The 141,964-nt window shown below is 50.0% G+C and overlaps 3 protein-coding genes across 9 annotated transcripts in view; 1 reads left to right on the top strand and 2 right to left on the bottom strand.

Moving 5' to 3' along the window:
* Window positions 1-46,632: 46,632 nt before the first annotated feature.
* Window positions 46,633-82,531, top strand: NOS2 (nitric oxide synthase 2; the record flags this gene model as incomplete). 2 transcript variants are annotated; one of them, XM_082860915.1, is made up of 26 exons in its annotated part: window positions 46,633-46,742; window positions 54,237-54,321; window positions 55,103-55,222; window positions 56,255-56,403; window positions 59,801-59,963; window positions 60,705-60,796; window positions 61,735-61,876; window positions 61,968-62,107; window positions 63,430-63,604; window positions 63,698-63,799; window positions 66,891-67,085; window positions 68,157-68,239; window positions 68,758-68,902; window positions 69,770-69,874; window positions 70,824-70,873; window positions 71,199-71,373; window positions 72,118-72,250; window positions 73,132-73,210; window positions 73,998-74,179; window positions 76,309-76,472; window positions 77,442-77,649; window positions 79,271-79,358; window positions 80,035-80,156; window positions 80,473-80,621; window positions 81,593-81,787; window positions 82,387-82,531. In XM_082860915.1, 26 exons carry the CDS (start codon window positions 46,633-46,635, stop codon window positions 82,504-82,506), a joined length of 3,471 nt encoding a protein of 1,156 aa, XP_082717041.1. In that variant the 3' UTR covers window positions 82,507-82,531. The 2 variants fall into 2 exon arrangements, with proteins under 2 accessions (XP_082717041.1, XP_082717040.1); XM_082860914.1 differs by having other exon boundaries at window positions 55,100-55,222.
* Window positions 82,532-84,343: 1,812 nt separating this feature from the next.
* LGALS9 (galectin 9) lies at window positions 84,344-102,286 on the bottom strand. Of its 4 annotated transcripts, none has more exons than XM_082860049.1 (11): window positions 102,185-102,286; window positions 95,734-95,825; window positions 92,882-93,083; window positions 91,965-92,075; window positions 90,383-90,478; window positions 88,739-88,774; window positions 88,138-88,188; window positions 87,450-87,494; window positions 86,894-86,982; window positions 86,634-86,796; window positions 84,344-84,771 (listed from the first exon to the last, which is right to left on the bottom strand). In XM_082860049.1, the coding sequence occupies exons 1-11, from the start codon at window positions 102,221-102,223 to the stop codon at window positions 84,625-84,627; spliced, it is 1,071 nt and encodes a 356-aa protein (XP_082716175.1). In that variant the 5' UTR covers window positions 102,224-102,286; the 3' UTR covers window positions 84,344-84,624. The 4 variants fall into 4 exon arrangements, with proteins under 4 accessions (XP_082716175.1, XP_082716176.1, XP_082716177.1 ...); XM_082860050.1 differs by having other exon boundaries at window positions 87,450-87,491; XM_082860051.1 differs by lacking the exon at window positions 90,383-90,478.
* Window positions 102,287-120,351: 18,065 nt separating this feature from the next.
* KSR1 (kinase suppressor of ras 1) overlaps window positions 120,352-141,964 on the bottom strand; it is a gene marked incomplete at its 5' end in the record, with an annotated part of 148,063 nt that continues 126,450 nt past the window's right edge. For 2 of the 3 annotated variants that reach the window (XM_082861348.1, XM_082861349.1), the window contains 11 exons: window positions 120,352-120,754; window positions 122,680-122,760; window positions 125,540-125,673; window positions 127,059-127,194; window positions 128,463-128,594; window positions 129,329-129,462; window positions 132,599-132,695; window positions 134,961-135,340; window positions 136,145-136,193; window positions 137,021-137,072; window positions 139,558-139,599. In XM_082861348.1, the coding sequence (XP_082717474.1) occupies window positions 120,676-120,754; window positions 122,680-122,760; window positions 125,540-125,673; window positions 127,059-127,194; window positions 128,463-128,594; window positions 129,329-129,462; window positions 132,599-132,695; window positions 134,961-135,340; window positions 136,145-136,193; window positions 137,021-137,072; window positions 139,558-139,599 (1,316 nt within the window). In that variant the 3' untranslated portion in view covers window positions 120,352-120,675. The remainder of the gene's footprint in view (window positions 120,755-122,679; window positions 122,761-125,539; window positions 125,674-127,058; window positions 127,195-128,462; window positions 128,595-129,328; window positions 129,463-132,598; window positions 132,696-134,960; window positions 135,341-136,144; window positions 136,194-137,020; window positions 137,073-139,557; window positions 139,600-141,964) is intronic. The other variant, XM_082861350.1, reaches the window with a different exon arrangement.

The raw sequence follows: 141,964 nt of genomic DNA, 5'->3' as shown, positions 1-141,964 counted from the left end.
TGACAGTGAAAATGATATTTTATCCTGAGACCACAGGCAAAAAATAAAACCATGATCTTCTTCCTAAAAACTTCCTATCCTTTGTGTAATTGAGGTCAACCACCTCACTTCAAAATACTATAATTCACTCCATTCTTCTTTTCAGCAATAAATAGAAATATCAGAACAAATAAAATTTCCTGAAAATCTAACCGTTTAAAATTATGCCAAAGATTGTTTTTTAATACTTACATAACTCTTCTATATAATATAAATATACATTTATGTATTATATATAATTTTTTTTGAAGAGATTATCAGTGAAGTTTATCTCTACCTTATAATCTATTTTATATTATCAACATTCTGTTCAATTCAAAATAATAATTCAGTACAATTTTGGTGATTCTGTTTTCACAAGTGCCAGTCAAAATAGGTGCAAAGTCAAAAGAATTGTTTCTACTGAAAGAATTCAACATGTAAATTTGGTCTCCTGAGAATCAGGCAGGGTTCGTAAAATCTACTTCAGTGGGATTACCTCCTTAGGAGATTTATCTTCAAGCATTCTGAAGGTACTTACAAGCACTATAAATAAAGCACCATGCCGCCTGCCATGTCAAAATGGGCCCACCAACAGGAGATGTCACACTGGTGTGCTGGGGCCAGCTGCTCCGCCCACTTAGTGCCGATGGTTGAATATTCAGGAACTTCACGAGCAGGCTGTTCAACCATTGGTAGCTTGAAATCATCCATAGTGAGAGTACTTCACCATGAAAATCAGGGCAGCCCCAAGAGCCAGTTTACCAGCACCTGCTGTCTAGGACAGTGTTTGTGATTTTTACCCAGGACTATCATATTTTGAAAAGCTGTCCCCCCAACCCCCAGTGCTTTGCCTGGGTGCACACCCAGCTCTGACTTTATGGCCATGACACTGAGCCTGCTGCAGGACCACGTGGCAGAGGCGCAAGCATCCCTCTCCTCCCACAGCTGTGCTGTGCCAACTCCCCCTAGTCCTAGAATGACACCCTGTGGGTCCATTAGGAGCGCTTCCTCGACAACATGTACGCCTGTTTACTTTGAGCCCGGTTATGTAACGTATTTATACATGTTAACTTATTTTTCCTCACCGTGAGTGAACAGAAGATATATAAAGTACTTATCGTCAGGCGTAGTATCAGGTAGGGAAAAGAAACATGAACAGAGAAACTGCCTTATGAGAAAGTCTTTAAATGCCATCGATAAGGCTCACAGATGCAGAAAGAATCCCATATTTCCAGTTGTATAATGACAAAAGTCTGTGTTCCATTGGTAATTATTGTTCCCAGTAAGAGCATTATTCTGCCTGAGATCCTTATTTGAATGGTGTCTCCAGTGAATAACTTTGTGATCTTGCCAAGTTACCTGGCTACTCAAGTTTCCTCCACTGCTGTGCTGCAGACTGGGTTGATAATGAAATAGAGCTGTGGTTCTCAAACCTGAGAGCACATACAATCACCTGGGGCAACACAGATTGCTGGGCCCTACCCACAGAGGCTCTGAGGCAGTAGGTATAGGCGAGGCCTGAGAATTGGCATTCCTAACAAGTTCCCAGGGGATGCTGCTGGCCAGGATAACACTCTGAGAACCATTGAAACAAAGCAGAGAAATAATAACAGTTGCATAATTCTCTGTCTCTCCTGTTCCCTTGACTGATAAGTTAAGGAAAGGGGAAATAGCATTTATTGCGTATCTACAATTATGCAAGTCATCTCATTTTATTTAATACTTACAACACCCTCAAAGTAATTATTATTATTAGTTTATGGATAAGGAAACTGAAGCTCAAAAAAGTTAAATGACTTGCGCAGAGCTTTAAAATGAGGACCTGGTGAACCTGGGATTCAAATACGTTTGTCCAACTCCAAAATCTCTATTCTATTTGTTGCACCTTGCTGCCTACCCACAGTGTTTGGCCATGGCAATTGCATTAGCTTAGGGGTTTAATTTTATTCTACTTCCTCCTACATGATAGTTTGTCTTCTACTTTGTCTTATTGTCTTTTTTCTAGGTATTCTGATGTACAGCCAGAGTCCAGTCCACTAGTCTAGAACAAATTATTTGGCTTTTTCAGCCTCTTTTTTTCTCATCTATAAAATGGGGAATCATATTACCCACCTTAGAGCATCGCGGTGGAATTAAAAGTCTGCATAAACCACTTGGCAGACGTTAGGTGCACAACACTTGACGGCTGTTGTAATCACTCAATGACCTCTCGCTTCCCTTGCTTGCCATCGTCACTAATTTCAGAACGAATCAGATGATGTGTTCTTCTCCTTCTCCTCTTGCGTTAGCCACGTTAACTGAGACTTATTCTGACCATTTGTTTGAATTGTCTTCTTGGTACGTCTCCTGTTGGCACCTATTGAATATATATTGCAGAGTGTTGTGAATGTTAAATGAGATAACATGTAAGAGGCATAGCAATCAGCCAGTCAACAAGCAAACGTTTATTGAGCATCTACTCTGTGCCAGTCATGGGGTACAACAGTGAAGCAGAGTCCCTGCCCTAAAGGAACTTGCATGATCATTTTCATTGCTTCTTTTTGGAGGTGGCAAGTATTAAATCTCTGATACTTTTGTAGTACTACTGCTGCTGCCTTTTCAATACTGCTTTGCTTTGCTTCCGAGTTAGTTGATTGGTTGGTTGGTTTTCAGTATGTTCTAGGAGCCAATGAATTGGCTGGGAACTTGGAATCCTGCTTTTGAACTCCCAGCAGCTCCCTGTCTGTTTTCACACAAATGGACTTGCCGATATCAATAAGATGATGCCTTCTGGTCTCAATATCTACGGTGTTGCAGGTATGGGTGTGACTTGCTGCTGTGACTCCCTAGACAGCAGCAGAAGCTGGAGTTAAGAGCTCACTTTTCCTCCAGCATCTTCCACATCCCAGAACCTGAAGTTCCGTGCTTGGTGCAGTGCCTGAGAACTTCAGTAATTAGTGGTGCACTTGTCAAGGTCACCAATGGCTGTCACATTGCTAAATCCAATGCTCAGCTCTCAGTCCCCATCTTAGCTGACCCACCAGTGGCATTTGCAGAGTTATCCCTCTCTGCCTTCTCCCTCAAACACTTTCTTCACTTGGTTTCAAGGACACCACACTCTCCTGGTTTGTAGTTTCCTCCTCACCTCTAGGGAGGAATCCACCATCTGACCTCCTCCCACTCTTGACCTGCCTGCCATCTACTCCTTCTCAGCTAAAAGCACCTTCACCCTTCCAGCTGCTCAGGCCAGAGCCCTTGCAGTCACACTTTACTCCCCTCTTTCCTTCACACCCCGCATCAAGTCCATTAGCAAATCTTGTTAGCTCGACCTTAAAATATACCCAGAATCTGACCACTTCTCATCACCTCTGCTGCCACCACCCTGGTCCAAGCCACCATCATCTCTTGCCTGGATTATTATTTTTGTTTTTGTTTTTTTTGCGGTACGTGGGCCTCTCACTCCTGTGGCCTCTCCCGCTGCAGACCACAAGCTCCGGACGCGCAGGCTCAGCGGCCATGGCTCACGGGCCCAGCCGTTCCGCGGCATGTGGGATCCTCCCGGACCGGGGCACGAACCCGCATCCCCTACATCGGCAGGCGGACTCTCAACCACTGTGCCACCAGGGAAGCCCGCCTGGATTAGTTTAATAGCCTCCTAACTGGTCTCCCCACCTCGATCCCTGTCCCCCGCCCCCCCGCCCCTAGTAAATTGTTCTTGACCACAATGGCCAGGTTCATTCTTCTCAAGTGTAAGTCAGATCATGCCGCTCCTCCACTCACAGCCCTCCAGTGGCTGACTGTGTGTCTCAGAGAAAAGCTGATGTTCTTAAAATGGCCCCAAAGCCCTGTGACCTCTCACAGCATCTCTTAGTACCGGTACTAGACAGTCCTCTCCCTGCCCGTCTTCTGGCCTCCTTGCTCTTTCCTGCCATTGCCAGGCCCACCCCGCACAGGGCCTTTGCACTTGCTCTTCCTTCTGCTCTTCCATGGTCCTCTACCCTCCCCGCCTACCTCCTTCCCCTTGCCCCAGATGGCGGCACGATTTCCCCACTCACCTCCTTCAATTTCTTGTTCGCCTGTCTCCTGCTCAGTGGAAGCTCCCCTGACCACCGTATTTAAAACTGCAGCCTTCCACACTCCCCAGCCTCTTCCTGCTTTGTGTTCTTCCACGGACCTACCATCTCCTAATAGAGTATGTGGTTCCTTCTTTGTTTCATTTTCACCTGCATCCTCCGCTCTGATATAAGCAGTAGGAGGGCAGGGGGTTTATGTGTTTTGCCCACCATTCATCCCAAGCACCCAGCACAGTTCCTGGCACACAGTTAACCCTTAACAAATATTTGTCAAATGCATGACTGCCTGACATTTAACAAGTTCTTACTATGTACCAGACCCTGTGCTAACTGCCTTCCTGGAGTCTATAATTTCATCCTCTAGCAACACTGAGAGGTAGACACTATTATTATTTTATAGATTAGGAAATGAAAATTCAGGCTAAGTTGCCTGAGGTGACATGGTTAGAAAGTGATAGAGGTAGGGTTTGAACCCACCTAGCTAGCCTCCAGAGCCTGGGTGCCTGACCTCTTTGCTGCAGTGTATTTAAGCCTCAATGTGGAGCCTCTGCCTCCAGGGGGCCTTCCTGACCCCCAGCGCAGGCTGGGCCTGATGACTGGCCCACACCCTTGGTACTCACACAGCACCAGTCAGAGCTCTTCTAGGCGTCGGTCTGTATGTCTGCCTCTCCCTGCAGCTTGTGAGTTCTGCTAGGACAGTGCCTTATTCATGTTTATCTTCCCAGCCTGGCATGGCACATGGTAGGTACCCAGTGAACATGAGTGTAGGAGGTTGGAGCTGCTGTGTCTTCCAGGCTCCATGGATTGATGGCTGCTGGTGCTGAGCAAAGAGCCCCATGACCATCATACGCGTCTGACTTGCACAGGGTGGGGAGATGGGTCACATGCATGCAGTCTGCCTTCCTCCAAGCACAGAATAGACACTCAGTAACTTTTTGTTGGCTTGAGGACAGAATTACTTCCTTAAGGAATTGACTTGAGCCCTTCAGGCCACACGGGGTGGGTGGTGGGGTTGGGATTTTTTAATGTCTCAAGAAGAAGCATTTGGAAGAGATTTGGGCAAAGCTTGTTTTGCCAAGGTGCTCATGGAAGAGACTGCTATGATATCTTGCTCTTCCTGGTTTAACTGAACAGAAACGCACTCTATCTTGATTGACACACTTTTGTGTCCTTTTTAAAAATTATATTGAAAGAGTGCTTTTGCCTCCAGTGGCTAAGGATGCTATAGCGCGTATGGGCTTAGAATAGCAAGGTTGCTTGCAGTTTGCCTACAGACAGCTGTGTAAGAACTTGGACTAAGTCGAGGACGTTCCTTGGCTATTAGTACTTTTGTTACCTCTCAGACATACATGTAACTTCTTGTAATTTGGCCTTTTATGTTAAAGGTGGAGCACCTACACTTAGGAACGGGATGGATAGATAAGATTCCAGTTAACTGAGGGCACTAATTAATGAATTGTAGTTGATTGATTTTGTAAATAATGGAACCCTAAGGCAACTTTGCGTCCCGTGTTTACTCATCCTATAAACCAGAAACAGTCACACCTCACTGTAACCAACCCTGAGCTCAGTCCAAATATTGTAACTGTTCTGCTACTTTACTAGTTGACAATTGTTCTAATAAGTGGACCTCTTTTAGTTCCCAGGGCTTAGGAAACTTCTGTTCTATGGAGAATGTTGCAGGGCTGCTATTGTAGCAAGGTTTGGCTCAAAGATAAGAACATGGATGAGTGTAGCTGTGCGAAGTGCTTGCGGAGAGGAGAAAAAGTTGTTTTGAGTCACTGCACCTGCCTGTCTCCCTGGGCTGTGATGCAAAACACAATCCTTTCAAACAAAAGAATGTAGGAAGTGACAGTCATTCAGCCTCACCAATGAATTCAAATAGGCTCCAAGAAAACAGATTCAAATCAGTAACTCAAACCCCACCCAGAGCCAATTCTTTGCGAACAATAGCTGTAACCAACGCCTCACTGAGCATTAGGTGATCAACTATTTTAAGTCGCATGGGTGCTTAATCCCAAAGTCAGGTTTAGTTAGTTAATTAATTTTATTCTGCCTTTTTATAAAGAAGGACATGAGGGGTTTTATAATTTTAAATACAGTGAAAATGGAGAATTTTAAAAGGGACTGGAAGCTGGTTATGGCAAAGTAGGAAATATTCTCAGTAATGTGGATAAAATAGTTTGAGCATGAAAGTTAACCCTGAGCTTCCCAGCCCCCAAGGCAAAAACAGAAATGGTGGGCCATGTGAGTTTCATCATCATTTTCTGAAGGAGATGGAGCAGCTGCATTTAGTTTTGTTTGAAGAAGCAAGCATTCACCTGGCATTACATTGTTGGAAAATTAAATTTTGTAGATTCTTATGTAAGGCACTCGAGATACGTGCTCAGAGATGTCTTCGGCTGTAGTTTCACAGGAGCAGAAATGGACCCTGTTTTACCATGAAACCATGAAAGCATAAATCAATGATGGTTCTTCCGAGGAGAGCAGTCATCTCATGCTTAAGCTCCACATCTATGCCTAATTCTATGTCACATTTATTTTTAACTTCGGTGCAGGGATGCGAGGTGGTTGCGCATAAAGAATTGACTTCCAGAAGGATGGATTCTAGAGACACAGCCAACACAGATAATACAAACAAGTCAGCTTGAACAAACCACCAGAAAACCCTCACGTCTTCTTCTTCCACTGGTTGCTCTATACTGTATTTACCCCTGTGTGATGCTGTCGAGAGAGAGAATGAAATAACCAGGAGAGTCTTCGGGCGAAGGAGACACAACGAAGAGCACTGCCATCGTGCGCTGAGAGGAGCTTCCGCTGTTGGAAATTCCCAGTGTGCACATTTTGGCATTTCCACCTAGAGTGTGGACTTCCCGGGACAGTGGAAGAAAGCCCACCTTGCACTCTGTAGTAAGAGTGTCCCTGCCCAAGGGCAAGGATCCTGGTCATCAGCTTTCCCAAACTGGCCCAGTTCCAGTGTTTGACTTTATATACAAAGGCAGCTTTTCTGATACACATTTGCAGGAGATTCAATTGCTTGTTTTCTTGCCTTCTCTCATCTGGTTCTTTGGAACCATCTGCAAATATCTGCATTGCAAGTGTAAGTGATTAGCACCAGAGTGACCCCTATCGCTCCTGTAAGCCAGTTCAGGGCGGTGGTGGTGCTGGGGCTTCCAGCTTCTCTGGATCAATAAGCAACGTGCCTCACAAGGGAGTAGGTACAGAGGGGATGCAGCCATTCCATCTCCTGGTTCCAGCCCTCTAAATGAGAACGTTTCCACTTGGGGACGGCCCAGGGATGGATCCTTTCTGGCTGTGCACCCTCTGGAAGACACAGGTTTCTTCCAGGGTGCCAAGTGAATGGCAGGAGTGATGAGTAACAGTCTTCTCTCTAGCACGGTGAGCTGTTTTATGGGCAACAGAGGGCATGAGTAAGCAGTGGGAAGCAAGGGGCTGGGGCTGTCTCCTTATGGGACGGACATTAAGCCAATGTCAAGTCAAAGGACAGGAAGAGAGCTTCCCAACTTCCCCAGTTTATTGAACTAGTGCATTATGAGGCACCCAGTTTAGTTCTGAGCATGGCAGCCGTGGGGTTTTCCCTGTCTGGGTGCGACAAGTGATTCAGCTCTTCGGCTAATTCCCTTTCTCGGCTCTTGGCTCTAATTCTTGAATTTGCAGTAGAAAAAACACTTCTCAGAAATAGGCATCACTTAGCTGAGCCACTGGCAAGGCAGCCAGACATCCATGAAGAAATCCTCTAGGCTCCCCAAGAGGTCTAGAAAGTAACAGTAGTAAAAATAATAATAACAGCCATTGCTTATATAGCACTTACTATATACCAGCTTCTGTTGTAAGCACGTCCCTTACATTTACTCATTTGATGCTCTTAAGAGCCCTGTGAGTTTGTTGGTGGTGTTATCCTCATTTACAGGTGAGGAACTTTGGAACAGAGAGGTATAGTAACTCATCCAAGGTCACACAGTGGTGAGACGATGTCTGCTGAACACAGGATACTAAGAAAGTGTCATGAGAAAGAGTGGTTTGAGGTAATGGTCTGGGTGGTCTGTAGCCAGCCTGGTGAGGCCTGAGGCTCTTGAATCTTCTTTGGATCCAGGAGCCCTCTGAGAATAAGTTGAAAGCATACACCGTCTTCCTAGAAATATGTACATATGCCTTATCATAGAAAAAATTCCAGTGTAGCTGCTTTACTTGAGAAATTGCAGCTCAGTGACTGTTTAACAAGGAATAGTATCACTTTTCCTGATATTTGCTGCCAGTGGTGCCGCCCTCTTTTCTGCAGGTAAGCTTCTGTTGATGGGCAACGAGCAGGACTTCTCGGTCTGTCCCCATAACATTAGTCATTTGCACTTATAAACAGTCTTTTGTACACTTTACATATGTACAGTTTTATTTGCCAATTATACCTCAATAAACTGGGGCGGGGTGGGGGGGAGGAAACGGTCTCATTTAAGTTGTTAAGCCTTAATATTAACAATGTTATTGAAGTTTTCTCCATTTAAAAACTTTGATCTTGTATTCACTTCCAAACTTCCCTCCTTCTCCCAGGCCCATGAGGCTCCTTTCCACCTAAGGGGTGTGTGTATGTGTGTGTGTGTGTGTGTGTGTGTGTGTGTGTGTGTGTGCTGGGTGAGGTGTGTCTGCTCTCACTCAACCCCTCCATCCTTCTTGGTTACTCCCTCACTGATCTTTGATTGGGTTCAGGTCAGAGGAGGCACCTGCTAAGGGCCTAGCCGCAAGAGCCTCAATGTCAACATCACTGTCAAGTGGCATATTGAGGGATGTGTGTGTTGGGGGCACTGTCCATACAGAATTTAAATGCAATCATAAAACTGACAAAAGCCAGTCTACGTTTATCCTCACTATGCCCAGAAAATACTAAACAACATAAGTGACCAAATACTTCTTCCCGCCTAAGCGGACCAACTCCCTTGGTATGCCATGATGTCAGGAGACTTTGCCAGGCCTTGGCAGTCCCTTGAGACCGGTATCCTCAGGCTGACTCCCAGCCAGAAGCACCTACTGCTCACGCCTCTGTGCCCAGTGCAGCTTGCCTCCTCATCTCCAGCAAACCTGCAGCCTCCCAGCTTATCTTACTCTCCACAGCCCCAACTCTGGCACCTGCAGGTCCTGGTTGCTGGCGGGAACTTGGGGTTGGAGGGAGTATTCTTGCCCTCTCTTGACTATACCACTCCAGTAGCATCAGGGCAGTGCGGTGGCTCTGTGGGCATCAAATAGGCAATGAAGTGTCAATCTCCCCATTGTGCAGATACCAACAGATTTTTATCCACTCTCATCCCTGTTCAAACTAGTCAAAGTCCCACTCTTTCCCCTCCATCCCCAGGGAGAGGAAGGATAGAATAACTTCTTTTCACAAACACCCTCCTCCCCCAAGAAGCATCTCCCCACTCACCCTAAACCATCAGCTTTATATTGACCAGGGTGGTGGAGAGAAGGGGGTGTGTCCTTGGTTCTCCCAAGTGTTACCTCTTGTCAGGCCTGGTGGGAAGGTGGCTTGCTTCCAAGCTGGTAGCTCATGGACTTTGCTATGTGGTATTGGGTTGGCCAAAAAGTTCGCTCGGGTTTTTCTGAAACATCTTATGGAAAAACCCAAATGAACTTTTTGGTCAACACAATACATCCAGTTCCTTTGGTTCTCAGTTCCAGTCACAGTTTTGGGAAATCAGAAACAATTTCTCTCAGCATCTCAGGCCACCACACTGTAGTTGTATAAAATTTCAGGGGATTCTCAGACCAATGCCAAGACGACACAGATGTTAGAATTACCTGGCAAGGATTTTAAAGTAGTCATCGTGAAAATGCTTCAACAAGCAATGAGACAAATAAAAAACTAGAAGACCTCAGCAGAGAAACAGAAGTTATAAAGAAGAATCAAGCAGAATTTTTAGAACTGAAAAACACAGTAAGCAAAATTTTAAAACTCAGTTCATGGGCTTAAGAGAAGAGTAGAGAGGACAGATGAAAGAATTAGTGAACTTGAAGGTAAAAAAATAGAAATTCCCAAATCTGAACAATAAAGAGAAATAGACTGAAAAAAATAGAGCCACAGAGACCTATGAGACTATAACAAAGGAACATTTGTGTCATTGGAGTCCCAGGAAAGGAGAAAGAGACTGAAGCTTAAAATGTGTTTGAAGTAACAATGGATGAAAACTTCCCAAACGTGGCAAAAGACACTGATTCAAGAAGCTGAGAAAATCCCAGACAGGATAATCCTAAAGAAATCCATGCCAAGACACATAATCAAGCTTCTAAAAAATTAAAAATTAAAGAAAAGAAAATCTTACAAGTATCAAAATAGAAATGATACCTTACCTATAGGAGGAAAACAATTCAAATGATAGTATATTTCTCAACAGAAACCATGGACGCCTGAAGGAAGTGATATAACATTTTTCAAATGCTGAAAGAAAAGAACTGTCAACCCAGAATTCTGTAACCAGTGTTATAGAAAATATCCTTCAGGACTGATAAACATAAATGAAGACATTTGTAGATGAAGGAAAAACTAAGAGGATTTGTCTCCAGAATTTGTCTACCGTCAGAAATGGCTAATGGAAGTTCTAGAAACAGAAAGGAAATGATTAAAGAAGGAATCTCTGAACATCAGAAAGGAAGAAAGAACAAAGGAAGGAGTAAAACTATGGGTAAATACAATAGCACTTCCTTCTTCTTTTAAGTTTTCTAAATTGTATTTGATTGTTGAATCAAAAATCGTTAACACTGTCTGATGTGGTTCTCAATAATATATAGAAGAATTATTTAAGACAATTACTTAAATAATTGTAATGGGAGAGGGTATAAATGGGAGAGGATAAAAGACACAGAAGAGCACAGTATCATGTCCGTGTTATTCTTTTTTTTTCTTTTCTGGCTCTTAAACATAACGCTGCTATGGATATTTTTATATATGTCTTTTGGTAGATATCAGCACTCATCTATCTTGCTTGAAGAATTTCTGCTTCCTAGAGCATAAATATGTTTAATTTAGAAGACAGTGCAAAAATGTCCAAAATGCCTGTGCCAATTTACATTCCTAAGCAATATAACAATTTCTGCTTGTTTAATATTCTCGCTAATGTTGAGTATTGTCAGACCTTTTTTTTTTTTTAACATCTTTATTGGGGTATAATTGCTTTACAATGGTGTTAGTTTCTGCTTTATAACAAAGTGAATCAGCTATACATATACATATGTTCCATGTCTGTGTTATTCTTGCCTCAAATGCATGACCTTAATCTAATCATGAGAAAATATCAGAGAAATCAAAATTGTAGAACATTCTACAAAATAACTGACCAGTACCCTTCAAAAGTGTCAAGGTCACAAAAAACAGAGGAACTGAATCACATTGGAAAAATATAAAGAGATATCACAACCAAATGCAATGTGAGATCCTAAATTGGATTTCTAAAATATTTCTTTCTTTAAAAAAATTCTGTTAAAATGATAACAGCAGAGTACATAAAGTACTCTAATCTTAAATATATTATGTAATGATTCTTTATATATGGACAAAACTATGTAACCACCACTCAGATCAAGACATATAATATTTCCAAAAGGAAAGATAAAACATAAGATTCATTTGTGTCCTTTCCCTGTCTATCCCCTCCCACAGAGGCAACCACTATTCTGACTTCTATCATCAACAATTAGTTTTTCCTGTTCTCGAACTTCATATAAATGGAATCTGTTTATGGGCGTTTGGCTTGTTTCTAGTGTTTGACTACTATGAATAAAGCTCCTATAAACATTTTTGTATTGTGTATTTTTCTTCACACTTGAACTTATTTCTTTGGGTTAATATATAGGAATAGAAGTTCTGGGCCATATTTTTAGCTTTATAGATACTGCCAGGCAGTTTCCCAAAGTTGTACCAATTTACATTCCCTCCAGCAATGTATGAGACTTTGTCGTTCCATGTCCTTGCTAACACTTGGTATTCTTAGTCTTTTGTTTTAGCTATTCTTGTGGGTATGACCCTCCTTTTACGTATTTTCACACCATCACCGCAATCCATCTACTGAACTTTTCATTTTCCCAGACTGAAATTCTGTGCCCATTAAACAGTAACTCCTCATTCCTCCCTCCCCCGAGCCTCAGCAACCACCATTCTACTATCTGTTTCTATGAATTTGACTACTTCTAGGTGCGTCACATAAGTGAACTCATACAGTTTTTGTCCTTTCGCGGCTGGCTTATTTCACTTAGCATAATGTCTTCAAGGTTCATCCATGTTGTAGCATGTGTCAGAATTCATTTCAAAGGCTGACTAATATTCCCTTGTAAGTACATATTACATTTGTTTACCCATCTGTCAATGGATAATTGTGAATAACGCTGCTACGAACATGGGTGTACAATATCTGTTTGAGACCCTGCTTTCAATTCTTTTGGGTATATACCCAGAAGTAGAATTGCTAGATCGCATGGTAATTCTATGTTTAACTTTTATCCATGCTTTTATCCACAGTGGCTGCGCCTTTTTACATTCCCACCAGCAATGTACAAGGATTGTGATTTTTCCACATCTTCACCAACCCTTGTTATTATCTGTTTGTTTCATTCTGTTTTATTTTTTAATAATAGCCATCATCCTAATGGGTGTGAAGTGGTATTTCACTGTGGTTTTGATTTGCATTTCTCTAATAATTAGTGATATTGCTCATCTTTTCATGTTCTTATTGGCCACTGTAAATCTTCTTTGGAGAAATGTATATTCAAGTCGTTTGCCCATTTTTAAATTGTGTTGTGCTGTTAAGCTATGGAAGATATATTAGTCCCTTATCATTAGTCAGAAAAGATTAGAAATGCAGGTAACCACATAACACACACACAGTCAGATGGTCTCCAACTTATGATGGTTTGACTTAATTTTTCGACTTGCGATGGTGTGAAAGCGATACACATTCAGTAGAAACTATACCTCGAATTTTGAATTTTGATCTTTTCCAGGATAGCAATGTGTAGGACAACACTTTCTCATGACGCTGGCAGCAGCAGCAACAAGCCACAGGTCCCGGTCAGCCACGCGATCACGGAGGCAAACAACCGATAACACTTACAACCACTCTGTACCCAGACAACCACACTGTTTGCTTTCAGTACAGCATTCAATCAATAACATGAGATAGTCAACATTTTATTATAAAATAAGCTTTGTGTTAGATGATTTTGCCTGATGGTAGGTTAATGTAAGTGTTCTGGACACATTTAAGGTGGGCTAAGCTATGATGTTCAGTAGGTTAGGTGTGTTAAATGCATTTTCAACTTGTGATATTTTCAAATTACAGTTGGTTTATCAGGATGTAACCCCTTGTAAGTCGAGGAAGATCTATCTATCTATCTATCTATTTATATATTCCATAAGGATCAGAAATAGGATTTGCTGCAATTATTTTCTCCCATTCCATGGATTTCCTTTCACTCTGTTGATAGTGTCCTTTGACACACAAAAGTTTTAACCTTTGATGAATTCCAATTTATCAACTTTTTCTTTTGTTGCTTGTGCTTTTGCTGTCATATCCAAGAATTCATTGCCAAATGCAATGTCATGAAGCTTTCCCTCTATGTTTTCACCTAACAATCTTGTAAATTTAGCTCTTACATTTAGGTATTTGATCCATTTAGAGTTATTTTTTAAATGAGGTATAAGATAAGGACCCAACGTCATTCTTTTGCATGGGGATATCCAGTTTTACCAACACCATTTGATGAAGAGACTGTCCTTTAACCATTGAATGGTCTTGGCATCCTTGTTGAAAATCATTTGACCATATATGCCTCCGTGGGCTGTCTTGCAACTTCATACCCCCTGGTCCATTTTCCACACAATAGATCTTAAAATATTGTAGACGGCTATTGTCTACAAGGACCAGAAGGGTCCTTAGATGCATCAACCATCTTTTGATAAAATTCTTCCATTTCACCCACAGTGCCTAAGTGGTGTTTTTTAGGTTGAATTGATGAATTCATTAATGAATAAATATGACATGGTATCAACTTTCCTAATGATCTTGGTCATCCTTCTTTGGACGTGCCCCAGTGTCCCAATGTCCTTAAAAATGTGGTTTCCTGAACGGAACACAAGGTTTAATATGAGGATGAGCCATCTGTAGGCCAAAGGTTGTCACCTCCTATTTTCAGGACATTCTGCTTCTCTTCATGAAGCTAAGAGTTGTGTTGGTATTTTTGGCAGAGGTGTCTGTCCACTGTTGACTCATGCGGGGCTTATGATCTGCAAAAACACCCAACGATATATTAAAAGAATGGTTATTGCTATTTTCCCCACTTGATTATAAAAGAGCAGGACTTTGGGGAAATGTAGAAAGGTAAAAAGAAAAAAAAGAAATCAATCATTAACATGTTTATCGTTCATTCTACCTTCTTATCTATTTGTGTGTGTTTAACTTTTTTTTTAAAAATTCAGATCATATATTTTATGTCATTACATATTCTTCAAAACCTCACTTTATAAGAAAGCTATAAAAGATCATAATGACTATATAAAATTCCTTCATTTAGTGTGTATTTACCTTAATATTCTATTATATGATTTATGAACCATTTCTCTATTGTTGGACATTTCAGTTGTTTTCACTATCTGTTATAAATAATGCCATGGTGAACATCTTGGTACATAACTCTTTTTTAATCTCTCTGAATATAAATTGGACTTCACGATTTATCCACCAGATTTTACTGTCTCCCAGCCTTCAACTCATTTTTGGCTGGTTTTACTTGATTTTTTTCGTGTTTGTCAAAATCTCTATGAACCTCAATTTTCTCTCTTAATATATTAGACATTCTTCTCAGGTTTGAGTCAATATAAGCAGGTGTTAGATCTTCACTTGAGTCTTTACTAAAAATATCGAAGAGGGCAAGGCCATACACAGAGTTGTGTAGCTTTCCATTAGAGAGAACTTTCCCTCTGTTGACATTAACCACTTAAGGGGAAGGGGAGCTACATTTTATTATTATTACATTTTGTCATTTTTAGAAACTGACATTAGGAGAGGTTATATCTCTTAGCAGCATTATTTACAATAGCCAAAATATGGAGGCAACTTAAATGTCCATCAACATGTGAACAGATAAAGAGGATGTGGTATATGTATATGCAATGGAATACTATTCAGCTATAAAAAAAATAATGAAATTTTGCTATTTGCAACAACATGGATGGACTTGGAGGGTATTATGCTCAGTGAAATAAGTCAGACAGAGAGAGACAAATACTATATGTTATCACTTATATGTGGAATCTAAAAAATAAAACAAACTAATGAACAGAAAAAAGAAACAGACTCAGATGTAGAGAGCAAACTAGTGGTTATCAGTGGGGAGAGGGAAAGGGAGAGCGCAAGATAGGGGTAGGAGATTAAGAGATACAAACTACTATGTATAAAATAAATAAACTACAAGGATAAGTTTTGCAGCACAGGGAATATAGCCAATATTTAACAATAATTATAAACTTTAAAGTATAATCTTTAAAAATTGTGAATTGCTATGTTGTACACCTGAAACTAATATAATATTATAAATCAACTATACCTCAATAAAAAACACATCAAAAAACAAACAACAAAATTAAGTCAATAAGAATTTGGAATAAAAATGGGAATTATATGCAAAAGAGAGAGAGAGAGAGAGAGGTTATAGCACACAAACTCAAGTCTGACTGGAGTCAAAGCCCACTTTAGTCATATGCCACATTTAGCTTTATAATTAGTCTTAATAAGGTGATATCTGGTAATATTAGTCTTTAATTTTTCTTTTCTTCCTCATGATTATCTTGGCCAGAGGTCAGCAAACTATGGCCCACAGGGCAAATTTAGCCCACTGCCTGTTTTGTAAATAAAAGTTTATTGGGGGCTTCCCTGGTGGCGCAGTGGTTGAGAGTCGCCTGCCGATGCAGGGGACACGGGTTCGTGCCCCGGTCCGGGAAGATCCCACATGCCGCGGAGCGGCTGGGCCCGTGAGCCATGGCCACTGAGCCTGCGCGTCCAGAGCCTGTGCTCCGCAGCGGGAGAGGCCACAGCGGTGAGAGGCCCGCGTACCGCAAAACAAAACAAAACAAAACAAAACAAAAACAAAAACAAAAAACAAAAAAAACGTTTATTGGAACCCAGCCATGCCCATTTGTCTATATATTGTCTTTGGTTACTTTACGTAGAAATGAGAAGTTGTGACAAAGACCGAATGACCTGTAAGTCTAAAATATGTACTATCTGGCCCTTTACAGAAAAAGTTTTCCAACCCCTACCCCTGGCTATTCTAGGTCCTTTGCATATCTATATTTTAAAAATCCTGCTGGGGTTTTGATTGAGATTGCACCGACTCTTCAGGTCAGTATCATCTTGCAATACTGGGTTTGCCAATACATGAATATTGTGGCTCTCTCCAGTTATTTATGTCTTCTTTAATTCCTCTCAGCAATGTTTTAGGTTTTAGTGTAGCTCTTGTGCATCTTTTAATAGATTTATCCCTAGTTATCTGATGTTTTTTGATACCATTATAAATGGCATTTTTAAACTTTTTATTTTAAAATAATTTCAGACCTAAAGAAATGTTGAAAGATTACTACAAATAATTCTATATACCCTTCACCCAGATTCCCTAAATGCTAACATTTTGCTACATTTGCTTTACTATTCCCTCTCCTCTTTCTCTCTCACACACACTGACACACAAAGAGACACATTATTGGTAAATGGTAATTTTAAAATCTTATTTTTCAATGTTGCTAATATGTAGAAATAAAACTGATTTTTTTTTTTTTTCGGTACGCGGGCCTCTCACTGTTGTGGCCTTTCCCGTTGCGGGCGGAGCACAGGTTCCGGACGCGCAGGCTCAGCGACCATGGCTCACGGGCCCAGCCGCTCCGCGGCATGTGGGATCTTCCCGGACCGGGGCACGAACCCGTGTCCCTTGCATCGGCAGGCGGAGTCTCAAGCACTGCGCCACCAGGGAAGCCCCCAAACTGATGTTTTATACTGATCTTAGCTAGTTACTTTGCTAAATTCACTTGTTAATTTTAGTAATGAATTTTTTGACTTCTCTACGTATAAAGATATGCCATCTGTGAAAAATGACAGTTTTATGGCTTCCTTTCTAATCTTATTTCTTTTTCTTGAATTATTGCATTGGCTAGGACCTCTGGTAAAGAGTTGAATATAAGTGGTGATAGTCAACATCTCTGTCTTGTTCTCAAACTCAGGAGAAAAGTGTTCAATATTCTACCACTACATTGGATGTTAGCAATAAGTATTTTTTGCTATTATGGTAAAGGATATCAGCAAAATACCTACAAAACCCAAATGCCCATCAAATAAATTTACATAGTGATGAAAAAGAACGAATTACTGCTACATTTAACAATACAGTGAATCTTATAGATAAAACAATGAGCCAAGAACACCAGAAACAAGAGTATATTCTGTATCATTCCACTTCCATAAAGTTCAAGAACAGGTGAAACTAATCAGAATAGTGGTTCCTGAAGCAGGGGATTGACAAGGAAGGGACATGAAGGATCCTTCTGGGGAGCTGGAAATGTGTTATATCTTGATTTGAGTGGTAGGTACCTAGGTATATATATGTAAAAATTAATTGAGCAGTATACATATAACGAATGCATTTTTAAAAAACATCTATAACTAATGCATTTTTAATAAAAAATTTAAATTTCTGCTTAAATAGAAAATTCAAGATTCTATGTGTTTTGCACAAAACTACATCGTGTTTCCATCAATAGAAGCTATTGTTATCAGCTGTCCCACACTCCCCCAGCTTATTTATCTATGAAGCCCTTGATAGGGGTTTTATCAAACATCCTTTGGGAGATCCCATCACTCTATGTCTGTGATAGTGCTTCTCAAACATTTTTTTTTCTTTGCCCATGCCCTGTGCAATGATTATTTATTCCAGTTTTTAAAATAGCTCTACCAGACAAGGGGATTTGGTGGAAATTCCCTCTGGAAACTGTGAGGGGTGCCTGCCCACACAGCTTGAGAATCATTGGTCCCCTGACAGGATAATTTTTTTGAAAAAAATAAAAGGACTTTCTTCCAATGACTTGTTCTTAGTGAATTTGCATTGGTCCCTAGAGATCAAGGCACTAATAGATCATCTATTCAATATCCAGTTTAGAATTTTTCCAGGGTTGGGCATTAAGCTTCCTGGTGGTGGGAATTACCACCTGCTCTAATTACATCATAAACTCTAATAAAACCTTATCTGGATTTTTACTTTCTTTGGCAAATTCCCCTTTTTTGCTTAAGCCAGTTTAAGTTTGTCTATCTGCTGTTTGCAACTCAAAACATTCTAACTGATTAAGAAACTAACCCTGAGATATTACCCACTGAAATTTAAATCTTAAAACAGCCAAATGAAGTAGATGCTACTCTGCCAACTTATAGATGAGGAAGCTGAGGTTCTGAGAGAGCAGATGACCTGTTGAACCAGCGGAGTCAAGATTTGAATTCGGATCCCAGTCTCACCTCAGTGCTCATGTTCTTTCCACAACTCATTATCTCCCTCTTCACCACCATGCCCAAATATGTTCTACACTTTGTGATTTGAAGACATTCTCTTTGATGGAGACTGGCATGAAAACAGATGTTGAATAGTTCTACTTTCTTCTAATCATGCCTGTTCTTTAATGTAGCATAGCATGTCCAGAGCTATTTTCCATGGAACCCTAATATTTCTCTAGGTGTTAATATGTATGCCATGAAAACCAAAATTGTTTAATGGTCAAATGACTTGGGAAATGCTACTCCATCTTAAGAGTCACGGGTTAATTAGCACTTTAAAGGCTCTGATGAAGCCTGCAGCAAATAACCTGCTTAATTTCACTTAATCAGCATTTCTCAAACTTGCTGGTCACAAAACCCTGTGTTGGAGGAACATTTATTAAAATTTTGGTGAGACGTTAAGTGTTCATTGGAACAGAGTTTGGGAAATGCTGATGTAATGGACCAAACCCTAAGCTTGGTATCAGAGAATCCATTGTCTAACCCTTACGAAGTCTATTTATCTAAACATCAGTGTATCAAATTAAAATAGGCCAATAGTCACATCCTGTCTTGCACAGTATTATTAGAATTCAAATAAGATACAGGAGCCATAATAGCTAACATCTGCTATGTGTTTGTTCTGTGCTTAAACAATAATACCTTAATTCATTTAATTCTCACTATATCCTATATGGTAGGTTCTGTCATTGTACATGGGGGAATTGATGCTCTAGAGGGTCTCACAGTCTCTAAGTGGAAAAACCAGGATTTGATCCCAGATAGCCTGGGCCCAGACCGGTAACCACGGCCCCGTCCTGCCTCTCATCTCTTATGCTCTGACAGTGACCAGGAGGCCCTTTGACAGCTCTTAGTGTATTTTGTAACCTTTTGCCCCTTCTGCACGTCTTGCTTCTGCCTTGGAGTTCGTTCTCTGAACTCCTACACTGTACTGGAAGAGCTGCTGGAAATCCCATGTTGGTACACCACGGCGTTTCCACCCAGGGTGTGGGCATGACCTCAAGACAACACATTCTCACCACAGCCTGTGGAAGAAGTGACGGAGGAGGGAGCGTCAGGCACGGTGAACAGCCTTGGCTTGCTGCCTGTGGGCACCACCGTCTGGCCAGCAGGAACCCTCTAGAGCCCGTGCTTGCTTCTTGCTCTGGAACAGCTCTGAACTCTGAACTGGCTTTTCAAGAACCAATGCCCGTCTATTACCCTGTTCCCTCCGTCCTTCCCTCCCTCTCTTCCTTTCTTAATTTAATTTTTTAAAATTTTTAATTTTAGACAAAATTTATGCAGGATAAAAAAAACCCAACAGTATCAAAGAATATAGAATAATAATTAAGTCTTACTCCCAACCCTGATTCTCCCTCACACCCAGTTTCCCTTCCCAGAGGCAACCGCTGTGCCAGCTTCTTCCCAAAATATGTAATGCATGAAAGTATGGATGTTTTGCTCCCCTGTTGTTTTTTCACAAGTCATATGATACTATTACATCTTGCTTTTTTTGCTCTTTGTAACAGCTGCTGAGGACTCAATCAGTTTACTTAATGTAATCTATTTACTGTAGACTTGTCTGGCCACATTGTCTGGCTTATTTGGCCTTGTGCATGGTAGTCAGGTAGGGGTCTACACAGGTGTCTGCATGCTCACCTTCCCAGATACCTGCCTGAATGTGGAGGGAGGCAGCTTCAAACCTGGACCTTTTGAAGGACACCAGAGGGTCTGCGGGGAATGACTGACCCCAAGTGCTGGAAGGAGGATGATACCTATTTTCCTGGGTGGTTATCAAATCTGGATGGGACCAAATCTCTGTAGACAGCCTCTTTTCTCATCCTGGAAAGCTGGACTCAGCACTTTAACACACCTCGGAGGTGGGCACATCACAGCCTAGTGATAAAAACTGGATTCTTTACAACGCTTAGGTGGAGAGATGGAGAACAGGTGTTCCACTACACGCCACGCAGCCAGCTTCATAATGGTCCCCAACCCCATTTCCAACACTCATCCCCATGTTCCTACACAATCTCACTCACTTCCTCTTCCACAGCCTCTTCCTCTCAGTCTCTCTTTCTTCCCTTCTTAGAGCAATTTGTCTCTTTCCCTTTATACCTTCACACCCCCTACCTCAGCCTGCACAGCAGAGTTTCTCAAAGTGTGGTCTCCAGATCTTCTCTATCAGATTCACCTGCAGGGTTTGCTGACAATGCCACCCAGAACCTGAAAGAACTAGGAACTGGGGGAGGAAGGGCCAGGAATTGGCATCACTAGCAAGCTCCCAGTTCATTTATAGTTGTCCTAAAGTTTGAGGACTAGATGTGGAAGGTTGCCTTTGGCACCATCAGTTGGATCCAGGTAGTTGGAGCCAGGCTGATGAGATCCAGTGGTACTAAGCATGGTGGCCTGTGGATATAAATGCCACTATCCTGGCATGCTCCCGTCAGCAAGGGGCCATGGTGTAGTCACACTAATACTGAATTCAGTCTCTGGGATGAAGGAGGAAATCCCCCTCAATGTGCTTTGCACATAGTAGACCCTGCTTAGAGGCCAGCATTTTTTCCCTTTTGAAAATTGAAGAGAAGTTATATGTAGTAAAGTGCACAAAATCGAATGGTGCAGATTGATGGGTTTTTGCATAATGACACACCTGTGAACCTCCACCCCCATCAAGAGATAGAGCACAGGCTCCCTCATGCTTCCTTCCTCATACCCTTCTGCCCAGAGGTAGCCACCATATTGACCTCCATCACCAGAGATTACTTTTGCCTGTTTTTGAGCTTTAAACAGAATCATACAGGGTTCACTCTTGTGTTTGGCTTCTTTTACTCAACATTTTGTCTGTGAGATTCATTCATGTTTTTGCGTGTAGTAGTCTTTTTCATTGCTATGTACTAGGCGTCAGCAAACTGTTTCTATAAAGGGTCAGATAGTAAGCATTTTCAGCTATGCAGACCATACAGTCTCTTTTACAACTACTCAGCTCCACCATTGTGACTCAAATGCAGTCATAGACAACACACACACACACACACACACACACACACACACACACACACACACACACACACACACACACACACACCAGGCTCCAGGTTGGCCTGTGGGTCACAGTCTGCCCAGCCTTGCTGTGTGAACTTTCATTATATGAATATATCACAATTTATTTCGTTATTCATTCTCCTGTTATGGGCATTTAGGTTACTTTGGGATACAATGATTAGCACTGCCGTTTGGTGAACATATGCGCTCATTTGGTGGAGTGGAATTGTTAGGTCATAAGACTGGCATCCGTGTAGCTTTGGTGGATATCGCCAAACAGTATTCCAACATTGTTGTACCAATTTGCACTTGGTCAGTAGAGTTTCTTTACATCCTCAGGAACACTTGATATTGTCAGGCTTTTTTAGTTACAGCCATTTCGGTGGGTATGTCGTGGTATCTCCTTGCGGATTTTAATTTACATTTCTGTGGTGACTAATGGTGCTGAGCACCTTTTAAAATGGTATTTTTGGCCATGTGAATATTCTTTTTTGTGAAGTAAAAATTTTCTGCTGTTTCTAATAATTGAATTATTTGTCTTTTTCTTGTTGATTTATAGACGTTTGTTATATATTTTGGATACAACTCCTCTGTTATAAGTATGGCAGCTATTTTCTTTTAGTTTATGGCTAGCTTTTTTACTTTAATAATGTCTTTTGATGAACAGAAGTTCTTAATTTTCATGAGGTCCAATTTATCAACTTCTTCCTTTTACAGTTAGTGCTTTTTGTGTTCTGCCTCAGAAATCTTTGCCTGCCCCAAGGTCATGAAGACATCATCCTGTGTTTTCTTCTAGAAGCTTTATTGTTTTACCTTTTCACGTATAGGCCTGCAATTCATTTTGAATTAATTTTTGTGTTTGATGTGAGGTAGGAGTCCATGTTCATTATATTCCATGTGGAAACCCAACTGTTCCAGTACCAGTTAGTGAAAAGACCATACTTTCCACCCAGAGTAGGAGACTTGCACTTAATCTGGAGATCTGGTCTTTAAAAGGGATCTGGGCACCTGTAGAGTGTTCAGATCAGAGGAGGGTCTCTGACCTATGCCTCAGAAGAAAGAGATGAAGGGGCGGGGAGTCTAGATGCTCTGTGCTGGAATAGTATGGAGACATCAACTCTAAAATGGACAGGACATACAGGGAAAAAAGGTTAGTCATTTCCACTTGTGAAATTCTGTCTCCATAATGCTTAGAAGGATGTTGCACCAGGCCAAGATTTTTTTAGGTGTTGCTGGCAAACAGGATTTCCAAGAAATTACCCTCGGAAAAAAGAAGCCGGCTCTGCATTTTAAAATATTTTCATTACTCTTCATATTGCCCAGGCCAAATTTTTGCTTCCAGCGGAGAACAGGCTCTAAACTGTGAAAGACTAAGTAAACCAGTACTGGCAGCAGCAGTAATCAGGGAAAGTCCTGAACATTTTGAGACCCAAAACTGTTTATTTCTGTAAGTGAAAGAGTGTCCCGGGCTAAGTTTCTGCAGACATCAGACTGAGGACTAATATTTTCCAGATGGATGACTACTGTCCAGAGCTTTCCTGGGCCACTCCCCAGGACCTTCTCCCTGGCTACGTGAGCCCCAGCAGCCACTCTGCCATTTGCAAGGGACAAGAAAGCTTCTGTTGTGTACTTCACTCTGACACCCTGAGCCAGGGGCACAAGGGTGCTTGTTATTTCTCACCATTTTCAGAGTGTATGGGATTCGGATCTGGCTGGTGAGCACGGAGCCAGGGAGTGGACATGGGGGTGAGGGCTTTGATCCCTGAGTTGATGCTGGAAGAGTACTTCATTCCCTGACTCATGGTTTATACGTGAGAACCTGGAGTCTGCAGGTGCAGCTGCACCTGGGGATAAGGCACCTTTGGATCAGTAGGCTCCACCAACCCAGGATTGTTCTTGAGCTCCACTCTCCTTGGAAGGTGATAGCGGTGGCAATTAACAAATAACTTATTCTCTGCCATGTTAATCGATGCATTCACCCAACAAATATTTCTCGAGGCAGGCATGATGCTAGGCACTGGGTATATACATCAATGAACAAAACAGGCAAATTCTTGCTCTCATGTGGCCTTCATTCTAGTGGGGAAAAGCAGACAATGAACAAACAAATAAGTAAATTATATAGGATGTGAAGTTAAGTTCTGGGGGAGATGGATAAAGCCGGAAAAGGGGGATCACGAAGGTCAAGGTTGGGGAAGGACTGTAATTTTAAATAGGGGTGGCAGGGTTGGCCTCAATGAAAAGCGACATATGAACAAAGAATTGAAGGAGGGGAGGAAGGGGGTTATGGGGTTATCTGGAGGAAAAGTTGTCCGTGCAAGGCTTTGACTCACCCCCAGATTAGGTAAATTCTAAATCCAAGGCTTCCTCCCTCCCTCCCTTCCTCCCTTCCTCCCTTCCACACACATTAATTGAGTGCCTGCTGTCTTCCAGATACTCTCTCAGCCCCTATAGCTCTCCTCTCACTGAGAAACAAAGGATAGATGTGCTCAGTTGCTGAGAGCTCCCCAGGCCTCTTTAAACAGAACTTGGACATCTTCAGAAATGGCCCCAATATGGCAGGACAGATGGGAATTTAATGACGGATTGTCTCTCTAATATTGGAACCTCATAGAAGCGCCCAGAATGAAATTAAATTTGTAATATGTTCACTCCAACAATTTTTATTTCATTCCAACTAACCCCTATCTTCTGAGGCCTTTGATGGGCATTTTAATTAAATCATGAAGAGCCCTTTGTCTCCTGAGAAGGACGATTAAATCCCCCACCCACCTCCCTCCCACCCTGACTGCTGAGGAATGTGCCTTGTTCCCAGCAGGGTGTTGGGATGGCAGGACCCAGTTGTGGATGCAGTCTCCACCTGGACCCCACTCTCAGGTTCAGAGTAGAGATAGTGGCAGTAACTCATGGTTGGAGCAGTTGCCGGATCCTGGGTACTTGATTAAACGCTGTTGAAAACAACCTGCCCTCAAACCCTGTGTGTCTATGTGTCTCCCTGCTCTGGCCTATTATAAGTAGTTGTGACCCTCTTCAACTTGACCCTTCAGCTTTATGGCTTCCCTGATATGACTGGCCAGAGCTTTCTGCTGCTCTGCTGTGAATGTTCTTGCCTGGGGTGGGTCCTTCATCCATTCATTCATGCATTTTTTTTCCATTTCGCAGTCATTCATTCATTTCTACCTTCCCGTTCCATAGGCATTTCAACCTTGAGTTCCTGACCTTATCCCACCCCTAGACCAGCTCCTCCTCCTGTTTTCCTGGCTCAGTAAGTGCCATCTGTGCCCCTCAGTCACAGCAGCTAGAAACCTGGGAGTCACGCCTGACACCTGTGCTCCCTCATCCTCCATGTCCCTCAGTCAGCGAGGTCTGTTGTTTCCATCGCCAAAAGTTTCAGTCCTACCTCTGCCACTCACTACCTGTGTGGCCTTGAGTAAGCGGGTTAACCTCTCTGTGCCTTTCCCCATTGTAACATGGAGATAATATCACTACCTCAGGGGATTGTTTGGAGAGAACAGGAGTTAATACATATAAAGAACAGCATCTGGGACGTAGTAAGAACTAGATACATTTAGCCAACAGAGGTGATGCTGTTGGTTATGTTCTTATCCTTTAGCCAGATGGTAGTTCATAATATTATCATGCTTTTAATGCTACATGTTTTAATTTGAATGCATGAAATATTGCATTAAAATATAACAAAGGAAAAAAGTTAATCTTAACTGAAGAAATGATACAGTAAAAGAATAATGATATGGAAAAGTGTTCACAGATATTATTGTTAAGCAAAAACAAATAGCATGTTATAAAACAGTATGTATGACATGATCTCATTTTTGTAAAAAAGAAAATTATGTGTATATGTGTGTATGGATAGAAGAACCAGCCCAAATGTTAATTAGTGTAACCACCTTCTGGGTGATAGGATTACATAGGGTTTTAGCTGTCTTTTTGTTGCTCTATGTTTTTCTACAAGAAATTTTTTTAAATTAATTAATTAATTTATTTATTGGGTCTTCGTTGCTGCACGCAGGCTTCCTCTAGTTGCGGCGAGCGGGGGTTACTCTTCGTTGTGGCGCGTGGACTTCTCATTGAGGTGGCTTCTCTTATTGTGGAGCACGGGCTCTAGGCGTGTGGGCTTCAGTAGTTGTGGCATGCGGGCTCAGTAGTTGTGGCTTGCGGGCTTAGTTGCTCCGCGGGATGTGGGATCTTCCCGGACCAAGGCTCAAACCCGTGTCCCCTGCATTGGCAGGCAGATCCTTCACCACTGCGCTACCAGGGAAGTCCCTCTATAGGAAATTATAAATAACTCATTTTTAAAAGTTAGCCAGAATAAAAGTAAGCAATCGCCATGTCCTTTGGTAGTTCCGGTAGTTCCCTCGCCTATAAGATGAGTAGTCTACACTCCTCGGCGTAGCATCCAAGAGACTCGGGATCTGGTCCTTCTATGAGCCAGTCACTCCCTCCCGCCCACCCCATACCCTACATGCTCCTCTCCAGCATATCGAACTGCTTAGAATTCCCAGCCCTAGCCTACTTTTTCAGGCCTCCATGACTTTGCACACACTATTCCCTTTGCCTAGAATCCTTTCTCCTCTTATCAGTCCATTGGATATGTTCATCAAAACCCTGCTTAATGATCCATAAAAAACAAAATCAATAACACTTTTGCTTTGCAAGGGCCCTTTTAAGAAATTGAAAAGACTGGGAGAACATATTTGCAAACTACATATCTGACAAATAATTTGTACCCAGAGGATATAAAGAACCACGAAACTCAACAGGAAGGAAACAAACAACAAATTTTTAAAAAGAGCAAAAGACTTGAACAGACACTTCCCCAAAGAAGATCTACAAATGACAGATAAGCACATGAAAGATGCTCAGCATCATTAGTCATTAGGGAAATGCAAAACCACAGGGAGATACTCCCTCACACCTGTTAGAATGGCCAAACAAACAAAAGCCTGACAATACCAAATCCTGGCTAGCGTGCGGAGCAACTGGAACTCTCATAATTGTTGGTGAAAATGTGATATGGTACAGCCATTCTGTTTTTTTGTTTGTTTGTTGTTTTAAGAAAGAGGTGACAAGCTGTTTACATTTATCTATTTATTTAGGCCATGTCGAGGCATGTGGGACCTTAGTTCCCCGACCAGGGGTCGAACACATGTCCCCTGCGGTGGAAGCACGGAGTCCTAACTGCTGGACCGCCAGAGAATTCCCGGTATAGCCATTCTGGAGAACAGTTTGGTGGTTTCTCATACACTTACCACATGACCCAGGAGTCCCACTTCTAGGTGTGTAACCTAGAGAAATGAATCTTATGTTCACATACGAAGCTACACACAAAGGCTTATAGCAGCTCTCCTCATAATTGTCCAAAACTGGAAACCACCCAATATCTTTCAGTGGGTGGATAGTTAAACTGTGGTTCATCCATACAGTGGACTCCTCTTCAGCAACAAAACAGAACAAACTTTCAATACCCAACAACATGGATGGTGCTCAAAGGCATTATGCTGGGTGAAAGAAAGAAATCAGTCTCAAAATGTTACACACTTTACGATTCCATTATTTGACAGTTTAGAAAAGACAAGACTGCGGGGACGGAGAACTTAACAGTTCTCAGGGGTTAGGGTTGGGAGTGGGGTGTGACCACAAAGGGGAGCAGGAGAGAGTTTGGGGGAGGGAGGCGATGGAACTGTTCTGTATCCTGAGTATGGTGGTGGTTACAGGAATTTACTCAAGTGTCAAAACTCATATACCTGTGCATCAAAAGAATTAAAAAAGTCAATGTTAATTAAAACACAAAGCTCTGTTCAGGAATTACCTGTCCTGGGAATCCTCCCTTATTCTCCTGACACTTGGATTCATCACACTGAGTTACAATAGGAGAAGCATCTTCAGACAGACTGCAGATCTAGTGTGTGGAAAGTGGAGTGGAAGCTGAGAAGCTCACTGTAGGTTTTATTGACTTGAAATCAACAGGCTGCCGGATATTTCTCCAGCAAAGATGGGTTTATTCGGGATCAGCAGAGAATTGCAATTCGGGGTTCAAGAGCCATGTGCAAGTCTCTGCAAGGCAAGGGAAGGAGACCACTTTTACAGAGGGGAAAGGAAGTTGGGAGGGCTGTGTAAACTAAGCGTCCATGGCTTTTCATTGGCTGAGTTCTTACCAGGAAAGAAGAGGAGTCTTTCTTCTTCCTGTTGGTCTCTGCTAGCTGCACAGGGCATGGGAGCTCCCCCATCTGGTCCCCCGACTCTGTTTAATTGGGGTTTCTGTTCATTAATTTTTTACTGTTTCAACAAGTCAGGTGGTAAATGCCGTGTAACTTCGGGCAAGCATTTGATTTCAACTTCAGGGTGAGAAAGTCCAAGCCTCCATATTCTCCAGGGGGGACAGATGGGTGCACCAGGCAATTATAAAACTGGCCTTCATTAAAGTCACTAGTAGGCTGTGCAAGGGTGATTGCTTTCCAACAGGAACTTCGGCAAAGCTCTCTGCACCCCAGAGCCCCAGATGAAGCAGTATCCGGGTACTTTCCAGCATTGCACCTTATCAATGTTTAGCTCCTCTCCTTTCTCAATCCCTGGTAAACAACTTGTTTTCATTTTTACTGTGAAATAGGAGACTTCCTCAATTAAGCAGCAGTACCCATGTTAGGCTCTGTTAGGGAGCTGCAAAAGTGCAAGCCCCTCACACAGGCTCCTTTGGGGAATAAAGAGGTTATTGGAGAATATTTTGGGCAATAAGGAAGATGGAAAGCTGGGCCACGTGGCCTGGGGAGAATTCGGGACCCGGAAGACAGTTGTGTCCAGCACCTGGAGTTTCTCCCCACTGCCCGGCCAGGGTATCCTGCTCCTCCCCCGGCAATCTGCCTTCCACTCCCCACCTCAGGCACCTGCTTACTCGTGGCTTCCTCTGCCCTCTGGTTCACACCCTCTACTTTCTCTCTGGGGGTCTTTTGGAGGTCTACCCTGCTATCAACTGCTGCTCCTATGTCTCCAGTTCAAACCCTCGGAGACAGAGGGTCCACCTCCGAGGCCACTGGCTGCCCCAGGGTGATGGGCCCCCCCTTGTCCAATCGACTGGGAGGGGCATGTGATACAGAGCAGGGAAACAGGCCCCGGAAGTTCCTCAGAAGTGGCTGGACCAGGGCAGATGTCCTGATGCTTCTAGGAGTCTCTCCAGCTGGGAATTAAGTATTAATGACAAAACAATTAATACAGAATTACAGACAAAACAAGGACCTGGAACAGGTTGCAGTCACAAAGCTGCCCCTGTTTCTGTGCATTTTCTCCACCTCTTCCCACCCATTGCATGCTTCAGTTTTCTCTTCTGGTAAAACTGAGAACGTATATTTCCCCCACATGCACCTTTACGTTCTTGATCAGGGTCCGTCAGATCATCTGGCAGCTTAACCAGCAGCCTTGTGAGGTGCGTGATCCCACGTTACATGGAACCAGGGAACCAGCTTCACTGGGAGTCACTCAGATGAGTCAAGAATCTACCAGATACACGCCTGGCTCTAAAGGCACTCATGGCCTCTCTGTGTGGTAGCGACAGCCTCTGCCCAAGTTTCCCGTAAGCCAGACACACCATTCTGAGGCGTGCTAGAGCCTCTGGAGGGCAGCTAGAGCCATGAGTCAGAAGCGGTAGCTGATACCACCTTTGACACTTCATCAATTTATTTGAATCTCTCCTGTTTCTCTCCTGACTTTTAAAGTGCCCCAACCAACAAATTACTTAGGTGACATGGAAACTGTCCAACACAGAGTTCACCTTATATTGGTCTAGAACAGTAAACATGGGTCATGACTCTGAGTAATCATTACTTATCTCTTAACTTTGGCACAACAGATAAAACCCATTTGCCATCTTTGATCTCGGCATCTGGATTGCCCTTACGTGAGGTTTGCCTGTAGACTTGCAGTTGGGTTTGAATCAGCACTGCTCAGATGCTCCCCGCCTCAAGCGCCCCTCCCACCCCCACCCCGCCCCACCCCGCGCCACTGCCTTTCAAGGACCGAAATAGAAAGCTCAGGGATCTGAAGAGTCAGAGTGCTTGAGGATAAAAATGACTGCGGGGAAATGCTCTTTGGAAGCCTGTGATAATCCTCCCAGGATTGTCTGCGCCACCCACCTACTCCGTGACTGGCGGCTGCCCTCGCTGTAGCTTCCTGCCGTCTGTAAACCGCTTGCCTTTCTCCCTTTCCCACACCCTTTCCACTGTCCCCCTCTTCTCAAGCTCTTTTCCAGTAGTTAATTAGTGAAGTGATATTTATGCACGTATTGGGCAGACCTCTGAGAAAACAGGCTGGAAAAAGGCAACACCCATTATGTGCTGTGCCCTGTGCAGACAATTTATGTGCATCCCCTCATCCTGCAGTCATCCCACAGGCTGGGCTTTATTATTTCCATTTCACAGAAGAGGAAACTGAGGCCCAGAGGGGTTACAGAGCTAGCCCCATCCAGAAACATGGGCCTAGGGAAGTCCAGGCCACTTGCATGCTTTAAGCCACCCGGGACTGAGGCAGATTTGGTGTCTGGAACCACAGTTGGGGGGCAGCCTGCAGATTGCTGGGTCTCCACTCAGTGCAGACCAAAACACACCACGGGATGCAGCCCTGCCCACAAGAAAGACAAGATCCAGCCCCACCCACCAGAACACAGGCACCAGTCCCCTCCACCAGGAAGCCTACACAACCCACTGAACCAACCTCACCCACTGGGAGCAGACACAAAAAACAAGGGGAACTATGAACTTGCAGCCTGCGAAAAAGAGACCCCAAACACAGTAAGTTAAACAAAATGAGAAGACAGAGAAATATGCAGATGAAGGAGCAAAGTAAAAACCCATCAGACCAAACAAATGAAGAGGAAATAGGCAGTCTACCTGAAAAAGAATTCAGAGTAATGATAGTAAAGATGATCCAAAATCTTGGAAATAGAATGGAGAAAATACAAGAAACGTTAAACAAGGACCTAGAAGAACTAACGAGCAAACAAACAATGATGAACAACACAATAAATGAAATTTAAAATGCCTAGAAGAAATCAGTAGCAGAACAATTGAGGCAGAAGAACGGATAAGTGACCTGGAAGATAAAATAGTGGAAGTAACTACCGCAGAGCAGAATAAAGAAAAAAGAATGAAAAAAATTGAGGACAGTCTCAGAGACCTCTGGGACAACATTAAACGCACCAACGTTCGAATTATAGGGGTCCCAGAATAAGAAGAGAAAAAGAAAGGGTCTGAGAAAATATTTGAAGAGATTATAGTTGAAAACTTCCCTAACATGGGAAAGGAACTAGTCAATCAAGTCCAGGAAGCGCAGAGAGTCCCATACAGGATAAATCCAAGGAGAAACACGCCAAGACACATATTAATCAAACTATCAAAAATTAAATACAAAGAAAAAATATTAAAAGCACCAAGGGACAAGCAACAAATAACATACAAGGGAATCCCCATAAGATTAACAGCTGATCTTTTTTTTTCTTAAGGATTTTTTTAAAATTAATTAACTTATTTATTTATTTTTGGCTGCATTGGGTCTTTGTTGCTGCGCGTGGGCTTTCTCTAGCTGCGACAAGCGGGAGCTACTCTTTGTTGTGGTGTGCGGGCTTCTCATTGCAGTGGCTTCTCTTGTTGTGGAGCACAGGCTCCAGGCATGCAGGTTTCAGTAGTTGTGGCACATAGGCTCAGTGGTTGTGGCTCACAGGCTCTAGAGTACAGGCTCAGTAGTTGTGGCACACAGGCTTAGTTGCTCCGCAGCACGTGGGATCTTCCCAGACCAGGGCTCAAACCCATGTCCCCTGCAATGGCAGGCAGATTCCTAACCACTGCGCCACCAAGGAAGTCCTTAACAGCTGATCTTTCAGCAGAAATACTGCAAGCCAGAAGGGAATGGCAGGACATATTTAAAGTGATGCAAGGGAAAAACCTACAACCAAGATTACTGTACCTAGCAAGGAACTTATTCAGGTTCGATGGAGAAATTAAAACCTTTACAGAGAAGCAAAAGCTAAGAAAATTCAGCACCACCAAACCAGCTTTACAACAAATGCTAAAGGAACTTCTCTAGGCAGGAAACTCAAGAGAAGGAAAAGACCTACAATAACAAACCCAAAACAATTAAGAAAATGGTAATAGGAACATACATATCAATAATTACCTTAAATGTAAATGGATTAAATGCTCCAACCAAAAGACATAGACTGGCTGAATGGATACAGAAACAAGACCCATATATATGCTGTCTACAAGAGACCCACTTCAGATCTAGGGACACATACAGACTGAAAGTGAGGGGATGGAAAAAGATATTCTATGCAAATGGAAATCAAAAGAAACCTGGAGTAGCAATTCTCATATCAGACAAAATAGACTTTAAAATAAAGACTATTACAAGAGACAAAGAAGGACACTACATAATGATCAAGGGATCAAACCAAGAAGAAGATATAACAATTGTAAATATTTATGCACCCAACATAGGAGTACCTCGATACATAAAGCAAATGCTAACAGCCATAAAAGGGGAAATCAACAGTAACACAATAATAGTGGAGGACTTTAACACCCCACTTTCACCAATGGACAGATCATCCAAAATGAAAATAAATAAGGAAACACAAACTTTAAATGACACATTAAACAAGATGGACTTAATTGACATTTATAGGACATTCCATCCAAAAACAACAGAATACACTTTATTCTCAAGTGCTCATGGAACATTCTCCAGGATAGACCATAACTTGGGTCACAAATCAAGCCTTGGTAAATTTAGGAAAATTGAAATCATATCAAGTATCTTTTCCGACCACAATGCTATGAGACTAGATATCAATTACAGGAAAAAAACTGTAAAAAATACAAACACATGGAGGCTAAACAATACGCTACTAAATAACCAAGAGATCACTGAAGAAATCAAAGAGGAAATCAAAAAATACCTAGAAACAAATGACAATGAAAACACAATGACCCAAAACCTATGTGATGCAGCAAAAGCAGTTTTAAGAGGGAAGTTTAGAGCAGTACAGTCCTACCTCAAGAAACAAGAAACATCTCAAATAAACAAACTAACCTTACACCTAAAACAATTAGAGAAAGAAGAACAAAAAACCCCCAAAGTTAGCAGAAGGAAAGAAATCATAAATATCAGATCAGAAATAAATGAAAAATAAATGAAGGAAACCATAGCAAAGATCAAAAAAACTAAAAGCTGGTTCTTTGAGAAGATAAACAAAATTGATAAACCATTAGCCAGACTCATCAAGAAAAAATGGGAGAGACTCAAATCAACAGAATTAGAAATGAAAAAGGAGAAGTAACAAATGACACTGCAGAAATACAAAGGATCATGAGAGATTACTACAAGCAACTATATGCCAATAAAATGGACAATTTGGAAAAAATGGACCGATTCTTAGAGAAGCACAACCTTCTGAGACTGAACCAGGAAGAAATAGAAAATATAAACAGACCAATCACAAGCACTGAAATTGAAACTGTGATTAAAAATCTTCCAACAAACAAAAGCCCAGGACCAGATGGCTTTACAGGTGAATTCTATTAAACATTTAGAGAAGAGCTAACACCTATCCTTCTCAAACTCTTCCAAAATATAGCAGAGGGAGGAACACTCCCAAACTCATTCTACGAGGCCACCATCACCCTGATACCAAAACCAGACAAAGATGTTACAAGAAAAGAAAACTACAGGCCTATATCACTGATAAACATAGATGCAAAAATCCTCAACAAAATACTAGCAAACAGAATCCAACAGCACATTAAAAGGATCATACACCGTGATCAAATGGGGTTTATCCCAGGAATGCAAGGATTCTTCAATATATGCAAATTAACAATGTGATACACCATATTAACAAATTGAAGGATAAAAGCCATATGAAAATCTCAATAGATGCAGAAAAATCTTTTGACAAAATTCAACACCGATTTATGATAAAAACTCTCCAGAAAGTAGGCATAGAGGGAACCTACCTCAACATAATAAAGGCCATATATTATAGACCCACAGCCAACATTGTCCTCAATGGTGAAAAACTGAAACCATTTCCTTTAAGATCAGGAAAAAGACAAGGTTGCCCACTCTCACTGCTATTATTCAACATAGTTTTGGAAGTTTTAGCCACAGCAATCAGAGAAGAAAAAGAGATAAAAGGAATCCAAATCAGAAAAGAAGAAGTAAAACTGTCACTGTTTGCAGATGACATGATACTATACCTAGGGAATCCTAAAGATGCTACCAGAAAACTACTAGAGCTAATCAATGAATTTTGTAAAGTAGCAGAAAACAAAATGAATACACAGAAATCTCTTGCATTCCTATACTAATGATGAAAAATCTGAAAGAGAAATTAAGGAAACACTTGCATTTACCATTGCAACAAAAAGAATAAAATACCTAGGAATAAACCTACCTAAAGGACAAAAGACCTTTTCTATGCAGAAAACTGTAAGACACTGATGAAAGAAATTAAAGATGATGCAAACAGATGGAGAGATATACCATGTTCTTGGATTGGAAGAATCAACATTGTGAAAACGACTATACTACCCAAAGAAATCTATAGATTCAATGCAATCCCTATCAAACTACCAGTGGCATTTTTCACAGAACTAGAACAAAAAATTTCACAATTTGTATGGAGACACAAAAGACCCCGAATAGCTAAAGCAATCTTGAGAAAGAAAAACAGAGCTGGAGGAATCAGGCTCCTTGACTTCAGACTATACTACAAAGCTACAGTAATCAAGACAGTATGGTACTGGCACAAAAATAGAAATATAGATCAATGGAACAGGATAGAAAGCCCAGAGATAAACCCACGCACATGGTCACCTTATCTTTGATAAAGGAGGCAAGAATATACAATGGAGAAAAGACAGCCTCTTCAATACATGGTGCTGGGAAAACTGGACAGCTACATGTAAAAGAGTGAAATAAAACACTCCCTAACACCATATACAAAAATACACTCAAAATGGATTAAAGACCTAAATGTAAGGCCAGACACTATAAAACTCTTAGAGGAAAACATAGGCAGAACACTCTATGACATAAATCACAGCAAGATCTTTTCTGACCCACCTCCTAGAGAAATGGAAATAAAAACAAAAATAAAGAAATGGGACCTAATGAAACTTAAAAGCTTTTGCACAGCAAAGGAAACCATAAACAAGACCAAAAGACAACCCTCAGAATGGGAGAAAATATTTGCAAACGGAGTAACTGACAAAGGATTAATCTCCAAAATATACAAGCAGCTCATGCAGCTCAATATGAAAAAAACAAACAACCCAATCTAAAAATGAGCAGAAGACCTAAATAGACATTTCTCCAAAGAACATATGCAGATTGCCAACAAACACATGAAAGGTTGCTCAGCATCACTAACCATTAGAGAAATACAAATCAAAACTACAATGAGGTATCACCTCACACCAGTCAGAATGGCCATCATCAAAAAATCTAGAAACAATAAATGCTGGAGAGGATGTGGAGAAAAGGGAACCCTCTTGCACTGTTGGTGGGAATGTAAATTGATACAGCCACTATGGAAAACAGTATGGAGGTTCCTTAAAAAACTAAAAATAGAACTACCATATGACCCAGCAATCCCACTATTGGGCATATACCCTGAGAAAACCATAATTTAAAAAGAGTCATGTACCACAATGTTCATTGCAGCTCTATTTACAATAGCCAGGACATGGAAGCAACCTAAGTGTCCATCAACAGATGAATGGATAAAGAAGATGTGGCACATACATACAATGGAATATTACTCAGCCATAAAAAGAAACAAAACTGAGTTATTTGTAGTGAGGTGGATGGACCTAGAGTCTGTCATACAGAGTGGAGTAAGTCAGAAAGAGAAAAACAAATACCATATGCTAACACATATATATGGAATCTAAAAAAAAGAAAAAGTGGTCTGAAGAACCTAGGGGCAGGACAGGAATAAAGACACAGACGTAGAGAATGGAGTTGAGGACATGGGGAGGGGGAAGGGTATGCTGGGACGAAGTGAGAGAGTCGCATTGACATATATACACTACCAAGTGTAAAATAGACAGCTAGTGGGAAGCAGCTGCATCGCACAGGGAGATCAGCTCGTTGCTTTGTGACCACCTAGAGGGGTGGGATAGGGAGGGTGGGAGGGAGATGCAAAAGGGAGGGGATATGGGGATATATGTATACATATAGCTGATTCACTTTGTTATACAGCAGAAACTAACACAATATTGTAAAGCAATTATACTCTAATAAAGATATTAAAAACAAAAAAAAGTCCATTGACTACTGCATACCCATTAGGAAGCTACTGTATAATGAAAAAGACAGGCAATAGCAAGGGTTGACAAGGATGTAGAGAAATCAGAACCCTCATGCACTGCTGGGTGGAATGTAAAATGGAACAGTCACTTTAGAAAACATTAGGGCAGTTCCTCAAAAAGTTAAACATAAAGTTATCCTATGACCCAGCGATTCACTCCTCTTTATAATAATTGAAAATATCTTTCCATACAAAACCTGTACTCAGATGTTCATAGCAGCATTATTCATAATATCCAAATGGTGAAGGCAAGTCAAATGCCCATCAACTGATGAATGGATAAGCAAAATGTGCTATGTCCATACAACAGAATATTATTTGGTCATAAAAAGGAATGAAGTACTAATACATGCTACCACATGAGAAAACCTTGAAAACATGCTAAGTGAAGGAAGCCAGACACAAAGGCCACATACTTCATGATTCCATTTATATAAAATATTTATATAAAATATATAGAATAGGCAAGTCCATAGGGACAAAGGGCAGATTAGCAGTTTCCTAGGGCTAGGGGGAGGAGGAAATGGGGCGTGACTGCTAATGGGTGTGGGGTTTCTTTTGGGAGGAATGGAAATGTTCTGGAATTAGATTCTGGTGATGGTTGCACAGCCTTGTGAATATAAAACCCACTGAATTGTACACTTTTCCGTGGTGGATTTTATGGTATGTGAGTTTTATCTCAATTAAAAATTTTATCGAGCATCTACTATTTGCCAGACAGTGCTGGTGCTACAGAGATGTGTGAGATGTGGCCTTGGCCTTGGGGAGCTTGCATCTAGTAAAAGAGACAGAAGAGTGAGCCCACAATGAAAAGAGTAGGATCAGTGTTGAGCTGGAGGGGAACCCAGGGAAGCCTGGGGATAAAGGGTCAGGGGAACATTTTAGAGATGACAGTATCATGAAGTGGAGCAGAGACGGATTAGAGGGCTGGGGACGGGGAGCTGCTGGGAAGGATATTCCAAGCAGAGAGAACAATGTGTGCAAAAGGTGTGGCTTGCTGGGGGGCTCCCAGAGAAGGGGAGAACCTTGAGGTTGGGACCAGGATGAGGCAGGAGAGGCAGAGGTGTCAGATGCCAAAGGCCAAGTTTCCCTCCTACAGTAGCGTGGGAGGAATGTTCCCCAGGCAAGAAGAAATAAAGCATCAACCTCCTCTGAGGGCACTCCTCCAGGCCTGCCGTGCCTGTAATTCCCACAAGGAAAATACAAAGAAGGGTAAACAAGAAAGCAACGATCACCCTTATTTCTACCACTCTTAATATTTTAATATTTTTTCTCACAGTTTTTTATGACTTTACATGATGGGGATTATTCTGTACTATAATCTGATGTTTTTACAGATACATAAACATTATTCCTTGTCTTTAAAAAAATTCTTAAAATACTTCATTTCTTTGACTGTGTAATGGTCCACCATAACCTTGGAGCCTAAAGCTGGACCAGCATGCCTTTCTCGAATGATGATCATTTAGGTTGTTTCTGAGTCTTATACACCATGATGCCCTGAACATCTTTGTGGCCAGAGCCTGGAGTCACATGTGCCTGGTTATTGCTGCATTCTGCTTTTTTGGCGGGCACTTTGGTCGACAAAGCGACTCTCCCAAGAGCACCAGAGACAAGACATGCATGAGCAGGAGAGACTCAGAAAGCCCAGATATCAGAGCTGAAAAGGCTCCAGAGAACCTTAATTGAGAAAACAGAGGCCCAAAGGGCTCACATGGCCCAACCAAAGATGCACAGCTATTTAGGGAAGGATCCAAGAAGGTGAGCTTAGCTGGTGGGAAGGCACTTAGAACTTCTCTTTGGATCAGCATCCAACATCCTCAGAGGCTGAAGTTGGGGAGAAAGTGACCAGACACTTCTCTTCCTCCTCCATTTGGCCTAACCCTAACCCACCTGTAGCAGTGTAACCGGTGCTCTGCCCACATCCTACGTTGCAGTGCACCCTGGGAGCACCAGCTGCCAGCATCTGCATCTCTGGGCCTGAGGGCTTTTCCAGAGCGAAGGAAGGCTACCCTGCCCACAGTAGGCCTTGGGGAGTTAACTCCCTGCCCTGCTCCCAGGAGCAGCCTCAAACAGTGATACTCTAGAACCGCTGGGCAAACAGCCAGCAGCCCCGCCCCTCAGGTGAGGTCTGGGTTCTACACTGTTTCCTAGATTTCTCTGTGGGGTTGAATTCCAGTTGCCTGTTGTGGTAACTGGCTTAATAGCGCACACGCCATGGCTTCCTGACCTTCCTCACTCCCCTACTGATGCCTCCTGCACAGTCCCAAGACACTACTTGCACCAGAATCCTTGGCCTTTGAAGTACCACACCTCAGGACTTGCCAAGTATTAATCCTGAACCCAGGAAGTAGTGTGGAAGGGCAGAAAGGGGAGGATGTTCTGGGAAGCGCTGACAAGAAATTGGGCCCTTAAAGAAAATTCCTGGCTGGCCTGCCCCCGAGAGCTGGTCAGGTCCTCACTCACTGTGCCCGCCTGCCAGTGAAATACCAGACCTGCGCCAGCCAGCGTAAATCATGTTCCAGGGACTCGGCCATCAGAGCCGTCTATATCCTGGTCCACCGTAGGTCTGTCCACCTCAGGTGACAACTGGGGCATTTCCAGCAAAAGTCCCTCTGCTCTGTCACCTCCAAGTCATTCAAGGTGGGACAAACCCAGGTGACCTCAGCTACTGAGCTGCTGGAAGCTGTGTGACTCATGCCCTCCAGTGGTTAGTCAACAAATGACATGGGGCTAAGGGACAGGGGTCCTGTGTGAGACGTAGCGTATAAGAACTGCAGGATCCTTAGAAATCCTCTTCCCAACGCCTTCCTGTGACAGGTGAGGGGCATGAAGCCTAGATAGGGCAAGTGACATCACAGGTCACACACAGGCACAAGTGTAGAGAAAGAGCCAGACTCGCATGTCTTCTGGTGTACACTCGTTGTAGTTATTTGCATCCTACTTTCATGATTTTTGTCACACCTGCATACCACCTACATTATTATTTGCTTATTTTCCCCTTAAATTGACTCTTTTTTAACTTAAATAAATGTAATTCTAAAACCAATTTTTTATCATTTCCCACAAGTGGAACATCAGTAAATGGCCACAGACAGTAACCACATGAATAAGTACTTCAATGATTAAAATTAAAAAATGTTATTCCGGGTACCGCCCCCAAAGCCCCTCTGGATTGACCACACTTTGGGAACCCTGTCATTTGACTGAAAAGAGACCCCAGGTCACGCATATATGGACCTTTAGCATCATCAGCAAGGGCATCTACTGAGCGCCTACAGTGTGCAGAACACTGAGGTTATATGTGGGGGGAGAGCAACCACGTCACTATCTCAAAGGCGGCGGGTGGTACCAGGGAACCTGGAGGAGGAGGAGAAGGGCCTGCTGGGTATAAGGGAGGTCAGGGGCCTGCTGGCCTAGAAGAAGCAGTCCAGCACGAATTGCTGTGAGACCTGGGAATGAGCTACTCTTGGCCTCAGTTTCCCCATCTGCCAGGACAGGAACTCCTAGTATCCACTGAGTGCCTGGCACTTTGAAGACAGGATCTCATTTTATCCTCAGGAAAATCCTACAGAGAAGTTCTTACTGGTCTCTTTTTGCAACTAAAGGAACTGAGGTTGGGGGTGGGGTTAAGGGATCTGGGTTGTGACCTCACAGACCCACGTGTACAGGGGGTCAAGATAAGCCTGATTGTCGCAAGCCTTGCAAATCAAACGTTGCAGTGCTTGCCCGGGACTGCTCCTAAATCCTCCAGGCCACCCCGAGGGCAGGCAGCACATGCCAGGTGCCAAGGGTGCTGAGCTGGAGCTCCCTGGAAGAGAAAGGGAGTTCCCTGGATCCAGAGACATAGGGCATCTCCACTGTGGAGAACGGACGTTTAGCATCAATGGAGGTTTAGGCTTTTCCCCTGGCCTAAGATGCCCTCCTCTGTCCCTTCACCCCACTTAGTCCTTCTGTCCTTCAAGTGACCCCCTCGCCTGAAGAATTTTAGCCTCCTTTAGCCCCTATCCCTGAAGGCCTTGTGCCCTCGGCATCTAAGCAGCACAGCCGAGCACTTTGCAGAGTACTGGAGTCAGTACAAAGCCCCTCAGGGGAGAGCTCCCTGGCCTCGGAGCTGGGAGAGGCAAGTCTGCATTTCTGGCTGTCCAGTTTTGATCCATGGGTCCTTGAGCCAGTGGGCCGCCTCTCTGAGCCTCAGTGCCCCTGCTGCAAAATGGGAACAATGACACTTTCATTGCAGGGCTGTCAAGAGGTTGGGTACAGTGCCGTGCACAAATTCTCCATGCAATCGATGTTTGAGCACCTACTGTGTACCAAGGTAATACAGCAATAAATGTGACAGAGCCCTCCTGTCCTTATGGAATTTAGGGTATGCTGTAGGGTGGCCCTCCTTCCCTTATTCTGGGAGTGAGGGGGACAAGGCCTGTGTCTTGAGGATCACCCCTTTGCCACCAGCATGCTGAATCCTGCCTAACAGGCACCCCATAAACACATGGCATAGGGAGAACCCACTTTTGGGGTCTGACAGTTCTGGGTGCAAATTACAGATTACAGTAACTCCCTCAAAGAGCTGGTGAGAGGATTCTAGGGGGGCTTCTGTGAAGCAGAGGCACATGGCAGGGACTCCTCCTTCCTGGGGGCTCTGTGCCAGCCTTGTACTGCACAGAGCTGGCACCAGAGTCTGGCGGCGGTGGGGGGAAGAACATTCAACCCCAGGTGACCCTCAGCTCTCACCTTGGCCTGTTTCCCACCTCCTTCCTGCTACTTTTTTGCCTTGCTCCTGGGGTGTGCTCGCCTGCAGCAAAACGGGCACGTGCATAGGGGCACACAAGGTGGGGGGGTCATCTGGAACCCAGTGCTGACCCCGGGCCAAGCCTCAGCCCTGCCCCTTACGAGCTGAGTGACAAGGAACTGGTTTCTCAACCTTTCTGTGTCTCGTTTCCTTACCCGTGAAGTCAGCATAAGAATAGAACCACGGCAGAGGGCTGCTGGAGGATGGGGTGAGATGACGACTGGAAAAGCTCGGGCCAGCTATAGTTATGAGCAAGTGCTTCATCCACGGTAGTTGCAATTATTCTTATCATGGAGAATTATTATTACAGGAGGGTGGGGAAGAAAATATTTCAAGAAAGGCAGTGGGATATGGTGCAGGACCCTTGCTCCCCCAGGGCTGTGTCCTGGCTCTGTCCCTCACAGGGGGTGACAGGATGGAGGGGGTAGAAAGGGGGACTCCAGAGTTTTAGTCTGAACACCACCTGACTATGTGATCTAGGACAAGCCATTTAACTTGGCGCTGAACCTCAATTTCCCACCTATAAAATGGGGCTGGTAATAATATTCACCTCACAGCCTGTTGTGTGGATGAAACAGTCGATATATACAAGCGCCTTGCGGCTTCCCTGGTGGCGCAGTGGTTGAGAATCTGCCTACCAATGCAGGGGACACGGGTTCGAGCCCTGGTCTGGGAAGATCCCACATGCCGCGGAGCAACTGGGCCCGTGAGCCACAATTACTGAGCCTGCGCATCTGGAGCCTGTGCTCCGCAACAAGAGAGGCCACAATAGTGAGAGGCCCGCGCACAGCGATGAAGAGTGGCCCCCACTTGCCACAACTAGAGAAAGCCCTCGCACAGAAACGAAGACCCAACACAACCATAAATAAATAAAATTAAAAAAAAAAAAAAGTTTATACAAGCGCCTTGCTTAGTAAGTGTTCTCTCTGATCATTGTTTCTGTAGAAAGAGCTTCAAAGTTGCTAATTCCCACTGGCCAACTGGACTGAACCATGTCTACAACCCGGTGTAGAGACAGATCACCTTTATTTGATGGAAAATCAGTCCCAGGATGATGAGGCTGAGAAATTCCAGTGCTGGTTGCTATCGGCGTGGTGCCCATGATGCGCCGGAAAGGTAGGGGGGAGGATATTTCTCCGCAGCAGCCTTGGAACCTCCATCTGCACCCTCCTGGGGGCCCACGTGTCCTCTGACTGCCCTTCAAGGTGCTCTTTGATTTCTCCTCTGCAGTATTCACCTGCCACATCCGTCATCAACAGAGGCCCAGGAATGTGGCCTGTTGGGTAAGCTGGGCCAAAGGTGAGGCAGACCCAGAAAGCACAGGACAAGCAGAGATGGAAATCCCTGACAACCTCCAGGATGGGGACCAGCCCTAGATCCCGCAGACTAGAGCTCTGGGGTGAGCATCACTGTTTGTGCCAGGTCAGAGACTGCCTGATGTGTGACTGTGGGTAATCTCTTAACCTCTGTGTGTCACCATCCTTACTGCTATTTTTACTCCCCTCTTTGCTATTTGCTAATTAAGAGAGTATTGGGGTAGTGGTGATGGTTACACACAACATTGTGAATATAATAAAAACCACTGAAGTGTACACTTTAAAATAGTTAAAATGGTGAATTTTATGTTATATCTGTTTTATCCTAATAAGAAAATAAATAAATGAGTGTAATGTTACAGAGAGAAAGAGAATTGGGAATTTAAAAGCAAATGTTTGTAGTAGAGTGCTGACCCGTGTGAAGAAGGGAACTTTGGAAGTCAGGTCATGTCACCTGCTTGCTCTTTGTCAAAAAGTAAATTGTTCCTCTCTGACCCATAGCAGGGACCAAAATTCTTGTGTGGCCGCCATTTTGCTCCATAGCTCAAAGCATGTTCTTGTATCGCATTTACTCACTTTATCTTGGCCACTGTTTCTTTTTTTTTTTTGAATTTTATTTTATTTTATTTTTATACAGCAGGTTCTTATTAGTTATCTATTTTATACATATTAGTGTATATATGTCAATCCGAATCTCCCAATTCATCCCACCATCACCGCCCCCGACCCCGCTCTCCCCACTTGGTGTCCATTATGTGAAAAGTCACGCCCAGAGATGAGAGGTGACTTTTCTGAGGTCACACAGCAGCTCAGTATCAGAGCTGTCACTAGAACCCAGGACCTCTCAGGCTAAATTGCAGCCACATCGTCAAAGCCTTTTACTCAGGTTGGACAGTCACTGCTGACCCAAACCCTGCCATGAGCCAAGAACATCATGCTTGGTAGATGCTGGATTAGAGGTGAGATAGCAGCCTTGAAGCTCAGGCTCATAACCTGAGCAGAATGCAAAGGAACCAGAAAAGGAAACAAATGGTTACGGAGCCCTAACCCTGGGCCAGCTACTCTGGGGGCCCTTGACTGGCGCCACTCATGATTCATCCAGCTTATGCTTCTCCAGTGCCCACTCTGTGCTGGTCAGTAGGTGTTGGGGATATTGGGTGATGGGGACAGCACGGTCCCTTACTCCCAAGGGCTTGTGATTTAGTAGGGAGACAGTCAGGAGATCTGGGTTCCTGCCTGGCTCTGCTACAGATTCACCTGAGACTCCAGATACCTTGGTTTCCATACCTGTCCAGAGAGGGAGGAATCAAAGAAGACAGTGGACACACAGGCAGCCGGCTGGTTATAAGCATGACATACTTCAGGGGGTCATGTAAAGGGAGGCCCCTTGCAGAGGTAAGCTGACAACAAGATAATGAGTACATAGGGACACTCTCCGGGGACTGCATTTGCGAGCAGTCCTCTTCATCAGGGTGGGAACATCTAAGAGAGTAAGACAGGGCACCATCCTCAAATGAAGGGCAAGACACATCCTGGGATTCCACTGCCCATGCATCTAAAGCCCAACTGTCATATGTCTGATTGATTAAATAACTGAATAACTGCATTTTCTGAAGCAAAACCAACCAGGTGTTCTGAGGCCAAGCAGCTGGGATTCTAGAGGAGTCCATGAATGCCAAGTAGTAGTACCCATCTCACAGGATTGGTGGAGGAGTTAAAGGAGTTAATACATGTATTTGCTGCAGGTATAGTCAGAATATGTGGAAGCAGTTACAGGGAATAGGGTTAGAGTGAAGCAAACTCCTAGTCATCCCTCAAAACCCTGCCCTGGTGTCCTTTCCCCTGTGAACCTTCCCTGAGCAATGCAGTTTCAGCTTCTTCAGGATGCCACCCCTCCAACACTGCATGTGCCACTTGATACAATAATTATCCATTCTTTTCTCTAAGCTTTGTACTTCCTGAACCAGGGACTCTGCATCTCTCCTCAAGCAGTATTAGTTTCCCTGAACTGAACTGGCTAAAGACTAAATGAAGAATGGCTTTGATATATTGCAACTCATCGCAGTCTACTTCTATTTTTCATTCATTCATTCACTCAACAGAGATCTTTGAGCTCTTCTTCATGTCTGTATTTGGTTTTTTTCTATCTTAGGCAAATTCAATTGATTATAATTCTGCATTTAATTTGGAAAATGAGGGAAGGAAATGAATGGATTGTGACAGCAATGTGTTAGGATGATGAGATCAAGGGTGGGTTTTTTTCCCTCCATTTTTGACTCTTACCTAACATAGTTGTTATTTTACTTTTATAATGGAACAATTCATCCCATATAGGAATACTGTATTCGAGGCACTATAATAAATGGAATTATAAGAAAGGATAAAGAAGTTAAAATGCAATTTCTGTTATAAGAAAGGATTTTTTTCCCCTGTAGAAAATAACTCTACCTGCCATGCTCCCCTAGTTTACTCAGAGCTGAAGTGTGAGACATTAGTGACACCAACATCTGAGAGGTCTCTCTGTGCCAAGGGCTTTCCTTCCCTTCCACAAACCTCAAGCTGAATGATTCAGGGACCTGTTGGGAACACTACATGACCCAGCATCACTGGCCTTCTGTAACCTGGGCATTTTCCAGTGTGTTCCATATTGTCAATATTTCTCAGCTTCATGGACTTCTGCCATGAACTGGAAAATTGAGAGTCTGGACAGAAATTAACCAGAGCACTCCCTACTGAGGAAAAAAAAAAAAAAAATCCCCCAGACTCTGAAAGTGAGACAACATGGTTTAGCTAAATAAAACCTGGCTCCACGATGACTCCTTTATTGGACCCACCACCCTGCTGGTGAGCCGCTGCCTTGGACCCTGGACCAGGAAGAGGTGCATTTACTGAGGATGCACCACACGGAGTGATGTAACAGCAGCATGAAGTCACTCATAGGCCAGGATTCCCAGTCATAAATTAGCTAACTGTACACCCAGCTGGGGACACTCCCTTTGGAAACAAAAAAAAAGAGACTTCTATGCAAAAACGGCTCCCTGGATGCCATGGGTTGGGTATAAATACTTCTTAGCTGCAGTATAATCATAACTTTGCAGCGAGTTGAAGACTGAGGCTCTCTGGCCCCAGGGAATTCAGCATTGCTGGTTTAAAACCTCTCAGCCACCCTTGGTGAGGGAACTGGGCAGTTACAGACGGTTCCGAAGTTCTCAAGGTGAAGGTCCCCCCAAGTTTGCTTGTCAGTACCCTGCAGAGGCAGCACAGCCAGCTGCAAGGTGAGTTGTCTTCATTTCTGGGGAAGCTGCTGTTTTGAGAGGGTTTTGCTTCTTCCTGTTTGGGAAGGCTCAGAAAACTGGGGGACTTTTCTGCCTACAGGGATAAATTGGTAGAAAATCTAAGAAACGCCAACATGAGGTTTGGCCATTTGAACAGGGCATCTTGTCCAGATTTTTTTTTTCTGCAAAATTTGCTGTAGTTGCTATGTTTCAAGGCAAAACTTTTTGGAGAGTGGGGAGTAATCTACTGAGAATTCTTTTTTATATCGATGATACTGTCCAGTCCTTATAACATGCACCTTTTCCCTCCCAAATAAATTTTGTTAAGATAACTGTTATTAAGCCCCTTTTATGGAAGAAGAAATGCATCTTTTAAATAACTTGACCCAGGTCATGTAACTAGTAAAGCTAGGATTTGAACCCAGATTTGGGAGGCCCTAAGATTCTTACATGGGCCACATCATCACCACACTGCCCCCCAACACAAAGCCTTTTTCCATGGAGGAGGCATGCTGGGGACAAGCCCAGACCCGTCCTGGGCCTGCACTTATGTCTTCTTTTTTGGTCTTTTTTTTTTTTTTTTTTAAAGGAGATGATCTCAAATATTGAGAATTAAGTGCATTTTTCCCCATAAATAATTATGCCTCCCCCATAATAAAAAAGGAGCAGATGACAGCATTGACAACAACTGCAAAATCTGAAAAGATTTAAGGCAGCTATGACTTGAATGCTTTCCCCAGTGACAGGTGCTAGTTAGATCCTGCAGGGACAGGCAGAGGTGCCCATATTTCAATGACCAGCAGGCTCCTTCCCACCTTGCCTCGGGTCAGCAATGAAGTTTGCCCAGTCAGGTCCCATTCAGAAGGCTCACAGGGTTTGTACTTTGTCCTCATGAAGCTACGTGTTTTTCCTTTAGGGAGTTATGTGGCTCTGTCGAATTAAAGTCCATAGGATCCCCACATGCCACACCAAAATAGGAGCAGAGGTTTCAAAGCCCTGAGGAAGTGGCTGTTCAAGACTTACATTAGCCTCTGTACTGATTCTTCAGCAAACTAACCACACTGAGAAGGCCCAGTTCTGTAAACTCTTCCTCAACCTCCCACCTCGGTCTCCTTCTCCTTCCTCAGCCCACGGAGAAGAGCCTCTGAGTTTAAATCCAGAGAAGTGACGTGCTTTGCAAAACCGCAGAGATGGCCTGTCCCTGGCAGTTTCTGTTCAAGGCCAAATCCTATAAGTTTGATTTGACTCAGGAAATGGATATCAACAACAATGTAGACAAAGCCCGTCAGCCTCCCTCCAGGTAAGCTTTTCCCTGCCGCCACTTCCTGCTGGTCTCCTCTGGGTTTCCATTCCCCGCTCTGCCAACTCAGAATTCCTCTCTGCTCCTGGCTTCTCACCAGAGGTCTGTTCTCGCCGGATGCTTCTTGGACATCCCTATTGGAATTGGATGCGGCCACCGTTTATTGGGCACCTCACTGCACCTGACACTATGTGAAGAAGGAAGGGCCATGGCACAGTCCTGTGGGGAGAATATAGGAAGGGGATATGGAATACCTGACTTGAGAATGGAAGGCAGTAGAGTCCAGTGGTTAGGACCAAGGTGGCATCCTGGCCAACGTCCCTTTTTTTTTTTTTTTTTTTTTTAAATATATATGTTTTTGATGTGGACCAGTTTTTTAAAAAAGTCTTTATTGAATTTGCTTATTGCTTCTGTTTTACGTTTTGGTTTTTTGGCCGTGAGGCATGTGGGATCTTAACTCCCCGACCAGGGATCAAACCTGCACATTGGATCATTAGGGAAGTCCCTCAACGTCCCTTCTGATTCACCAGTGCACATGCCTCACTGGTGGTTAGATATTCTGAACATCAACCTGGTGAAGGGTGCCAGGAATTTAGATAAACTGGACCCAAACCCTGTGCTGGGCCTCGCTCATTGGCTCTGAGCTATCTCTCGCTGGCTCTGTGACCTAGGGCAGGGGAACCTCTCTGAGCCTCAGATGTTCTCATCTGCAGTCTGGGAAACCAATGTAACCCATCTTGTAGCATTTTGAGGATGAAATGAGAGTGGGCGTGTAGAGCAATTAGCAGTGTGCCCACGCAGAGCAGGTGCTCAATAAACGCCAGGTTTATTGTAACCAAACACTCACTTTGGGCCAGGGCCATCTAGGGCACTTCACAGGTTTTGCCGCTCAACTGACCTTCACTGGGGCTCTGTGAAGTACAAGTTATTGTCTCATTTTACAGTTAAGGAAACAGAAGCTTTAAGTGAGAGTGGTGTGACTTCCCCCAAAGTTACCTGACTGGTAATTACAGAGTTAGAATTTCTTCCATCCCCTTGCACTTTGTAGGAGAAGCAAGCCTGCAGTAGAACCGAGAGAATTACTTGGCCAGCCTGCCAATCAGTGGACAGGCTTCCAGAGCTAGGAGAGTTCATGGCCTTGGTCTTGAGGTTGAGGCTTACTCCAGTGGAAAGACAAGTCCACCTGTGATAACACCACAAGAAGAATCAAACCAAAGCCCCAGGCCACACAGGGCCACCACACAGCCTCCCAGCCCCACGGCCCCAGAGAAGCCTTTCCCCTGGACTACAGTGGGCAGGGCGCCCCTTGCAGGCGGGCAGCTGGGCAACCCAGCAAAGCAGCGCACGTAAGCGCATGGGCTTGGGGATAAGCAGGAGGCTTTACTACTTAATAGCCCTGGAAGTCGGCGCCCCATAAACGGTACTTGTTGCAGTCATCAGTGTTGTTATTGCTATTGGCAGTAGGACGAGGTTGAGCAACGCCAACATCAAACAGAGCCGCCTCTAGGAGCTTCACAGGAGTGAGCGGCTCCGTGTGGACTTGGAAGGGTGGGTAGAATGTGGGGAGGTGAAGAGAAGTAGCGAAGACGTTCCAGGAAGGGGGCAGGGTGGGCAAAGTCTCAGAGACAGAAGCAAGCATGACTGTGCTGGGGCCTGGGGTGGGGCTTGGGGGCTGGGATAGGAGAGGCCAGGCTGGAGCCCGGGGGATTGAACGCAGAGCAGGGGATTTGGATTTTCTCTGCTTGGCCACGGGGAGCCATTGTAGATTCTTTAGCAAGATTGTCAAGGTATAGCGTGTGGGTTGAACTAGAGGAGAGAACGTTTGAAACCAGGCGGTCTGGGCTGTGGTGGCCAAGGTGGCCAAGAGACCAACAGATGAGAACGCAGGGTTGGATGGCCTCTAGATGCCCTCCCGGCACTGCAGACTCAAATGCTGCAGACTGACAGCAGTTTCATCGCTCCTCCTGGGGTCTCTGGAGGGCCTGAACCCCAGGAATCTGCTTTGACTCTTCTTGGTCATCCCTTCCTTCTCTTCACCTCATGACTGCAGCCCCGGCCGACTGGCCTCCCCCAACTGCAGCCCCCACACTGGTTCTGACCTCTCTCACCCCAACTTGACTTCTAGCATGTCATGCTCCTGCTCTAGAGTCTGCAGTGGCTCTCCATTGCCCATCACTACACTGAGGCTTGACTGCAGGGTTCTGTACGATCACCCTTCCCAGACAGAAGGTCCATCCCACCTGCCCAGCCCAGCCTTCCTCTGTTTCCCAGTGCCTGTACATGGCGATTCCTCCTTTGATTCATCCAGACCCAATCCATCCCCTATCTTTCAAGACCATCCTGAATCCCCCTCCTCCCCTAACCCTTACAGGGTGGCCTACAGCCTTCAGCTTTGAATTCCAGACCCTTTACTAGCACTGTCTTGTTCTTTGGGACCATTCAGGACACCTGAGCTGTAGGTTGACCTGAGGCAAACCAGCTGACTTACCCCAAATTTTTAAGCTGGGCTGGGCTGGCAGAAGTGCTCAAATCAGATATGAGAGGTGACTGAGAGAAAATATCACACGTCAATTTATTTAACAGTCCTCCCAGCAATCAGTGAGGAGGGAACTTTTGTTATCCTCCTACCGTAGCAATGAGGACCCTGAAGGCTAGAAAGTTTAAGTAATTTTTGAGATCTCAGCAAATGACAGAGCCAGGAGTCAAACCCGGGCAGCCTGACTGATGACCACTACACTGGCTGCCCTGCTTTTAGTCCTAGGCATGTTCCAGCCCATTAACAATGATTTGCTGAGTGCCACTCCTCTGGCACTGTGCTGGGGGTCATGGGGCTGTCGGTGAAGCCCTTCTATTATCAATTAAGTAAATAATAAATCGATCCACTTATTCATTGCATAAGCAGCAGCTATAAAGAACAGATAATGTTTATAAAGTTCTTATTACTGTGTCAGTAATGAGGCAGGGACTGTTATTAGCCTTATTTTACAAGGTTGAGTGACTTACTCGAGGTCAACATCTGGAAAGTGGTAGAGCTGAGGTTTGAACCAAGTCTAAACTCATAACCTCTACACTCTATGGACTCTCTCTGAGGGCCTGCTGTGCGCTGGGCTGAGAAAGGTACAGAGAAAAGAGATCCAGGTCCCCCTGTCAGGGAGGGAATGGGGAAACGATACCTTCCTCACTGATTTGGGGAGGAATACACAAAAATTGGGAGTGAGGTTGGGGTGGTACAGAGAGGTAGACAGGAGTTTACAGGAGAATTTGGGGGCACTGGGATCTATTCTGGGGATGCTGCAGGGGGCCTGGCCTGGCTGTAGTGTGTGTAGGGGGGGAGCAGGGGTGGGGAGAGGGCTTTAGAGAGGAGGTAGGCCCAGCTGGACTGCACCCACAGTGGGATGGGGTGGTGGGGGGAGGATGTTACTGGAAGAGGAAGCAGCAGCACAAAGGGGATTTTATCCTGAAAGCAGTGGGAGCCAATTAATATGTTTTGATCTTGAAAAGTAATTTTAAAATCCATTCAGGTATAATAAGACCAAGAACTTTATATGGGAGTAATGGTTCCATATTTTGTGTAAACAAATGATTAGGAAGTGAACATGGGGCATGTGTCTGTGTTTTACAGACAAAGGGAAATGTTGGGAACAGCTAGGTGAAGGTAAATGGAATTTGGGACAAAGTCAAGCTGGGTTGCAGTTGGCTCAGAATAAATATGTACCCTCTTTCATTCCACGTTAATTTGGGTTTAGGATTAAATATGCTGGAGTATGTGCAGGAGGGCTCCTTGTACTCTGGGGTCAGGGCTGCTGCCCTGTCCCCGTCTGGACCCTAGGAGTTACCCTGCTCCCAGTGTAAGAAGCAACGTACAGATGGAGAAAGGTCAGTGGCCCTTTGCCTTCCAAGTAATACGGACCAGGAGCCTGAAGGGACCTGAGGGGGCTCCTGGTCCAACTGCCCAGCCACCCGGCCTCCCACTGAAAGTCACCCCCCAGCTGCGACCTTTCTTGGGGCTTCTTTCCTGGAATTGCACTGAACATGCAGGAAAGAAATAGCACTTCCTAGGGCATCCCTGTCAGGTGAGAGAGCTTGGGCTGTGGCCCTGGGGCTGCTGTGTGGTCTCAAGCAAGATCCTTGACTTCTCTGGACCTCTGTCTGGGTCCTTCTCAGTCAAGTGGGGATAACAATATCGAAGTGCCTTCTCGACTGGAGTTAGTAAGGGGTAGATGAAATGACAGGAGAGCTTGCTTCATAAACCATAAAGCACTGTACAGTAGGAGTTATTATTATGAACATTACTGTTTTTTCATGGGGAATAACAAACCCAAGGCCGGCCATACCTGCCCCGGGGTCTCAGCCCAGAGAAAGTCCAGTGGCATCCAGAAGACAGACTTCGCTGCGGACGCCAGCTGGAGCGGAGGAGGGACGCGGCGGCCGCCTGCGGAGCGGACACTCTGGCCGGGGTCCAGCCTCGGGGTGAAGCCGAGTTGGGCCGCTTCTCCGGCTCGCTCCGCCCCGGGGAGGGGGCTGCTTGGTCGGGCGGCGATAAAGGGGCCGCGCGGCAGGGCGCAGGGCGCCCTCCGAGCTGCGCCCACGCCGGGGCCATGCGCGAGGGGCTGGGCGCGGCGTGCGAGGCTGCCCGGCCCCGACTCTGCCGGCTCCTTCGCAGGATCCTCCGGCCGCAGCCAGCCTGCGGCCCCCGCCGAGCCAGGTACTGCGCCGGGCCGGGATCCGCCCTGGGAGGGAGGCGGGCGGCACCGCGCGGGCCCCGGCTCGAACCCCGGCGCGCACTGCTCCTCTCTGAGCCTCGGGTTTCCGGGGGAAATATGAGGATTGGAATGTTCTCTCTGTAGGATTCCGATGAGGATTCACTTAAAGGGTTTTCCTGGTTTAGAAGGCTTAAGGGGTTGCAACTCAGTAGCCACAAAGACCCAGAGAAGCCCCACATGCACCCCTCAGAGGCGCCTGTACGGGCTGGAGTAGGAACTGTGGACGTTTCAGCACTTGGGAGCTTTCTGGATTTTTCAGCCCTGGGGCTGCAACACCCTTTAGGATAGATAGGGTTAAGAGAGCAAAGAGGTTCTTGATTTACAGATAAGATCCATTTTCCAGAGCACCTCCTTGCCCCCGACCCGCGGTGTATGGAGAGGTGGGAGCATGTGGCGGAGTGCGAACAGCAGGGGAATCAGTCCCCAAAGGAGCCACGGACTGCAGCTCTGACCTCAGCGTCCTCTCCCTCAAGCGCTTGTGGACAGTGCTGGGTCTCAGCAAGAGCCACGCTCCAGCTCTCCTTCTGATGGCAGGTCCTTAAGGGTCCCTGTTGCCATGGAGGACCAAGCAGGACCAAACACAACTGTGGGTTTGGCCAAATTGCACGTGTCTGGATGGATGATGTAATAATTTGGCAATGCAATAATTTGGCCAGAACCTTAATATGCTCACCGGGCTTCTGGGCACCCTATCTTCCAGCAGCTAACCCAAAGAAATCACTAGGGGAGAGAGGACTGTGTGCATAGCTTTGCGTTCATTTTTTCAAATTGAAAAAAATTTCCCAATTATGAAAGGAATTCATGGTCACTGAAAAAAAGTTGGAAAATGCAGACAAAGATAAAGAAAATTCAAATCATCTGTGATCTTATCAATTAATGCTAGTCACTGTTAATATCTGCTAGCATTTCCCCCAGGTGTTTTTCTATGCTTTTGTGCACACACACACACACGCACGCACGCACGCACGCACGCACGGAGCCGGCATCAGACCATGTATACGGTTTGAGGCATTATTTATAATAGTGGAGAAACTGGACACAATCTAAATATCCAGCCCTAAGCGGTGGGGTCAGGCTCACTATGGCCCATCTGTAGAGTGGATTTTTAGGTAGCTTTTTAATATCTGGGAGCAATAGTCACGCTAAGTGAACAAAGACATTGTTTCTCAATCTAAAAGTTACTGTGGATTCTCAGATTACTCAGATTCTCCAGTTCTCTGGCCAGAAGCAAATGAGAGGAAACATGAATAAGAATGGTGGGGCTTGGGGGTGAAGGGTGATGGTACAAGATTGAGAAGGGCAGTAAAGCATTGCCTCCCTGAGGACCCCAGCCTCAAAGCATCTTCCCCCTTAGGCAGCCCCCTGATGACTGCTCAGCCATGGCTTACCTGCTCTGAATGTCCAGACGACCCTATATTGGCTTTTCTCTGGTGGGGCACACCAGACCAGACCAGACCAGAGGGGTGATGACGGCCAGTCACAAGGAGGGCCGCTGAATCACTTGATTCAGATAGAAGTTGCTTTCTGATACATAGTTACTTTCTCTTAAAGAGGCACTATCTCTTTATAGTTATAAATCATATAAGGCAACTATATAACATATGTAGTTACTTATATAATACGAATATAAATGGTCATTACTTTTTCCAATAACAAAAGCAACACACGCTTATTTGTTATTTTCCGACATCACAGGTGTGTGTGAGGTGGAAAATGAGCGACCTTTGTAGGACTCTCTAACCGCCTTTCCCTTTGGATGTGTACCTACCCCAGAAAATACTGCAGAGAACATGGGACCCAAGAAGCTTTCTTACTGAGATGCCCCAGGAGGAGGCATGTGTGGGGTGTGACTCTTGGATGGATGCCCACGTGTCTTCTGTTCTCTGTAGCATTTACTGGGAGAGCGAACCTGAAATCCCAAACCAGAACCAATGGTTTCTGAATGACTTCAGACTATTAGGGCTTCTTCTTCTTCAAAGGATAGGCTGGATTCTTTTAATCTGCTGTTGTCAAACAAATAGACCAATGTATTTTTAAAAAGCGTTCTTCTCTTCCAGAAATACTGAGATATTTAGGCATGACGTGAGGTCTCAGACTTGCTTTAAAATGAGAGTGGGGGCTGGGAGAGTAACGTTGAAATGAAAGTGACCGTGGGTTGATAATTGTTCGATTGGGTTGAATCTGGGTGAAAGGCTCATGGGGGTTGATTACACTCTTGTCTCTAATTGTGTATGTTTAACATTTTCCATAATAAAAATTTAGAATAAATAGACAAACCAAGATAAATCAAGTGCTTTAAGTAAAAAAGTGTTAAGTCGCAAAGAGGGAGTGGCTGGTGGACAGTACTGCTGGCCTGGGAGGACAGGGTTGAAGGAGCCATCCTCTGCCAGCTTAGCCCTATACCATGTTTGTACTCGGCTTTGGAAGGGGCATCTTCGCAGAGCTTCTGTGGGTCACCCTTTGGGCCGTTCACTTTGGTTCAGCTCCCCTCCTGACTTTTTGGCTTTGTAGGGGGCAGGCAAGGGAAGAAAAGGAGGAGGGAGGGTGGTGATGGTGCAGAGACTGGATGGGCCAGCCGCTTCCCTCACCACATTGACTGGAAACGCTGACGTTCACTCCCACCCTCTAGACCTCACCCCCCCCCCTCCCAATGAGGGGCTGGCAGAGGGAACTCTGAGATCCGTCTCTGCCTTCAGATACTCCATCTCATGATAGCTGTTTCCTTTTGCAGTCCAGTGACACAGGATGACCCCAAATGTCACAACCTCGGCAAGCACCGGAATGAGTCTCCACAGCCCCTCACGGGGACAGCAAAGGTCAGTGAGTCACTCGGGTGTGGGAAGCCCCTTCCCCGCTCGCCCAGGCACAGCAGCCTGGTGGAAGCTGAGGTCTGGGGCAGTGAGTAGAGACCCGGGGACACAGGTGGGGACGAGGAAGAGCTTTGGGAGAGTGATGAACCATGGTGACCGGGAGTGGTGGCCCCCCAGGTGCGCAGGCACCTGGGTGACTTGCCTGTGTGGGTTGGCAGGCCTGGGAGAGGGCAGACCACTCATGGGGCCAGAGTAAGATGCTCAGAAATCATCCTGAATTCAGCAGCTGAGCCTCCAGCCCCAGCCCCAGCCCCAGCCCCTAGCCCACTGGTTCCACCTTCCCTAAGTGCTTTGGCCCTCAGTGTTCCAGAGAGGTGGGCAGAGAACTGGCTTTCATATTCTTAAATGCCTTCAGGGAAGGCAGTGATACATTCTCCCTGTCCTGATTTCTGTTCTCAGGAGCAGTGGCTGTGACAGTAATCTCTGTCACGTCTAACCTTAGTCCCTCCTGTTGCAGTGCCCCCGAGGGAGCATTTGGCAGGCTTTTGGATGAGGAGAGAAGCCTGGCCAGTGGCCCAGGCACCTGGAGCTCTTAGCAGTCGCTGGCCCAGGTGGCCAGGCTGCCGGAAAGGGAGGAGGGACGTGGACCGACACTGGGACCTGTGTACCCACCCACAGCTCCGCAGCCACCCAGAGCCCAAGCAGGGCCTAGGGCCTGGGAAAGACCCATGGAGTCCTGCGGTTGGAGGCATTTGGAAATCCCTGTTGTTTTGCTCCCTCTTAGCAGTCTCCAGAATCCCTGGTCAAGCCGGCTGCACCCCCATCGGCCTGCCCACGGCACCTGAGGATCAAAAACTGGTGCAGCGGGATGACTTTCCAAGACACACTTCACCACAAGGCCAAAGGGGTGAGAAGTCTGGGGCTTCTGGGAGAACCACTTTTGTCCCAAGTCAGCGAAGACATCAAGGCCCTTAATGGATCAAACAGATGTCCCCTTGGGCAAACCAGACACGCATCAGCTTGGGCAAAGGGTACTGGGAACAGAGACGCTTGTTTCTCACAAATTACAGTGGGAAGTGTATGATGCTAACTCCCTGTTCACTCCCCGATGGGTGATGGATAATCCAGAAGGTGAGATAAGCAATTACAGGAACAAATTATTTCTTTCTCAGAGAGACAGATTTCAGCATTGTATTAGGGAGAATTTTCTACCAGAACTGTCCAAAGCTGGACTGAACTATCCAGTCCAGTCCTGTAGTGAGCTCCCTATCACTAGAAGCATTCAAGTGCTATTTGATAGGGAGGTGGGAAAGGGGTTCAAGCCTCCAGTGAGTAGTTGGACTACTTATTATCTTCTAAGTTTCTTATTCTAACTTTAGAATGTATTCTATGATTGTAAAGTGGGAAAGAATTGAAAATTTCAAGGCCATGAAAGCAGGGTCATTTCCCACACCTTCCAGAAATGACCACTGTTAACCTTTGGGTGTATTTTCTTGCAGTATTTTTTCTGTGCCATCCCCTGGCTTTGGGATTTGCACCTTCTCAATTCATTTTGGGTGAACAGCAATAGTTTGTCCCCAGGAGTCATATCAGCCTCTTTAAATGAGAAGGTAGTTGAGATCTTCCCAGGGATCGAGCTGTTGACTTTGGGTCTGGGGCTGGCTTGGGGGCAGGGCCAGAGACTGAGCCCAGGGTGGTGGGAGCAGCCCAGCCCATAGCCACTGGGGTTCAGCCAGTAGAGGAGAGGAGATATGAGTCAGTGGAAAGCCTGGTAGACCCCAAGGAGGAGGTGCCACAGAGGTGGAGAGGGGTGGCAGGGAACTGGAGCAGCCAGAGTGGAAGGAGGTGGCCGGGACAGCTGGCCCTGGAGGAGGATGGCCATCAACGCCTGTGCTGAGGGGCCAGGCAGCCAGCCTCACCGTCACCTCTCTCTTTCCAGGATCTCGCTTGCAAGTCCAGGTCTTGCCTGGGAGCCATCATGAACCCCAAAAGTTTGACCATAGGACCCAGGGACAAGCCTACCCTCCCAGACGAGCTTCTACCTCAAGCTATTGAATTTGTCAACCAGTATTATGGCTCCTTCAAAGAGTAAGTCTCGCTTCCTGCAGCATCGCTGCCTCCCCCTCCCCTGAGCTCTCCTGTCTCCTGCCCTTTCCCTCGGACCCCAGACCCCTTTCCTTCCCAGGTTTGCAATGGACCGAGGGCTAAAACATAGTTTTTCAGGGGAAAGACCCTGGGCACGTTCTCAAAACCATAAGACAAAGAGGCATGGCAGTAATGGTTGAAAGTGTGGGTTGGGTATCTAAACGTTTGAGTTTGAATCCTTCTCCACCGGTAACTGGTCCTGTATCCTTGGGAAATCTATTTACCCTCCATGTGCCTCAACTTCCTCACAGGTCAAAGCAGGGTCGTGATAAAACCTGGCTCATAAGATTGTTGCGAGGATTAAATAAGTGTGGAACAGCGTCCTGGCACAAAGTAATGAGTTGATATACAAAACCTTTTACTATGAAATGTTTGAGATAGAAAGGACCTCAGAGACCACCTAGCCAAGCCCTCCACCTGCAAGTGTGAGCCGGGAAGCCCAGCAACAGCTAGAGTTCAGTCCCAGCTAGAATTTAGGCCACCTGACTTGGAGAGAGCTCTTTGCACTGCACTCTGTGGGGATCTATATTGCTGAGTTTCATAAAATATATGGCTATTAATTTAGGTCCTTTTATATCTTTAAAATAAAAATGCACAAAGGGATTGTAAGGCAGCATGGCCAAGGGAATGGATTTGCTGTTTTATGGGCTGCGAGGGGAGTGTGGCTTTTATGGTGCAGCCCCACGTGGCACTTTACTGCACGAAGTGAGCCACAGAAGTAACCTGGGACACCCCCTCCCCATGGCAGAAAGAGTGGCTCCTGGTGATGCCACGTCCCCTCTGCTCTGACCTGCAGTGTCTGAGCTGGAAGGGGCCTTGAGTCTATGAAAGAGACCCTTAACTTCTGGGGCTGTGATCCACTACCCTGGCTGCACAGTGGTCGCCGTTAAGGACTTTGCAAAATACTGGTGCCAGGGTCCCCTGGGCTGGGGGCATCAGCTTCTCGGGAAGTGTGGAGGGAGCGGATACCCATGTTCTTTAAAAGCTCCCAAGGCAATTCTAATGTACAGCAGGACCGAGAACCCCGTCAGGGGTTTGCTGCCCTGTGTGCTGTATAAATAGAACCTCTGCAGAAGTGCTTTGTCACTAGGAGGTCCAAGGTCCTTAAGCTTCCAACTCGGTTATTGACTTACGAGCTTTTCAGGGTCAAGGAATTTTCTTAATGGGCTTCACTGGACCACTGTATTGAAGCTGACATTTACTGAGCACTAGGTATGTTCTGGGCTCTGCCTTATGTAAGGCTCACCATGACTCTATGGGACTGGTACCATTATTATCCTCCCCACACTGTACAGATAAGGAAACCAAAGCCTGTGGAGGAGATGTAACTTGCTCAGAGTCACACGTTCTGAAGCTCCAGAGCTGGGATTTGAGCCCAAGCAGTTTGGGCCAGAGCCCCTGCTTTAAACCTCAATGTTCTAGCATCCAGCTCTTTGACTTTGAAGGTTCTGACTCCATGCTGGACCTGGGGGTTCCTGCTGCTGTATGGAAGGGAGTTGGGTGGGTGTTATAGCCCCAGGAAGCTACAGGGCTGCTCTTGCTGGCTGTTGAAAACCCATTTACTTTTCACAGAGGGAAAAAGTTCCACTTTTCACAATCACAAATCCATGGCTTGGACCCCCCAAGAGGTCCTGGGGGTGTGAGTGACAGGTGGCAGCCCATCCCTACAATTACACTAGCAGCCAAAGGCATGGACAGCTGGGCCGGTTCCGTCTTTCGTGAGTGAAGGATTGTATAGTTAGAAATTGTAACTCGCCGAATGTTCTGTCCAAGGTCAGTGCACCGATGCCAAAAGCCACTCCCTCTTTTCCGAACTAATAGGCATCATAGCATTTTAGTGCCTCCGAAATGTGACTATTGGAAAACAGTGGTAAAATGTAAAACGCTAAAGGAATTGGGTGAGAACATAAAATAATCTTTTCTTACATAGTCCCACGTTAACACTACCAAGTATGTTGGAAGCATCTGCATTCTGGTGGTCGCTACTGTTTTCATGCTCAGATGCAGAGCAGGGAATGTTGCTAGAAGCTTTGTCTGGGGAAGGAGGGCTGCCGGTGGGGCAGCCTCAACCTCACCCAGCAGGTCTTTATGCCAGGAGCGTCCTTGAAGATAAATAGCACCGAGTGTTTTGTCTTTGAGCTTTTTTCTTTAATCAGGGAAGAGCTGTCAAGACACTCTTCATCCACAGAAAGGCCATTTTGTCTTGAGTTGTCCAATCTCCTTAATCAGGAGTTCATTCCTTAAATAGTTTTGTTTGTTGCAACTTGAAATGTCTTTGGTGCCCATTGGAAATCTCAAGGTTGCTCTGTGTGTGTGTGTGTGTGTGTGTGTGTGTGTGTGTGTGTGTTTCAAAACCTTCCTGGCTGTGGGATATTTTTGAAGCTGGGAGGGGAGGGGAGAAGCCAGTTTGGAAATCTCACAAGGGACAGCTGGCCGAGCGGCGCGGGGGTTGAGAAAGCTCGCTGTAGACAGCCTGTGACGCTGGACCACACTGTGGAGGGCTCCTCCTTGAGCGGCCCTGGGGCCCTGCAGGCTGAGTCCTGAGGGCAGGTCCCCGTCTGGGCCTGACCAGGGAAGCGTGGGCAGTCCCTGCACATCTCTGGGCTTGCAATCCCTCCCACCCAGTGTGGAAGGTAGAAGGTTAAGAGCCTGGGCTTGGCATCAGGGCAACCTGAGTCTGAGTCCTGAGTTTCCTCTTTACCACACTTCTGTTCCCGGGCCAGTACTTAACCTTCCAGATACACCGACTATAAAAAGGACACAAAAATGCCTCCCTCACAGTCTCAGTGGGACCCTGACTGTGGGTGGCTTCGCCCAGTGCCTGGCTCACAATGAGTAGTCAGTACACAGGATCTGCTGTGGGAGGGACTGATTCATCTCTTAACCAGGGGAAGGTGGACGGGTGCTCCCCTGGCTGAGAGGCAAGATGCGGCTGCGGCTTGCTGGATGCCGCTCCGGCTCTCGTAAGTGTCTGAGAAGCGCTGCACTCAGTGCTGAGATGAATATGATTCGAGAAAAGGCTCCTAGAAACAACAAGGGTGCTGGTGGGATCAGGACCAGCTGTGTAACGTGCGGGACCCAGTGTGGAAATAAAAACGTGGCTTCCTGTTCACAGATGATTAAGAATTCAAGACAGCAGAGCATTATACCCAGCATGGAGCCCTTCTGAGCTCAAGGCCCTGGTCACGTGCCCATGAAGCTGGCTCTGGAGGGGACGGTCTCCCTGAGAGACATCTTGCCCTCCTGGTGTCCTAGTTCAGTTCCTGCTTCTGTGAATTGAATCGGTCTCCATTTAAGGTCATCTCATTGTTGATCTTCCTGATGCCTTCCTGTCCCCCAGGGCAAAAATAGAGGAACATCTGGCCAGAGTGGAAGCGGTAACAAAGGAGATAGAAACAACAGGAACCTACCAGCTGACGGGAGATGAGCTCATCTTCGCCACCAAGCAGGCCTGGCGCAACGCCCCCCGCTGCATTGGGAGGATCCAGTGGTCCAACCTGCAGGTGGACTCCCTTAGCAGGAGAGGAAGCTGGGAGCCCGGCGGGCCCTGAGCAGGGGCTCCCAGCAGCCCGCCGAGCTGTCCCCGGGGCTCCCTGCGTTCTCTCTCCCCGGCCCTGGGGCTCACAGCCACCCACCCCCACCGCCCCAGAGTCTAGAATCCGATCTCAGCACCAGGATTTCTAGCCGATCTTTCTCTCTTGCGTTAAATTTCAGAGACTAAACGCCAACGTGAAACCAAACGACCTTGCTATTATAACTGCTGAGGCCCTGGTTGTTTACCTTGACTGAATTCTTGGCTTTTAGAAAACATTTCCTTTATCCTAGCCTCCTAAGCTGTCTTTACGTTTTATTGCTAGATAATAGTGAAAGTACTTGGACAGATAAAGAGATAAGAAATGCCAATGCAACCAGCTCTGGCTGTAATAAAATGTTCTGGAGGCCATGTGTAACATGTATAAAGCAACTAGGCTGTGGGAATCCTGACTCATGGTGCTTGAGAATCAGGTTTTCTTGGGGGTTGGGTTTTGATACGGTCTTCCAAGTGAGGGCTCCTGGGCTCCCCTAGGAGAGCAGAGGAAGGATGAAGGGGCAGAGAGGAGGATGCACTCCTCAGCGAGGCGTTCGGGTCGTGAGGTTTGGGGCCACTCCCTCAGTCCCCGTGGCTTAGCTTTTAAGATCAGCTCCAAGGCCTCTGTCCTCACGGTCCTTGACGGGCATGGTCTGGGTGGGCTGCGTGCACGCAGGTCTTCGACGCGCGGAGCTGTTCCACGGCCCAGGAGATGTTCGAGCACATCTGCAGACACCTGCGTTATGCCACCAACAACGGCAACATCAGGTGGGTGTGCTTTTCCCGAGGCTACGAGGCTACGCTGGGGCCCGCCCTGTCCCCAAGTCTTAGCCAAGAGATGCAGATGAGTTTAGCGGAGGCATCTGGGCTCCAGGAGAGACTAGGGAGAAAGAAAGGAGAAAGACTCGGCTTCTTCAGGGAGCCCTCGCAGTGAGCGGGCCTCCGTGAGCTTAGTGCCTCGTCAGTGGCCCATTTCCTTGGTTTCTTTCTGACTTGTAGCCATTTGGAGGTGATGGGGGGGATCCTTAAGAAGCAACTTCTCCACTCTTCGAGGTTAAGGCTCCCCACTTTAGAGGAGATGAGAAGTTGTTTTTGCGGCCAATGTGGTGATTTTCTTAGAGGTGGGGGCGTGGCTGCCCATCAGAACCACTCCTGCCTTACCTTCCCCTTCCCCTAGCCAAGGAGGTCAAGGTCAACTCATTTGGTCCTTCATTCATTTTTCCTTTCAGCAAACACTCAGTGCCCACCTGATGAGGACCCAACACAGGGCTAGGCATGGGGGTGGGAAGTGACTAGGACCCTAAGACGAGGGTCCAGCTCACTATGAACCTATGCCTTGCACTAGACAAGCGTCCAACTAACTCAATTGCAAAGAGAACTATGGTGCAGCTAGGGAAAGGGTTGGGCAGCTAACCGTGCCCAAGGGGTGGGGAGGGTTCCCTGGAGGACGTGGTCCCTGGGCTGGTCTGGAAGGTAGGCGCTACAGGAAGAAGAAGGAAGGAGAAGGTATGTCAGGAAGTGGACGGGTTACACAGAGGCCAGTGAGAGCTTGGCATGTCTCAGAGCTGCAGGGGTTTGGTTCAGTTAGCTCGGGTGCAGAGGGCTGGGGAGTGGGAAGATAGGAGGGGACAGGGGACCTGTTGGGGATGGCTGGAAGCGCACACTGAAGCTGGGTGGTAAACAGCACTGTCCTCACCTTGGGGAAGGTCGGCCATCACCGTGTTCCCCCAGCGGAGCGACGGGAAACATGACTTCCGGGTCTGGAACGCCCAGCTCATCCGGTATGCCGGCTACCAGATGCCTGATGGTACCATCAGAGGAGACCCTGCCAGCGTGGAGCTCACCCAGGTACTAGATCCGGCTCTGGTGGGTGACAGTGGAGCCCAGAGGGGTCAAGGGACTTGGATCTCCAGACTTACTTGGCCTGTCTTGTTTTCAGCTGTGCATCGACCTGGGCTGGAAGCCCAAGTACGGCCGCTTCGATGTGGTGCCTCTGGTCCTGCAGGCTGATGGCCGTGACCCTGAGCTCTTCGAAATCCCTCCCGACCTTGTGTTTGAGGTGCCCATGGAACATCCCAAGTAAGCAGGCTGTGGGTGCCGGGGGTGTGTGTTCACATGCATGCCCCCTCCTTTCCTAAGTGAGACCTCAGACCTCAGGATCCTCCCTGCACCTCCCCCAAAGCCCGGCCAGCAGCAGGTGATACCCAGAAGGGCCAACTTTCAAGGCCTGCCTTGTCGCCCTTTTACAGCAACTCTGCACTTGCATGTCGGGCCTCAGACTTATAATGAGATGCTGATGGTGACAGGAAAGCAATGGCTTAGACAGACCAGGCTCTAGCAGCTTGGGAAGAAGTGACCTCAGGAAAGGAATCCTTGAAAGGCTCTGAGATTCTCACACTGTGCAGCCCAGGCCTCTTTGACCTTCCTGCCAACTCTCTTAGCCATCCCTCTCCTGACTGATGACAGTACTTCAAGAGCTCATCTGGTTCAGCCCCTCCTCCAGGCAGCTCTAATAATTACAAAAATACCTGCATACATTGACACTCACTATGTAGCAGGCATTAGGCTGGGCTCTACTTTTTGTCCCTTGAATATACTGAACTTACTCCTACCTCAGGACCTTTGCACTTGCCCTTCCCTCTGCCTGACATGCCCTCTCTCCAGAATTTTGCAGACTTCATTTCTTCTTGTCAACGAGGTATTTCCCGAATGTTACCCATTCTGAGAAGCCTCTTCTGAACACCCAGTCTAGAGTAGGCACCCTCACCCTCCATCTGACACATCACCTTGTCTTTATTTTCCTATTTATTTATTTGTTTACCTACTTATAGTCTGTAAGGTCCTTGAGAATTAGGGATCTTGTCTTTCTTGTTCGGCAATGTATCCCCAACACGTAGCAGGGCGCCTGGCTCATAATAAGTGCTCAATTATAAATATTTCTGGAATGAATGAATATACAAATAAAGGATACTATTATTTTCACAATAATCCCATGAGTTTGATGCTCTTATCTCTATTTTGTTGGTGGGGATGCTAGGGCTCAGAGAGGCTAAATAATATCCCAAGATTACACAGCTAGTAATCAGTAAGGCAGAACTTGAACCCAGGCTTTCTGCACTGGAATCCTTACGTGCTGTGTTATGTTGGGTTCTCAGCATTTAGCACAGGGCCTGTCATATACTTGATGCTTAATATGTTTGCGTGAATGAACTCGTGATTGAATGTATAATTAGCAAATGACACGTGGTGCGTCAATTCACCTCTCCAGGTGGGATGAACTTAGAGATCAGCACTTGGAAAGGAGTTTTCTTGGTGCACTCTTTCTCTGAAGCTTTTTTTTGGGGGGATGAGTGTGGGCCAAAGTGAAGGCCCCATTGCCACCAGCTCTGCCTCCCTACCAGGTATGAGTGGTTCCGGGAGCTGGAGCTGAAGTGGTATGCCCTGCCGGCCGTAGCCAACATGCTGCTTGAGGTGGGTGGCCTTGAGTTCCCAGGGTGCCCCTTCAACGGCTGGTATATGGGCACAGAGATCGGAGTCCGGGACTTCTGTGACGTCCAGCGCTACAACATCCTGGAGGTAACAAAGACCGTCCAGCTGGGCCGGCTGGAGGTGCGGGCCAGCAGCTGGGATCCAAGAGACTGACTCACCCCCATTTCTCTGCCTTTGCAGGAAGTGGGCAGGAGAATGGGCCTGGAAACACACAAGGTGGCCTCACTCTGGAAAGACCGGGCTGTCATTGAGATCAATGTTGCTGTGCTCCACAGTTTCCAGGCATGTCTGGTGTTTGCGGGTCTGAAAGCTTTCTGGTTAGAAGGTCGTCTGGTCCAGCCGCCCACGTCATGCTTGATTTCCCCTTACGGCATTGCTTATTTATTCACGCATCAAACAATGTTGAACACCCTGTTTGTGCCAGGCACAGTGCTAGGTGCTGGGGATAGAGAGACAAGCCCTCTCAAGTCTGCTAGTATAAACTTGAATGCTTCTAGCAACAGGCAACTCCTTACCTCCCAAGGCTGGTCAATCCCTGCGCTTGAGCACTGAATTCTGTCCTCTCTCAATTTTCAAGGACTTTACTCCTGAAAATCCTCCCCACCCTCTGCCCCGTAGCATTGATACCTCCTTATCCACTGGATCATTCCCATCAATGATCAGTAAGCTGTAATGATTCCCATCTCAAAGAGATAAATGGCTAGCTAACCGAATACTCCCCCTACCCAGCTACTACCTTGTTTCTCTGCCTCCCTTTTACGGCAAAACCATGGAAAGACCTCATTACACGTCCTCATCCCCCAGCCGCTCCGGTCAGGCTTTTATCCTCCACAGCTCTGCCAGTGGAATTCTGGCTGTTGTTCAAACTCACCAAGATGCTTCCCCCCTAAGGGCCTTTGCACTTGCTTTTTCCTCTGCCTAGAACACTCTTGCCATGAATCATCCCGTGACTGGCTCCTTCCCTTCATCCAGGTCTCAACTGTCCCCTCTTCAGAGTAGCCCTCCCTGACGACACCATAAACAAAGGCATCCTCACCCACCTCCCTGTCTTTCTTATTCCTTTAACCTTTTCTTTCTTTTCCTTCATAATCCTGATTAGCTCCTGACATTATGGAGTCCATCTGCTTCTTTCTTTGTTTCCCCCATTAGAATGTAAGCTCCATGGGGCAGGGACCTTGTCTCTCTTGCTCACTGCTCTACCCCTGGAGCCTAGAAGAGTGTCTGGCACGTGGCAGATGCTAAAAACGTATATGTATTGGATGAATGAATGAGAGGCCACGCCCACCTGAGCAGTTGTTGCTCTTGCTTCCCTCTCTGAGCAATGGCAGCCACCAAACACAGCAGGTTGGCTCCTGTGCGGGACTGAGCCCTCCGGGCCATCTGCCGCTCTCCTATAAACACTCCCCTTCCTTTGGGGAAGGAGCCATGGACGTGTGAAGCTATTACTTTAGAAGCTGGGACCATGTCCACAAAGTTGGCGGATGCCCTGGAGGCCAGACCGCAGGGCAGAGGGTCATTCATTCATTCAGGAAAGTTTTATTGTGCATTTTCCATGTGTCAGGCCCTAGGCCAGGCCAAGAGTGTGAGCGGTGAACAAAATAGACAGAAACCCTGGCCTTGTGGAATGTAGTGGGAGCTGACATTAAACACCCAGTAAATACATATTATCACACACTGTTCCCCAGAGCTTGTCACGCTGTAGGCATGTCAAGCTTGTGCCTGATTTTGGGGAGTGGGGTGGGGGGAACGGGGCGGCTCCGAGACAGGACAGGAAGAGCCTCCTGGGGCTGACCCAGCTCGGGAAGGCCCCACTGGCTGTGGATCACACATCCTGACTCCTGCAGGCTCCCAGCATCAGCTCTGATATTGGCAGGATGCGGATATGTCCCAGGAAACTGCTGACCCTCAACTGTCTCCTGACCATTGCTGACCACGTCCCTCCACTGCTTGAGAGTCTCCAGGACTTCCTCATGACCCTCCTTCAGGGTCAGCTTCAAAAGACTTGGCCTCATTTCCTCATCTGTAAAATGGAGATAATAATGGTACCTCCCTCACTAGGTTACTGTAAGGATTAAATGAAAATGAATGCAAAATATTTAGCTGCACTGCCTGACGCATAGTGATCACTCAAAAACCATTAGTTTTGTTGTTATTATTATTTATTACTGTTGCAACTATTCTCACAGCTCTCATCATTCATCAGCTCCTGCGCCTAAAACCGGTCTGGCACCCAGTAGTTGCGGTGTGTGTATGTATAGAATTTTAGAAGGCATAGCTGATCCTACTGGAGCCCACTGGCTCCTCTCCTGTCTTCTGCCTTGACTCATGCAGTGTCCTCCTCCGGGACTGCCCGTCTGCTGCCTAACTGGTACCCATCTCTCAAAACTCACTTCCTCTTAGAAACTGTCTCTAAAATCCCCTATCTCTCCTCTGAGCCCCTGTGTGAGCTAAGCCCTCCCTCGGCCCTCCGTCAGCACCTGCACTCACCTCCATCATAGCTTCTATCAGACCATGTGAAATGGCTGACGTCCTTCTGCCTCCCCCAGTTAGAGTATGATCCAATGCAGAGAAGAGGCCACGTCTTTCACCTCTGTATGCAATACCTGGTAGATAGAAATAATAATAGCGGCTAACATTCATTGAGCACGTTTTATGCTTTACTTGTATTATTTGATTGCATTCTTTCAACAACGTCATGATGTAGGAACTATTACCATCCCCATTTTACAGATGAGGAAACTGAGGTTAAGGAACTAATAGCTCAAAGTAACATGGCTAATAAGAGGCCAAGGTTTGAACCACTCCATGAAACCAATGTCTCTTGACTACATGAGTTGCTCCAGACGATGTGGCTGCCCTTGTTGGATCATTCCAGGAAGGCTCAGACCCCTTGGCTTCTAATTTTAGGATGTGGGACATTGTGGTGATTTGTCTTCCATGCACTGTGGTTCCCCCCAGTGCTTCAGTCCTCTTCCTCCTGGGCTGAGACAGCCACATCTTTGGGAAGGTGACTCCTGGAACTCTTTACCAACAAGTGAAAACAAGCCACTGTGCTTTGACTCCTCAGCATCCAGAGAGCAATCTGTGGGCGTCCAGGGAGACCTGTGGGCCTGGGAAGCTGGACACTGCCCGCAGAGGGCCAAGCGGGGGCAGCGTGTGGCCTGTGGGCTGACCATGGCCATGGTGACTGCTTGGGCTCAGAGGCTCTGAAAATACTTTGCATTTGGGTATTTATTTTCAGCAGTGAGAAGGGGGCCAGAGGGGATTGTGGTCCCATTTTACAGATTGCCAGGCCCTTCCATAGTCCATCTGGGAGCCCTGCAGCCAACCGACCACTCTCCTCAACTCGCCTTCTTGCCTCCTTCTGATTTAGAAGCATAATGTGACCATCATGGACCACCATTCAGCTGCAGAGTCCTTCATGAAGTACATGCAGAATGAGTACCGGTCCCGAGGGGGCTGCCCAGCTGACTGGATTTGGTTGGTTCCCCCAATTTCTGGAAGCATCACCCCCGTGTTCCACCAGGAGATGTTAAATTATGTCCTGTCCCCTTTCTACTACTACCAGGTAAGAGAGGGGCCTTCCTCTCCTTTCTGTCTTGGGAGCTCGGGGGTGGAGAGAGTGTGTGTGTCTGCACGTGTGTGCATGTGTGTACACATGTGTGCGTGCGTGTGTGTTTGCATGTGCCTGTGCACACGTGTGCTCACTAAGGCAGGATATACAAGGAAGGATCGGGGACACAGAGGCATATTTTTAATGCTTTTCAGGCTTCACTCAAGGATGCTTTTGTCCATTTCTACAGAAGTGAGACTGAAGGGAATACCTTTCATGGTACCTTTAGTAACCCGTTGCTCTGATGGAGTTTAAGCTCCTGAGGGCGACCACCATTGTGCCCGCCTGCACGGGAGGGCTATAGACAGTCACATGACATAATGGTGAAGAGCTTGGCTCCCAGGCCAGATACATCTAGGGGTGATTCTCCCACTTCCTAGCTGTATGATCTTGGGTGGGTCATTTCACCCATCTAAGCCCTGGTTTTCTCATCTCTAAAAGGATGGTCATCAACTCCACGGTGGAGGAGGTTGTGTGGATCACATGAGCTGGTGTACGTAACAGCTCAGCCCAGTGTCCAACCCAGAGTGCACTCAGGAACCGTTACCCAGTGAAATGATCTCATTTTTTGTCAGAAAGCTCGTTGGTTAGATTTGGGGAAGAGCTTCCTTACTCTAAAAGTGATAAGTAGTGTGACTGACTGCCTGGGATAGTTTGTGCCTGTGGTCAGAGCACCTTCGTCTACTCTCAGAGGTATCCCAGGGCAGACTATGCATTATACACAATCTGTATAGCCTTCCTAGTGATCAGACACCAAAAGGAAAGAGATGTGCAGCCTCTCCCTTCCAGAGACACACGAATGAGTGACAGTCAACTGTTCGTGTGCAGGTTCTGTGCCGGACATGAGCTACAACTTGGAGGGAGACAGACAGATGCAGCCCTTCCCCGTGGGGCTTTCAGTGAAAGGGTGGGGACAGGGCCTGCTCACCCCCCCAACTCACGAAGGGCATGAAGGGCCTTCTGTCTCTCCAAGCCCAAGCCAAGCCAGGGCCCACCTTGCCCACATATCTGCCCTCTTTTCTGAAGGTGGAGGCCTGGAAAACCCACGTCTGGCAGGATGAGAGGCGGAGACCCCGGAGAAGAGAGATTCGATTCAAAGTCTTGGTCAAGTAAGAGGGAGCAGCCAGTGTTGACATCTGAACCTCAGCCCTTCCTTCTAGACCTTGAAGGGCAGGGAACAATGAGAAAGGGTTTGGAGGGACTTCCCTGGTAGTCCAGTGGTTAGGACTCTGCGCTTCCACTGCAGGGGGCATGGGTTCGATCCCCCGTTGGGGAACTAAGATCCTGCATGCTGCACAGTGCGGCCAAATAAATAAATAAATTAATTAATTAAAAGGTATATTAAAACTATAAAAAAGAGAGAGAGAAAGGGTTTGGCTCCCAGAAATCCAGACACCAATTCCCAGGGTCACCTGCCACCTCTGTCCCAGCCTTCTCTCTCCTCCATTTTCCCAAAGGGGCTGCGTGGTGGGTTGAGTGGGGGAGAGGAGGAGAAGGGCGGTGAGCCAGGGTTGATAGCTGGTGAGAAACCTGGGTTCTTTTCCCTCGATCTGCTGCACTTTAAATGCTGGGCCCCCGTCTCCCTCTGGAGGCTGACTCAGCACACAGAGTATGTCTGTCCCCACAGAGCCGTGCTCTTTGCGTCAGTGCTGATGCGTGAGAAAATGGCTTCCCGGGTCAGAGCCACGATCCTCTTCGCAACAGAGACAGGAAGATCAGAAACACTGGCCCGGGACCTAGGGGCCTTGTTCAGCTGTGCCTTCAACCCTAAGGTAGCCGACTCAGCCTGTGCACGGAGAAGTCTGGGGCAAGTTACAATGATTGCTCTGCTCCTGCATGTCCCCAAGCATTGGGCATGCTGATGCATATTGAAAATCTGTGATAGAAGGAGAGAGGTGTGTCCAGGGATTCCCAAACTTACCTAGTAAATAAGCTCTTCATAGTGTTCCAGGGAACACAGTTTGAGAAACCCCTTCTTAATGATGCTAAGTCTCGATATACATGAGGTGTTCTGGACGGATTTTATCCACATTTACAGAACACCTCCTATACAGGGTGCAGTGCTAAATGTGAAGGGAGCGGAGGCTGAATAAGATGCAGAGAAATAAAACAAAACTCCCAAGAGTGACTCATTCCTCCCACCAGTGTTGGATTTGATCCTCCATCACTGAAGGCCTCCTGGGTCAGGTAGGCCTGGGTAGAACCGCGAGGCCGTGACACATGTCACCTGAGATTAGCTTCAGGCAAAGCATTTGGGTCCCCGAGGTGCCAGAGGAGTTGTCAATTTTGTTACCTGCTCATCCCGTTTTTGTGGAAAATATGTCCACGCACTCAGAATTCAAGATAGCAATGGAAGCGGTGAGACGTGCTCTGATTTGGGACAGGCAGTATTTTGGAGGCAAACCCTCCAGGGCTTGCTGATGTGTTCGCGTGGGAGAATCAAAGAATCGAGGATGCTGTGTTCACATAGGTTCAGTAGACAGGAATTTGTTAACTACTCACCTCCTCTGTGCCGGCACCAGGGGACCGAGATGATGAAGGGGACTCCTGGCCTGAGTAGGATGAGGGGAGCGCTGGGTGTCTGGGGAGGGCGCCAGCCTGGGGAGCAAGGGCTGATGTCCACCCTGGGTGCCGTGCAGGTTCTCTGCATGGACGAATACAGGCTGAGCCATCTGGAGGAGGAACAGCTACTGCTGGTGGTGACCAGCACGTTCGGGAACGGAGACTCCCCTGGCAACGGAGAGGTGGGTGGCCTGAGTCCCAGGGGTCTGGGGTCTGGTAGAGCCCAAGAGGACCAAGGAAAGGATCTGGGGACTCAGCATGTTCTAAGGAGGGCACTCGGGAGTGAGAGCTCTTATCACTCTGGGTCGCCCTAAGGTCAGCCATTGGCTGCCTCCTTCGCAATTTCCTCTGTGTGCGTGAGCTGCCTTTCCTGTGACGTGCTTAATATATTTCAGTAAATTGACCTGCCTTTTTAAATTCAAAAATTCATGTTTAAAGGAAACTTTCTATCACTCTCACAAATGGAAAGGCAGCAGAAATTGGTCCCAGGTAAATCCAATGAAAGCCAAGCAGTTACTGAATTCTAGCTGGATACTGTTGCCTAACCATGGCTTGCTTTGTTTTTTAAAAAGAGTAATAAGCAAGTATGAGAGAAGTGTTAAGTCTCCATTAGCAGCAGTCTGAGATTTTCTCCCTAGTGTTCAGGACAAAAGAATGAAATAATTGAAACAGGAATAACTATAAAAAATCAAAGAAGAAAAGAATACTTTCTTACCATGTGATTTGACACTAGTTTCCAGCTAAAGTTATCTTGAGTTCCTGGGAAATCAGGGTTATTTCAGAGAATACGGGACCAGTTGTCACTCTGACAAGAAGAGAGGCTCATGTCCCATCAGGAGTCCCTCTGGAGATGCCCTGCTATAAGGCAGGCCCCCCTCTGCCAGGGCTGGATGGGCTGGGGGTTGGGCTGTCCTCGCCCCCCACCAAAGGTCAGGCCCACATGAGTTGCTAAGGCTGAACTTGTCCCTGAGTCCCAGCCAGGCGGCCCCACCTAAACCAACTTCCCTGAGAGCACCTTGAACTTTCTCCTGCCAGATATGTCCAGTTTTTAAATGAGCCACCAGAAGAAAGGGAAAAGTGGTGCTTTTGTTAATCCTGTCCTGGGGACTCTGTGATTCTCTCTCTTTCTAGAAACTGAAGAAGTCCCTCTTCATGCTGAAAGAACTCACCAACAAGTTCAGGTAAATCTCTTCCCCACTCCCAGAGTCTGGGTTCCAGGGACGGAGCTGGGTGTGTATAAGTGGGAACTTCCTGGGATGTCCAGGCCCAGAGACAGCCTGTTCTCAGAGGTGTTGTGGGTCAAAGCAGGAACACCAAGTCCCGTTCACAGTTCTGCAGGCCAGGCATGGGGTTGGTCGTGGGAGTTGGAGACGAGGCTCGGGAACCAGGGAGGACAGGAAGGGGGTGTGCACTGGTGGTCCTTGCCCAGCTGGGGCGCGAGGGCCGGAGGCTGGCCTGTGGATGGGGTCAGCTCACCCAGGCTCCGTGCGTGTCCTCCTCGGGCAGGTATGCCGTGTTTGGCCTCGGCTCCAGCATGTACCCTCAGTTCTGCGCCTTTGCTCATGACATCGACCAGAAGTTGTCCCAGCTGGGGGCTTCTCAGATCGCCCCAACAGGGGAAGGGGATGAGCTCAGCGGGCAGGAGGAGGCCTTCCGTGGCTGGGCCGTGCAAACCTTCAAGGTCAGTTCACAGCCGGAGCTGCCGCACAACACCGGGAGGGAGGCTGCGGTGCGCTCGTGCCCAGGACACCTGTGCTGGGCATCCTGGGTGGCATGACCCCTGCTGGGTCCTATAGGCGTGGTCCCGGGTGTGGGCCGGGATCGCAGGCCTGAGAGCTAAAGTCGCTGCTGCTTTCCCACAGCCCCCAGAAGAGCTCCACTTGACACCTCCCTGCCCTCGGGAAGCTGTGGTTTAAGATCTTTCCCCCTCTGATTATCCAGGTCACCTCCTGACATCCTTGTCTTGTTCCAGTGTCCCAGCCACAGAGAACTTGGGGACAGGGATATCTCAGTAGGTCTTTATCACCTGTGGCTTGACCCCACTGACTGAGAGAACTCCCTGAAGCAAAGCGTTTCACCCAGCAGTGGGTCTTACGAGCACCACCTTGAGTGGGTCCGACATGGTTCCCAAGCCCATGTCTCCTCCACACGATTCCATGTCAGGAAAATGGGAGTAATCACACCTGTGTCATAGTGTGGGCATGCAGATACAACGAGATGCTGTCATTATTAATATTCATAATAATAGCAATAGCTACTATGTGCTAGGACCAGCCATTTTTTGGGTTCTCATAACAGCCCAACCAGAGAAGTGTGCTTAGTAATTACACAAAGCTCTTAGCTCAGTTGCAAGGACTTAAAAAATAGTAGCTGCTGCTGAAGACACGGATGATGATTAACGCCAGTCGGCTCCACCTTTGTCCAGGCAGCCTGTGAGACGTTCGATGTCCGAGGCAAACACCACATCCAGATCCCCAAGCTCTACACTGCCAATGTGACCTGGGACCTGCACCACTACCGGCTCGTGCAAGACTCACAGCCTTTGGACCTCAACAAAGGTACCTGCTTCCCTGCACCACACGGAGCTTGCTTGCCCTTCCTGCTGGGGTGGGTGTCTCTGAGTCCTGAGCCTAGGGTCAAGGAGACCACTAAGACCCTCTGAACAGAGGCAGCTAGTCTGGGGCTACCAGGCATCTCTCTCTCGTTGGGTCCAAGAGCCTGCTGGGATGCAAGACTTGCAGGCGTGCTTCGTCTCTGAGAGAGGCGGTTTAGGAGGAGACCCTGGGAGGGCAGTGGAGAGAGAAGGACGCTCCTATGTGCCAGGCACTGTGCTGGACTCTTTGCGCACCTGCTCTAAGTGATCCCTGACACTCATCCTGTGAGAAAGGCACAGACAGAGAAACTGAAGTTCAGGGAGGTGCAGCAAGTTGCTAGCAGGTGGCCCAGGTGGGATCTGGGCCCCAGCCTTCCCGCTCTAATGGCAGCCAGGTATTATGAAGAACAATTTTCAGAGGCAATTCCAGGCTACAGTCTGGGAACTCTGAACGGCCCGTCTGGATGCTGTGCTTCTGTGCTTCCTCTTTTCCTATACTAGGACTACAGAGGTCCTACATGTTTCCTCACGCTTAGGATATCCCCAGCTTCAACTATGCTCTCCTGCGGATCCCAAGCCATGGGATGTCCTAGAAATTCCCATATCGGGGCATTTGCATTGCATTTCCCAATACCTAGCAGCGGCACAAGCATCCTCTTCAAACCAAGGGTCTTTATTTGTGATTCAGAAACACAGTGGGGAAAAAAAGAAGGGAAGGAAAACCCCAGCACCACCACAGTAAGACACCCCTGGGCAACGTCTGGGTATAATTGACTCAGCACGTGGAGGCTGCCCCACCAACACTTCAGAGCCACGTTGCCACCTCACTGTCTCTCTGTCCCACAGCCCTCGGCAGTATGCACGCCAAGCATGTGTTCACCATGAGGCTGAAATCGCAGCGGAATCTACAGAGTCCAAAATCCAGGTAGGGCAAAGGAGAGGGCTTCTTGGGTGACGTTCCACAGATTTTATTTTCATCCAGGAAAGACCAGAGCAAGTCAGTCTTAGAAAGGAGAGGAGGGAAGTGTCCACTGGCATTCGCTAAGATGCCACTGGTACGGTCAGCTTGATTGCTAACCCCTGTGGCCACCAGCACCTTTACATTGGGTCTCCATTAACCGTGGGCCAGTTTTCCAGCTTGGGAACGAGGCACCTGCTTCACTTCCTGTCCTTTGTGACTTAACTATTTCACCAAAAGGGGAGGGCAAGAAAAGCTCAAACTATTTGGCTTTCTTAAGAACTTTCAGGAAAAGTTTTGGCAGGGAAGGACCTTTCCTCGCCAGGTCAGCCAGCAGTGTGGATTCTCTGTAGGTTTTGTTTTTCTGTGCTGTCCTTACCTTCATTAGCGAAAGTGGGCTGTGTTCTAATAAGAACCAGATTTGTGCTAGACACTAGGAAAGGTTTGTCTCGATGCCCACATACCTCCTAGTGCAATGCTTTCTTTAGGCGGAGTCTGTGGTCAAGCTCTTGAGGGCTTGGGAGGGCTGCATGGGAGGATTCCTGCCCACCCTCTCCCCACGGGGAAGCCACAGGCCGGGTCAGCCCCGGGCCCTCTTGAGCACCCCAGCCTCGGAATGCCGGCAACCCGTGTTCATGGAACCGGGCAGGAAAATGAAAATAGGGCACGTTTCCTGGGGAAACTGGCCCACCCATCAGGGAGTGCTGGAGGAAATCCTGGTGGCGTAACCAGAGGCTTCTTTTTCCTTCTGCAGCCGTACCACCCTCCTGGTGGAACTCTCCTGTGAGGGCAGCCAAGGTCCAAGCTACCTGCCGGGAGAGCACCTCGGAGTTTTCCCAGGCAACCAGCCAGCCCTGGTCCAAGGCATCCTGGAGCGAGTGGTGGATGGCCCTGCCCCCCACCAACCCATGCGCCTGGAGACCCTCTGCGAGAACGGTGAGCCCTCTGCACAAAAGCCTCAGCTGAGGCCGCCCCCAGCATCCTCCCACCAAGCCCCAGCCCCACTGACGGGCTGGGCCCGCACCTGCGCTGCAAACGGGCAGCTAACCCTGTCCTTCCTGCTGAGTGGTGGGCCTCCGAAGCCCGCGCCAGAGCAGCCTTGTACATAGTCATCGACCGGCCGCCGGGCCAACAGGAAGGGCTGCTTCTTTGGGACTATCTGCCCAGCAGCAGAGGCTGGGCTACCTTTCCCCTTCATTCTTTGCTGACCCGGCCACTTTTGTTGGTTGACTGATTCATTTTTCCATCAAAATTTTAACTACTCGCATCTATATACCAGGCAGGCCCTGGGCTACAAAAATGAATGAGACTCTGTGTCTGCCCTCAGAAAGCTCACTGCCTAGTACAGGATGCAGATATGCAAAAATAGTCATAATTATTATTATAATAATAGCAGCAGCAGCCACCATTTTGGGGGTAGTTCCTTGATGCCAGCATTTTACCAATACGTGCATGGTCTCTTCAGTCCCACAACAGACACACATGTGCAACTTGCTTGGTGACATGATAGAGAAATGTGGAAACTATGAAAATGGTGAGCTTTGAAGATTCAGTCCCTGATCCATCACTTACTAGCAATGTGACCTTGGGCATAGGCGTTAACCTCCCGAGGCTTTGTTTCTTTGTCTCTAAAATAGAGATAATAGAGCCTTCCTCGCAGGGCTGTGGTGAAGAACAGATGACTAGATACGTGTGTGTGCAACCTTCACCACAATTCCTGGCACCAAACAAATGCAGGAATGGAGGAATCCATTTCCCATGGGCTAATCGACATTTGTCCGGAAGGTCAGAGGAAGGTAGTTTAATATACCCTTTGGATCCCAAATTTTATGCTTTGGAATTTATATTGCATTTTCATGGCATTCTAATTTCATACTGCTTCCCCATCGAGGGTCTCATTTATGCCCACCTTCTGTGGGCAATGGGCAGGGCCAGACCATGGGTGACCAGGAGAGCTTGGCTCCTCCTGGCCATCCTAACTGGAGAGATGAGGCTGTCCGGGGGAGGGGTCAGAGTCCCCGTTGTGTGCTAAGGTGAGGCTCTCAGCCTATGTGGTGAGCACAGCACTGGGTGACAGGCACTAGGAGAGGAAAACTAATGAAATCAGCAACCACAGGCCTTCCAGCCCTTTGGACTAGCTCCCTGGCCTTAGCGTCCTCTGCAATCATGATACCTCCAAAAAATGTGTCCCCCTAAAGAGAGTGGCCAAAATAGGACAGCAGGAGCCTGAGAAGCAAAGTCTGGCATTGTTCCCCACTGTCCAGGAGTGTGTGAGAGAGCCTGCAACTCGGGGATAAGAGGACAGAGACATCCTTGTGACTGTAGGGGGACAGATGTGACTCCTCAGGCCTGGGGTCTAGAGGAAACAATGTAATACTAATATTTTTACCTAATACGTGTACTGTTTCATTCAGTCCTCATGCAAACTCAGCAGGACAGGTTTTATTATCACGTCCATTTCACAGAGACAGAACCCAAGTTCAGAGGGTTCAGTCAGCCTACTAGTAAGTGGGGAGCCAGAGTTTGAACCCATGTCTACTGGCTCCAGTGTCCATGCTGTGACCGCCCTGCATACGGCCTCTTGGCATTCCTTGAGACTTGCCACCTCACTCTGGGCTGAGGGCTGCTCACCCAGTCACCCCTGGAGACTGCAGTTATGGGCTTTTCTCTAAATGAAGAACTGGCCTCTGGGGTGTACATCAGTCTTTGGTGAATTTAGTCATGGTGAGTCTGTAGTTCAGCTGTGTGTGTCCTGCTGAAGTTCAGGTCTGGGCCAGAGAGTGACTGGACTCTGGTACATAGTTAGTTTTGCAGGATTGTGTCAACTTGGGTGCCCTTTGGAGGGCTGTTGACCAGCCTTTCCTGGCAGCCCTACCGCTGGGCACCATCTTCCTGCACTTGAGTTGGGCACATGAACCCTTTTGCTGTTCCTGGAACCAGAACTCCAGTGTCTTCTCTCCCCTGCAGTTGGAGGGTAGAGGGTGTCTATCCCAGATGCCTCATCACTCTTTGGGAAACCTAAATGGGGCCTTTTTCCCATCCTGACTCCTTTCTTCCCTATCCAGGCAGCTACTGGGTCAGGGACAAGCGACTGCCCACCTGCTCACTCAGCCAGGCTCTCACCTATTTCCTGGACATCACCACCCCGCCAACCCAACTGCTGCTCCGAAAGCTGGCCCAGCTGGCCACGGACGAGGCTGAGAGGCAGAGGCTGGAGACCCTGTGCCAGGTGAAGGTCGGGGCTGGTGGGTGAGGCAGGAGCAGGGCCCCAGAGTCGGGGACATTCTGAGCCTAGAGCTGGTCTTTAACCTCCAAGGGGAATCCACCCCAGCTTCCCAAAGTGCGATTTGTCAAAGGCTGGGAGGAAGCCAGGCATCCTCTCCTGTCCCATCTCTAGGACGTAGTTGTGTCAAGTGAACTGAATTGTTTTGAATGTCTACAGGATGCAACCAAAGTGCACTTCCTCAGAAATGAGCTAGAAAAGGAGAGCCGCTCTGTCTTTTATTCCCCACACCTGGAACAAGCCTGGAATTGAGGAAGTGATGGAGGATGGGTGGTGTGGATGAATGGATAATGGACATAGTAACAGATGGGTAGTTGAATTAATAAATGAATGAGAGAATGCATTAACTCACCTGCAACTTTCTAGACCCAAGTCTTTGCAAAAGGCACCGAATATCATTATTACCGTCACCATTATCGCTAATTATCTTGATTCCAGCCACCTCCACTGCCCTTAGCCTGTGGCTGCACGGCACTAACCTGGCACACATTTTCTCACTTAATTCTCACAACACCCCCATGAGGTAGGTGATGCTATCCTCATTCCACAAAGGTTAAGTAATGAGGACGAGATCCCACAGATAGTAAGGGCGTTCGGTCAAGATTTGAACCCAGGTCTGTATGATTCTGAAGCCCTTCCCCAAATTAGATTAGAATAAAGATTTGACTCCTGCCTGCAAGTTGCTGACAGTTAAGTTCTAAGCACACAAGTTAGAGAAATGCTACTCATTGGCCTGAGCTCCTCCAGGACAGGAACTTTTTCCTCTCTAGCTCGGCGTTCTCAGCACCGTGGACAGCACCTGGTGCTTTGAAGTGTGTGCCGTGGGAGTGGATGAATGAATACTGGATTGTGACAGCCTCTTCCCTCTGTGTGGGGCAGGCGCCCTGAGACACTCATGTTGCCCTTGGCTTTCAGCCGTCTGATTACAACAAGTGGAAGTTCACCAATAGCCCCACCTTCCTGGAGGTGCTGGAGGAGTTCCCGTCCCTGCGGGTGTCCACCAGCTTCCTGCTCTCCCAGCTGCCTGTCCTGAAGCCCCGGTATTACTCCATCAGCTCCTCCAGGGACCACGCACCCACGGAGATCCACCTCACTGTGGCCGTGCTCACGTACCGCACCCGAGGTAAGGCTGGGGCAGAGGCCGTGGAGCGGCCCACGTCTGCTCCTCACTGGGCAGCTGTTCCACATCTCTGAGCTTTGGTCTCATCATCATTAAACACCCACCTTCCAGAGCTGTTAACAGCGATAGGAGGAGTATGGGAGAGACTACCATGAACCAGGCACTGAGCTAACGTCTTTGTGTGTGTGTGGTCGGTAACCACGTGAGACGGGAGCTGTGTGCATTTCACGGGTGAGGAAACTGAGGCACAGAGAGGTTAAGCCACAGGTTCAAAGTCACCCTGGTAGCAGGTAGAGAACGGAGATGCAAACCCAGGTAGTCTGACTGCTGCGTCCAAGTTCTTAACCACCATACTCCTCTCTACTGTCCAACTCCTGTTGGGACAATTTAATGAGATCAGATGTGGAAAGTACCCAGTACTTAGTGGGCGCCCAGCGATTCTTAGTCTTCCTGATAGTCCAGCCTAAATACAGGGGTGATTCTGCCTTGATGGTTCATTCATTCACTCACTCATTCAGTGATGAGTTATTTCATACCTCTTTATGCCTGGCACCACGGTGGGTGTGGAAATACAGCACACATAGACCCTGCCCTCATGGAGCTTCCCATCTAGAGGGAACCATGAAGAGAGAATCATAGAAACAGACAGCTGTCATTGTGTAGGTGCTAAGAAGGAAGGTGCAGGGTGCCGTGAGGGCAGAGGGCGGGGGATGGGCTGACATACACTGGGAGGTCCCACACCTTGTCCAGCTGGATGAACCACGCCCCTGCCCTCTCTCCGTAACTGAGCATTGCCTGGGTTGGCAAAGCTGGGGAGCTGGCTCACGCCTCAGAGCCCTTTGTGCTCTGAGAAGCACAGTCACACAGTTCCTGAAAACCGGGCAGAGACTCTCTTTGCTCTGCTAGAGAACGTCTGCAGAGGCCAAGTCTCAACCCTCAGACCAGGAGAGGAGAGGCAGGCACATCCTGTGAGAACAAGGTTCCACCCAGAGGAGAACCAGCGGGACTTCTCGAGTTGGTTGAAGGTCCCCTTAAATGCTGGGCCATTGGGAAGGGAACCTGGGGTTTCCACAAGCCCAGGAGGGGCCACCGGGGGAGACAGAGATGGAAGAGCAGACCGGAAGGCGCAGCAGCTTGTCCATCACCCACCCAGGGTTCCTACCAGCAAGGGCTGTACTCCTGAAGACACTGCGAGGAAGTGACTGTGGTCACCCTGAGGGGCCACTTTGTGCTACTGTCATCGGAGCTGAGTGATGGGCTGGGAGGGTCCCTGGAGAAACTCTTGGAAGGAGCATCGGAGTAGGAGTTAGGGAAGCTGAGCTGTGACCTGACTCTACTGCTACCCGAGTGACCTTGTGCAAGTCACCTTCCCTCTCTGAGACGCGGTTTCTGCAGTGGCACAAGGAGAGCCTTGCACACTCTCTGAGTCCCTTTCAGCTTTTGCCAGCTCTGGGCGAATAGAGGGTGGAACTCAGAACCAGGAGAAAAACATTCCTTTGATTAAAGCCTGCAGAGTGCCTGAGCGGGCAGTTCAGGGAGGTGCGTCAGTGTGGGAGGAGCCACTGAGAAGGTTCACACAGGGGTGGGAGGGACGATGCTCGTCAGGTGTGTGCTGTCCTTACAGACGGCCAGGGTCCCCTGCACCACGGCGTCTGCAGCACATGGCTCAGCAACCTGAAGCCCCAAGACCCGGTGCCCTGCTTTGTGCGAAGGTAAGCACCCCCCGCACTGTGTCCATCACGGGACCGCTGGCCCCGGGGAGTACTGGGTTGAAAGGGAGGAATCTGGGGTTTCTTTCTTTCTTTTTTTTTTTTTGCTGTACGCGGGCCTCTCACTGTTGTGGCCTCTCCCATTGTGGAGCACAGGCTCGGGACGCGCAGGCTCAGAGGCCATGGCTCATGGGCCCAGCCGCTCTGCGGCATGTGGGATCTTCCCGGACCGGGGCATGAACCTGTGTCCCCTGCATCGGCAGGCGGACTCTCAACCACTGCGCCACCAGGGAAGCCCAATCTGGGGTTTAGATGCCACTCTGGGCCCCTTGGCCCGTAAAGAAGGCACAAGGGTCACACTGGGCCTCTCCATTCTAACCCCCAGTGGTAGAGCATGGCCAAGTCTCTAGCAGGGACAGAGGTGGCAGCGATGTTGGGGCCCAGAGTACAGCGAGGCTCAGCCTTTCTCAGAGGGACCCCAGGGCCAGGTGATGGTGCGCCTGGACAGGGGACATGAAGCAGCCCGCAGGACTTGGGAAATCAACTTTTAGCTCGTTGTCTTTTCTACCCCGCAACACTACCGCCCCCGCCACCCCCCCAGCTCCCCAGCCCCTGTCCTGCGTGTGCATCCGACCCAGGGTGTCTGAGGACGGGGCCTCTTTCCTCCCGTCCCCTTCAGTGCCAGCGGCTTCCAGCTCCCTGAGGACCCCTCCCACCCTTGCATCCTCATCGGGCCTGGCACGGGCATCGCCCCCTTCCGCAGCTTCTGGCAGCAGCGGCTTCATGATGCCGAGCACAAAGGTACAGCTGGAGGGTTTTTGGGGGTGCGGAGGGGGTACCAGGTAGTGCCCAGCATCTCCCTGGGAGTAGAACTGAAGCTGTAGACACCCCGCAGATGTTTCCTGGTCCCTCTCCCAAGTTTGCCTCAGCCTGTATGGACAAAGGATGTGAATGCCCTGGGCCTCAGTTTCCTCATCTGTAAAGTGGGAACAGTGCTAGATGGAACGTGGGGATGAAATGGAATTCTAGTTGGATGCGCAGCTCGGCAGGCCTTGAAGCATGGCCCGCCCGCCCTCTGGTGGCCATCCTGGTAACTGCAGCCTCCTGGGTCTTGCAGGTCTCCAGAGTGGCCGCATGACCCTGGTGTTTGGGTGCCGCCGCCCAGATGAGGACCACCTCTACCGGGAAGAGATGTTGGAGATGACCCGGAAGGGGGTGCTGCATGAGGTGCACACAGCCTATTCTCGCCTGCCTGACCAGCCCAAGGTAAATGCTGCAGCTGCCCACGCAGTGGGTGGAGCATTAAAAGCACAGACTATGGTGGGTGCCTGGCTCCCCGCAAGCCCCTCACTTCCCTGAGCCTTCACCTCCTCAGCTCTAAAATGGAGGTGATTATACAGTCACCGGAGTGGCGCTGTGAAGCGATTATGTTCACTCTTCCAGGAGAAGAGACGGGCCCTGAGACGTTCAGGGCTAAGTCAGAGTCACATGTGAGCCAATCCCCAGTGCCCAGCCTGCTGAAGGTCCTCGGCCGGCATGTACAGCTGTCGGGGGCGGGGGGAGGTGGTCCAGGTCGGCTTCGCGCTCCAGCACAGCATGGCTGGGGGGCAGCCGCTGCTCCCAGCACGGCCCGCGGACCGGCTCTGCTGTGCCGGGTAGTACTTTGCCCCATGAGCCTGGGGGGTCAGAAAAGACTGTTGGCTCAACCTTTGTGAACTGATCCCATTGGGCTCCTCCCAGACCTGGCACTCCATGCCAGGGTCACTGGGCATCTTGTGTAGAGAAAGAGGAGAGAGTCCCCCGTTGACTCCAGGACTTCTGTGTAACTGGGGAGCCCTGCTGTGAATTACACGGGGCATCTCGAGGACAGAGATTCCCTTTTGTGGGGTGCAGGCAGGTGGGCCTCAGAGCTCTGGACAGGGTAAGTGGCTTGATGATGCCTCTTTGAAGCTCGGTGAATTCAGAGCAGATCAGGGAGCCCCACTAGAGAGTCAGCTCCTCAAGGGCATGGCTGTGGCCAGTATTCACCTCTCCAGCCCCAGCCTGGGCCTGGGCCGGGCAGGGCACCCGTGCACCTCCTCATCTCGAGCCTGGTCCCCGTGCAAGGCCCTGGCCAGGAGGGTGCTCACCCTGCCACCCCTCCCACCTCCTATTCATCTCCCCATGGCCGGCAGGCCTGACCGCAGCCTTCGCCCCCAGCACTGGGGGCCTGGACCCACCGTCTCCTCTGGCTTCAGGTCTACGTTCAAGACATCCTGCGGCAACAGCTGGCGGACGAGGTGCTGCACGTGCTCCACGAGGACCAGGGCCACCTCTACGTCTGCGGGGACGTGCGCGCAGCCCGGGATGTGGCCCGCACCCTGAAGCAGCTGGTGGCCACCGCGCTGAGCCTAACTGAGGAGCAGGTGGAGGACTATTTCTTCCAGCTTAAGGTAGGGCCGCTGGCGTGTGGGCTCGGGATGCAGGCCAAGGACGTGGGCCCGGGAGCCAGGGCCGGGGGGTCAGGCTCGCAACAGTCTGGGCTCAAAGGAATCCTAGAGGTGGCGGGAGGTCAGAGCTGGCGGGGCTGTTAGAAGGCCCAACTGTGCACCCTGGCCTGGCTGCTCACGTAAACAAGGGCAAACATGTTGAGTTTTCTACAAGACTCTCAGGGCCCCTGACAGGCTGCTGTGCGTCGCGGCGCCTCGAGACTGGGAGGGAGTACACGGCATGTCCCAACCGTATCTATCTCAGAGCCCACATTTCCTGGAGCCCCTCGTGAGACAAGCACTGGACGGGCTTTAGCGCCCATCAGAAAGCTTGGAGAGATGCTTTGGTGGCCCACGCCAGAGCAGGTGTTCATGAGGGTTACCTAGTCTAAGTGAGATTCGAGTATAATCTGAGCATGACAGTTGGGAAGGCAAACGGCTCATGAGTGTAGGTGTGATGGGGGAGCAGGGGGACCCTTGGGGCTTGGCCCAGCTCGGACCTGATGAGTGAGAGATCGCTGCACCAGCAGAGCTGACACCTTGGTCTCTGTTTTCCCTTAAAGAGCCAGAAGCGCTATCATGAAGATATCTTTGGTGCTGTATTTCCCTATGAGGTGAAAAAGGATGGGGCAGCGGGGCTGCCCAGCAATACCAGAGCTCCAAGCGCCCACAGGAGAAGTTAAAGCTGCCACTGTAGAATTTAAGGATGGTGCCAACTCTCGATTTTCTGAGGTCACAGGACTGGGGATATTGGAGGGAGATTATATCCCCAAGCCTCACATCTTATTTCCCCATATCCTTCCCTCTCAAATGCTTTACTTGACCTGCTACCCAGTAGCAGCCTGGACTGAGTGAGCCCCTTGCCGGGGTGATGGAGAGATGGGCCTCCCCGGTCCCTTGGAGACTAGATCTGCAGTGCCAGGCCTGGCCAGTGGGTGAGAAGGATGGAACTTCCTTGATCGCACCACTTGGGTGACCACCAGGAGACGCTGTCACGTCACTCTGTATTTAGCGGCCTGTGTACAGTTATTTATGCCTCTGTATGTAAAAAAAACAAACCCCAGTCTGCCTCTTGAGCCTTCCTTGTATGACTCCTTGATGGAGATATTTGTACGAAATGCATTTTATTTTAACCACATTGTATGTGCGTGTGGGTGTTTTGGAGGGAAAGCAGCCTTAAGCTGTATAGAGTTGAGGACTGAGGGGTGCCACAGCCTGGACAAAACTCCTCCACAAAGGGACATATCAGCGTGGCCCCGTTGCTCCTCTGAAATGCCCACCGGGTATGGGGACAGCACACGGAGTTCTGTGCACATCTGAAGACCCGTGATGGGGGTAAGGAAGCGCAGCCCAGCCTGCGGGCATGAGCTGCACCTCAGGAGGCGTCTCACATGGGGTGTGGCAGGGGCGCGAGGCTGCCAGGTCTTTAGCGAAGGCCTAGACCACAGCCCGGTCTTACGCAGTCACCGCCTTTTGCTCTGGGGCTGCCTGTTTCGTGAAAGTTTGGCCAGTAATGATTTGGGCCCTGGGTGACAGCACAGGCGAGGCTGGGCTGCGTGTCGAGGACTTGGCAGTGAGGGAAGGACACCCATCTTTCACGGGGAAGGCTTCTCAAGGGACTGAGCCCGGTGAGAGCAAGGAAGGAGCTCAGCCAGGGGCTAAGCGAGGGTTTGGCAAAATCTGGCTCCGGGCTTGGGTTGGGACCCTGTCTCACTGGCTCCCCGGCCCACTTCTCCCCTCCACCACTCCTGCTCGGGTCCGGTAGTGGGGGAGAAAGGGGCATGCGACCTCAGCGTCCCAGCGACGCATCTGCACGACAGTCCCCTAGGCCAGTGCCTCTCCCACTCCAGCGTGCAGCAGACCACCTGGGATCTTGTCACGTCGCAGGCGCTGAGGAGGTCTGAGGCAGGGCCGGGGATTCATGCCCCCAGGTGCTGCTGGTACTGCTGGTCTGAGGATGCTCTGAGCCCCACCCTGGTTCCCGAGGACAGGATTCTTGGAGCTTGCAGGATGCGTTGGCATCGTGGGGACACAGAGCCGTCCCCATGCCCTGGCTCAGTGACTGGCAGAACCCCGCACACTGACTCTCTTTCTCCCACGCACACCCTGACCCCTGACACCAGGGGACCCACAGCAGAAGCACACAAACAGGCCTCTCTTCCGAGTCGGCTTCTCGGGAGCCCAGCCCAGCCCTTGGCCCATCTCAGAAGCATGGGGCCATTTCCTGGGTTCACCTCCATCACCAAGCTTCCTGCGTCAGCGATGCCTGTCCAAGAGGCCTGAGCTTTCGCCCACACCCTTGTGGGGTTTGTGGAGGACCCGCTGGGAGCAGGCCTGGAGGTCAGGAACCACCCGCTGATCCAAGTGAGCCCATGCTCTCTTCCCCCTCTTCCCTCAGCCTGGACCTCCCCGATTCCAGAGACTCCAGAAGGTCTCCAAACTCAGTTACCAAACCATGGCCATCCCAGGCACACGTGCCGACAAGCGTTGTTCTTTCTTTCTTTATTCGAAGGACACTGGGAAAGGGGAGAGCCCCCTGCTGAGAAGGCTCCTGTCCGTTGGTGGGGACCAGTGGGGTGTCATCAGGGTAGCTTTCCAGGAGGAGGAGAGGTTAAAGATTGGAGGAAGGGGAGGGGCCGAGGATACAGCCTCCCGCGTGAGTGACAGCTAGCGGCGTCGGACGAGGTGGACCTGGCCAGAAGCAGAGCCAGCCAAGGACGTGGTCTCTCCAGCAAAGCTCAGGATCCGGGGCGGGTGGGGGTGATGAGCAGAGCCAGACGGCAGCCCAGGGCAGGGCTGGCCTATGTCTGCACGTGGGTCAGCTGGATGTCGCCCCCCACCTCCAGGCTGTTGATGGCAGGCAGGTTCTTCAGGCGGTGGTAGTATTCACACAGGTGCTGGCCGTCCACGGCCAACTTGAGGCAGGCGCCTTCACACATGATCCACACCTGGACGAGAGGCCCCGGCATCTGTACCCCGCCTGGACTGTCCTCAAAGCCAAAGGCAGCCTCACGTCTGCCTCCGTCCTTCCCACCTTCCCCAGACGTTAGTTAAGCAAGACGTACACCTGCATTCGAGCCCCACCGAAGGATTCACTCTTCCCCGAACACGCCTCGTGCTCTCCTTCCCTGTGCTTCTACGTATTCTCTTCCTCCCCCCTGAATACCCGTCCCCTGGGCTCCCCGCTCTGCACACCTCGTCCACGTGGATCACTGCTACTCCCCCTCCAGGACTCGCCCTCCTGCAGCCAGCCTTCCCGGCCTTTCCCCAACTCCTGAGCCGCTCCTAGCTGAGTCAGGCACTGCCCTCAGGCTGTGTCCCGCACCCCTATCCTTACCCTCTGGCTGGACCCTGAGCCTCTAGGGACACAAATGCTGGCCTGTGTCATCCATGCCCCTAGGACCCGGCACACAGGAGTGCTGGGTGTCTGCACTCCTGCTGCGGCAGCCTCCTAACTTGTCTCTTCCACCCCGACATTCTCCCAGAGGAGCACAGCTGTTAAAATACCATCGTCCCCATCACATAGCTAACAGCAGCAGCAGAGTCACTGCGCACCGGGCACTGTCCTAAGCGTGTCACAGACTCGATTTCATTTCCTTCTTCCATCTCTGTGAGATCACTGTTACTAGCAGTCCCATATTTTAGATAAGGGAACGGAGGCACAGCTCTACGACACTTACTCAAGGTCACACAGCTATCAAAGTATCCTGCTCTCTGGCTTGAAACACACCAACACCCTGGGCTAAAATTCACAATCCATGACCCACAAGGCCCTACATCGGTCATTTTCAACCCTGGGTGAGGAGTATTAGGGCATATTTAAAAATACGGGTGTCCAGGCTCACCCTCTCGTGGGCCTGGGGTGGGACCAGGCATTGCTTTTTCTTTTTCAAGCTCTCAGGTGATTTGAGTATGTAGTCAGGGCCGAGAACCCAGCTCTGTGTCGTCCGGGCCGCCAGCAGTGCCACCCGCCACCTCCCCATCCTCGATCTCCCAGAAGCCCCGGGGCCTCCTGCTTCCTAGACAGGCCACGACCATGACCCTCTGCCTCGGCGATAATAACAGCTCCCTCTGCTGCCCCTTAGATTTTTTGCAAGATGGGCTCCTCCTACCACTGAGGTCCCGCCTGCGCTGGGGCCTCCTCCAAGGTCTGCCCCCACCTAAGGAAGCATGGCCCCTGCCCAGGGCTCACTTATTTCTTATTCGACTTTGCCCTCCACGTAGTACCCGTTGCTATTCTGCAGCGATCTGTCCGTACATTTGTTTCCTTGTCCCTCCCCGACCTTGATTGTAAACTCCATGGGGGCAGGACCTGGACTGTTTCCTCATTGCCCCCCAGTACCTGGGGTACTTGCTGCTCAAAGTGGGCCTGGATGAAATAGCTGATAAATGACTGTTGAATGAAGGAGTGAGTGAGTGAGTGAGTGAATGGATGACACCTCATTCATGAATGAGTGAGTGAGTGAATGGATGACACCTCATTCATGAATGAGTGAGTGAGTGAATGGATGACACCTCATTCTTGAGTTCGATTTGGCACTGATTGGCTGTGTGACCTTAGCAAGTAACCTGCACGTGTCAGTTAGTCTCATCTGTAACAGTAGGTGGTACCTGCCACCTGCCTTATGTGGGACAGTGACAGTAAAATGATAGTAGCAGTAATTTGGGGAACACTTTCCCCTCTTCTGGGCCCCATCCTCACCCCAGAGGCGTCAGCTCCTGTCTCCATCAAGGTGCCCCCAGATGACCTCCACCCGCTACTCCACTGCCCCTCGAGAGCCCCTCCCAGCTCGGGGCTGCAGCATCTCACCGAGAAGCTCTGGCCTCGGAAGAAGGGCATCTGTCGGGGCAGGCTTCGCTCCTCAGACCCCCAGCAGCTGTTGATTTGCGTGTTGCGGACCACGGCATTCTCGTCGAAGCGGGGGTTCAGGTGGAAGGCGATGTCTCTCCCGGAACACAGGTTGATGTAGAACCTGGGGATGGGCCGCTCCCATGGACTCTCTGCCCCGAGCCGGGGGAATGGCCCGAAAGACCTTGGGGTGTCTCTTCTCCCCAGGAACCCTGGCTTACCTCTGAGCACTGGGCAGGACAGTACCCGACACCATGATGCTCTTGGAGGGGTACAGCCCACCGGGGATAGAGGTGAAGAAAGGTATCGGCTGTGGGGAGGAGGGGGCAGGTCAGACGGCAGCGGCCAGAGCAGCCGCCGCTGCAAGAGAAACTTCATGACAACTTCTGTGCATTTGGACTGTCAGTCGACAACTTAACTGTGCCTGTATCTTCAAGAAAGAACTCCATGGTATCTTTACTTGGCTCAGTAAATGGCAAAGGAAAACTTTCCAGCATTCCTCAAATTAACGGGCCTTTACTATCATGAAAAGAGCTTTGGTTGGACACAAAGGATGCTTGGGCTGAGAAGGGAAGACCGTGTAATATGCTCATGGTGAAGGGATGATTTTCAAGGTGAAAGCCCCTTTCCTAAGTCTTCTAAGTTACCTGGAAGTTTCCAGAACTTCAGTTTACTGAGGGACTGCTTTTCATTTTGTAAGCTGCCCTCCCCTCTTCCCCTCCCCCAGCCCTGCACAACACAAACCAGAACTCCACCCCTCCCAGAGAAACCACTTACATAGGTTGGGTTGGGATATGCCATGGGTGGGCTCATGGGATTCTGCTGAAAAGAGATCGGGAAATTCAGTACGGGAGTGTGCGCACACGCGCACGCACACACACACACACACGCCCTTGCACGTTCTAGAGGCGATGCTCCAATGGGAGACTGAGGTCGTGAGGCTTCAGGCCTTGGATTCTCCCAGTCACCTTCCTTCCCATGTCAGCCTTGGCGGGACTCCTGCTGTGTTCCTGGATCCCATCATGGTCACCTGCCCCTCAGCCCCTCCAAGGGCAGCCCCACTGACTCCAGGCCCCCCGTGTGCTTTGCACTGGCACAGGAGGAGGAGAAGCAGCCTAAACCTGCGATCAGCAGTGACATCCTGGGGGCTTGTCCTCAGGATGGAGGGTCTCATATCCAGATACGGGGACCACTGCACTCCCCTCTCAGGGACAGAAGGACCCGTTTTCCTGTTGGTCCCTAGGGTCCTATTTCTTGGGTCGTTGGGTAAATCCAGCCTGATCCAGAATCTCTACTGTCCCAAGGAGAGTTTTACGTGCGTTTCTCCTAAGCAGAGGGCCCAGCCCCAATTGTCCCCATCTTCCTTGCTAAACTGCTTTCTTCCTGACTCTGGGCCTAGAGAATTCACTCCTTGGGAAAGGGGCACGTGGTGGGGCTGTGAGCTGACCAGAGCGTTCAGACTTACAGGGAACATCTGTCCAGGGGTGCTCTGCACGGTGTGGATGACGGTCTGAGTCTGGAAGAAAGAAGCCCCATTATAACCGGCTCTCACCGGTGTGAAGACTGCCACCTGCCACCAGAGGGCACCACCTAACACACTCCTCTTGGGTGAGGTCATCTTGAGCTTGTAACCAGCCCCATCCGCCTGACCAGACGCCCCAAAATTGGCAGGTAGAGGTGTTTCTTCTCTGGAGAAGAAACATGGCCTGCATTTGTGGCCTGTGGCCTGCATCTTTCTCAGGGCAATCTCTCTAGCACAGCCTCGCTTTGCAGAAGGAAGAAGTGAACGTGGGGCCTTGGTGTCCTGTGGCTGCCCACAGAGTGGCAGGGCCTTGAGCAAACCAGCGGCCACTGGGGCTCCTTCCCGATTCATCAGGGCCAGCCACCGCTCCCCGCACCCCGAACTCCCTCCCACCATCACCCCAGCCGGGCAGATGGCCCAAGGGTCTGGCCTTGGCGGCCCTTCCCTCCGATGGGAGAGGCTCCACGCTTGACTCCGCCTCCTCCTTTTAACCCACAGGAAAAGCCGAAGTGAAGAGATTCCGTAGAGAGAGCAAGACACTTACGATGGGAGCCGAGCCGGCCGACCACATCCTTGGAGGCTGAAGGGGATGAGAAACCACAGCGGTGGTTAACACTGGCGCCACTCGAGAGTAACACGGCGGCAGAAGCTGTGGTAAGAAATGCCTCCCCACACGCGGCCTCCCTCCTGAGCCTTCTGGGCGCCCAGATTCTCACCCAGCGTCCCAGGTACACTGTGGTTATGCAGGGTGGGTGGGGAGGGGGAACATTCCCATTGGCTCCTTCAGAAGGAGAGGAGGGTGTGTCTGATGCAGACCATTTAGCTCCCGGAGGCCAAGCCGTTACTCCCGGTGCCACGTTTCACCCATAAGGTGAAAACTTACATCGGCTGAAGGCCTGCCGTGTGCCAGGCTCTGGCTTCAAGACTTTACAACGAGGGAGGCATCCTTGCCTCCTATTTCGCCGGTGAGGCAACTAGTCTCAGAAAGGTTAGGCAACTTGCCCGAGCTCACCCAGGTAACAAGAGAGAAAATCCAGATGGTACCCAGTTCTGCTGATTGTATCCACCACACCCTGTCCTCCCCAGGCCAGGGCCAAAGTCGGGCTGCCCTGCAAAGGCTGCCTGTGGCCCCACCAGTCCTGCGTCCGCACGGCAGAAGGCAGGTGCCCCCGCTGCGCCGTGCTGGGCCCAGGGAGGCTGGGTAGAGAGACGGCCTTCCTCCCAGTCCCCACTGCTCAAGTGGCCAAAGAAAGGGCCAGGCCTGCTCCCCTTCCTGTCCGGGCCCCAGGCTTCACCCGGCAGACTGTTCCTCTCGCAAACCTATTCCACATTCACTAACCGAGCCCCTACTGCATGCCGGGCACTGTGCAAAACGCTAGGGATACACAAATGAACCAGCTACAATCCCAGCCCACAAAGGGCCTGGTGGGTGTAGGGAGGGAGGGAGGAGAGTGGTGAGGAGACACACATAGACACAATGATAGCAGGACGTGGCGACTGGAATAGCACAGAGATATCCAAAGTCTGTGGTGACTCAGGAGGGCATCCAGCGATCTGCTCCGGGGACGGTGCTCCAGAGGAGTGACACTTAAGGAGAGCTGTGAAGGGCCATTTGGGAGTGGCTGGATGTGGGTGGCAAAGGGTGCTTTCAGCACTGGGACAGCATGTGCAGAAAGCACGGTGGCCTGAGAGAGCCCCAAGTGAGCAGTGGAGGCTGCGTGAGCTTCCTGGGTGAGGGATGAAGCCGGGAGGGAGGCTGGGGCAAGATTGGGGAGGATTCTGCAGGTCCTGCTATCTGGACTTTATCTAGAGGGACTTGGGGCCTTTAGGACTTTAAAGCAAGGGGAGGATGTGATCAGATTTGTGCATAGGAAGGTCACTGTGGTGGGTGAGTGGGGCGTGGGGAACCAGGCCGTGGTCGGAGTGTTGAGGGGGCAGATGGCCTGGACCAAGGCAGTGGCTTTGGGAAGAGAGGTATTGGTGCCCTGGAGAGATAAGGAGAGAAAGGAAGAGCCAAGGACAGCTCCCAGGTCCCCAGCTCTGGGCCCGGGGCTGTGGATGGAGGCAGGGAACCTTTGGGCATGACAGGCCCTGGAGACCCTGGCTGGCGTGCTGGCTGGACCAGCGTCTCGAGTGCTCTGTCCTTCCTGCTGACAGCTCAGCCTCCCCAGGCCTCCACTGAACTCACTTTTGGTTTGCGCCCCTTGGGCTTGTGTGGGAAACAGGCAGCCTGGGAGAACTGCACCGTGGAGAAGGCGGGCGGGATGAGAGCTGCGCCGGTGTTCTGTTAAAACATAAAGGTGCCATGGGCTGAAGAGAAGCACTAACGGAAGAGGGGAAAAGCAGGGGCCACAGGCAAGAGGGAGACAGACAGGCAAGCAGGTGGAGTGGGGGTGTCCAGGACGGGCAGAGGGAAGGTTAGGCTCCTTCCCTAACTTTGTGTGATGGCAGGAGTGATGGCAGGCTGGCTGTCTCTCTCTCCACCTCCGTCTCTCTCTCCTCTCTCCCCAACCCCACAGGGGGAGTTAGGGAGGGAAGGAATATGAGAGATGAGGACCAAAGAGAAAGGGCCTCATATCTGTCAGAGGCCTGCTGTGTGCCTTCCCATCTCAGGGAACACACTCAAATACCAATGTGGTGCTGACAGCTCCCAACCAGCGGCCTGGGGCCCTGCAGAATGTGGGCCCAGCATTCCCCAATCTTTCCAGTTTTCACAAAAAACCAGAAATCCAGATTACCATGTGCTATCGCCTGACCTTTTTTTTTTTTCTAAACTGCGGTGAAATGCACATAAAATTGACCATCTTAACTATTTTTAAGTGTACAGTTCAGTGACATTAAGTCGACTCCTATAGCTGGGCAACCATCACCGCCATCCAGCTCCAGAACTTTTTCACCTTGCAAAACTTCTGCTGAGAGACTTCGCTGGTGGTGCAGTGGTTGAGAATCCGCCTGCCAATGCAGGGGACAGGGGTTCGAGCCCTGGTCCAGGAAGATCCCACATGCCGCGGAGCAACCAAGCCCATGCGCCACAACTACTGAGCCTGCGCTCTAGAGCCCATGTGCCACAACTACTGAAGCCCACGTTCCACAACTACTGAAGCCCGTGCGCCTAGAGCCCCGCTCAATGCAATTAGAGAAGGCCCACGTGCAGCAACAAAGACCCAATGCAGCCATAAATAAGTAAATAAATAAATTAATTAAAACAAAACAAAACAAAAAGCTTCTGCTGACCTTTTAGATGCTGGTAACACATTCAAAAATTTTAAAGCACAGAGAGGGTCAAATAAACCCAAGTGTGGCCCACGCAGGCTGTTCTGTGACCTCTGATGTGTATCGCCTCATTGAACTCACACAAGGACCTATGGGGTGGCAGAGACCCTGCTCCTTCCACAGGTGAGGAAACTGAGGCTGGGAGAGGCGAAGTCACTTGTCTAAGATCCCCCAGCCCATGAGAATGGCAGAGCTGGAGATCTGAGCTGGATTCAGTTTGATTCCCAAGCCTCGGGTCTTTCTAGAACCACACAGCCTCCTAACGAGGGTGGGAATGACAGAGATGAGTGGCCTAGGAGCCCGGGAGACTGAAGCAGGTGTCCCAGACAGAGGCAGCGACACAAGAAGGACAGGACGGGGGAGCCACAGGTGTGTCCCCAGAGCCACCTGGAAAGGAGACTGGCTGGCACTTTGGGGCCCACGCAGCAGGGCCTGGGCACAGTGGACCAGGCCCTGCACCCAGCCCCTGGGGGCGGGTGCCGGGTGGACAGTCTGACCTGAAAGCTGATGTAGGACAGCTGCACGGCGCCCGTGACGCAGATGGTGTTGACGCGGTGGAAGGGCACGCGGTGTGCGTACTGCATGAAGAGGTTCTTGTTCACCATCACCTGCCGAGATGAGTGCATGTTCCAGGAGGGGGTCCCTGGCCAGGTGGGAACTCACCCAAGCTTCTGGGACCCCTGCTTCTAGAAGTTTAGACCTGTGTCTAGTTTTCACATCCATCCCCTGTAGGTCGGGGGCATCAGCCTTCAGAGCTGCGCCAGTTACAGGAACATGCTTGTGACCCAAACACAATCCCTACGTGGCTCTAGTTGTTGGCTTTTTAGTTCTTATGGTTGTTTGCTTATTGCAGTAGGTTTGTCTTTCTAATCTTAGGTCACCTGGGGTGTTACTGAAATATGCATACAAATGTTCCTGGGGAGCAGAGGAGAGGTGACGTCAGGTTGCATGTTGAGGGGTTGGGAACATCCATGTTCACACAGAGAGGCATAGACACAGATGTACTCACCCCTTCTCCTGTCTCCCCAAGCCCAGAGACACTGCGCTGCTTGCAAAAGCAGTTTGCAATGCCCTGCAAAACTAAGCCATTAATAACACCTGGATAAAGGCTGCAACAATGTAACAAAAACAAATGTTACCAGGGACCTGGAGTGGAAGAGGGCAGAGGAGCAGAAATAATTTGGACTTTAAAGACCCAGGAGGCCAAAAAGCACCGTGGTGACCTATCTAGTGCTTATTTCCATAGTAAAAGAAGGAACAGGTGCATATGTAGATGCAGGTGAAGGTGCCTAAGGAGACTGCATCCTTACAAGCAACAAAGGTGTTGCTCACGTGACTATTTAAATGCTATTCACTGCGCCTGTAAGGCTGCGGGACAGGCAGCTGAAGGGAAGAGAGGAGAGTTCCTGCTCACCTTGAACTCCGAGCTCTGTACCAGGAAGCAGAGCTCAAAGGGACACCCCCTCTGGAAGGGCATTTGCATCTTCCTTTCCTCAGCCCCCCAGCTTCCTTTCTGCTTCGTGTTGCAGACCACATATCCGCCTTCTTCAAACCGAGGGTTGAAGTGCAAGGCAATGTCATTGTCATTGTGGCCGGTCTGAAAGTTCACAGCAAACCTAGGCCAAGGGAAATCAGACAGTGCTCTCGGTATCCTGGTTTACTGCCAAGGGTGGGAACAGGAGGGTCTCACGCCTTTGACTGACATCTATCTGGGATCCTGCCTACAACCTGCGTGGCTGGTTTGTACCCATCCTTAGTGGTTGCCATCTTTTTTGCTCACCTGATTTGCACTTAGTATGTTTTTGTGCAGTTACCACATTTTGCCCTTACAGTGTGATTTTCTAAAAATAAGTAGAAAATGGATAAAGAAATGTATCCAAGTTGGAAGTCGAGAAATGTGCCTAGGAGTGAGAACCTTTTGCACCAAGTGGTCGCTCATTGGAGGCCAGCCCACGTCTGCTCAGTTGAGAGAGAAGAGGACAGATGGGAAGAGCACGTGCCATTGATGGGACGCCTACAGAGACGGTGTCTAAAGGGGAGGCATAGAATAAACACTAGCTCTCCAGGCGTGGGGACCTCAGTGTGCGCGTCTGTCCCCCTGTAGATGTTAGCGTGTGTCCACCTGACCTGAGTGAGGTCAGCAGGCCCGCACCCAGACCCCAGCTCTTCACTGTTTGTCATTGGCAATGAACCCGTACCTCGCTACCCTCAGCTGCCGCACCCTGGAAAGGGGGTGACTGCCTTCTTTCGAGGATGATTAACAAGGCGGCCAGGGGAAATCCCCAAGCAAGCAACTCTTCGTTCCCATCTCTCCTCGGCGGAAGCCCCTCACCGTCCCAGCTTCCTTTGGGTACAGCCTTGACTCTAAGGTGAGGACTGAAACGAAAGAATCTTCCGAGGGACCTGGCTCACAAAGTGGGCGCGATAAATGTTTGTTATGCCTCTTCCCAGACGGAGCTCACTCGTGTCCCCAAACCAAGTTCCAGTCTGAGGTTCTGAGGGTCTCCAGCGAGGAGCCTGTCTCTAACCGCCTTCCCTGAACTCAGCCCCAGTGTGGTTCGCAGCCTGTCTCTCGGGGTCACTTTGGTCTCCCCAACAGACACACGGCAGTCAGAGAGCACGCCTCGCTCCCACGTCATGCCCCACAGAGCCAGGCGCTGCCCTGCCCCCAAGGGTGGCCCTCGATGGACAGAGCCCCTACCTGCATAGCCCCTCCACTTTTTTTTTTTGGCCGCACAGCTTGCAGCATCTTAGTTCCCCAACCAGGGATCAAGCCTGTGCCCCCTGCAGTGGAAGTGTGGAGTTCTGGCCACTGGACCGCCAGGGAAGTCCCCAGAGCCCGTTCTCTTTCTCGGTTACGGGGGTTGTGTCCTGGATGCCCTCCTCAACACCGGAGCACTCTGTGAACCCTCAGCCAGCGGGGCCTGCGGGAAACTGGCCTGGCCCTGAGCCCAACCGCCCTCCCTCTGGGAATACCAAAGGGAAAGGAAACTCCAAGTGACTCTGGAATGAGAAAATCTAAGTCCCTATTCGTCTTAAAGTGGAGAATAGCGTTTCTGAAATGTCTCTGGGTGTAGTTTTCTCTTTGCGGCCCTCCAGCTTCATTCCTGTGTTCCTTTGAAAATCCCTGCCCCAGGGAAGGGAGAGAGGAAAAGCTCCCATCAGAAGGGGCCTCGGAGGCGGGGAGAGATTCTGTTGGGCAGGGCGGGGGTAGAAAGCCCTCCTGCGTTGGGAGAAAGGGCAGGCAGAGGAGGGGGAGAGAGACAGCAATGGAAGCTCAGAGTCGAGGTCTGGGACTCCCATGCTGGCAGAGTTTTGGGGGATCTGGGTGCCTCACTTCCCTCCGAGTCCCCTGGGGGCACTCAGGGCTCTCAAAGTCCCATGGTCAGTGTGGCCATGTCCACCTGGAGGGGAAACAATGGCAGAGGAAGTCATCTAGCATCTAGATGCAGGGGTAGGGCTGGGCCTGGGAGGGGCCTGAAAGGATCCAGGAGGTCCCCAGGCCCCACACAAAGTGATGAGAGGAGAAGTAGGGGCAGAAGCCAGCTGGGATTGGGACAGAGAGGCTTCTGAGAGAGGGCCACGTGTCCAGAGGGGCCTCCGTGGGCACTGTGGACCTCAGGGTGCAGCCCACGTGGACCCCACCGAAACTGGGCACGGGTCCCAGGCCCCCGAGCCACCCGGACCTCAGCAGAGGTCAGCCAGGGCTGCGTGAGCATCCGAGGACCCTCCTGCCTCTGAGAATACGTGCGAGCTCTTCGCTTGGGAAGCCCCCTTGGAGCTAGGAGGAGCGCTGGAAACAGTGCTAAGATATTTAGTTTTTGAATTGACTTAGCATTTTCCAGAAAAGAGCTTGAAACTGAAAGAGACCAAATTACAACTTTGATGGCAAGTTTAACTATTTCCACGTCAGACCAAGTGAGGGTTCCGAAGTAGATGAGGGCAGCTATAGGAAATGAAGGAAGGTGATGCTTTTGCAACTCTGGGTCATAGCATACGATGCTATGCCTCTGGGCTGGGCTGCTTCCCTCCTTAGACTGGGAGCTCTCATGGGCCCCTCCCCCGTCTTTGGGGAGTCTGGTTAATGGTGCCCTGGGCGCTACTGGCAGATGGCAGGAGTGCCGTGCACTGTTGGCAGGGGCCGGGCCCCGCTCATCCCCTGAGCCAGGTGCGGGCAGCTCGGAGGATGCTGGGTGGACCAACCTGAGCTGAGAGCGCCCTGGTTCGCTCAGGGGCAAAGCTGCAAGAGACAACAATTCCAGGTACCTGTTTCCGTTGGAATATATAACGGTCCCATTGATGGTGATCTGAAGTCCGTCCTGGAGACCCCCTTGGATTACCCCAGTGAAGGGGACGACCTGCGGGAGGAGACAGTGGTCAGCGGGCCGGCCTGCTTCTCTCCATCCCCTTCAGCACTTGCTGGGGGCTGGCCTGGGTGTCGGGCCCTGGGCTAGGGGCCAGGTGCAGCTGTGAGCAGGACAGATTGAGGCTCTGCTCCACGGACCTCCCAGGCCTGCAGCGAGGAAGTTACACAGACGTTCTGAGGTTGTGAGAAGGAGATCCCTCCGGCTCTGAGAGGATGTGACAGGGACAGTGTGACAGCTGCTAAGAGGAAGAAGCGGCACGTGCACAGCCCTGAGATGGGAAGGAACCAGGGGAGTGAGGAGGCGGCTGCTGGGCCCCAGGCCAGGGAAGGAACCAGGGGAGTGAGGAGGCGGCTGCTGGACCCCAGGCCAGGTTCCTAGCAAAGTCCTTTGACTGGGGACTCAGGGGGCCCAAGGGACCAAAGAGACCCACCAACCTGTTCTCGAGGATAAACCTTCTGCTCACCTGAACAGGCCAAGAAGAAGGCATCCTCCCCTCTCCTGCCCATCCCACCCCGAGAACAGTGGTGACCGTGACCTTTGCCCTCCACCGCCTCAGAAAGTGCCTCTTCCCGGGTGCTCTCTGCAACCACGGGGCAGCCCCCTCTTCTATTCCTGCTCCTGGGCTCCCATTCCTTCCCCCAGGCCCTTGGCATCCTCCAAAATCCTAATGTGACATCTCCACCCCTCCTGGGCCCCATGACTTTGTCACGTTCTCTTTCCTGAGCCTCTATAAAGGATCCATGGTTACTGTGAGGGCTGCCTCATTTTAGAACCAGGCATACTCCAGATTTAAACCCTAATTTAGCTCCTTGTTAACTTAGCGGCCTTGGGAAGTTTATTTAACTTCTCTTTGCCTCAATTTCCTCATCTGTGAAATAGAGGTAAATCCCACCTTCTGAGTGAGATGGATGATTGAGTGACAAAAAGTCTGTGGAAGAGACTGGTACATAGTAGGTTATCTCTCTACTGCCCCTCTGCTTCCTTCCACCTTGGTCTCTCTAATCAAAATTCCTAAATTGCTTATGTCTCAACTTTCAAAGCTTCCTTCCTGAATGCCTTTTATCTAATGTGGTTCTACAAACTGCCTTAAACACAGTTCTATCTCCTAGTCAATTTTCACATTTTTCAAGTTGTTCAAGTCTTTTCTACCTTCTCCTTTAAGTGAATTCCTTACAAAAATTAAATGTGTGGGAAGAGCTATGGGGACATATGTATAACTGATTCACTTTGTTATAAAGCAGAAACTAACACACCATTGTAAGGTAATTATACTCCAATAAAGATGTTACAAAAAATTAAATGTGTACAGGAGCCAGGCAGGTGATGTGTATAGGTGAGCTGGCCAGGTAGGGTACAATAGGGAGTGGTAGGGACTGAGGCAAAGTAGACATCATCTTCCTTATCTAAAGAGGCAGTGTCCACTCAGCTGTAACCAGTGATTACCATCCAGGTCCAGTGTTGGCAGAGCTTCCAAGTCTTTAGGAGACCAAAATCTGGAATTTTTTTCTGTAAAACTTTCTAATTTCTGGGGGAAAAATCCTTTAAAAAGGATTGTAGAAGAGTTCCTTTGTTATAGAGACATATAATGACATATTTGCAATGAAATGGTATATCTAGATTTGCTTCAAAATAATCCAGAAGTGGAAAGGGAAGTAGGGTTGGGTAGAGATGAAGCAAGATAGGTCATGAGTTGAAACTGAATGACGGGTATGTGTTGTTTATGATACTATTCTCTCTAAATTTGCTTTAGCAACGAGTTAAAATAAACACTGTGCAGGCAAACAAAAAACACCCACCAGCCCAGTTCAGTCCTAGCCTATGTCCTTGAGTTGTACAACCACTCAGGATCCAGAGAAACCCCTCCTAACTCATGTGCACAGCTTGCCCTGGGAGATAACCTGTAACACCAGGATCCCATTCAGACAGACTCTGCTCTCCATGGACCTTTGGGAAAGGTGTCTCTTGTGGCACCCCAGGTTAGGTCTGAACTCTGCCATTAAATACTTTGGTGACCTTAAGCAAATCATGGCTTCTCTACATCTCTGAGTTCTTTCTGTTGTCTCTGTCCATGCCAGTGATTTTGAAGAAGTAGAATCAGCCTGACACAGTTATAGACCAGCATGCCGTACTTCCTGGAAAAAGCATCCCCTCATTTGTTTGTTGAAGCCTGAAGTTCTCTTAAGAGCCTTTCACACCATCGTGACAGACAGGGCTTAAAATGCATACTCCTGGCAAGTATGGGCCCTTCCCTTAAGCATATTCACACTAAGGTATAAAGAACTGAAAGCAGAGTGTGTTGGGATGAGGTCATCAGAGCACAGAAGGAGGCAGAAGGGAGGAAGCCATGTGTGGATAATGGGGGCGGGCAGTACAGGTTAATCTTAAGGAAGGATTTCCCCCAAGAAAAGCTTTGTGAGATTCTGTTGTCTTAAATGGTGACCTCAAATTCTGAAACACAAGATTACTTCAAACTGAGTATAATCCTAAAGGCAAGATTATTCACTGCCACGTTATAATTGTAGAACATCAGAGAGTCCAAAAGTCCACCAAGAAGAAAATGGTGAAATTAATTACGGTATTTCCATACAGTGGCTTCTGTGGAGGCTGAACACGAAGAGAAGAGGAAGAAGGGGACTCTTTGAGAACTGATACAGAACGATGCCACGTGTATTATTTAAAAAATGGGTTGGGGAGGCTATATACATATATTTACTTACCATGAATAAAACATTTCTGGAAGGATTCAAAGAAACTGCTAACATTGGTTGACTCCAAGGAGGGTATGGTAGACTAAATGATTACCGCCCTCCCCTCTGTCCCACCAAAAATGTCTACATTCTAATCCCTGGAAGTTGTGAATATGTTGCTTTACACGGCAAAAGGGATTTTGCGTATGTAATTAGGTTGAGGATCTTGAGATGTAGAGGTTATCCTGGATTATCCAGGTGGGCCCAGTGTAGTCACAGGGTCCTCAAAGAGGGAGGCAGAAGAGGAGAATTGGTAGTAGGAGATGTGACAACAGAAGCAAGAAGCCGCTGGCTTTAAAGGAGGAGGAAGGGGCCACAAGCCAACGCAAGCAGGCAGCCTCTGGAAGCTGGAAAAGGCAAGAAAACATTCTCGGACTTCCCTGGTGGCACAGTGGCTAAGAATCCGCCTGCCAATGCAGGGGACACGGGTTCGAGCCCTGGTCCGGGAAGATCCCACATGCTGCGGAGCAACTAAGCCCGTGCGCCGCAACTACTGAGCCCACATGCCACAACTACTAAAGCCTGCGTGCTCTAGGGCCCGTGCTCCACAACAAGAGAAGCCACCGCAGTGAGAAGCCCGTGCACCCAGAAGCCTATGCACCGCAACGAAAAGTAGCCCCCGGCTCACAGCAACTAGAGAAAGCCCACGCGCAGCAACAAAGACCCAATGCAGCCAAAAAAATAAAAAATAAAAAATAAAATGGAACAACCACTTAAAAAGAAAAAAAGAGATGAAAACATTTGAGATTCAACAGTTGCAGACAAAAAAATAAAAAGGAAACATTCTCCCCTGAAGCCTCCAAAAGGAAATAGCCTTGCTGACACTTGGATTTGAGAGTTCTGACCTCCAGAACCGTAAGAGAATAAATTTGTATGTTTTAAGCCTGGCTGGCCAAGGACCCCTCCGTGCGTGTATGTGTGTGTGTATGCGTGTGTGTGCGTGTATGTGTGTGCGCGTGTATGTGTGTGTGCGTGTGTGTGCGTGCGTGTATGCGTGTGCGCGCGTGTATGTGCGTGTATGTGCGTGTATGCGTGTGTGTGTGTGCGTGTGACCTCAGCAGGAAACCGCAGCACATGCTTTTGCTTTGTATGACTTAGGAGGATGGATTTTTATGCTGGATTTATGGTGCCACAGCTTGGGCTCGCCTTCCAGCTCCCTGTGCTGGCAGCTCTGATGTTGAACAAATCACTTGACCTGCCTGCACCCCAATTCCCTCTCCGGAACAGTGAGACAATAGCATTGCCAGCCTGGCAGTGTGCTTCAGAGGATTAGGTGAAAGGCTGAGTGGAAAGCCCTTGGCTGGAAGGCCTTGACGATAGCAGCTGTCTGCATGAGGATGACTTAATGTTTCTGCTGGGTCAGAACTTGCTCTCAGCTCTGGGCTGTGCCTGGAGGCTGGGGATTATTTCCTCCTCTTCCTATCCGGTCCGGAAAGCAGAGTCAGGCCCTACAGGCCAGAGGGTGGGCAGCCCCCTTCTGGAGGCCCAGTGTCACAGAGGCCACCCAACCACAGCTGGCACAGGGGGCTCACCCAGAGGGGGCAGCTTTTAGCCAAAGGGACTGCCGCCCTTCTGGTGGCCAACCTTCCCCGTCTGTGTTATCTTGTTATCCTCACGACAACCCTGGTCATTATTAGTGCCACGTTTACAGATGAGGAGACCGGCACAGGAAGGTTGCATAACTTGCCCAAGCCACACATGCTTTTAACCCACGCTTTTAACCACCACACGGTCTGCTTCTCACGATGAAGCGCAGAACATCCTCACTCCTGGCTCACGGAATGTTCCCCTAGACCAAACAGCGAGTCCTGTCCTGACTGTGACACCAGCTGCCCTCCTGGCCCTCTGGGGGCTGGGCCAGATGAGGCCGGCAGGGCGTGGGCGAGGAATGGGGGGGGCTCCAGAGGCAGGTCCTGGAGGCGTGCCCTCCTCAGCAGACAGGCAGGGCAGAGGACCTTCCCACTGCATTTTGGAGGAAGTGAGGTCCCAGGTACTCAGGTCAATGGCTGGCCTGGGAGAGGGTGGCCACATGGGCTGGATGGTGCTCCGGGTGCCTGTGAGGCCTGCACCCAGCCTCTTTCTGGCCTGGACTTCCAAGGCCCTGTTTTGACTCTCTGCTGCCATAGAAGGAGTTTCCTTCTGATTTGAAATCTTTGGCTTTTGAATCCAAGGGTTAGAAAGTAAAAACACGTCACCTGAATAATAAAACGTCAGGGCCTGGAAGGGACTGCGGGTCGCCCATCTGATGGAGCAAGAGGCCCAGGTGACACGTTCTGACCCCGAGGCCATGGTGGAAGCACCCACCGGGTGGCCCAGCTTCCTCCGGCCCCACCCTGGGAGCCCTCACGAGATGGACGGAGTGGCACTTGGACACTGCCCAGAGCAAACAGGCCACGCCGGGGCCCCTGCAGAGGCGGGCGTGGCCTGTTTGCCCCCCAGCAGCTCCCCAGCACCTATTTCCGCCCACCCCCGCTCCCCACGAAGGGCTCCGTCAGCCCACCTGCCGGCCTCTTGGGAAGCAGAGGCCGCGAGAGGCTCCTACTGCAGGGTCCGGCCCAGGACACAGTGACCGCAGAATCCTCCTGGGCCTGGGCTGCTTCCTGCGGGCCCACGTCCTCCCGCAGTGCTCTCTCTGGGGCACCTCCTTCCTCTGGGGCGGGGGGCGGGGGGGAATCAAGACACCTCCCTCCTCGGCCACTTACCATCTGGGGACATTTGACAAATGGCCGCCACCTCTCTGAGCCTCAGTTTTCCATGGATGACATGGGGATGACGAGGGTTTACAAAGGCCGCCTGCTACAGGGGCTCCCCAGAGAAAGCAAAAAGGCAGAGAAGGCAGCCCTTTGCACCCCACAGTGCTGGGGCAGCCCCGCTCCCCCCCTAACTCCAGAGATGGTCCCTCTCAGACACCCTTGACCTGCCCTGCCTTGTTCACTCACCCCTCAGGGAGCAGACACCTCCTTGGGAGGCCTTCCCTGCTGCCCCCAGACTCGTAACAATTCTAAACACTTCCAGAGCACCCACAGTGGGCCAGACACCATTCAAGCTCTCTCGACGTGCTGCCTCACTTAATCCTTACCTCAGCCCTGGGCAGTGACTTAAGGATTATCCCCATTATACAGATGCAGAAACGGAGGCTCAGAGAGGTAAAGTAACTTGCTTGAGGTCACCCAGCTAGTAAATGGCTGACCCCAGAGAGGCCATCTTCAAAGTAAATGCCCTTCACTGCCGTGCTGGGTTGTTAATCTCCCCAGAAGCCCTGTTTACTTCTCCCTTCATGCAAAAAAAGCCATCACTTTTCTAGTTGTTACTTAGGCCCTTCTTTCCCCCACTGATCACCTAGAAGAGGAGAGGCACCCGGAGAGAGCTCAGTAAGCGTTTGTCAGATGCACAAATCCCGGTGATGCTCGCCCCCTCCAGCCCTGAACGGCACCAGGGAGACGGGTGCAGAGCAGAAGTTGTGTCAGGGTTGCCCCAGCTGGCATTTCCGCCCTTGTGGTGTTCTCTTTGGGATGCCACCCACTTCCACCTGCAAGAGCTGCTTCCTCAGAGCCCCACAGCTGTTTCCCCCTGGCTGAGGCTACCCACAGCCCCGGAACTCACTGGGCTCAGGTAGGGAGGCTGGGCGCCGCCGAAGGCCATCTCTCCACCGTCTCCGTGGCCGCTGCCACTTTGCACACTGACAGGGCAGTCCTCTGCACTGGGAAGGACTTAACAAAGAAATAGAAACTAAAGCAATTTGGCGGTTATTCAATGGGGAGGAGCCAGGAGCAAGAGGAAGTGAGTTTAGAGAAAGGGAGAAAGGTAGGTTGCCAAGGGAGGAGAGTGGAGGATGATACTTGGGAGAGGGAAGTGGGTGATCCTCATCCCGTGCCCTTTCCCTCCACTCTCCTCCTGCGCTCCGCCCGTGACCGAATAGTTCACAGAGGTTCGTGTAGGCTCAGAGGTCCTGACCACATTCACACTGCAGCGAGCTACCAGACGACACTATCCGTGAGCATGTGGCTGTGTCGTGTCCAGACGGCAACGGTGCTGCCTGTGCACGGGTTGGTGGTGGAGCTGGGAAAGCCTGGTTATACCCATTTTCCAGACAGAGAAACTGAGGCTTAGAGAGTCTTAAGGGTCACGCCCATGGTCACACAGCTCACTAGTGGTATCCTGAGCCATATGAGGCTACTTAGGTTCTCAAAAAGGTATTCTTCCCCTTAAAATTCTATTCCTCATATAAAAACATAATCACGTAGGGACTTCCCTGGTGGTCCAGTGGTTAGGACTCTGCTCTTCCACTGCAGGGGGCATGGGTTCGATCCCTGGCTGGGGAATGAAGATCCTGCATGCCGCCGGCACGGCAAAAGAAAAAAAAAAAATCAGGACTTCCCTGGTGGTCCAGTGGGTAAGACTCTATGCTCCTAATGCAGGGGGCCTGGGTTCAATCCCTGGTCAGGGAACTAGATCCTGCATGCATGCCACAACTAAGAGTTCGCATGCTGCAACTAAAAGATCCTGTGTACCGCAACTAAGAAACAGTGCAGCAAATAAATAAATCTTTAAAAAATAATCATAATCATGTAGAAAGAAATGTTTTGCAAATAGAAAACCTCGTAACGGGGTTACCTTATCCTTGTGTATAATGATGCCCTGGGAGCTTCTGATCCCTCCTCTCTATGAATTTCTCCCTTCTCTTCTCTCCCTTGATTCTGAGCTTTAGAATGGGGAGTGGAGAAGTCTTGGACATAACAGAACATTCCAAGTGACATGGAGGTGGGGGCAATATATTGAATAAACTGTCTTTAATTGGCTCCAGCACCTTATTCAAGGAAATGATTGACTGAAACAGATTCAGGATCAGCTGGGTCGGGGAGCGGGGCAGGGAGGAAAGACATAGTGACAATATACTTAGCTGAAGTCAAACAGGTTCTCACCATGTGCTAGAGACAGGGCCCCGCAGTCAAGCCTGGATGATCAGCTAAGGGTCCTACAGGCACCGCGTGGGTAGCAGGTGCCCCGGGGCCGTGCACGTGTCTGCACCTCTCTCCCTTCTTGTGCTTGCCTGAGTGCCCCAGAATTTGCAAAGACTGACTTCTTTGAGATGTTCCCATGGACTGAGGCCACATGCCTCCTCCGTCTACCCTCCATCCCCACTAGATGCCTGAAATTTGACCGGATTTAAGGGACAGATGGCACAGTTAGAGCAGAAAGGAGGAAAAGAAGGGGAAATTCTTTGCAATCCTCTTTGACACCAGGGACATGGGGACCGTTTCCTCGTTAAATGGGCTAGGGAGCAACTGGAACTCTCATTCATTGCAGGTGGGAGTGTAAAACACTACAGCGTTGGAAACAGTGGATCGTACATAGTAAAGTCAAACATCTATCCCTCCCGTGTCCCAGCTTTTCTGCTCCTAGATATTTACCCAAGAGATGTGAGAATATGTGCACGTGTGCACAGCAGCTTTACCCATCATAACCCCACACTGGGAAAAACACAAATGTTCACCAGCAGGAGAAAGGAAAAACGAATGGTGATATGCCTACAATGGACCAGACCTCGGCGATACAAAGGGACCACAGATACAGGCAAGGCCATCAGTGAGCCTCACATCTGAGCGGAGCCAGACACAAGTGAGCACAGGCTGGGAGCATTCTGGTTACATAAAATCCAATGACGGGGCTTCCCCGGTGGCGCAGTGGTTGGGAGTCCGCCTGCCGATGCAGGGGACACGGGTTCGTGCCCCGGTCCGGGAAGATCCCACATGCCGCGGAGCGGCTGGGCCCGTGAGCCATGGCCGCTGAGCCTGCGCGTCCGGAGCCCGTGCTCCACGACGGGAGAGGCCACAGCAGTGAGAGGCCCGCGTACCCCAAAAAAAAAAAAAAAAAAAAAAAAAGAAGCAGAAGGGCGTGTGCAGCCACAGCATTGGCTCCAGCTGGGGAAAGGCCTGTGGGGCTCCCATGAAAGGTAAAGGCCCACATGGGTGCCCACAGGTGTTCCCAAACAGCATCACTACGTCAGCTGAGACCGACACCGCAGAACAGTATGGAGGTTCCTTCAAAAACTAAACATAGAATTACCGCATGATCCAGCAATTCCACTTCTGGGTATATATCCTAAAGAACTGAAAGCAGGGACTTGAAGAGATATTTGTACACCCGTGGTCATGGTATTATTTACAATAGCCAAGAGATAGAAGCAACCCAAGTGTCCATCGACACATGACTAGTGGTCATAGACAGTATGTGTTCTCTACACACAATGCAATATTATTGAGCCTTAAGGAGGAAAGGAATTCTGACACAGGTTACAACATGGATGTTGAGGAAGGAAGAAATTTTCCGCTACCCTTCTAGGTTCTTCTGGCTGGTCTAAGAATTCAATTGCCATGAGACAGACTAACAGGAGAAAAATCTAACAAGAGTTTAACAACACATGTACATGGGAGAGACCCAGGAGAGCTAACTCACCATAATGGTCAAAGCCCTCACCTTAAATACCACCTTCAGCTAAAGACAGAAGAGGGTGTTGAGGGTAATTGTTTGGCAAATAAATGCTTGCTGGGCACAGAGTGGACTCTGATCTCTAGGCCCTGCCGGGTGTCCCTCACCACACCTAGTCCATGTTCTCCTGCAAGTATCACTGGTCACGGCTCTTTTCCTGGAACAGGCCCTTTTTCTACAAACTTTGCGGCAGCTGAGGGGTGGTAACAAAAACTTCGCATCTTATGTTTCTTAAAAAGAATCAGCCTAAATGAATCCTCATGCCAAAGCGACACATTTGGGGTGGCAAATGTTGTTCCTCAGCGCTCTCTAAGCTTCAGTGTTTCCTCACCTGTGAGAGGCGGCTGATAAGAGAACTTATTTTACACGGTTGTTGTGAGCATGGAATGAGCCAAGCCTCGTAAGGCACTTAGTCCATGCCTGGCACACAGTGAGCACTCCACAGACTCCATCTGTGTCCTCGCGTATCTGGCCTGCATGTGGTGGGGCCCTGAGAGAATCCAGAGAGGAGGTGGCCCTTGTGCGGGGGTGTGAAGGGTCGGTGGTATCCCTTCCATGGGTGGCAGGGGTAAGGAATAGAAGAACTTGCAGCCCCATGGAAGGCAGCACACTCAACGTCACCGTTTGGTCACACTCCGTCCTTGGGGAAGCCATGTGAGCAAACATTTAGCACCAGACGTGCAAAGGATCAGTGTCGTATCAGCTGATTAACCAAACACACAGCTGCTTTTGCCTTCAGTGTTTGTGTGACTAGCCTGGGACCAGCCTTACTTCCCGATTTCCTTTAAACAAACTTATATGCATTTATTTAAAAAGCAAACTTTAACTTATGATCATAAATGAAAACCATTAGCACTTCCATAAATAAAAACTACTGGTGGCCGAAATGGGTGACGGTGGTCATGTGAATTTGGTGGGGGACACCATATTCAAAACGTAGCAGTTGACAAATACCCCAAACATCACCAAATCCAGGAAAATAATATTTTTATTAATTAATATCCTGGCACCATAATACTTTCTGACTTTTGGGCCGCATACTCTCATACTCTTTGCTTCTTCATGCGATAAAGATTTGACATGTTTTCTATAGCGAATGTAGAAAGATCATTCTGTCTTTCCAATGACCTGCTCTCCTCCACTTTGGGTCCCAGGCAACGCGGGACAAATTCCTTTGTGACAGACCTCAGGCCCTGCCTCTTTGTACTGGACCCAGGTGAGTGGGCACAATGGGAAAGAGTGTTCCAGAAGCCACTTCTAAGCTGGGACAGCTGGGAGAAACTGGATTATTCATGGAATAATTTTATTTGCACCTTTGTAGACATTAGATTCTAGTGCTGTTAACTGTCTTTGAGGTTTTGTCATATACCTGTAAACTGGACTGGGTCCTGAATTCTTCTAATTTCTTCAAACATCTGGCTATGACTCAACACATTAACATTCCCAGTGGTCTTCCACCATCTGATTTGGAATCACTAAGAGCAAAGACTGCACTTAAATCTCCTAGGAAGGGACTGTACCAGGTCCTCCCAACTATGCTGATAGCAGTCAAGCCCCAGGGACTCGAACCTTGGATACGCCTCTCACAACAGAAGAAGACCCACCTAACACCTGGTCCTGTACAAGGGCTGGAGACGCCGAATCAAACTGATGAGGAAGAGAAGTCTCTGACATTCAGGAAGACAGCTTCTGCCTGAGACGATCGATCAAGACTTCATACTTTAACTAAACATGAAACCCTTTCTCCTTCTTTTCCTCTCCTTTCCTCTGGCATTGACCTGGAAAGATAACGCCCTCATCTGTATCCCCCAAGCCACTGCTAAGGAAGGTAATCTTTCAACTGAATTTATCACCAAAGTTTCCAATCCATCTATAACTATCTAGATCGGATTTGCCTTCACTAAGAGCTTGTCTACGTGCAGTAAAGCCCATCTACTGACACCAGGTTGTGGTGAAAGAAAGTGTTTACTGCAGGCCACCAGGCAAGGAGACCAGGCAGCTGGTGCTTAAAAAACCCGAACTCCCCAGTGGCTTTCAGGGAAAGGATTTTAAAGACAGGATAAGGGAGAGGGTTGCAGGGTGTGTGATCAGCTCACGGACATCTTCTGATTGGCTGGTGGCGAGGTAATCGGGAGTCAACACCATCAACCTTCTGATTCCAACCAGTCTGGTGTCTACGTGCTTGTGGGCAGCATACAGTGAACTTCTTCCACTTCGTGCAGGTTTCAATATCTGCAAAACAGCTCAAAGGATGTGGCTCAGAATATTATCTCTAGCCCTTGAGGAGGAATAAAAGGTCCTTGACTGTGTTTAATGGCTAAACTATTATTATTTTGTCTTGCTTGACTGCTTTCCTTTGTTTCTGCCTTTCCTCATTTCTCTGATTAAATTTATTCCTTGGAACTTGGGGAAGGCCTAGGAGGCTAAAGTTTTGCTACAGACATGGGGTGGTTGCAGCTGTCCCCAGAAGCCCCCATAGGGTCCTCTTCAGTTACGAATGTCGTGAGAATTAAGCAAAAATGTCACGACCTCTGGATACCACACCAACGGTCAACAAAGCTGTGGGGACTATAGATCGGAAGCCGAGAGCGACGATAATGTCTTAAATTCTGGTTTCATCTCTTAGTTAGGCTGAGTTTGCTCAAAAGTGGTGAATAGTTAAAGAGAAAACTACAGGCTCAAAATGGCACCACTTTTGCCAAAGCCCATGATACCAAACCTAGATGTAATACCTGACCTACCTGTAATTTTGACCTTCCCCAGGAATGTAGTCTTCATCAGCCAGTCTGGAATCTTCTGGTCAGTACCCAGGAGGTAATCTGTCTCCTGGGGCCTCTCCATCCTGGGAGGAGGAAGCAGTCCGCATGAGTGACCCTTGCCCTGCTCCCAGAAGAAGGTGACTGGGCGTGAAACAGTCCTTTCTCAGCTTTTGTCAATAGCTCCCTTGCCCCACACTCCTTCTGCCTATAAAAACCTTCCTTTTGTTTATTTATTTATTTTAACAACCCATCGGTTTCTTTCTGTTTACAACAGAGGAGGCTGCCTGATTCACGAATCATTGAATAAAGCCAATTAGATCTTCAATTGTACTCAGTGGAATTTCGGTTTTCTGACAGCTGTCATTTTCATCTTGGCAGCTCACAGTTCCTTGTCTCCCTTCTTCTCCATAAACCAGCCTATAGCACCTGCCAGCACTTGCTAGGATACCCCAGGGAAGTCCTCTCTCTGGTGTCCAGCTCTGGAACCATCTACTCCTGCAGAGGCCATGCACCTGCTTGAATGGAGTAGCATTTAAAGACGTGGCATCAGGGCACAGAGATAAATAGGAGATTTCAGATATGAAACAGTGGGCTGAAGACACAGCCATTGTTTGCCAAATGCTCCTTCCCCCTCCTGCTTTCGAGTCAGCGTGGAAGCTTCGATGAGCGATGAGCAGGAGGACAGAGGGACTCCCACCAGGATCTCAGGTTGCCCTGGTTAATCTTCCACTCCGCCCCCGCCTTCACTCAGGCCCTGAGTAAACAGATTTCCATTGCCTCTGGTTAGCACTTCCTCAAAAGATAAAAATGGCCTATCAAGAAAGGAAAAAAGTCCTGCAGCCAGATGTCATATCAAAAATCATTAGGGAGGGCTTCCCTGGTGGCACAGTGGTTGAGAGTCCGCCTGCCGATGCAGGGGACACGGGTTCGTGCCCCGGTCCGGGAAGATTCCACATGCTGCGGAGCTGCTGGGCCCGTGAGCCATGGCCGCTGAGCCTGCCCATCTGGAGCCTGTGCTCCGCAACGGGAGAGGCCACAACAGTGAGAGGCCCGCGTACTGCAAAAAAAAAAAAAAAAAAAAATCATTAGGGAAAATATCCTGAATGTCACAGTTATAAACAAGCCTCCCCACCCCATGTCCCCATAACTGGGGAACCTGGAGGTCACAAAACCACGGACACAGAAGCAGAAAGCACAGACTACAGTGAAAAGGTAATGATTCACCTTAGTTCATCCTACTGCAGCTTGAGGGAAAACTTACAAATCTTGGCAAACGCTACGTCTGTCCACAGTAAGCCCTAGACATTTTAAGTCCCACGAAATGGTTAGATTCAGCAATACTTTCTTCTCATCTGAGTTCAATTTGCCAAATCCAGCCTTCATGCGCGTGGAGGAATGTGTCCTGTGAGAATGGAATCAAAGCACGATTTGCATGTCCAGTGTTGATGATTACATTTCCTAGTTCCCACCCCTGCTCATTCATTTCTAGAGCAAACGCACCGTGAAGGTGTGCAGCCAGGCAATGCTTACCAACTCACTAGCCTCTGCCACGCAGATGATCCTGGCACTGGGGCACAGACCGCCACTGACCTTCACAGCTGAACAATACAGCTCCGTCTGGGGTGGGGACATGCCCCTCTTCCTCATGTTTGCGCCCTCTGGCCAGTTTCTTCTCCACCTGCCTGGGTGGTGATGACAGCTTCCCTGGCCTGAGTTTCACTTCCTACCTGGCAAGTGAGAAAAGCAGCAGACACGCCCAGATAAGCCACTCCTTCCCTGTGAGATATTCTAAATCTTGCAGGTGGAAACCTTTAACAAATTTGAAAGGTAAATTGACAACAAGCCTTTTGCATCGTTGTTACCGGTGAAAACTTTGGAAACCTGCCGTTCTGGCTCTACCTGGGGGCAGCTTCTCATGGCAGTGTCACCTGAACTGGCTGCACCTCCCGCTGAAACTGTTCAGGACTCTGTGGGGCCCTCCTGGGTACAAAAGCCCCTCTGTGACTCCTGTTTCTTTCTTTCTTTTTTTTTTTAAATTTTTTTATTTTCTAAACAACCACTTGATTTTATTTACATCATAAAAACTGATCCCATTTCTTGTTTATAAAAAAAGACTTCAGTCTCCTAGGCTTTCCCTTGGTTCCAAAGAGCAGACTCAACAGTTACTAAGTAGGGAAGTGAGGGAATGCAGAAACAAAGGAAAAGCATCAAAAAACAATAGTTCATGGAATTCCCCGGCAATCCAACGGTTAGGACTCTGCACTTCCACTGCAGGGGCACGGGTTTGAGCCCTAGTCTGGGAACTAAGATCCTGCAAGCTGCGTGGCACGGCCAAAAGAAACAAGAGTTCTGTGAGGGGAGCCACTGACTGAAACCACCCACCCTGGTCAGGCACCACAGTAGCTATCTGCATGAGTTATCTTGAGACAGGAAGTCCTGATGAAGAATGCAGAACTAACAAGCCACCACCAACGGGAAGAATTTGGGCAATGTCAAAAGGAGAGACCAGACACCAGTCCGTATACCCTACCAACCTCCCAGAATCCTCCTCGCTGGAATCCATCTTGGCTGAGCCATGCACTCGCCACCAGGAAGAACCCTGAGTCAGAAGGATTGGCCAGAGACAACCCGGAAACGAATCCCATCACCGTAAAACCCGGAACTGCGAGCCACGTGGCAGAGCAGTCCTCCTGGCTTCCCTGACCCTGCTGCTCTCTGCCAGGGCTCCCCTTTCCAGTAAAGTCTCTTGCTTTGTCAGCACACGTGTCTCCTCGGAAAATTCATTTCCAAGTGTTAGACAAGAGCCCACTCTTAGGCCCTGGAAGGGGTCCCCCTTCCTGCAACAGTTCAGCAATAATACAGCATTCTAGCTCCTCCTCAAGGGATATACATAACAATCTGATACCATCTTTGAGTTGTTCTGCAGGAATTAAGACCCCTACCCGGGAGGGGGATGGTAACATGCTCAGACCCCAGACTGGTTGGAACCAGAAGGTTGATGAATGAGATTCCTGGAACACTACCATTACCTCACCACCAACCAATCAGGAGAAAGGCATGCCCCCTGCAGCCCTCACCCCCAATGTTGCCTTTAAAAACTCTTCCTTAAAAGCCACCCGGGAGGTTGGGGGTTTTGAACACAAGCCACCTGTTCTCCTTGCTTGGTCCTGCAATAAACATTTTTCTGTTCCAAACGCTGATGTTTCTGTTTGTTCAGCCTCACGGAACAACGTCGGGCACATGGAAGCTGGCCACAGCATCCTCTCTCTGCTTAAGGTGGGCAGTCCTCACTGGGCTGGGGGTGGGGGTGGGGAAGCAGGGGACCAGGACTTAGACCCTGTCCTTTGTCTTTGCCCTTTACCCCGTAGCCTCTTTCTCCCCACCCAACCCAGCCTCACTCACCCTCTCTCCTCTGTCCTTCCTCCCAGCCCCTCTGCCTCTCACAAGTCTCTCCCTGTTCCCCCACACAGCCCTCCACTACTGCCAGGAGAGCAAGTGTGTCTCTCCCCTCCCACACTGGCTGTGCTCTTGGTAATCATGGTAACCATGGTAACCACTGGATTACCTTCCCCTTCCCCCTTTGTGCTCATGGCTCTGCATAAGAGAGCCAGGGTCTCAACACCTCCCAGCTCTACCCCAAAACAGGCCTTAAGTAGCATTTTGGATAAAATAACTCAGAAATTTACTTGAAAAGAAGACGGTATCCAGGAATTCCCTGGCAGCCCAGTGTTTGGGACTCCGCGCTTTCACTACCGAGGGCCCGGGTTCAATCCCTGGTTGGGGAACTGGGATCCCACAAGCAGCATGGCGTGGCCGAAAAAAAAAAAAAAGAAAAAAAGAAGAAGACGACAGTATCCAAGGACCCAGGCTGAGCATGACCCAGCAGGTTCAAGGCTGTCATGGGGGCCATGGCGTCTGGCTGGCCCTCCTGCCCCAGTCCTGGCCTGACCTGGCTTATTTGTGTCCAACTCTGCGTTTCCCCCCCAAGCTGCTAGAGGTACTGACGGGGTTCGGGGCAGGCAGCCACTTTGGCATATGGATTATTTTGAGCTGAAGATAATCAAGACCTAAAAAGACTCAGGAAGAGCTTTTCACCTCCTGCTTAACTGCCTAAAAGAATTTAGACAGAGAGCCTGGTCCACGAAGAGAGCCCTCAACAGAGAGAACGGCAGAGGATGGGCTGGGTGTGGGAAGCTGGGGAACTGGGTGGGATCCCACTGTCTCTGTGCGGCATGGTAAACGTTCTTCCCATCTTCCAGTGAATTAATTCCCTTTGACGCCCCAGACCCCTACCCACTTCTCCCACCTCAGGATGCACATAAGCCCCAACTGACCGACTGTCTTGGAGCCTCTTGTGTCTAAGTGAGGCTCCCATACGTACGAGATTCAACTGTTCTCCTGTTAATTTGTCTTACATTGATTTAATTATTAGACCAGCCAAAAGAACCTAGAAGGGTAAAGATATTCCTCCCCTACACCAAAGTCTGTGCCCTGCCCTCCTGCCATTTTAGCATCTGTGTCCCTGGGAGTATAAAAGAACAAAGAGAAGGTGGAGGTGTCTCTCCAGCCCGACTTAACAGAAGTTTATATTAAAATGAACAAAGCAAACCAAAATCAACCAAAACCCCTCTCTTGCACTCAGACCAGGATCAGGGTCACAAACGCTTAAAATGCATCGCTGAGGGGGCTTCCCTGGTGGCGCAGTGGCGGAGAGTCCGCCTGCCGATGCAGGGGACGCGGGTTCGTGCCCCGGTCCGGGAAGATCCCACGTGCCGCGGAGCGGCTGGGCCCGTGAGCCATGGCCGCTGAGCCTGCGCGTCCGGAGCCTGTGCTCTGCAGCGGGAGAGGCCACAACAGTGAGAGGCCCGCGTACCGCAAAAAAAAAACCAAACCCAAAACACCCGCATCGCTGGGCTCCACCCCCGAAGTTCCTGATGCTGTATAGCTGGTTGAGTGCAGAGAATTTCTCTTTCAAACAAGTTCCCAAGGGATGCTATGCTGCTGGTCCTGAGACCCCACCTGGAGGACCACTGGCCTTCAGAAAAGGGCTGATATTCTGCCAGTTCGCACCTGTGGACTTCCTGGTCCTTTTCGACCAGCGTCGCCTCTGACTGGTGGGTGTCTACATTTTTTTTTTTTGCGGTACGCGGGCCTCTCACTGCTGTGGCCTCTCCCGTTGCGGAGCACAGGCTCCGGACGCGCAGGCTCAGCGGCCATGGCTCACAGGGCCCAGCCGCTCCGCGGCATGTGGGATCTTCCCGGACCGGGGCACGAACCCATGTCCCCTGCATCGGCAGGCGGACTCTCAACCACTGCGCCACCAGGGAAGCCCCGAGTCTACATATTTTGAATATCTCATTTGCCTACAGGGACCAGGGAAGTAATGGGTATACCTGGGCTGGATGAAATGCCTGGGCCCCTCAGTCTAGCATGTCACCTTCTCACTTTTGATGGGTATAGGAAACATGTCCCTGTCCTCTTTGCTCTAGGCAATGAAACACAGGCCCCAGCAATCGGCAGGGGCAGGGACTCAGCAGGACAGAGGCTGTCCAGCCCCGTGGGGGCAGCTGTGCTCAGCCGCAGCTGATGCTGCCTCTGGGAAGACCAGCCCAGTATTGCCCAAAGAAGCCAGAACTTCAGATTTTTCTGTGAATGTTTCCTGTTTTTAAATGCTAGCAACTGATTTAGAACCATATTTCTTAAGCTCTGCAGGTCAAACAAAATACACCTTCAGGTGGAGTCCTCTGAGTTGTGAGAAGTGAAGGCTGAAATGTCCTAACACCTTCCAAGTTCAGTCCTCTCATCTGGAAACAGAGAGGACAATTCTCAAGTCATGGGGGTCTCGAATGGATAGGATGGGATAGTGTGCATCAAAGTGCCACGTAAATTGAAAAGAGCCATGTAAATGCTGGTTGACACTGTCCCCGTTGCCATGTTTCCCAGAGACCTTGGGCAGGTTGCAGAGCAGGGGAGGGAGAGGGTGTGGGGGGAGGGAGCTTTACTAGGTAGGGGGGAAGGGAAGGCCTCCGGGAGCACCGCCACCGCCCATATCCTCTGTGCCTCAGGGCTTCTGCCCCCCATGTGTCTCCTGTCCTTCACCCCTCCTACCTCCTGGGATGACTCCTTGGAACCCAGGCAAGGTTTGGGTCTCTTGAGAATGTCCATGAAATAGTTAAAATTTGTGAAGCCACTGTACCTAGAGTATGCTCGGGCTCCAGAAACTTTATGACGAAACCTCATGAAGCCAGAGGGCAGCGTCTAACCAGGTGGGGCAGCCAGCATGGAACCTCCAACTGCCCGCCCTCAGCCTTCCTGGGCCTGGGTATATTGGCTATATGTGTACCAAAGAGAGAGAAGGCGGGCTGGAGGCACGGGGAGGACACCAGGTTAATGGGAACAGCAGTTAAGTAGATGATCTCAATGAAAAGTGGTTCTCAGAGGGGACTAGTTACATAAACCATGGACTGTGTGTACCGTGGGCTATCATGCAGCTATTAAAAGACTAAGTTAGATCTACATGCGTGAACTGGGAGGGCTGCCCCTGATCTATTCACAAATAAGTTTCAGGGAAAAATGTATTTATGTGACAGTGTATATCACATGAGATTTATGTATTGGGTTGGCCAAAGAGTTCGTTCAGTTTTTTCCATAAGATGGCTCTAGTAGCGCTGAGTTGTCCTTAACTTCATTCAAAACAATTTTGTTAGATTGTATGTGACAGCTGGTGAATTTTTGTGTAGCCGTTTTAACATTGAAGATGGAAGAAAAAAAGCAACATTTTTGGCATATACGCTTTATTTCAAGAAAGGTAAAAACGCAACTGAAACACACAAAAAAGATTTGTGCAGTGTATGGAGAAGGTGCTGTGACCGATCGAACGTGTCCAAAGTGGTTTGCGAAGTTTCGTGCTGGAGATTTCTCGCTGGACGATGCTCCACAGTTGGGTAGACCAGTTGAAGTTGATAGCGATCAAACTGAGACATTAATTGAGAACAATCAACGTGATACCATTTGGGAGGTAGCCGACATACTCAGAATATCCAAATCAAGGGTTGAAAATCATTTGCACCAGCTTGGTTATGTTCATCGCTTTGATGTCTGGGTTCCAAGTAAGTTAAGCGAAAAAAAACCTTCTTGACCATATTTCCGCATGCGATTCTCTACTTAAACGTAATGAAAACGTTCTGTTTTTAAAACAAATTGTGATGGGCGATGAAAAGTGGATACTGTACAATAATGTGGAACGGAAGAGATCGTGGGGCGAGTGAAATGAAATACCACCAACCACACCAAAGCCTGGGCTTTATCCAAAGAAGGTGATGTTGTGTATATGGTGGGATTGGAAGGGAGTCCTGTATTATGAGCTCCTTCTGGAAAACCAAACGATTAATTCCAACAAGTACTGCTCCCAGTTAGACCAGCTGAAAGCGGCACTCGTCGAAAAGTGTCCGGAATTAGTCAACAGAAAACACAAAATCTTCCATCAGGATAACGCAAGACCACATGTTTCTTTGATGACCAGGCAAAAACTGTTACAGCTTGGCTGGGAAGTTCTGACTCATCCGCCGTATTCACCAGACACGGCACCTTCGGATTTCCATTTATTTAGGTCTTTACAAAATTCCCTTAATGGAAAAAAATCTCAATTCCCTGGAAGACTGTAAAAGGCACCTGGAATAGTTCTTTGCTCAAAAAGATAAAAAGTTTTGGGAAGATGGAATTATGAGGTGGCCTGAAAAACGGCAGAAGGTAGTGGAACAAAAGGGTGAATATGTTGTCCAATAAAGTTCTTGGTGAAAATGAAAAATGTGTCGTTTATTTTTACTTAAAAACCAAAAGAACTTTTTGGCCAACCCAATATATATATGTCATATATATCATGTATGTGATGTCATTGTTTAATAAAACCACCACAAACCCCAAACCATGTTTATATGCAGCAGAGAGGAAGAAAAGTCTCCAAGTTTAACACTGCTCATCTCAGGACAGGGATTAGAACGAGGTGTTGGGGGGTGGCGGGAGGCGGTAGGGAATGAAGGTTTAACATTTTTCCTGTCATTTCAGTAATGTTTGACATTGCAATGGGTCTGAGTGACTTTTCTAATATAAAGACATCTAACAAATACACTTTTTTTTTTAAGATTCCAGGTATTAATCAGGTAAGTCTGGGTTTGAATCCTGCCTCTGCCACTTACTAACTTGGGCATGCGATATAACCTCTATGGGCCTCTCCCTTCAACTATAAAATGGGTTAATAAGAGTACCTACCTCCTAGATATGAGCATTAAATCAGATACATGTCATATGATAAGCACAATGTCCAGAATTGTCTCAGTACTTGCTTGCAATTACTTTTACCAAAGAATATAATTTTCGTGTAACCCACCTACAACAGACCCCAAAATGTACTGTGGCTTGACCCCAGTCGTTTTCTTCTTGTTCACATTCCAGTCCCGGGCAGGTATGGCAGGTGGCAGGTGGCCTCTTCCATAGTCATGCAAACACCCAGACTGCTGGGATGCTGCCATCCACTAACACGTGGCTTCCCAAGTTGCCCTGGGAGGTCTCCGCTCTCCTTTGCTCAAAGTAAAATGGTCTCCTCCTGCTCGTATGCACCAGGCATGTTACCCTTCAAGTCAGCTCCAAGGTCACCTCCTCCATGAAGCCTGCCAGGCAGACTGAGGGACTCCTTCCTTGAGCCACTCACTGGCTGAAGGCAAGGTCTCTACTTTTTATCTGTCCCCCAGCACTTTGCACCATCTTTTGAACACAGTAGGTGCTCAATAAATGTCTGGCCAATAAGTTCCCCAACTTCTTATGAGAAGGAAGTTCTGGAGTCAAGCCATGACCCAAGTCCTGGACTAGCCCCCCACCAGTTGTGTCAACTTGGGTAAATATCTTAACTTTTCTGTGCCTCACCCTCCTCAGCTGAAACATCACAACAGTCCCTACCCCATGGTGCTGCTGTGAGGACAGGATTAAGGTCAGATGATGTGTAGAAAGCACCTCTCTGGCTCAGAGGATGTTGGTCCCCCTTTGTCTCCATCTGACCTCCTGCTTACCTGTCTCTCTTTATAACTGGCAAGGAGAGGCTCCTAGAAATAAGATGTAGATAAATGACCACTCCCCACCCCCCAAGGCTTGCATAATGCAAAGGCCCTTCGAGTAGAGGAGACAGTGACTGGTCTGAGCGTGCTCGTGGGCTGTCACTGTTGGGGGCTGGATGACCTTCCTCCGTGCGACACAGGCTTTGATGCTCTTCTGTCTCCGTTCCTCCATCTGTTTACAAGTATCTGCCTTTGAGGTGCAGGCAAAACTTCTCTCCTTGGAAGGAGCTCCCAGAGGGGGTCAAACACCCTGCCCCCTCCCCTCCTGCTTTCCCATGCCATCCATCCGAGCGGTTCCCCCCCCCCCCACACCCCGCCCCACACAGTCATCTGGAACCGACCCAAGCAGACACAAGCCCCAGATACCTTGGTACCAGTATTATTTTTTAATTAATTAATTTATTTATTTTTGGCCGTGTTGGGTCTTTGTCGCTGCGCGCGGGCTTTTCTCTGGTTGCGGCGAGCAGGGGCTACTCTTCGTTGCGGTGCGCGGGCTTTTCATCACGGTGGCTTCTCTTGTTGCGGAGCACGGGCTCTAGGTGCGTGGGCTTCAGTAGTTGTGGCTCGTGGGCTCTAGGCGTGCAGGCTCAGTAGTTGTGGCGCACGGGCTTAGTTGCTCCGCAGCGTGTGGGATCTTCCTGGACCAGGGCTCGAACCCGTATCTCCTAGATGGGCAGGCGGATTCTTAACCACTGCGCCACCAGGGAAGCCCCACCTTGGTACAGTTTTATTTGTAGACTCCAGACACCCAGGCTGGGCCTGGCACAGCGTTCTTGCCAGTGGCAAAAAAACCGATAGCGCACGTCTGTTAATACTAACCGTTTTAATTTAAATTAATAGCATTTCTGGAAGACAAATGCAGTTGATAGAAAATATAAAAACTTTTACTGTACAAATTTTACATCACATTCAAAAAAGCAAGTATGTGCCTCGTGGCCACAGAAGATGCTGGGTTTGCACACATGGATGAAATCCTGGCTGACCAGGCAGCGTTGCACAAGCTCTCAAACCAGCTTCACATTTATGTCTCCACCTGGCACCCAGATCAACAAAGGACACCACCACCAGGGGCTTACAGGGCATGCCACGCCCCTCGGCGATCACAGAAAGCAATGCCATGAGAGGGCAGAGGGATTCCAGGCCCTGCACACATCTTCAATTTGGTGACGTGGAGCGGTCAGCTACACGCCACTCACAACTGGTGGGGAACTCGGGGTTCAGGACCTCGAGCTGCATGGAGACGCAGGGGTTGTGGCTCTCGTGTTTAAAGGCAGCAGGGACAGATCCCAGGGTTTTGGAGGTGAGGTTGGGAAGTGGCGGGTGGGGGAGCTGAAGGGTTGAAGCTTGGGCTCCACTCTCAGTCCCCGTGGGGACCTCCACAGCCCCCGAGCTCTCGCCCAGGAGGCCTCCCGGCTTTCTCCATCCCTTTCACAGTTGGCTGTGAGGGCTGAATTCACAGTATCTGCTGTCCTTCATGTGTTTCCAAGGCAGACGGGCATGGGGAGCAGCACACGGAAGGGCGGCATGTCTTCCTAACCTCAATTCACAGTCAATTAAGTAGAGACAGGGAGAGGGCGGCCACCCGGGGGGGTTCCTCAGGTGCTTCTCTTAACTGACAGGCAGTGCAGAGGCTCAGGCCGAGCGTGGGAAGGCATCCCGGGGCCCTGGGGAGGAAGGGGGTGGCCCCAGTCCCACCCTCAGGGTTCCTGGCAGATCTTGAGTCCCCTAAGGGCAGGCACCGTGACTGCTCCCATCCCTGGCCCCCTGCACTTGCGCACAGTGGGTGCTCCAGGAAAGCTTTCTAAACTGACCCCAGAGTGTGAGAGCCCCGAGGAAGAAAAACAAAACCCAGACTGCCTTTCTGTGGGCCGTGAGGGGAGCCTGACTTGCTTAGCTGCTGTCCCACCCCCTCGGCCCAACTGCACCGTCCAAGGGTTCAGAGGGGAAAGGTGAGAGGCAGGAACTGTGACCTCCGGGAAGGCGCCAATGTCGGGGTGGGGGGAGGGGCCCGACAACCAGAGGCGGAGTCACATCCCACGTGGCTTTGGGTGGGGAGATCATAGGAGCGGCTGACCCAGAGGCCAGAGGAATGATGGGGAGACGCGAAGAGTCCCACAGAGCTGAGTCCAGTCGGTTTACAGCCCCTTCGTCTTCCTTCCCACACCCCGAGCGGGAAGGGTTGAGGTGCTGATGGCCGTGGAGGCCCGGGTACCCTGTACGGCTGCCTGGCCCAGAGCCAAGAAGGCAGCCCCGCAGCCTCCAGGCAAAGCGGCCCATCTTGTACGATGTTTCGCCAGACTCCGGGGTGGGAGCCTGGCTCGACGGGTCTGCGTAAACGGGGTAGGAGGGCCACGTGCCTCCCCGTCTCGGCGGCTCTAGGCGTGGACGCGGGTTCTGGGTCTGAAGACAACCTCCTCTCCACTTTCGTCGCCCTTGATCATTTCTGCCTTTGGAGCTTGATACGATGACGTAACCTTCACTGAAGGGCTTCTTTGCCATTTGGAACTTTTCTCTTTAGGTGTCAGCTTCTAACGAGGACAGGCAGGAAACTGTCATATCCTGGACCTTCCCAACCCGGCCCCTCCTCTCGTCCAAAGGGACGCAAGCAGGAGGCCTGACGTGGTGCTCGGGAAGACTCTGAAGGTCGGGAGCTCGCTAGCTGGGTCCAAGTGCAAGCGGGGAGGGGCGGGCAGTGGAGGAGTCAGCAGCGGGCTAAGGGGTTTCAACGGGACTGAGGGCTGGAAGAGGTGGGCAGTTCCGGAACCTTGGCAAGACTGGTGATGGGCCGGGGCACCCTGTGGCTAGGAGGGTGGGCTCAGGGACCCTCTGCTTGCCACTTCTCCCTCCCCCTACTTTCCCTGTTCTCACGGATCGAGCCTTCATGGTGTACGCAGCTGCTGGGCTAGGCCTGCGCTCTGGGGTCAAATGTCAGTCAGGGACTGGGATGTAGCTAAACAGCCAAAGCCCTCAGTCCCACCTTCTTGGTGCCTTCCCTGCGGGCTTCACGGAAGGAACATCTTCCCAGGCACTGGAAACCCTGGCTGGGAACCACTGGATCAGTCCAGATGTTATCTGGATTTTATGTCTCTGCTTTTTCCAGCAGGTATGGACTGGATTACAAGGGTCAAAGGTGAAGCCAAGCTCTCTGTGAACTCCCGACCCTCATAACCAGCTCGGCTCCTGGTCAGGGTGTCCTCTGCAAGAGGAGGAAGGGACAGCAGCCCTTCGGTAGGACGAGGGACGACGGGATTTAGGGCCAACGCAGAGGCCGGGTCAAACCTTGTGGTCCCCCACCATCCTGCTTGGGGAACAGCCACGAACACGATGCTTTTCTTCCTCTGAACCAGTGTGGGTACCTCACTCCTACAGGGTCCTCCAGAGGGGACGGCCACTTCTGCCCTCGGTGCCAGTGACCTCTGCACAGACGGTTTTTATTATCACCTATTGTACAACGAGTCCAACTCTGCAGAAACATACATGTAAACATTTGCCGTCTGTCGGGACAGGTCTGCTTGTTGGTGATGTCATTTTAAGAAACAGCGGGCGCGGCTCCATCTCCGGGACCCCAGTGTCTTTACGGACGGACAGTCTAAACCGAGGCCTCGTGCTCCTGACCCGCAGCCCTTAGGAGGATGGCTGGCGTTTTGAAGAGTGTTGTTCTTTTGTTGTGGCGGTTGTTGGGATGTTTTAGAAACCCATTTAAGAGAGAAATACAATGTCAGAAAAACGGCAGAGCTGGCTACATCTTTGGATTACTGGACTCCAGGACGCCCAAGCCAAACCTTTCAAACCGGGGTACAACTTTGCTGCTGTTAATACTGCAAAGAGGAACAAAAACAAGGGTTATAGCCCCGCCGGTCTTGATCAGAATTGGGGCAGCACTAGCTAATGAGTGGGCCAGTTCCAGAAGCTCAGCAGAGGACCCAGCCCCACCAAGAAGTGGGAATGATGATACAGGCCAACGGCCTTGGCAGAGCTGTTCCTGGTTCCACCCGGCCGGGGGCTGAGCCTCGGCTGCACTCCCTCCTGGAGGGCAGGGGCCTGCTCGTCTTGGAGGCCCCAGCACCCAGCACGCCCAGTAACCGCCGGGGGGCTCGTTCTCACTGGCAGCCGGGAAAGCTCTCGCTCCTAGTGGAACTGGGAGGGAAGAGAAACCCAGCCGCCGGTGCTAAGAGTGGCATCGCGTGCTCCTTCCTAGAAACAGTCCCCAAATGCTGGGGTGCGTCAGGGCCATCTGGGAAGCAGGCTGAGATGCGGGTTCTCAGCACCTGCCTCCAGACACCCGGGTTCGGGTCTCGGGGAGGCCCAGGAATCTGTGTTTGGTAAGCAGTGGAGGACCTGTGGGTGACCTGTCAGCCACACTCTTGCCGAACGCTGGCTCGGGGTCTGGTACCTTCCGTCTGCACTGGGCAGACGGAAGGGGAGTGATGCTGCAGGGGGGAGAGGGCAGAAACGTTTTCACTAGTGAAACCGTTTGGAGACAGGTCCCACCCCCTTGCTTCAGGACAGCTTTCCCCAGTGTGTGGCCGAGGACACAGCTCTTCTGAGCTGGTGTCTTTCATGGCAACAGGACCCGTGGTGTCACAACCCTAGCCCTCCAGAGGGGACCACCCGGCAGCTCTGAAATCATTCCACTCCGTGTTGGACAAGATCCCCGCGGGTTAAAAGCCAAGCAAAACCCCGACCCCTGTCCTGCGGACACACCCCATGGGGGGCCGGTGTGCTGGGGGACCAGGGAGACGGGGGATCTCTCTCACTGAGCTGTTAGTAGGGAGACAGGGCCACCCCACAGAAGAAGCGCTAGAGAGAGATGAAGTTGTGTCCAGGAAGGCGGTTCTGGGGGTGCTGTTAGGGGGACCCTCCATGGACAGCAGTTACTCAGGCACACGCAGGCCGCGGAGCGGGGCGAGGGCCAGTTTTAACAAACAAAGCAAGAGAAGAAGTCTCAGCAGAGAAGGCCGGAGTGGCGGCGATCGCATCCCCTGGGTTAGTGCCCGCATCGCTGTTTGAGCTCGAGTAGAAGTCACGGTGCCGAGCGTGGATTAGGAGGAAGAAAGCCCCGGTACATGCAAGGCAGCCAGGCCTACAACCTACAGAAGGAAAGAGAAGAGGGGAGAGCAGCGTCAGAACCCAAGCCCTCGGGGAGCGGGCAGGGGAGCGGCCGAGGCCCGGCCAGGGCACGGGGCAGGGACCCCTCCTTCCCTGCAGACAAAGAAAGGGACATCCCCACTCCATTCCAGGCTTTGGCAGCAGAGCAAGCCTGGAAGGGAGCCTGGCACAAAGAGCCTCCCCCAAGCTCACCCCTGGGACATGGCCACAGAATTCTGCACCGAGGTCGACCAGCAGGCCCACTGCCCCTCAGCCTCTGACCATCAAAGTCGACGTCTCGGAGTTTATACTATTTCTGCTCCCTGCATCCTCTTCTTTAGAGTCTGGCCAGAGGGGGTCCTGGGGACTCAGACCAGTGATCTGAGTTCTCTCCCCACCACGGATAAGCCATCGTCTGCCAGTGTGTGGACAGAGGCCCTGCCACATGCCATGGGTCTGCTCTCAGCCCAGCGAGAGAAACACGAGCTTGCAGGGCCCTTGCCGGTGGCCATGTGAGCTGCCAGCGTCACTTTCGCTTATGGGAATACAACATGCCAAGAAGGGGAAGCTGGAAGCAGAGACAGAACAGGAGGCAGGAGGTGCAAAGGGTTAACTGCAAACAGGCAGAGAATCAAGGAAACAGCAGAAGACACACTATTCCTCCAGGACTGGACAGTTGTTCTTAAAGTCAGGGTGACCGTAACGTCCTTTCCCGTAGTAGCGGCTCCGCCAGCGCCTGGGAGCACCCGCAACCATTTTGCCAGGCGTGGGAGGAGCGTGGTCCGGCAGGTGATGGAGACGGGCACCCAGTGTGGACGGGTGGAGGAAGGGCCACAGGAATCAGGGTGGCGGGAGAGCGGGAGATGACAGGCCAGGCCAGCGGATCCGCCACCGCCCCCCCCGAAAATAAAAAAAGAAAAGCAACAAGACCGATGGAAAGGAAAAGAGAGAATGAGAATTAGAGGCTTGAGTGTGTGGAAGTAAAAGTCACGAACAGGAAGCTTTGACACAGACTCACTGAGCTATGCTGGCATTCCTTCCTAGAAGGGGCTAAAACTGATCACTTTGGGCAGGAAACAACCCCCATTTGTGACTCAGTGTCCCACATGTGGAATGGGAAGGTGGGGCTCTGTGGCCTTTCGGGAATCCGGAATCACCTTCTCCTGAATACCGCACCACCCCTCAGCCCCTACGCCACGCCCCGTGCCCGGCGCAGCCTTCGCTTTTGTGCAGGAGAAAACCAGGGCCCGGTGCGCTAAACGAGTTGCCCAAGGTCTGACAAACCAGATCCTTGTACTTCTTGAGAGTCCAGGAGACGCCCAGGCTCCCACCCAAAACCCAGCTCCCATGACCCCTCTCTTCTGGACACCCTTCCTCAAGCTCCCCGGTGGGCAGTGTGCCCACAGAAGCTGAGTTTCTGCCCGGCACTCAGCACATTGTCATCATCCCCGTCACCCGTCAAATATTCATTGAGCAACTACTACATCCTGGGAGTGTGCTTAGAGCTGAGAATACAGAGGTGATGAGGCAGCGTCCTGCTCCGAGGGCTTACAGTGTGCGTCTGCTTGTCTTTATCCTAATTAAACCATCAGCTCCGTGCGGGTGGAGGCCCGGCCCTGGCCTGTCGCCTCAGTGTGGCACAGCAACGGTTGGGTAAAACCCACACCTCTGATGGCAACACCTGTTGCCCCCAATCTGTATTAGACTCTGACCCACCTTAAGTGCAAAATACTGAATCTCATCTCGCATTCTAAGGCGCAGCATTCCCTCACCCCAAATCGCCATTCCTCAGACTGTCCCTCCAACTGGCCTAAGTTGCCAACTTTGCTGTATTTCTTCAAGTTCTCCTGCCTGCGCCCTCTGCTGGGCTGACCCAGCCTGGGCCTCTCCTCACCTGCTGCTCAAAGCCTGGTTTGGTTTACTTTCAAAACGAGCTGGCAAACTAGGTATAGGTCAAATCTGGCTACAAAAAAGTTGTGACCATTTTAGAGCTGTCAAAAAAAATAAAAAACCAAAACAAAGAACGTGTGACAGAGACCATATGACTTGCAAGCCTAAAATACTTACTATCTGGCTCTTTCTAGAACAAGAGGAGTGCCACTGCCACCACACACTCGGGCAGGTGTGAGATCCAGGGATAGCTTCTCCGGGGGCTACGCTGGGTGTAGGGGTTAGACAGGCTCTCGCCCCCTGCCACTGCCCAACTCCCACCAAGAGAAGCCCCACTTTATCTGTTCTATGTCCTGGGCCTGTGGGAGATGACGCTTCTAGAAAGTGCCTTACCCCTTAAAGGTCAAAGCCATGCATCTTGTCCAGGAGGCCAGCCACGTGTGACCTGCCCCTTGTTTCTGTACAATCCACAAACTAAGAATGTTTTTTACCTTTCTAAATGATCGGGGGGTGGGGGGTGGGAATCAAAAGAAGACTATTTCATGACCTGTGAAAATTACATGAAATGCAAGTTTCAGCATCCGTAAGTAATGCTTTACTAGAACCAGGCAGCCCGCAAGTTTGTGGGTCTGTGGCCGTCCCTGAACCAAATAGCAGAGCTGGGTCATTGTGACAGAGACTGTACGTGGTGGTGGCGTCGCTTTGCACGCCGCTGGGCACCCTGCAAATCCCAGTGGCAAGGAGCCGTCACTCGAGGTTCCCTCTCGACCTGCCAAGCTAAACTATTTCCCACGTGGCCCTTGACAATTTTGCCTACCCTCCCGCTCCTATAAAGCTGTGGAAGCTGGGGCTGGGAACAAGGAAGGACTTGCCCAGATTCCCGCAGAGGCAGGGCAGAGGTCTGTTTTTGAATGTTCTGGAAGACAGAGCCAGAGGGACAAAGAAAAAAGGGAATGAGGCAGAAGACAGGAGTGGAGACCACCCCAGCACGGAGGGCTGCAAAGGATTATGTGATTACACAGAAAGGAGACGGGCTCCCAGTGTCAAAGCAGCACTTAGACCCGGGTGGTGCGGTCCCTGTGACAGGTGGCTAATCTGGGGGCTAGAAAGCTCTGTGCCATTTTAAGCAACAGCTGCTCGGCTGGTTTCGGTAAAGCTCTGTCTGGCCCCCTCCCAGGCAGAACCTTCTTTTTTTTTAACCTTTTAACCCAGAAATTTTATTTCTTTTTTTTTAAATTTAATTTTTATTGGAGTATAGTTGCTTTACAATGTTGTGTTCGTTTCTACTGTACAGCAAAATGAATCAGCTGTTGTGAACCCAGGCTAACGCTGGGCTGGATAGCAGGCAGAACCTCCTTGCCAGGGCCCAGCCTGGGCCCAGCGTCAGCACTGGGCTGGTAACAGGGATGTGGAGGTTTCCACAGAGGAGAGCGGGAGACGCTGGCCTATGAAAGGGTCTCCTAAATAAATGTGATGAGCGGAATCCCGACATCCCTTGGGCGAGGGGACTAGTCACCTCTGGCTAACCAGCTCTGGGGGTTCCCTAGATCAAAGTCTCGGGCAGACAGAGCAGACAGCGCCCTCCAAGACGCCTGGCTGCAGGTCTGGCTCCGAGGGGTACTTACTCGGCGGACTTCCAGAAGTGCCCGGGGTGCGAGAGCCTCCGGTTCAGCTTGGGCAGCTTCTCCAGCATGTCCATCAGCAGCGGGAAGCTGGGCCTCTCCTGCAGGTCGAAGGCCCAGCAGGCGGACAGGATCTCCTGCAAAGCGAGCCAGCATTGGAGGACGTGAGAGCTGGCCGGGAGCGATGGGGGGCGCGGCCGGGGCACTCTGCCGAGGGTCCCTTCCGTGTTCCCGAGCGCCCCCCGGCTGGTGGTCGCCTCACTCTCCTGCCGACACCGAGGTGACTGGCCATGGCTGAAGTAGGGCCGTGAAATAACTGAATTTGAGAAGAGCTCTCACACTTCCAGTGAAAATGAAGGGCATGGGCCTCCCTCCCCTCCTTCCTTCCTCGACCTCCCTGGAATAACAGTTACAAAGACGAATAAAAGGTCACAGGAAAGAGATCAGAAATGGGGTCACGGACGTTCGGAATGGAAAGCGGAAGGCAGCGCGTTGACAGGTGAAACGCAAGATGCTCGGAAGGTGTGCAGGGCTGGCCAGGCTGCAATGGCGGAGGAGCCTGGGGGCGTTCCAGGAATGGAGGCTGGCAGGGACCAGAGGACTGAGTACAGGGCAGCAGTGAGCGTCGACAGAACAGCTGTCCTGACAGTCCCGAGTCGGGGCTTTGGCCTTCTGCTGCCTACTCTCCGGATCCACGTGGGCACACAGCACACCCCTCGACCTTTCGATTCAGAAGAAGTCCCTGGGAGAAGACAGGCCGGCACGCACAGCCAGGCAGAAGGTGCTCGTGCAACAGGGCAGATGGTGACCCTGCCGGGAAACTCACAGCCTACTTAGCGCTGAGTGCCGGGTGGTCCCCCCAGACGTTTCCAATGCTGTGCTGCCCAGGTACCTACTGGGGCTACTTATCAACATCCTGGCTGGCATCTGTCTGCTCCGGGCCCATCTGACTCACGAGCGCGTGGTAAACACTGACGGCGCTGAGAACACTGCCCCCCCGGGCTCGTTCACGTGTCACTGTGCCAGGCGGGGGAACTTACAAACTGCAACGCAGAGATGCCATTAATGATATTCAGTCACGTGAGGGCAGCGACCGTATTGTGATTTGGCATCTTGAAAACAGATTTGCTGTGGAAACCCTGATTTGTTCTCGAACGGTCGGGAACAACATTGAGGAAAGATCTGACACGACAACAACCCCACTGTTTGTACTTTATGCAGTGAAATTTGTTATTATATTCTTTCTAGTAAGTAACATACAGGCTTTATTATCTTATCTCATAGTTCAGTCAAAACCATTATCTTTATTTCCTTCCTGTCCTTTTCTTTTAAAGATAATTTTTCTTTTTAAAGGTTAGCAGTGGGGTGGTGAAGGACACAGACCTCCTAGCCGGCAGCAAAGAGGCCTGCCCGCCACCCGTCCGCCTCTGGGTCCCACGTCTCAGCTGAGTGAAGGGCAGCCAGCCGCCTGCCCTCTACCCCACCTTCCTCTCCCAGTGCAGGGGCTTGCGGGGCTACTTACGGTGACTTCCTTCCCCAGGCTGACGGAGGCCAGGACTCGCTTCATTCCCTCTCCGCTTCCAACCTGCCAGATCAGGGCCTCCACAGCCTGGTTCTTCAAGGGCCAGTCTCTGGCTTGCAGCTCATACCAAACGGTCCTGTGGAGACCAGCCACCCACGTGGCCTGAGCTCCCTGGCGGCACGGCTCGGCTCAGCTCAGCTCACACCCCGGAGGTGCCTGCTGCCCTGATGCCAGGAGCCCGGCTGGAGGACCCAGCATCCCCCTCCTACCTTCCTCACCCGCCAGGCTTCCGGGAACGCCTTGATTCCCTCCCAGGGGGCCCTGTGCTCCCACTGTGGCAGGAAGACTCAGACAGCACGGGCTCTGGCCAGAGATCCCGGTACAACCGTTCAACCTCCGTGGGGTGGCTGCCCATGGCCAAGGTTGTCTGAGGCGTGACAAGAATGCCCAGCCCTGGGCCTGGCACACGCAGGTGCTCAGGAAATGATAGTTAAAGGTCAGGCCAGGAAGAGACCACCCGCGAGGGAAGGATCCCCCGAGAGATTACGGGATGAGGCCGTCCCTCAGACCCTCCAAGTCCCCTTGCCCTTCTCGACTTATCTGATGGGACCTTCTCCGTCAGACCCACCCTGTCCAACCTGGGGGCCACGTGGGGCTACTGAGTAACTGAAATGTGGGGAGGGGAACTGAGGTGTAAAACACACACCAGCTTTTGAAAGCTTTGTGGGGTAGAATTTTAATTTCTTATTTTGATTACACGCTGAAATGATAATATTTTGGCTATATTGAGTTAAATATCTATTGAAACGGATTTCACCGGTTTCTTTTTTTTTTTTGGCCGTGCCACACTGCATGCAGAATCTTAGTTCCCCGACCAGGGATCTAACCACGCCCCCTGCAGTGGAAGCGCGGAGTCCTAACCACTGGACTGCCAGGGAATTCCCTCTTCTTCTTTTTTAATGTGGTGAAGAGAAAACTCTACACATCTGGCTCATATTATGTTTCTATATTTCTATGTTGCTATCGGTCAGCACCCCAGCTCTTTGTGGGGCACAGCTGGCAGGACTCCCTGTTCTCCCAGAGGGACAGTCCTTGATGAGCTCTGGTGAGCGTCCTCATGGGGCAACAGGTGGGAATGACACCCAGAGTTAAGCATTCTATACGATCAGCTAATTTAGTCCTCATTTAACAGCTCTACTGGGGAGGTACTTTATTCTTCCCATTTTACAGGTGGGGAAACAGAAGGTCAAGGACGTGGTCACTGGCCCAAAAAAGTGGCTGATTCAGACTCAAAGCACACCTCCCCCTGCCCCCCCCCCCCCGCCCCGTGGCCAGTAGGACCCTCTCTTTGAGCCACACTTGGCCTCAGAGCCTCAGGCGGAGGGGTGCCAGGGGCTTCCTCACCCGAATGCATAGACGTCAGCCGCTTTGGAGAAGGGCAGCTGGTCCTCGTCCTTCCCGGGGGTCATCTCCCTCACGATCTCGGGGGCTAGGTAGCACAGCCAGTCGTGTGACAGCTTCAGCTGGTTCTCACGTCTGGAGGCCAAGAGGCCAGGGCAAGGACATGGCCTTCAGTCAGCAGCAAAGAGGCCCGCAGGGCAAACACCCGCCCCGGGGCTGGCGCACCACCCACCATGGCCCAGAAAAGCAGCACACCCATCATGCACTCGCCAGGGCACCTGCGCTCTGGGGGAACGTTACCGAGGAGTGATAACCAGGCTTTTCTAGAAAGCAGGCCGAGAACAGGCATCGGCAGGGAGTGGCACTTGAGGGTGCCACTCTCTACCCTGGGAGTGTGAAGGGCATCTCCAAGCAGGAGATCAGATCTGCCTGTGGGCCTTACAACCCAGCCTGGGTCTGGCTCTCCAGCCCGGCTGCCGCCCTCCCTCCTGGGGTCCAGATGCTTGGGAAGGAGCCTTTCTCCCCATCCCCACGCCCCCTTCAAGATTTGCAGAACTAGAACCCGACGTTCTTCCTCATAATGGGGACGTGAACCCTGGTCCCCTGCCCAAGTCGGTGAGCATACAGGGGACATGTGAGTGAGGGGACCCAACCACCACGGGGGCCAGCCTGAGAATGACGCACTACGAGTGACCTAAGTGTCACCCAAACCTGATTCTGGACCAGGACCAGAGCAGACCTGGCCTTTCCTACAGGGAGGGCTGCCCCTCAGTGACAGACGGCGAGTGCCCAGACCTCGGCTGGACCTCAGGCCCACCAGCACCGCCCAGTTCCTCCCTAGTCTGTCCAGATGCCCAAGGCCAACTGACCGTCCCTCTCGGACCACGCCTGAGATCCCGAACAGCCCGAAGTCTGTGATGACCACTTTGCCGTTGTCGTAGAAGACGTTCTTGGACTTGAGATCTTTGTGCACGATGCCCTTGGCGTGGAGATAGCCCATTCCCTGGAAGACAGCGAGCCTCACGTCAGGAGCGGAGGGCAGGTGAATGACGAATGACTTAGCTCCTACTCTGGGCCAGGCCCTGAGTGGGACGGGACGCCCTACCCCACCCCCTCATTTAATCTTCACCACCCTGTGCAGTGTAACTGTCTCCTTTTTACAGAGGAGGAAAGCCAGCCTCAGAGATGGGAAGTCACCTGCCCCAGGCCACACTGCAGTTCAGCGGCATTGCTGAGATCTGGCGCCAGGCCAGTCTGCGCTCCTGCTGTGTCAGCGCGCTGCCCAACACCCACCTGCTACTCAGATGAGGCGTGGAAAGGGGGAGGGTTGAGGGGCTGGGGGTCAGGAAGTATATAAAGGTTCCCTGTGATGCTACTCTCTGTGTCAAGTTATAAAAGACCCGAGTGATGTGGGGTCTCTCTCAGGCTTTGCTTGGCCTCTCCCCTCAGGCTGGGCAAGGGCTAGGGTTGGGGAACAGAGAGGAATTCCCATAGAGGGAGCCCCTGAGCTCAGGTGGTCCCACTGCCTGTGCTGTGGTAGTTGAAATCCAGCTGAAATCCAGCCCAGATTCTAACTCACTGTGGGGCCTTGCACTTGACTTCTAAGCCTCAGTTTCCTCAACCTGCCAAGTGACAGGTCAGGGCTGGGTGATTTCTAACCAACGCTCTATTTGGACTGAACACTGCCAGGCGCGTGGGATGTGGGAGACCTCACGCAGGCATGATCTCATCCAAGGCCAAAGCCAGGATTCCCAGGTCCCCTGCTGCTCTGATGCTCTTGGGAACGGGGAGCGGGGAGGGAGAAGGGGGGTACTGTACGAGACGCATGACTGAAATGGGCATCCCTGCCGGGTCAGAAAGAGGTACATGTAAACCCGTCTCCCAATCTCCCACATCAAGGGTGCTTCACGTGTGAGAACTCCGCCTGGCTTTAAAGGTATCTTGGGGTGAGACGGGGAGGGGTAAAACCAGCGAAAGCCACATTTAGGAAGTAGAAGAATGAGCTGTGAGGCGGAAGCGGACAGAACTCAGCCGAGCGCAGAGCTCAGACCGAGTGGGGCGGGAGCGCGTCAGAGAAGAATGTACACGAGGCAGATGCTCTTCTGCAAGAGATGGGAGGGCTCGGGGTGCACCGTGGCCACTTCCCTCAGGCCTGCTGAGAGCTGTCATCCTGCCACGGAGGCCAGGAGTTCCAGGAAAGAGTAACTTGCTCTTTCCCAAAACACCATCCTGAATGTAAAACGATCCTTCTTAAAATATCTGCCCATTTCCCAAACCAAACCAAGGCACAAGCCTTCCCCAGTGACCAAAGAGAGCCAAGACCCCCATCTTGGGTTGAACAGGGACCAGCTGTGTGACTGAGGATAAGTGCCTGTACCTCTCTGAGCCTTGTTTATAAAATAGGTGTCACAGCCTCAAACGGCCAGAGAGTAGACAGGAAGTGCCCAGGTCTGGAACACAAACCCTCCTTCCTTCCCATAATTTCACAATGCCTCTAGAGTGGCCCCCAAGCCCTCAAACCAAAGGTCAAGCCCCCGTCATTATATTTTGAGCCACAAAATATCAGCGATGAGTACAAAAGGAAGTGGCTTAGAAGTTCTCAGAAGAAGGGGGATGGGGAAAATAAATAAGCCAGCAGAGACGAAGCTTCCGGCTCTGCAGCTCTAAAACCTTTGCACAACTTTTCTCTTCTGCCCTGGAATCTTCCAGATGGCTCACTGAACCTAACTCAGCAACCAGACTCCCACAGTGTCCTGACGATAAGGAGAGAGAACAGTTTGGGGGAGGAGGGCCGAGTTGGGCAGAGTGTGGAGCAGGGCCCAGCAGGTTTGGGGCCATCACAGAGTAGGTGTGACGCTCTGCAGCTCCCTCCAACTTCTCTGCAATGAGACAGACTACAAAGGAAGGCGTTAAGTGTGATATTTGGGTTTTGGGGGCTGCAAAAGTTTAATGCATTAGTGTAGCCACGTGGAAATGTCACGTGGAAATCTTGGTGTTCATAAATGTCACTGAGATTTTTATCTTTTCCTTTCCAACGACGCACACACACACACACAATGGATGCAAGGAGGGAGGGAGAAAAAAGAACAGAAGGCAAGACTAACTAACGACAGGAAAGGGACAAAAACTTGGTGGGAGCTGGTAAGAGAAAGCTTTCCCACAAAAACGGGAACCTGGAAAGAGGAAGCCCTATCCAGCACTAATCTAGTTTTTCTCTGGGCCTGTCGCTAAATAAAGCAACAAATAAGCTTTTCTTTCATTTTTGTTTAATTACTTTTAAAAGATGAAAGGAGGGCTTCCCTGGTGGCGCAGTGGTTGAGAGTCCACCTGCCAGTGCAGGGGACACAGGTTCAAGCCCTGGTCTGGGAAGATCCCACATGCCGCGGAGCAACTAAGCCTGTGCACCACAACTACTGAGCCTGTGCTCTAGAGCCCGTGAGCCACAACTACTGAGCCTGCATGCCACAACTACTGAAGCCCGCACTCCTAGAGCCCGTGCTCCGCAACAAGAGAAGCCACCGCAATGAGAAGCCCGTGCACTGCAACAAAGAGTAGCCCCCGGTCGCCGCAACTAGAGAAAGCCCGTGCGCAGCAATGAAGCCCCAACGTAGCCCAAAATTAATTACTTAATTATTTTTAAAAAAAGGCTGCCTGAGTTGAGCCTGAAGCCCTGTCCTCATGAAACTTGGATGTGGAAACTTTAAGGCAGAACCTCTGTCTCAAACCTTAATCAATTCTAACAGACTCTCACCAAGCGCTGGCCCTGGACCCGACGCTCTCTCTCCATGGATTATCCCAGTTTACCTTTGCACCAATCCAACGAGGGAGGTGACACTGGCGTCTCCATTTCACAGGGGAGGAAGCCAAGGCTCAGAGAGGCTAATCGACCTGCCCGAAGTCACACAGCTGGTGTGACCAAGATTCAAACTCAAGCCATCTGTCTTTAAAACCCACTGAGTTTCTCCAGGGTGTCCAGCTCCCAGCAGACAAGACAGGGACAGAGGGAAGGAGATGGGGGTCCCACCCCCGAGGTGCCCCACCTAAAGGGAAAAACAGATCAGCCACCACCACTACCCTGACACGGTCAGACAGACCGGGGGACAGCCAGGAACTGTGGAACCAGCTGGATGCCCCTTCACCTTAATGATCTCCTGGGCGATCTGCCTGGTCTTGTTGATGTCCACAGATGTCTTGGGGTCCCTCACAAACGAGTGCAACGTCCGTCCCTTGCAGAAGCTGTGAGGAGTGGTGGGTCAGGCAGAGATCTGGGGCCTGTGCAGCCCAACCCAAGCCCCTCTGGAGCCGGGGAGAAGCAGGGGCAGAGCTGTGCCCACCGGCCCCGGGAGGGCTCTCTCTGTCCCCTAGACCCTGGGTGCCTGAATCCTCGTTCTTGACCATCCTGACGCCCATTCCTGCTGGGGCCTGGCCTGAGTGGGCAAGAACACCGGTTCCCCGAGGCCTAGGGCCTGCCCACCACAGAACAGGAAACTCAGTTCACCAAGCCTCCTGGCAATTCAGAGCAGCCCACCTCTGTGGAAGTTCGAGGCAGGAACGCGCCCAGGCAAACTCAGCAGCCAGGGAGGAATCTTTGGCCTTCTCGGGCTGTAACCAGGCAGCATCAGGGCTCTGGGCTCACCATAATGATTTTCATGATCGTGTTATTTTCTGATCACAGGGATTTTGTTACAATGCGGAGTGTGCAGGAGGGGAGGGGTGGCTGTCAGGCATGTCAGAGTGATTATTAGATAAGGGGCTTGCATGCTGTGGTCCCCATCTGTACTGACTCCTAAAACCCGGAGCGAGGAAGGACCCAGGTAGAATGTGTAGCTTCATTCCCCTGCTCCAGGGAGAAGCTGACTTCAGCCATCTGAGGAAGGGGCTAGTTTTTAGGAATCATCTCCAAGGAGATAAGATTCTTGGACCCTCAAGGTCTGGACTATCGGCTGACGGTTGCTTTTCTGTGTTCCAGTCCCCTCAGCAGATTCTAAAACACGTTAAATTTTTTGTTAATATTCTTTTGCTATATGTATTCTCTTTAAGGAGACTCAGATCTCTCATGGGACTGGGTGGATGAGAGAGAGATGGGAGGATGAATGATGGACGGCACTGAGGCTGGGATCCGGGGGAGCTGAGCTGGCGTAACCACATGCTCCCTGAAGCATCATGGTGTCATGCTTGGGCTGGAATTTTGTCCCCACCCCACCAGGTCCACGTGGTGACCTGATGATCTCACACTGCTTGGGAGTTCTAGTGGGTAGTTATCTCGGATATGCAAGCAAGATGGAAATCATTATTTACTTAGTAAACAAATACAGTTTGTTTGAGGAGTAGGTGTTTTTTCAAAGCACAGGGTCCAACTATAGAGAATGTCATCAGACTATTAATGAGTATTCTTTTGGCTGATGGGATTAAAGTGGTTTTTAGTTTTTTTCTTGACACCACGTGTATTCCAAAGATTCGTCACTAACCTCATATTGTCTTTCCTGATTTTAGAAGTAAAGACCCAATAACAACTTTTTCAATGCCATGGGCAAAAATGTTTCAGTTTCACAGCCCTCTGGTGCTCAGGGAGCTAATGGTCACTCATCCACTGATGGTGGGAGGGGAAACTGGTGGACACTTTCTGGAGTAGAAACGGACAACGTCCATCAAAACGTGACAAACGTGCACTCTGACCCAGCCCCGCACACGTACTGCCAGAAGTTCACCAAGATACGGAAACAGAGATGCTCATGACGACAAAGTGTCCAGCAAAAGAGGCCTGGTTAAATAAACTAGGGGAGGACCAGCGATCGGGTTCCAGAGAGGACCCAGAGCCCAGCTGTGGGACTCGACCCAATTCCACTCCACTTTCAGTGACACCGTATTGGTAACTTGAAATCAACTGCGGTGAGAGTGTTTACACCACAGGAATTGACAGATGCCATGTATCAATACTAGAGCTTCCCTCACCACCACCCAAGAGCTGGTTGTTAAACATTTACCAGCACACCACTGGAGGTTCTGCTACGTGGCACTATGCAGGTACTCAGATTAGACCTCAGACCTGCCCTCCAGCCAAGAAGGCAAAGTAACCAGTAGGCTCTTTGGTGTGTATTTTTACAAACACATAAATAGTTACAAACCAAATAGATAAATAGTTTAAAAACATGAGTGTATACAAATTTTTTTTTATTTTAATGGAAGGTGTGATAAGGAACTGTTTACAGTATCCACCTTTGGGGAGAAGCACCCGGTTCGGGTGGGAAGAGACTGGTTTTCACTTTATACTTTTCTGGAACATTTGAATTTTCTCTATCCTTAGGTATTGTTTTACTGATTTATTTATTTAATGTCAATGGGGTTATATGATGGAGAAATTACACCTCATTTTTGGTTTTCTTCTCTGTACCTCTCTAAATGAAAACTTCCATGCCCTCCGGGGTGTCCACACAAATAACAGGGCCCCCAGGGAAAGGGGAAGAGGAGGCGGCCACCCCAGGGAGAGCGGGACCGGGTTACCTGGTGATGATGGCCAGGTGCGGCGGGTTCATGCAGGCCCCCATGAAGAGCACCACGTTCTCGTGCCGCGTCTGCCGGTAGTTCATCACCTCCTTTTTGAACAGCTTCAGGTGGTCCTGGTTGTGGCCATCCATCTCCAGCAGGCGGATGGCCACCTCGCCGTGCCAGCGGCCGCGGTGCACCCGGCCCCAGCGGCCCTGCCCGATGGGCTCGCCCAGCTCCACCTGCTCGAAGGGGATGTCCCACTCCTGCAGGTACACGCTGGTCTGGCTGGCCTTGCGAGAGATGGGGCCTTGCCAGGGCCGGCGGGAGCTCGGCAGGTCATCCAACTCGTCCTCGTCGTCTTCGACCTCCGACCTGCCGGCCTCGGGCTCTTCAGCCTGGAAGGAGAGGAGGAGGGGATAGAAGGGGCAGGGGACCCGGGGGCAGGCGGGGAGCAGAGGGGCCTGGGTTCAGGAAGCCTGGGCTCTAGTCGCAGCTCTGCGGGGCTTGCTGTGGACAGTAGGCAGGTCACTTCGCACCACACAGCCTCAATGTCCCAATCCACAGACTACGGCACTTGGCCCTTTTTTCCGCTAATGTTCCAAGACCCACCTATGAGTGACATCTAATCGCTGGGGAAGAGCATTAACATCCCCTGGCGTGAAGAACTGGACCGCATTCACCCTTTCTGGCTATGCTTTTGTTTAAACACACAGTTTCTGACTCTCCACTGTGTAAGAATAAATCAGTCTGCTATCTGCTCAAGATCTTTAAGCCACTGCACTGCTCGGCTGACACTGGTTCAAGGGTCAAGGTAGCAATTCTTGGCCCCGGCTACAGTCAGAATCACCTGGGGATCTTTGATAAGTCCACACACCCGGCCCCACCCCGGACAGACCCAAGGAGAGTCTTCCGGGCTGGGGCCCAGGCCTTCTGGCTGGGGGTGAAAACCATGGGAATGAAGAGTTTACGTTAGCCTCAAAAAACCAGAAAAGCAGAAGGAAGCTTGCTTCGTGGCACCCCTCGTTGCTCTCCCTGCCATGTGCACCGCTCGAGGCTGCTGCGGCGGGTGGCGGGTGGGCACCTGAGACGGCCCTCAACAGGGCCCGGTGCCCACATGCTCCCCAGACCCCTGCACGTGCTGAGCCGGGGAGAGAGGAGAGAGATGCACCGTCGACGGCTGGCATGTCGCCATCACTCACCTCCACTTCGCGATCCTCGGACACATCTGCTCTGGGCGGGTTCTCAAGCCTAAGAGTAAAACAGCGTTTGTCCAAGAGACCCCGAGGCCGGGCCATTCTGCTCCCAGCTGGGCAGGGGACCCCCCACGTGAGGTCTGAGAAAGGGGCACCAGGCCTGGATCCCTACTTTGACCCACTTGGCCGTGGGAAAGGCAGTCAGGATGCTGTGGAAACACACAGGAGGCCGAGGACCAGACCCCGTTTCCCTTCTCTGGCCTTGGCCTTCTCCGGACTTAATCTGAGGGTGGTAGGGGCCGACGGGTGGGCAGTGACCATCAAGGCCCTTTCGAATCTGACAACCGGTATGGGGCTCTGAGCACACGCACAGGACTTGGAATTCTACTTGAGAACTGGCTCTGTTGCTCCCTAAGCTGTGTGACTGGATGCAATTTCTTAACCTCTCTGAGCTGGCTTCCTCATCTGTATGTTGAGGATGACACCTACTTTACACCTGGCTGAGAAATATACAAAAAAATGGGAGACAAGTACTCAGCATGGCCTGACACAGAAAGGGCTCCATAAACAGGGGCCGTATAATCAGGCTTCTCTAACGCTGAGTGCCCTTCGCCGGGCCTTCCTGGGTCACAGACTGCTCCTGCCTCACAGACTGCCCCACCCAATGCTGACTGCACCAACAGGAGGCAACTAAAACCCTATGGCTGAGTTCACTGGATCACAGGGTGAATTAGCCCAAGCGTGTCCCATCTGGCTGCCCAGGTACATGGCAAGGTCTGGAATGGGAGGGTCAGAGATTTAAAGGTGGAGGTGGGAGGCGGTCAGGGATGTGCGTCCAGCTTTAACAAGTCCCCAAGGAGGAGAGAGCGCAGGGCTGCCTACCGGGAACTGTCCGCCTCGGCGAATGGGACTGCCTGAGGAAATGCCGAAATGTCTGGAGGAAACAGAAAACAAACATGAGGCATGAGACCCCCTTCCACTCCCCCGGAAGACACGGTGTTTGCAAAGCCAGCACCCGCAGGGCCGAGCGTGCTCCGCCAGCAGCCCCTCGCTGGGCTGCACACGTGCTCCGGGGCCACTTCCCCTGGGCTCTTCCTAAAACAGAACACGGACGCAGCCTCCACGGCCCTCGGTTTTGCCCACACAGCGCTGCCCTGGGAAGGGACTCCAGTGGGGGAGGAGGCTGAGACTTCTCAGTCACCACCATCGCCCCGTGGCCAAACCGCCCCAGACAAGCAAGTGGTGAAAGCGACAGGGCTGCTCTTTACCGGGCGTGTGGGCCAGACCCTTCTCCACGGCTCCGAGGCAGGGGCTGGTTTCAACACCCCTTGAGAGTGGGGAGACTCTCGGGCCAGCAGAGGCCAAAGGCCGGACTCGCAGGTGGCTCACTAGTGTGACGTGGTGCCTGGCACAGCCGCCGGGGACTGCTGGTGGGGACCAGGGGCCCCATCCCCTCAGCTTCAGGGTTTGGGTGGCTGGTGGGGCAGCCTCTGGGCAGAGAGCAATGCACGGTCCACACGCCGGGGGCCCCAGGACTGGGCAGCTGGCACTGACCCCTGAGCCTGGGGCCTTCCCAGCTTCAGCACTGAAAGCCCCACATCCAGGGGACACAGGACAGCTGGTCACCGCAGTGTGGGGCCAACATGTTACAGGCCAAATGCCCCACGGCTGCTTCTGCCGCTGGCTTCTTTCTATCCTCTCTGGTCCCTTCTAATCGCACTCGGGGAGGCTGGCAGCCCCCGGGCTGCGTGGGCCCCTTGCTCCCCTTTTCAGCAAAAGAAGAGACTGGAGGTGGCAGTGGCTTGAGCTAAGCAGGGCCTCTCCCTGTCCTCTAGGACAAATAGCGCCCCCACCAGCCAGCAAACCTCCCTCTGGGCTTTCTCCAAGGCTACCCCTGTAGCTCTCTCAACATCTCTGTCATACTTGGAGAGTCTGATAGAGGTCGTGGGCCGTATTAGGGAAATGCACACATGCACCCAACATCCTGTGTACAATTTCTGGGGAATCCTAGACCCGGAAGCCTCTTCTAAGGCTCTTCCAGACACCGCTGCACTGTGTCTGCAGACTGTCAAGGGCGGCCTGGTGTTTCCACCCACCCAACGCTGCTCACATGTTTCCACAGAAGATAAACACATGCACGGCGACGGGGGGACATGGGGAGGTGGGGGTCTGGGGAGAAACCGCACCCCAAGTTGGGGGGAAGGCAAAATGTCTCTGAAGCTTCATAGTTTTCCTTAAACATTAAGAGTGCATTTTGCATTCTGCTCCAGATATGTCCACATTTGTTTTAATAGAACTATATTTCCCTTCTCTCCTCCCTGACATATCTTCAGAGCAAGATGGACCCTTCTGGAAGAAGAACCGCACGTTTTCCCCATGCTTTCAAGGGTGCTCCCCTGTACGTCACCCTAGAGCAGGAACCAGGGAGGCTCTTGGAGGGGAACCACGGAAAAAATGGCTGTGAAGCCACAGAGCAGCGCAGGGAGCCTGGCCCTGAGCCCAGCCAGCCTGCACAGCCTGCAGAACCACTGGGGTGGGCCTGTAAGAACTAACAGGGGCTCCTGGTCACTCCCCTCATGGAGCTGGGCTGGGGAACAGAAAAGTCTGGAATAACCAAAATACCAGGACTTCAAGACAGACCTGTTTAATCCAGGAAAAAAAAAGTTAGCTACAGTCTTTGTCTAAAACACACAGAACCTTCATATGGTCGAGTTCAGAATTAAAGTTGCAGATTACGTGTACTATTGCTTGTCAGCTCCAGCTAGAGAAATAAGTACTAATTGTATAAACTCCTGAGGGGCAGGAATATGGTCAAATGCAACGGCTGGCACACAGAAGGTGTACAAAACAATTTCTGTGGAAGGGAATCAACGAGAATGTCTTCCTGAAAGTTTTCTTCTTTATAAACTTTCGGCCCTGGAGGCATTTCCAACAACTGCCAGCAGATGGCGCTGTGTGACAAGGCTCTGGAAGGTGAGGCCCGCCCAGTAAGCGAAGGCTGCTGACCTTCCCAAACTGGCATCCCCTTCTTTAAGATCGGGTAGTAGTTTCCCCGCCATTATATAGAGGAAGATATCTTGTCAGAGGCTCATAAGACATCAGCAAGAGATCCTCTCCCCTTATTCTGCAGACTGGGTTTCTGCCACCTCCTAGCTGTGTGACCCTGGACAAGTTGCCTGAAGTGTCTGTGCAAGACGAAGGACTGGATGGATGCCAAGGGTCCTCCCAGGAAGGCACTGCTCCTGTGAAGGGCCAGTCTCAAGGCTACTCCCTCTGCCCCCTTGCCCAGCCTCAACAGACAGTTAGCTCTCAAAATAGGTGGGTGTGAGACTCGGGTACCTCCAAGGCGCCCAGGGAGAGGGCTGGACAGAGGCGGGTCACGTCAAGGGGCAGTTGGTGGAACCATGCAAAGGACTCACCTGGGAAGATAAACTGCTGTCTAGGATGCATATAGTAGGCAGCTTTAAACAGAAGAGCAGGTAAGTCACACACACAACAGCAAATGCAGCAGCAGGAGAGGGGACGGAGGCACGGGCTCGGGGGAGAGGGGCTGGTTATAGGGCTGGGGCAGCCCTTCCCCACCTGCCCTGCCCCAGCTTCCACGGAGGAAGGAGGAGAAGAGCTGGGAGGAAGCGGTTATTAGCAGGAGCCCCCAGGAGTAAAGGCACTTGCACCGGAGGGCTGGGGTTTGGAGACCCAGTCCCAGGGAACACCCTGCTGTAGAGCCCTGGCCAATTCCATTCACCTCCCAGGCCCCCTTCTCCTCTGTGAACTGCGCAGGAGCCCAGGAGGGCAAAATACAACGGGGAGAAAAACTGAGATTCTGAAAACACTGAACAGTGCTGGGTGCAGAAGGGAAAAATCCCCCGGCCCGCATTCACACCTGCAAGTGCTGAGGCTTCGTCACTAGGAGTCACCATCCAAAACAATAACCTCGCCCAGGGTTAGCCACGGAGATACACAGAAATGCTCCCCACAATAGAGTGGGTGGACGGTAGGAGGAGGTCCCATCCCACCTTAACAGCTGGACCAGCCCAGCCCGTGACCAGAGAGAGAGCAGATCCTGGAGAGAGAGGGCTCTGTGCAGGGGACAATGTGAGGCCAGCCTGGGGACATCAGGGAAAGCTGAGAAGCTCTGGCAGACATCACACAAAGGACTTTTTCACTGGCTGTTGTTTTTCAAACAGGCCCTTCCTTTCAGAAAAACCCAAACTAGGACGTTCAGCAGAAGGCCCGGTTTCAGAGCATAACAATGACAGAGCAGAACACGAGAGGAGGGCGATCACGCGGGGCCGTCGCTGGGTCTCTGGGGAGGGAGAGGTGGGCTCGGGACGACACACTCATGTCGGGAGGTGTCCAGCCACATGCGTGTTAAGGTGAAGGGGCAGGCAAAAAAGAAGAAGGATTCTTAAAAGTCTCACCATCCCCCAAAAGAAGTCCCTGGGACCCTGGGGAGATGGGCCCAGAGAGGCTGCCTGGCCTCCTGCCAGCTGCCCCAGCCAGGGCTCCCCTGGCACAGGGAGAGCTGTGCCTCTGTCCTCCCCAGCCTGGAGCCCCAGGGGCCAGTGACAGGTGGGGCCTGGCCTGGCACTCCACGGGCTGAAGCTGGCAGAGGGCCTGGCTGGGTCCGGAGCACACTAGAATATCCCAGCCGCCCTCCTCCCCTGAGCTGCCACCTGAAACACACCGAGGGCCAAGACCAACTGCAAGGGGCCTCCTGGGAGGCCAGGGCCGGAGTTCAATCCCGGACGGGTGAGTGGGCTTTGCTCTGCTCCTGGGGGAGGTGGGACACCCCAGGCCTGGCCGAGCGGCGGGGTCCCTGTCCCTCTAGAGCCGGGGCAGCCGGGGCCATGGTCAGAGGTCAGCTCTGCCCTGGCACGCACTCCCCGGTGGACTCCGTGGCCTCATCCATGCAAGGGGGATAGCCTAACCCCAGCCTCACACGGTCTCTTGTTTTATAGAAAAGGGAACCAAAGCACCCCTTTAAGCAGCTTGTCCAGACCACAGAGCAGGTAAGCCACAGAGCCCCGGATGCCCTCGCCCCAGCCTTCTGGGCCTGCCCCAGCCCCCCGTGCTGCCTGTCCTGCTTCCTGGGAGCTCAGAAGCCCCGAGTGAGCGAACAACACCCAGGAGAAGCCACCCCATGCATGGGAGGGCAGCGTTGGGATCAGGTCAAGAACCCAGGCTTGGGACTTCCCTGGTGGAGCAGTGGTTAAGAATCCGCCTGCCAGTGCAGGGGTCACGGGTTCGATCCCTGGTCCGGGAAGATCCCACATGCCGCGGAGCAGCTAAGCCTGTGCGTCACAACTACTGAGCCTGCACTCTAGAGCCCGCGAGCCACAACTACTGAGCCTGCGCTCCAGAGCCCGCGAGCCACAACTACTGAACTGGCGCACCTGGAGCCCGTGCTCTGCACCAAGAGAAGCCACCGCAATGAGAAGCCGGCGCACCGCAACAAAGAGTAGCACCGCAACTAGAGAAAGCCTGCGCGCAGCAACGAAGACCCAACGCAGCCAAAAATAAATAAATTAAATAAATTTAAAAAAGAAAAAAAACCAGGCTTTACATCAGACTTGGCTTTGATCCCACCTCTGCAGCTTACATGCTGTGCAGCTCAGGGCAAGCCACTTGCTCCCTCTGAACCTGCGTCCCCATCTGTAAAATGGGTGCCATCACAGCAAGTTTAAATACGGGGATGCTCTTGAGCTCGGCACAGAGCCTGGCTCCCAGCAAGTGCTCTTAGTGGCGGCAGTGTTTGACCTTGAGCCTGCCGGGGTGTGCAGAGAAGGGACATGCAACCCCACCCCTGAGGCCCAAGAAAGCCCC

The sequence above is a fragment of the Leucopleurus acutus genome, assembly GCF_964270905.1.
Source record: "Leucopleurus acutus genome assembly, chromosome: 19".
In the NCBI taxonomy this organism is placed as follows: Eukaryota; Metazoa; Chordata; class Mammalia; order Artiodactyla; family Delphinidae; genus Leucopleurus; species Leucopleurus acutus.
Note: the sequence above shows the minus strand (reverse complement) of the source record. Positions and strands in the feature narration are given on the sequence as shown.

What these genes read in the sequence shown, in the direction of transcription:
- LGALS9 (XM_082860049.1), bottom strand. Translation starts at nt 102,223, where the DNA reads ATGGCCTTCGGCGGCGCCCAGCCTCCCTACCTGAGCCCA. An exon ending in CGGCCGGCTCGGCTCCCATC is followed by an intron (nt 88,189 to 88,738) that starts GTAAGTGTCTTG and finishes TCTTTCTTCCAG; the next exon opens with ACTCAGACCGTCATCCACAC. An exon ending in CCCCTGGACAGATGTTCCCT is followed by an intron (nt 87,495 to 88,137) that starts GTAAGTCTGAAC and finishes ATCTCTTTTCAG; the next exon opens with CAGAATCCCATGAGCCCACC.